The following is a 120,395-nucleotide window of genomic DNA, read 5'->3' on the forward strand; positions in this document are numbered from 1 at the left end:
CAGCACAACAGATCAGGATAGACCTATTGAAGTCCTGAGTCAATAAAGTATTGAGATTTGGTTTAAGCAAGTATTTGACATTGATAGGCAAATAAATACCCTTGCCATATCAAACTGTGAAGCCAATGTATGAGTTACACATTATGTCAATGCAAATTTGTAAACACAACCAATACCAAAAATGTGGGATTTGCTTCCAAGAAATATTTTGACTGTGAGTAGGAATATTCATGAGTGTATATGAACCCAGGGTCAATGAACATTCTTGCATGTATGTATGTATGTATGTATGTATGTATGTATGTATCATATAGTTTGATACTTTCATTGATGGATTTTAGAAAGTAGCATACTAAATAGGAGGGTACTTCAACTTGTAACAGCTAAGTAAGGCAATTCCACTGCACTATGTACCATTGTTCATATCGCATATAAAATTATTTCAATTGCTTTCACTGTGAGCCTAAAAGGTCATTCTAAACATTACCAATCTGTAAACAATGTTACCCATGCAAAGCAAAGGATGTAAGGGACGATCTCACAATGTCACACAAGCTCAATAAACTACCGGTAACTTGAGGTGGAGGGTAGGGCATTGACCTAAATGAACAATTGTCATTTTTTGAGCTTGTGTGACATTGTGCGATCATCCGTAAAGTGTCTATGCTTTGAGTGTCAACATACAAAGATGTCAATAAAACATCTGGGTCTCACCAAGAACTAAATATACAGTTGGGATGCTACCATTCTCTCAGTTGACTTTCTGTTATTGGGCAACATTATTTGCAAATGAAACTACATCAGGTCAACATACTAAGCTTATAATTAAAGTGAGTGAATGTTATTTTTACACCTGATATGAACACAGTGGAATTGCATTACTTGGGTGTTACAGGTTGTATATGAGTTGAGAACAGCTGTTTATAATTGCACTTGGGATAAGACAAAACTTGATAGGCATTGACACTGGTATAACTTTGTACATGTGTATATTTATTACTTGTGTATTGTACTGTACAAAAGATGTGTCAGAATATACACAGGGTTCGTACACTTAAAGCAAAACAAAATTCCAGGACTTTCCAGGGGTTTTTCGTCAGTTTTCCAGGGGTATTCATATTGATTTTGGCCATTTTCCAGGGGTGTTGACACTAAAGTATATTTTTTGAATGACATCTAATTGTCTGATGTGGACGAGAAAAATCAACAACAGTTCCCATATGTCACAAAACATTTTAAAGACAATCGACACTATGCAAGATATTGGTTTCAAAACCACGTTTACACGCTAAGATTAACGGAGAAACCTCTGTCCTACCCCCTAAGTAGCCGTTTCGTCAAGCTGGTGCATTGATCGTGTAAGATTGAATCGCAGCATTCGTCAGTCTAATTCAGACATATCCAGAAAAATAAATCAAAAAGTAAAGTTTGTCCTCATTATTGTTTGGTTTGATGTTACTAGATTTATAAGCCACCTAAAATAATTTTTTTCTTCAAAATTTAGAATAAAAACGTCATTTACGTAACGAAATTTCGAGCTATGAATAACTGAATACATTCATCGCTTGCGTCTCGATGTTTATGTACCGATGCCACGAGTTGCGGAACATCGCGATTTCTCAACTCAACTTGGCCATTGACGAATGTTACTGTACCGACAACATAAATCAGTAGTTAGTTTATTCTTTTAGAACATGTAACACAAATACCCATTTATCGACGAAATAAAAGTCACAACCGTACTTCCACAACCCGGAAATTCAACTGCACTTCTCTAGGCCCTAGCCCTAGCTTGTAGTATCAGTCGACTCGTGCGCCGAACTTGTAACAATTTCTAATCGAGTTGATGATGCTTTGATACTCGCTACAGTGTTACGATAATCTTGTTAACAGACCTACTGTACATGTTACCCCGGCCGGGACTGTTACAATATCATGTCCCTGAAATGACGACTGGGAGATGTACGGAGTAGCAATATATGCAAGATCGAAAGGAACACTGCGGCGCCCATTCAACTAATACGCACGGTTTGTGGGGCAAAGTGTCTCGTGGAACGATCGCTTGACTGTCTGGGTTCAATCGGCGTGAATTTTGATTCATCACCCAGCGTGGCGAAAGACTTTGAAAATATTTTCGCGATTTCACATTTACGAGATTCAAAATCATATGAATGGGTGGCTCGAGCACGGACATGACGATCGTCAATATTAATCGATCGATTGAACATGATCATTTTCCAGGGTTTTCCAGGGGTAGGGCGCATTTTTCCAGGGTTTTCCAGGGTTTTCCAGGGAGGGTTTGAAATTCCAGGGTTTTCCAGGGTTTTCCAGGACCGTGCGAACCCTGATACATTACAAATAGAGAAGATAGGCAGAAATATTACCCTGTGGACGGTAGATAAATTTATTGCTAGATTACATTGGATCATCCAACAGAAGATTTCATTGGGTAACATCATATTTGTTTTTGTATTTTAATCTTTTTGAAGTGTAAATTAAATATAGATGTTTTTTTTGAGAAATCTTATCAAATAAATTTACCTATCTCCTTATGTGGACAAGATGATTGTGTTCTTAACTATGTTCTTGACAGGACAGGGTAATTGAACACAGAAATTGTATATTTTCTATCTGGGCATATACATATGAGAGATTTATCTATTTGTTCAATGTAAACATTGAAGATGAACTGTAGCAGTTACAGTACTCTGAAATGTACTGACAAGGAGTGTTCCCTCTACAGATAAATAACATTATTTTATTGTTGTTGTGGATCACAATGAGAAATATGGGTTTTCTTGAGCCAATGCATCTTTAAGGATTAGGGAATACAATTAGGAATGGTCACAAGCAGTCAGTGTCATTGACACATCAAATTGGCTGAGAGAACACATGGCAGTGATCAGCCTTTATCATGGTAACAGCACATATTACCTGTTTTCCCGAAGGACTTTCAAGTCATTGATAACTCTCCATGAGGCACCGTAGGAGCTCACAGATATATGTTGTTTTTTGGGGCTAATGATTCATTGACAATGACATGTACCTAGCCATGATGTGTTGATATATTACATGATAAATAATGTCACAAAATCATATACAAAGAATACATAACATGTACATAAGTCTTGTACAATGCATAAAACATGACAGTTTGTAAAGAGCTATAGTCAATTTTCATCAAATTTCTCAAACAACATTTAATGAAACACTTATTATGTTTGATAAAAAATGTCAAAAATCTAAATCTACATATAAATTTGAAAACACATGATAAATATTTTACTATGCTATCGCTACCTTTAACATTTGTGACTCCATGTATGATGTTACCTCCACAAACAAAATCTCAAATGACTTGAGTTTCAGAAAATATAGACTTTTATATGTTATCAACTTTAAGTTTGATAATTCAAAGACAATATACAAGCTCAGTATAAAAAATGACATTTATCTCTTTCCACACTAAAAATTTACATTTTACTTTAACAGGAGCCTGCTGGGAATTGGTCAAGTTTCAATGTATTCTAATTACCACATTTAAATTTTACTATTTTGCTCCTAAAATGGTCTTTGGGAATACAAAACAAACCACAATTTTAGATGTCAGGTTTAGGAATTTGGGTATTATGAAGTGAAAAATTGTGGACACATGTAATCAGTAAAGACCCTAACTAACCCCTTCTTCAAATTTAATATCACACTATATTTTTTTTGGTTTAATTTTGAAAAGGGTTTTGAGTATCACACTATGGCATTAGAAGGCTTTGGTCATGTCACTTGTTCATTCAATCATTGCCACATATAGATTGTGTCCACTAAACTTCAGTCTTACCAAACAATCTACTTCAGTGCACTTTCAAGTTTTGAAGTAGATGTCTAACTAATTTCCATTGACAATGGCAGTGTAGGTGTTGCTAATGAACGTTCCCATGTTGTATATTACTGTCCCTGAGTAGATAGTGGTTGATCTATCCTAGCTCTCTTGCTGCCTTTCTTTCCCCTGTCCTTGCCCCGAGCTGAACTGGTACTTGCAACACTTGGAGTACCTCCCCTGGATGACAAAGACTGCACGTATCGTGACACTGTGGAGACGCCATCCACAAATTTGGTCTTAAAAAGTACATTGGCATTGTTGAACATACCGTCTTTGAGAGACACAACAATAAACTGTGGATAATGAAAAGATACAATGTCAGTTTTTAACATCTTTTAGATATCATGTTAGGGGCCACTGATGATAAAAATTGATGAACAGCAAAATGAATTCCTTCATTGTGGGTAACTATGCTGTTAACATGAATGGATAGAATTTTCTTCTTGGTACAAAGAGTTTTGCCACCTAATGATAAAGCCAGTCAATGGACAGTTTGACAAAGCCTGTTAACCTAAACAAACAAATGTTACTCATAAGTAATTAGAACTCTTGGTTGAGTAACAAGAGCAATTTATTACAGTATATAATACCACTGTGAGTGTATATTATGTAAGTTCTGGTTTATTTTTGCTACGATACAGAAAGATGTCATTTAGTCATACGGTTTGAAAAATAATGGTATTCAATTCATTATCACCAGACCCATACATGTACCTACACACACACATAGAAGCCTTGTGTATCTTTCTCACCTGGGAATGTTTGAAATGTGTTCTCAACATCTGTCCAATATTCTGGGTATGTGACAAGTCCAATGCTGCATCAACTTCATCCAAGATATACAATGGAGCAGGTTTGAACAGTAGTAGTGACAGAATTAAGGACAGCGCCACCAATGACCTGTACATAAAAAAAATGGGATGAGGTATCAACAGTTATTATGGGATAGGGGTGCCAACAGTTATTATGGGATAGGGGTATCAACAGTTATTATGGGATAGGGGTGCCAACAGTTATTATGGGATAGGGGTACCAACAGTTATTATGGGATAGGGGTGCCAACAGTTATTAATGGGATAGGGGTGCCAACAGTTATTATGGGATAGGGGTGCCAACAGTTATTATGAGATAGGGGTGCCAACAGTTATTATGGGATAGGGGTGCCAACAGTTATTATGGGATAGGGGTGCCAACAGTTATTATGGGATAGGGGTATCAACAGTTATTATGGTATATTTAGCAGCTACTGGTTATTGCTGATGTATGCAGAGTATTAAAGAGGAGTCAACACACTTGTACTCAGTTACTGATGTAGTCACCATATTCAGATATTGGTGACATCATTGTCTAATCTGTGCATGGATAACTTTTGTGCACTTTTTATACTCCGGATATAAACGACATCACTGATGTTTGTGTGCACGGACATTTGGCATACTCACTTTTTGATGACACTACTGCCGTGTGTAGAACTGATTTTATATGTTCATGTATTTAAAAGGTATTGATGACCTTACTGGTGTGTGTGCTAACATCTGATTTTAGTCATTACCTATTTACCCCGTCAGTATCACCTGAAGTTTATGGGTACTAGTATTAGTGTTTCATGGCCTACACCTACAAGTATGCAATCTAATGAATTAAAAAGTACAAATACCTACCTCTGTCCACCACTAAGCTCTGTAAGACTTTCTTTCCAGACATCACCAAAGGCTACTTTGACCTCCAGGCCATCCAAGATAGACATCCCTTCTACAGGGGCTAGCTTAGCATTGGTGCCAGGTAACAAGGTGGAAAAGATGGACCCAAAATCCTATATGAGAAATGAGAAAGACTGAATACAATATACCGGTAATGGTACATACATGTAGCTTTCATTATAGACTCATTTGAGTGTCAGAAGACAAGACTTGCTCCCATGCTTTACATAGTGCCTGGCCTTTCTACCTACCTTGTTGACTTGCTCCCATGCTTTACGTAGTGCCTGACTTTTCTTCTCATCCAATTCTGCAATAGTTGCTAATATCTTAGCTTTATCATTCTCAACTATCTGCTTCTTCTTCACCAGCTCATGATACTAAGAGGAAAGCAAAAAAAATTCTAAATTTTAGAAGTGCTTGTTATTATTAAGTAGTAATACCAATAGGATTTACCATTTCCATTTATCAAAAATTGGAAAATAGTTTTGCCAAATACATCTGAAAACTCTGCTAGGTACATCAAATTACTTGTGAAAATATCATTCAAATGACAAAATCTGTATAAATGTATTATAGAAAATCCTGACGCCCCCATGAGTTTAATGAAAGTCATTTTTTTTACTCCTATTATACCAGGATTGATTTGACTATAGTAAAGTTATGCTCAATCAATCAATCAATCAATCAATCAATCAATCGACTAATCAATACATTGATCAATAAATGAATCAATCAAATTGATGACACTCAATGGATAACTCATATGAAAAGTTTTATTGACTAAAAGTCTTCAGTCTCACTGAGAAAACTGAGTAAGTTCTTACCCTCTCTTCAGCCTTACTCAACATATTCATTGCTCTCTGATTCACGTTCTTTGCCAATTTATCTCTGGTGTCTTGTAGTTTTTGTAGTCGGCGACCAGCCTCCTTTGGATCATTGGCTTTGAAGTCATAGGCACCATTAGGCTGTCCAAAGAACTGCCTTTCTACAGCAATCCATTCATACTTGTCAAGCATGTGTTCAACCTTAAAATCATAAAATGAGAGCAAAAATTGTATGAAGCTATGAACTTGTCATCTTGTTTCACTATATACTTAAGTCTTACAATATATCATATGTGATAAATGTGTTTATTTAAAGGCATGTCATGTAAAATGGCAGTTTGTCATTGCGGCCCCAACTTCTGGCTTTAGTCAAGTGTACAAATGCACAAATGTACATACATACTAGATACTAAAACTTATCTAGAAGTGAGTCTGCTTCGACACAGTAAATTTGGTTTGTGAGTATGCACAGAGAGATGTAATGACCAAGTTTGTAGCACTTTTGAATTCTTCGGTAACCAAACAATAATCTAATTTTTATATCTGAATACCTGGTGAGAGCTCCAAGAGATGCTAAACACAATTCAACATAGCAGTAGAAACAAAAGTGGCAAACATGAATATAAAGAGTTACAGACTGTGCTCCTTTAATTAAATCAAGAAAGTGATGGATATGAAAATGCAGTAAGCTTTGATAAGTTAGGGGGTTTCCCCAAGGTCCACATCATGACAATCTACTGTTTTTGTCATTAACTTACCATCCTAGCAGCATCTTTACTATCTTTATTATGTTTTGATATCTTGTGGTCCATTTCTTTCATTTCTAACTGTGTATCATTGTCTTGTTCTTTCAGTGTCTGTAGTTCATTCACTCGTTCTTCAATTTCTTTGTCACAATCTCTCAGTTTTTCTTTCTGCTTGGTCACCTCACCTTGTGCTTCCTTCACAGCTTGCTGGATAAACATAAAGAGAATACAAAGAACTTGATTAACATGTCTCATCCTAAGGATTAAAGTATGTGTCTTTTCTCACCGTTAGAAATTTATTGTTCAGTGTATACTTTGGGAACTAATCTATCCCACACATCCAGATTATCAGTCCAACAACTTTTATCAGGGACTTAGCAGGACAGAGGTTGCTATGTGATGGATTTAATCCTGTGTTTACATCTAGACTGCAATGGACAGCTCATAAGGGAGTTGAGGCATATGGCTGGTGTGCCATTATAGGTCCATACCACCGTTTATGAATGATGCAGTGCTATGGTCTTGACATTCATGGTGGAACGATGCTGTAAAGTATGTAAAAGTGTGTACATTTACCAGTACTATCATTAAATATGCTGTTACTTGTTACAAAATACACAACAATTGAGTTGTTATAGCATTTGTACTTAGAAATCTTATCATGTTTCCAAGCATCAAATATCAGTTTCAACAGTGTGTTTATCGCTACAATACCCAAAGCTTTGGAATTGGGTATGGTAAAATTCTCTTTAAAGAGATTGTTTTACCTATTGGTATCAGTCTCTCCTCTCACAGAATGTACAATGTACTATGGTAGCAAAACTATTGATACTGACCCCAATCTCAGCTCTTGTTTCTGTTAACTGTTGAAACTGTTGTTCATATCCAGCAATAGCTTCATCCACAGCCTTTATTTGGTCTTCATAGTTAGCCAACTCCTTCATTAACTCTTCCACTTCAAGCTTCAGAGAATCAACTTCCTAGTGATATTATTACCGATACATGACAATATTAATGTGTTAGCTAACATAGTAATATAAAAGAAAATAAGACATCCAAGACATAGCTCCCAAGTCAGTGTTTCACGTAAACGTAGTCACTGAAATAAACCAGACAACTCTACGATAGCTAACCCTAAACCCTTATTCAATACATCAAACTGTGTGCAAAATATAAGCATTTACTACAATACCAGATACTTGCGGCAAACGATAATTGTATGCTTTAATTTAGAAAGGGGTTAGAAAGAACTCATAAATCATAAATCTTTATTGATCAAATCTACTTTGTACATACCTGTTGTTTTTCTTTCATTTGTTTATTAGACTGTTCAGCTGTTTTCTTGGCTTTGTTCAGTTGAGTTTCAGCTGCCTTCAAATCTCTTTCTCTGACCGACTTGGCATCTTTGATTTTCTCTTCAAGTGACTTGACTTTCTCACTCATCTTTTTCTTAGTTTCGTTAGACACTGTCAGGGTGTTCTGTTGTTCATCTGTACAGGATGATGTCATATAATACTATATTCATAGTGGTCATAATATTGATCAGCAACAGGAGTATATCACTCAAGTTTCACATTTCATATTATACTTACAGAACAATCATAGGAACAGCAATGCTCCTGTAACCATAGCTACCCAAACGAGAAAGAATATAGTTACATACCAATAGTCTATAGTAGACTACTACCTCCCCCTCCCATTATAACTTACCAATAGTCTGTAGTAGACTACTACCTCCCCCTCCCATTATAACTTGCTTACCAATAGTCTGTAGTAGACTACTACCGCCCCTCCCATTATGACTTACCAATAGTCTGTAGTAGACTACTACCTCCCCCTCCCATTATAACTTACCAATAGTCTGTAGTAGACTACTACCGCCCCTCCCATTATGACTTACCAATAACCCATTGCAGATGACTCCCCATCCCAGTATAATGACCTACCAAGAATGTGTGGTAGACCACTTCCTTCCTCTCCATTGTAATGGCATATCTATACCTTCTTGCAGCCCCAACTCCCACCTACTTTCCAATAGCCTATTGTAGCCCCCCCCCCCCCCCCCACCACCTTTCCAATAGCTTGCTGTACGTTTCCTCCCAACAACTTACCAATATCTTGTTGTAGACCACTGATTTCCTCTAACTGCTGGTGATGTGTACTCTGTTTTAGACGAGCCTCTAACAGACTGGCTTCATGTACCTTCAAATCATACTGCTTTTTAATCTGTTGATATCTGATGTGAAAAATATATGACACAATGAGCTAGGACAGAGAGAACATATATAGTGGAAATGATTATGACTGTTGATATGACACACATCCATTTCAATTCATTAATAAAGGCATGGTAGTATAATATACACAATCACTGCAGTGAGGGCGCTGAGATTGAAGCCACGGGAGTATTTTTAACTTTCACAACAACAAACCTTTATTGTGAACTTATGAAGCATAGTTTTCATATTACTATCATATTAGGTGGAGTCATGATGGCTGAATGGTTAGAGTGGCCTGCTTGGAATCTGCAGGTTGCAGGTTCGAGCTCTGTTGCTGCCATTTGTTTCTGAGTGGCTTGAGCAAGATTTGAACCACTATTTTACCTGAGTCAAGCCAGCTGTATAATTGGGGACCTGGTAGGAAAGAGGCTGCAATGTAAATGTTTTATACTATGTGCTTATAGAGGATCCAATGGATTGTATATTCTCCAGGGAGTTGAGGAAGTAAAGGGCCATAGTGCTGGTGTAGATCCATGGCAGGGGTAGTAACTATATTAAAGCACTTTGAGTAGAGTGGGAAAGCACCATGTAAAACCAACATCATTATTATTATTTTTATTATTATCATGTACTATTATTTAATTATCATCATATCTTTCATAGGTCAATACTGAATACTAGGTCATCACTCAAGTATGTGATGATTGAACATTTACAATGTTTCTGTACCTCTACTTAGGTCCAAAGTGACTCTAGTAAAAGACACACATTTTTGTTAGTCATTCAAAATGATAAAGAATGCATTTTTCCGAGTCACCACATAGTAAAAGATAAGGGAACGCCAAAGTCTAGCATATCACATGGAATTGCTGTGTGTCACATGAAATTAACTTGCACTGTTGCAGGGCATATACCAAACTTAGCTATCATCTCACTTGTCAGCAAATTTCCTGAGTGAGTCCAGTTCTTTGACTACTGTTGACAATTCTTGTTGTTTGTGGTTTAACCCATCCTTTGCTTCTTTCAATTCATTCAGTTTAGCTAAGACAGCTGCAGACTTAGAACGGGCACCTGTAATGAAATAACCATATAGTCTATCATAATGTAGTTGTGGTTGCTCCCTTCCTTAGATGTCAATGTAATTACCTTTTACTCTTGCCAATTTCTATGTTTGTTAATCTCACTTTGCATAAGGCTGCCCCTTTCTTTTGAAGTTGACTCGTTTTGCTCAGTATTTCATTTGCTCATATCTTTTTTATGTTTGGCTCATTACTTTTATCATTGTCAACACCTTTCTAAATCTGACCCTCTCTCTATTTTTCATGCCATATTTGACAACCCTTATATGTCAGTCCATGTCAGAGATTTTAAAATCAGCCTTCTAACTTGTGACTGGCTATAGATTTTAAGAAAATGTTCTAATCCTTTCATTTCCTGCTACTATCAGGGGTATTATAGTTTCAAGCATTCATGCAAGTGAGAGCATATCTGCTTGTGATGTGTCTTCGATGGTATGTGCTGTAAAAAGACCTGTGGTATTATGATGGTTTCTAGTGCACAACAACTGAAAGATCAAACACCTTTGCTTAACCCTGTAGCATAGAGAATTGACATGTCCAATCTGATGACTTTCCATCTAATTGCTAATGATGATTAAGTCAATTTAATACTACAAAATCAAAGAGAAGAAGAAAATAACTATTACTGACCTCCAGAGAGAGTACCAGTGGGGTCATACTGGTCACCACCTAAGGTCACAGTTCGGGTCATGACCTTAGGATCATAACATACCTAGAAAGACAACATTATTATCTAATATAGGTACTCGCAAACAAAAGTCACAACTATATCACATCTATGATGAGGCACAATAAGAGATCATTCTGATCATTGTTTAAAAAGTCACAACTATACCACTTTAGAGGGCACTGGGGAAGACTAGCTTTTAGCTAATCAGGTTATCTGTATGATTTTTAACCCTCTTTAAATAAAGTTTAAATAAATAAATAAATATCACATCTACGATGAGGCATAGTAAAAGATCATTCTGATCATTGTTTAAACAATTTTTTTTTGTGCTCAAAGAGGATTAGTCTGAAAGATCCAGTTGTTGGACCATTTATGTAAACTCTTGTTATCCAGCGGAAACAATGACTACATCTTTCAAGTTAAAAGTGGATAAATCTAAATAATACACTTTTCCAATGCAAACTCTGTTTGGGACCTTTTACTAGTACATTTTGTATACATAACACAGTGTATAGAGTACTTTATAATATCATGATAGAACTTTGTTGTTTTTATTGAGTTCTAACACAGCTGTGATTGTGCAGTCAGTGTCATACAATGTAACAGGAGAAGTCATTCACATATGACATCTGTATCATGCACCATACATGTAGGATTAATTTGCTCCCATTTCTTTTATTGAAAATATATCTCCCCTTTAAATGTCCAGCTTGCAAACATGGTCTCACAGATTTCTCTAACTGTTGGCTTCTGATGAAAACAGTGTTTAGATAATGAGTTACTACCTTCTTTGCATTCTGTAGACTGTCACACACCAATGTTGTACCAAATGCATACTCCATGGCAGCTTTAACACTCTTGTCATACTCTACAAGTGACAATGCTGTGTGGACATTCTCCTTACCAACCTGAACATAACAAGCCAATAGATATGTTATAATATTTCAAAATGAACACAATGTAATTTCAGAGAAATCCATACCCTAGAATACAGTAGTGTGGGCATTTTGCTCTGGCTTTTACCATACCACACCTAGCATTTTGCTGTACATGTATATTGACTATATATTCAAACTTAACATTAGACTGGATTTCTCACAATGGTGTTGTATATGATAATCATGTTTACATCATAAAGCTCAGTGTTCTCCCCAGGATAGATTGCAAGGATGGTGACCATGGCAATTTGCATATTTGTTTGCATGGTGATCAGCATATGAATATGCATGTCTTCAACACTGGAACAAAGTCACTGTCTGGCATGTTTATTTTAACACATACACACATGTACATTGAGGATTAGCCATTTCTCTTCATGTGAAAGTATTATTATGATATTGTCATTCAAAGATTACTAAAGCTCAAGGATAGTACTAGTATTTTAAAAACACTTTTGAAGCATGGTAGTAACCTGCCAAGCATGGTGGCTTAGTTGGAAAGGACGACGTTAGCACCATGTTTTCTCTATAGTTGGAAAAACACTTGCTCAACCCTCCCAGTTGGTTCTAATAACGTGGTGACACTATCTGTGCCATCTCACTGCTGTAAGAATTAAAAACCTCATGAGAATTTGCACCTGTTTTCTGATCATTAAAGCAATAGATTGATAGCGAAATACCAGGCATGGTAACGGAAGAGCAGAACAAAATCTCACATAATGGATTCTAGGCTACAGAAACCAAGAAACATATTTGGCGAATCTTCTTTGAACATATTTATCTATGTTGCTCAAATCTTTAGAGAGAAGACAAATTTTTATACATTGGTTCCATTATTTTTGTTATGAATAATAATTTTTGATTATAGTTTACTATAGCAAATGTATTGATTTAAACCTAATAAGTAAAATCTATCAATTTTACCAATACTTACTTCAGAGTTTTACCATTGAAAGTTATTCATTTAAAAAAATGTATTTTTACTCAAATCACAAGAAAACAAAAGTTGCCATAACTTTCTAAGCTTTCAAGTAATTAATTATTTCCCAGCCGTTTACAGCCATTGTTATACTCAGTTATAGTTGAGATTTTTTTTCCAATTTCTTTCCATCTTAATCCAAAGTAGATTGTAAGATACATGGTGTGTGTCACTCTGCCCTCACTGGCCTGTTCTATGAAAAGGGTTGACTTACGTGTGAGGGCGCCCTGTCATGGTGTACCTTACAGACTAAATCCAAAGCACAACAAAACATGTGTTGTCATGGTAACTTACAAGGCTTTCAGCTCTCTTGACAACATCTGGGTTTATACTCCTGGTAGCAATCTTGTTTAGAGGAATAAAAGTATATCGTCTCTTTAGTTGTCCTTTCTGTAACAGTTTCTTGGCTGTCACTTCATCATCTACTACAACGTTGTACAACTGACAAGCACAAAAAAAGAAGAAAGAAAGACAGAAAAAGAAATGTGATTATTTTCTACAACTGTATATCGCTATCCTCAAGACAGTAATGAATGAAATGGACATAATTTCTGAAAGACTTGATGTATTGTCCCTGTGGTAAAAGGATTCTACATTTTATAGCATTTGCACTTTTGATAAGTCATATTAGTACACATATCACCAAAACATCCCTGTACAAACTTTGGACAACATAATTGACATCATACATTCATATGCTAAATTTTGGTTCTAAACTTGACATTGTAAATTGTTTGTGACAGTGAATTAATAAATCTGTAATTACCTTGCCACCAGCTGCTGCTTCTAAAGCTGTTGCTGTGTTGACATCTTTGACCTTGATCAACTGAGCCACCAAACCTTTCACTTTACTACGGTCAAAATTTTTCTCAGGATCTTTGTATTCAAACTGTAAGTTAGGGAATCTACATAACACAAATAATGAAATGACACAGAGTTACTAATTAATATTACATATGTACATGAGATTACTTGCACTCGTGTGTCATGGAGTTGTCATAGTATTTCCAAGATCTGTGAATGTTTAATAGTGGTAAGGTAACTTGCTTTTCTTTGATCACATCCATAGTCCTTTTGTACATTAGCATAAAGCAGCACTAATGCCTTTTGTCTTTTAATATCAAACATTGAATTTTTTTTATTTTTTTTATTTTTTTACAGAAATACATATTTTTTTACTTAATACCAGGGCACATTTTGAGCTTTATCATTTGATGAAATATCATTTAATAGCCAAAGAAAGACAAATTGGGATTTGTAAAAACAAACAAATTACAAAAAATAATACTATTTTGCAAAGCACACGTTACCTCTACAAACAATCTTTTCATTGATTGCACATGAAACATTTTCAAACAAAAAAACTGAAATAAACACATATCATATTTCATTTGATTCTAAGTCACTCTTACCTGGCTTCCAATGTGTCTGCTTGGTTTCGTAACTTGGATACTGTCTCAGTCAATTTCTTTTTCTTTGATGCGAGTTCCTCATCTCTTCCTTCGTCAAAGTTCAACTTTTTCATCTCATCCTAGAAGATTAATTATACACACAGTTATTTAACTTACAATCATACATATGTATCATTTGTCCATGCCCTACCTCAGGTACCCCTAATGAGGACAGCTTTGCAATTACATGTAGGAAAGTATAGTAAATGCTAGTTGGAATCAAACATGGTCACACACACACACACACACACACACACACACACACACACACACATATATATTCAGGAAAATTAATGGGGTTGGTAGACTTATCAGTGTTATGAACATTCCTTTCCTAGTTCAGTAGGTTTTTTTGCACTGGTTTGTGATATTGCTGCCTGGTGTTCACACAAAATCATTTTGCTGTTGGCTCTGAGTAAGCCTGAGGCTAACCCATATGGAAAGCAACCCTTGAACTGTATTGTAACTACAGTCCAGACAGTTTTGGAATATGTTTGCATTTACAGCATAGAAGTTAAAACCCTCCTAGCTCCTAAGGTACGATCTGTAGGAGGCTTTTTCACTCTCATGTTAACACATATAAACAATACTTGTTTAATTTTGTTGATAAACCAAATACTCACTTCTAGTTTTGTTTTGTTTTTCTGCACTGCTTCAAAGGCATCTTTATCTTTACTATATTCCTTTTCTGTTTTCTTCAACTCTGCTTGTTTCTTTTTTATGTCACTCTGTGATACTTTCAGTTTCATCTGAGCCTGCTTGGTTTTTGTCTCAGCTTCACTGATCTGGTTCTTGGCATCTTAGTTTCATTTGATAAAAAAAAACAATTACAAAAAAACATTGAAATAAAAATATCAGTCTGTATCGAGGACAATTTTTAACGTACAAAATACAGACGAAAGTTGCTCTAAGTTACAAAGAAGCAAATTCAAGGATCTCCAAACAGTGATTGTCCACCACTCTTCAAATTCAGTCAGCACCAACAGACAGCCATACAAAGAGGCTTGAAAAGTCAGACTGTTAGTGCTTTATCTTAAAATCTTTGGAAGACCCAAAACCATGTCATGTCATTTTTATATAATATACATGCATGACTTATTACTGAGAATTATACCAAGTGCTGGATATGATTCAATATGTTTCAGTAGCTGAAATAATATATCCCCTTATATTTCAGTTTGAAACAAAAGTGATCACCAATGAACATACACTTACAGACTGTCCCTTTACATACAACTGTAATATACCTAAAAATGTGTTAAAATGTACTAAGCCTGATGAAATAAATATATCAACATACCCATCATTTGGTCAGCAAGTGTTTTATCTTCACCATCATCATTACTAGACAAACCAGCAGACACAGCATGAAAATGTTTCTGTGCTGCAGTTACAGCCGCAGCATCACTTTGACTTTTCTCTTGCAATTTGACAAAACCACTGTTGATTTTCTCAACTTCCTTTTCTTTGGCCTTCAAAGTTCCTTGATCCTGTTGATGTAATACAAGTGGGTTGTATCATCTGACAGACTTAATCTTAGCTCAAAATTTCCATGACTCAAAGTCAATGCCTGCTATAATCACGAGGAGTTTGTTTTCAGATATTGACTACAAAGATTGAATGAAATCAACTTCATTGACTGAATTTATCAAGATGACATTACCATAATTTCTGTGTATGTAGAACTAGTCAGTTCGTTACTTTCAGTTAAAAATCTCTTACAACTACATTAGTATGTAGTACTATAGTCAGTTTGTTACTTTCAGCTAAAAATCTTTTACAACTACATTAGTATGTAGAACTAGTCAGTTCGTTACTTTCAGCTAAAAATCTTTTAAAACTACATTAGTATGTAGAACTATAGTCAGTTCGTTACTTTCAGCTAAAAATCTTTTAAAACTACATTAGTATGTAGAACTATAGTCAGTTTGTTACTTTCAGCTAAAAATCTTTAGAACTACATTAGTATGTAGAACTAGTCAGTTCGTTACTTTCAGCTAAAAATCTTTAAAACTACATTAGTATGTAGAACTAGTCAGTTCGTTACTTTCAGCTAAAAATCTCTTACAACTACACTAGTATGTAGAACTATAGTCAGTTCGTCACTTTCAGCTAAAAATCTTTTAGAACTACACTAGCATGTAGAACTATAGTCAGTTTGTTACTTTCAGCTAAAAATCTATTACAACTACATTAGTATGTAGAACTATAGTCAGTTTGCTACATTCAGCTAAAAATCTATTACAACTACACTAGTATGTAGAACTATAGTCAGTTTGTTACTTTCAGCTAAAAATCTTTTACAATTAACTACATTAGTATGTAGAACTATAGTCAGTTTGTTACTTTCAGCTAAAATTCTTTTAGAACTACATTAGTATGTAGAACTATAGTCAGTTTGTTACTTTCAGCTAAAAATCTATTACAACTACATTAGTATGTAGAACTATAGTCAGTTTGTTACTTTCAGCTAAAAATCTTTTAGAACTACATTAGCATGTAGAAGTATAGTGAGTTTGTTACTTTCAGCTAAAAATCTATTACAACTACACTAGTATGTAGAACTATAGTCAGTTCGTTACTTTCAGCTAAAAATCTATTACAACTACATTAGCATGTAGAACTATAGTCAGTTTGTTACTTTCAGCTAAAAATCTTTAGAACTACATTAGTATGTAGAACTATAGTCAGTTTGTTACTTTCAGCTAAAAATCTTTACAACTACACTAGTATGTAGAACTATAGTCAGTTTGTTACTTTCAGCTAAAAATCTTTTAAAACTACATTAGTATGTAGAACTAGTCAGTTCGTTACTTTCAGCTAAAAATCTCTTACAACTACACTAGTATGTAGAACTATAGTCAGTTCGTCACTTTCAGCTAAAAATCTTTTAGAACTACACTAGCATGTAGAACTATAGTCAGTTTGTTACTTTCAGCTAAAAATCTATTACAACTACATTAGTATGTAGAACTATAGTCAGTTTGATACTTTCAGCTAAAAATCTATTACAACTACACTAGCATGTAGAACTATAGTCAGTTTGTTACTTTCAGCTAAAAATCTATTACAACTACACTAGTATGTAGAACTATAGTCAGTTTGCTACATTCAGCTAAAAATCTATTACAACTACACTAGTATGTAGAACTATAGTCAGTTTGCTACATTCAGCTAAAAATCTCTTACAATTAACTACATTATCTGTGATAAATGATATTTTCTTACCATATAAACACTTGTGTCACCTCCATCTTTCAGTGTTAGGCCAAAAAAAAAAAAAATCTGGTTCTGGTCAGGGTAAACTTTCTAAAGTGGTGCGACGACGCGCGTTTTTTTTTTTTTCCCTAATTTTTTTTTTTTTTTCGCAAATTAGTAAATACACATTTTTGACACTTTACATGCTCTCGGAAGATGTCATACAACTCTGGAAGTTGGCACTGTTGTGTGGCAAGTTTTGTATGATGCGGATCAATCATCCATCAGGGCATCACTAGTCACATTTACAAATTTATCTTATCGCCCAGTGATTTGCAGTTATAATCCCATCCAAGATAATAATGAGTCTTGCCTTGCAACCACTGTATAATGTCATTGTGCAACTTGTAACGTTAAATAACGAGAAATAGGTCTGTCCAACAGACGTAGAGGAGGCAGTGTTTTCTTTCGAGCACCGTCCATCATCAGTCTGATACGCAGTCTGTATACGCTACGATGTTCGACACGTCTTTCCATCTCATCGCAGATGGAAAGACGTGTCGAACATCGTAGCGCATACATCCAGAGCTAACTGCTTATGCTACAGGAAAATCTTTGTATTCAGAAGGCAGAACGAAACGATCACCAGAACTATGAACACCTCGAAAGTCAGCTGAATTGATATCAACATTTCGATTACTCACGCGACGTACTCAAACTTCAGACATTTTCGAAACATGTGAGCGGTTTACCACCTAGCACAATGAACACACTATTTCCCGTGATTCCCATCAACACGCTCATCGTACATATTACGTACACATATCGTATGGGGGGTTATGGGTATGCAACAGTACTAGAAGAAAAGGGTACCCGTTACCAAATAGAAGCGCGCCATCACACGAGTTAAATTTTTCCGCTAGCCTTGCATACAGTGTTGATCGACGGGGAATTGTAAATAAGGAACGGGAAAGCAAAAATTATCGAAAAAAAAAGGATCGACGCGGGGGTATTCAGGGCACGCGCGCGCTGACCAGAACCAGACATATTTTTTTTTTGGGCCTTATGGTATTTCTAACCTTGCCATAGAGGATATACATGTACTTGTTGAAATTGTTGGCTACAAGGGCCAGAGAGTCTGGACAGTCAGTTCAGAACAAATGATATGGTTTCATAAAAACTATCCATTCCAATTACTGTACAGTAGTTCTTACCTCTTTGTAATTCTTTTCAAGGTCTTTTTTCTTTTTCTTCTCAGTTTTCAGTGACTCTTTTTTATTGTCTACTGCAGCCTGTGCCTTTGCATCTTGTTTCTGCACCTCTCCGAGAGCTAATTCTAGTTTTTCCATGGCACCTCCCGCTTCTGTATCCCTCTTTTTCTCCAGTAATTTGATGGACTCTGTCACTTCTGCAACTTTAGTATCAATCTGATTGAAAACAGAAAGACAAACAAGTTTCAAGACTTGATTAATATTTGCTGAATATTAAAAAATACTTGTAGCACTATGCTTACTATTAAAAGCACTTACTAATGTCAGAACTCCAAACTTGTATTTACACATCGTAATAATAATAATAATAATCTTTATTGTCCATTTGTTAAAAACATATGGAAAATTTCCTTTTGGCATCACAGGTCCTAAAAACACAAGCATCACAAAGACATATATACAAAGGCATATGTCAATCAAATATCACACAATGTAAAAGCTCTATAAAATACGATTCTAATCACACACAATTAAAACTCTGAATTTAAAATGGCAACAGCTCATAACATAACTTATTATATACCCAGTATTGCTTCCAATCTAACTCAATGGAGATTGCATCAAACCCATGCAATAATTTTCCATATCAAGCCCTGGTACACTTTGCCCTAATATGGCAAATGGTGTCCTAACCTAAAGTCCTAACCATGTTAACCTCTAACCTAGACAAAACTATACAACAATACAGATGCACTAATTGCAACTATTTTACCTCTTTTAAACTGTCTCTAAGTTTAGCCATTGCCTTGATCATTTCTTCCATTTCTTCAGCAGAACGTTTACTGGTCTCATCAGCACATACAAACTGATATGCTATATGTATCTTACTCAAGTGGTCCAGTTCTCTCTGTACTTTCTGGAACTCTAGATAAGATGATCTTTCATCTTTAAGTTTCTTCAAGGTTGGTGTAATCTCTTCAGCTAGAATCTGATAGTTTGAGATAAAATCAGATGTACAGTTGGTGACTTGATTCTTGTAGTGTGATTGTGTGTGTGTGTGTGTGTGTGTGTGTGTGTGTGTGTGTGTGTGTGTGTGTCACAGTGTGTAGTCACTGTAAATCAGTTACAGATTCTAGCTAGTGTAATATTTCACTTTTTCATCATAGGTGACTTTCTGCTTAAAAATTCAACTGTAGGGATTACAGATAACTACAGGAAAAATGGTACAAGCTTTTTTCTTTTCTTTTCTTTTTTTTTTTTTGGGGGGGGGGACAAATTAAATCCAATTTGGAGTGTTAAAATCACTGGACTGTCCCCTGACCACAGACGTAGGCAGTTCCATCTATTTATCTCTTGACAACAAGATTACAACAACAAAGTGTACACAACAATTACAACATACATACATTTTAGTTCTTACATAATTTTTAAGTGACTTGGAGGAAAAAATACTAACAAACTTACATTGTTGATTTCTTTAAATTTGTGGTCTTTCTTCTCAATGGTTTTCTGTGCCGATGCTTTCTTCTGTTCATACATACTGGTACCAGCTGCTTCTTCTATCATGGCCAGGATCTGATAGGTATAAGCAATATACAGTTGTTGAACTTACCTACACTACATGCAATGATCTGTTGAGGTGAGTGGATTGGGGTATTTTATAAGCTGTAAAATCATCTTATTGCATCATCGTATTGCAATTTTATTACATGTAACTTGTATAATGAAGTAGGATATATTGCAACTTTGTGTTTTATGTTAATTTGAAATATATTGATCGACTTTCTGAAAAACTTTATCATTATGCACTGCCATAAAAAACATGACAAAATGACTTTCTAGTAGCCCAGCAATAAGTTGTCTTACCGGTAGGGTAATATGATGAAAGCTCATCTGTGCAAACGTCTATGTTGATAAATTTATCTTTATCTAGCACCAAGAAATACTAATAGATCACCAAAGCTTTCACCAGTTATCACCCATGGCTTCATTAGTGTTTTCTGAAGTCATCACACGTTTTTCTAAATTCTCGTTAGTTGCTTATGTCCACATCTTGGTTTGTTGAACGTTGTTAAGGTTGTATATCAATTCCTTCCTTAACCACTGCCTATGACAAAGCCATACAGGTTTAGGAGGGGGATATCCATCCTTAACCACTGCCTATGACAAAGCCATACAGTTTTAGGAGGGATATCCTTCCTTAACCACTGCCTATGACAAAGCCATACAGTTTTAGGAGGGATATCCTTCCTTAACCACTGCCTATGACAAAGCCATACAGGTTTAGGAGGGGGATATCCTTCCTTAACCACTGCCTATGACAAAGCCATACAGTTTTAGGAGGGGATATCCTTCCTTAACCACTGCCTATGACAAAGCCATACAGGTTTAGGAGGGGGATATCCTTCCTTAACCACTGCCTATAACAAAGCCATACAGGTTTAGGAGGGGGATTAAGGATGCAATTCATATACAGACTTTACAAACCTTTACAGAGGGCATCATCATGACCAACTTCCAAGAATTTGGGATAATTTCCTGAAGTCAGGTGTAATACAAATATTATTATGAGAATATAAGACTTACCTCAGGAGGCTTCATGTTTAAAACTTTAGTAATACGACCCTGAAAGGAAGAAAAATATAGAATTATTAAATCCACTTGCTAGTGACTAAGGTGTTCAATATTGTACTTGCTTTTAAAATTTATTAAAATGTTAGCTTTCAGACATTTGTATAAATCAACCAGTGTAAAACCATAACTTATAACTAGTTAACCATGACACTTTCCCCCACCCCAAAGATTTACATTTGATAATATTTACTAAATCAATACTATGATTTCAAAATCTGTATCACTTTTGTTTCATCATAAGTGACTGATAAAATACCATTTCTGTAACTGTGAATAGAATCGAGACATCCCTACCTGCATAATGAGGAAATGTGGATTATTTATATTCAGTTGAACAGATCTGAAGAGATCTTGTACCCTTGTGTTCTGAGCATTACTGCCATTTATCAGGTATTTGTTACGACCACCAATAACAACCTGAAAACATAGAAGAAAGTTAAATGTTTTGAACATACATACATACATATGATACATACATACATACATACATACATAGTCATATGTACAGGTACATGCACACACACACACACACACACACACACACACACACACACACACACATAATGGGTCATCAGGCTTCTTTACTGTTAAGTGTTATCCAAAAGTGAGCTTACACAGTGGTGACAATTTTGATGAGATTGGATGATCAAAACTGTTTTTTTTTATAAAAAAATCTTTATTGTGATATTTTAGCTCTTTACAAAAAACCTTCCTCAGGAATTTAATTTTTGTTGAAAAAGCACTTTGTATATGTATCAAATCAATTTTTCTTAAGAAAGAAAGAATAGGTTTTTATGTTAATAAAGGTCTGTGGCAATTCCTTGTCAGATTTGAAACAAGTTACTTTGAAGACAAGGCTTGTAATCACAGTGCATGAACTAAAGAACATTAGAATATTAGGTAAATGTACCTGTCTAGAAACAGTGATCTCATCATAGCCTTCATAACCAACTGGACTTTGTTTCTTATCTGCATTGTCAAAGGTGATAGTCACAGTTGCCTTGGTTACACCAGCTTGTCCGCCTTTATATACAAGTTCTTGTAGATTACTGGCTCGGACCTGGCATCATTAAATAAGAAAAGAATATTAATAGTAGTTTTAAGACTTAGTATTTAAGTTTAACAACAAATCTAAGGACGACTTCTAACTTTTGATATCTATCTATTGAGTCACTTATATTGTATATATATATATATATATATATATATATATATATATATATATATATATATATATATATATATATATATATATATATGATTGCACAATGTCTGATGATCGCACAATATATATATATATATATATATATATATATATATATATATATATATATATATATATATATATATATATATATATGTGTGTGTGTATGTCTGAGTCTGAAGATCACTCGAAGCGTGAAACTCTTAGTAACGACTTATTACATCCTTATTCTTTTGAATTAAGTCTATAATGCTCTGCTACTAATATTTGCATCGAGCACTGTTCTCTCTAGCGAGACACTTACATTCGTATGTATGTATGTATGTATGTATGTGTTTGTATATATATATATATATATATTTATTTATTTATTAGTGTGTGTGTGTATATATTTGATATATGAAATATCCTTACATTTGTGATTGTAAATACATTGTAATCACTAAGGTTCTTACCACCCTCATGGTCTAACTCTAAGACTTCAGTCTGGGGTCTTATCTTAGTATTGGAGGTACCTTAACCTTTTCAGAGGTTCCTTCTATTCTACAAATATATCTCCACCGTCAATGATCTAACAGATATACTTCCATCATCCATGATCTGACAAATACAATGTATACTTCCATCGTTCACGATCTGACAATGTCTTGAAGCCATGTATAAGGTGTACCATTAACTTTGAAATACTTATGCCATGGTTTAATATGTGTTGTTTGTTTGTTTTTACGCTCCAAATAACACACGACACGTCTTGATCATTCACCGTCGAATGTTTCATTGAGATGATGAAGACATAGCTGCAATAATTGTAGCGTTTGTTATGCCAATCACATTGACAACACCAGTCATTCATTTCCTAAACTTGAAACGATACACGAATACACGATACTTCATAATTACCCAAACCTCATCTGATAAAAGTATAAAATTAATCTAAAATCCAAGTTACCTGCTGAAGGTTAGTGATTCCAAGCAAGAAACAAATCGAATCCAAAATATTGGACTTGCCACTGCCATTCAAACCAGTGATGGCGTTGAACAACGGATCGAAGCCCTTGATTTCTGTTCTCTGGGCGTACGACTTAAAGCCATCAACAACGATTTCCTTGATCCACATCTTTATAAACCCATAAATAAGTTATCTTTTGTAAATCAGAGTTTCAACGCGAAAAGTTGGCGGAAAATGCGTAAGTGTCGGTCGCAAATCAAAATATTGAAAATGGCGCCGAATGACGGTTGGCTATATCTGGGCATGCGCAATGTCAACCATGATGCATTGCGTTTCAAGATGTCTGCGCCCATTGGAAATTAGGTGAGTTGTACGTACGAGCGTTTTCTTCAGATTATTGACATTTTCTGCGTAATTTTAAGAGTACCAACATGATACTATTGACCTAACGTACGCTATGTTTGAATCTAGTTCATAATAACTGTCGATAATATCGAAAAATACGCCATATGCCTTATTTCCCAACGCTCCGGGGTTGCGACATACTATGTTACTTGTCTGTGTCATGTGTTAATATTCACATACGACCAATCATGGTACGACCATGCTGCAATTTAGTTGTCCTAGTACAGTACATTGTACAGTACTACCTCTGGACGTATTGCTAGGGTGTCGTCGGTAGTCTCCGACTTACACATCAGATGACGACGACACCGTAGCAATACATCGAATATGAATCTAGTACTATGTGAAATAATTACATACGTACATGTACAGGTACACGTACTTTGATCAAAATATATAAATTCAGAATGTATTTTCACCAAAAATGTCGAAATTGGTATGTGCTCATAGAATCTGTCTGTGAAGGCAGTTTCTCTGATTACAATCAATGCCCATCTAGTGCAAATGTAGCTGGAGTGAATATGACAGCCAGCTGGGCTACATTGTATTAATACTATTTATCTCTGTGACTCAGTGTGAGCTTTTTGTAATATTAATTTTCTAGTAATGTTTGGTTTCATAAACTCCATGGAACACTTATTAGTATGAAACAAATAACATTAGAAATCTTCAGTTTTACACAAAACATTAAATGAATTAACTTCTTCACTCTCAGAATCATTGTTGATGTCTCCATACATCTAAACATGACTACCAGTGTTGCAGCATTCAGTAATGATGGAATTGAAGCCATTCAAAGAAAAGTATTACTTGACTCTGTGCAAAAGATACAGGATGATGTAAATACAGTATATGAAATCCAAAGATGTGTGGATTATGTCAAGTCAAACAAATTCCAAAGGGTAAGTAAGGAAAAGAAGATGACAGAACTAGAAAATTGGCTGTGACCTATTCATCCATCATCCAGTTCCACACATGTATTGCATTGGCATGAAGTACTCTTGAAATTTCTCACAGCCCTTTTTATGAAATGAAATTAATACTTGATTTGATATACATGTACAAGACTACCATTTTAGCTGGTGAATGTGAAAATCTCTGCCTTCAGGAAGGACGACCGCCCTCCTGGCATCCAAATAAATTAAGCCCATTTTTGAAGCCTCTATGGAAATTGCTGATGTACACATCAAATACAATATCTTTTCCCATATATTCTATTTTATACCATTTGCAGGTGGCCTTACAATTTCCTGATTCACTCTTAGTAGATTCTGTTGCTATAGCAACTGAATTAGACAAGCAAACGACTTCACAATATTATGTTTTGGGTGATACATCATATGGAAGGTAAGATATCAATTTGTAAGTTGAGTTGTTAATTAGTCTTTATACCGACTCAAATTCAAACTGTACAAAAAATGTATCATTGTTAATGTGAATTTATTGGAAAAAGTGTCAATGAGGCCAATGTAGAACTTTCCAATATTTCAGTTTTTATTTTAATGAAGTAATCAAAGTGACAGTTTGTTTATTTTGTTGTGTCAATATGTAGGACACCCTCTAGTGGGACAAGTGATTTCAATAATTCTCATGACCCTGTGGCTCCTAACTTGTGAAACAGATAAATGATAATTTTAATCTTTTCCTATTCTAGTTGTTGTGTTGATGAAGTCGCTGCTCAACATGTCAGCGCCGACTGTATCATTCACTATGGGAAATCATGTCTAAGTCCAACACGTCGTCTTCCTGTTCTCTATGTCTTTGGACAGCAAGACATTGATGTAGAACACTGCTTCAGTACATTTCAACAACTTTTCCCAGATAAAGACAGTGACATTGTGTTGATGTATGATTTCGTCTATGCACATGCTATTGGTAAGTTGACATAATAATGTTTGTAGTCAGTTCTGTGTCTTACCATATGTACTAAATTGCTGACACACTATAGTTGTGCAGTGGTATTGGTATTTGGGATGCTATGGATGGGATGATATTACTTTCACATTTAAAATCGGAGAGTAAAGATGAACAAAGTAATTGTTAAAGGGGAATGCCACTCCAGGATATAGATGTATTTCCATAAACTTTGGGTTCTGGAGAGCCATTTCATGATCTCACATTGTATACATTTTGCATGATTGCCAAGAAACACCAAATTGAAACTATATTTAACATTTATTGTTCTCCTAATGACCCACAGTTGCCTTAAGGGACTTAACAGACATACAAATGCATTAGATGCACACTGAATGTTCATAACTATTTATCTAAGCTAATAAACACTTAGGAGTCATAAATATTCAGTGTGAATCTAATAAATATGTATGTATGCCAAGTCCCATGAAGCAACATTTGACCTGTGTGAGAACAAATAGAAGTGAAATAGATTTTCAATTTGGTGTTTCTTGGCAGTTGCGCATAATTTATGTGATGTGAAATGATGAAATGACTCGCAATAACTCATAGTTTGTGAAAATACCAGTTGCCTGAAGTGGCATTCTTGTTTAAAGTAGTCATTACATTATCACAGAGGAGTTAGCAATGGGGAGAATACAGATTTTGGACGTAGAACATGCATTCTTCAATGTAATAGGGTAGGAATGCAGATGCAAAGCTGTGTACACTTCAAATCTGATCTCAATATTTAAAAGAACACACTCTACATTATTAGTCCACCACTAGAGGGCAGTATTTACAATAATTCATAATGTCACCTTCCTACCAAACTTTATTGTGGTTTCTTTTGTAGACTTGTTAGCAGACAAAATCAAGCATCTTTACCCAAATGTGAAAATTGCAAAGGTAAACGATCCAGCTTCAGGAAATTTTGAAAGTATAGCCAATAAAGAGGAAACCGATAGCTTGTCAGCTAAAATGTCTTCTGTAGATGGAGATACTACTTCAACTGCTGAAGATGAACCAAGAACAGTTTCAAAATTTGGGCGACAATTTACGCTCCAAAATGAAAAATCCATTGTCGACTATGCCATGTTTTACATTGGAGGAGAAAGCCTGACTCTAACAAACCTCATGATGACCTTCAACCTTTGTAAGTTCTACAGTTATGACCCTGAAACAAGGACAGGTCGTCAGGAAACTATAAACATCAATAAAGCATTAATGAAGAGGTATTACAAGATAGAACAAGCTAAAGATGCCCAGGTTATCGGCATAGTCGCAGGAACTTTGGGCGTCGCAGACTACATGAAAGTGATTTCAAGACTTAAGGAAATGATCAAGAAAGCAGGCAAGAAAAGTTATACATTTGTGATGGGAAAAGTTAACGTAGCCAAGATGGCAAATTTCTCTGAAGTGGATGTGTATGTACTGGTTGCCTGTCCAGAAAACAGTTTGTTTGATTCATCTGAGTTTTACAAACCAATCGTTACACCGTTTGAATTGGAATTGGCTTGTAACCAAGCCAGGGAGTGGACGGGTGATTATGAAACAGATTTCAGGCAACTACTTCCAGGTGAGAGATCTCTATCTTTGATGTCTAGTTTTATTTCCTTGCTGGTCTTGATTTCTGTCAGCAGTACACGAATTTCTTCTTTCAATCGCTTGCCTTTGATATATCCAAATCTACTTATATCACTTAACCTGTTAGTCACTGAGCCTATGTACTTATTACAACTACTGCAGACCTTGCTAATGTAATATTGGTATACTTTTAATATGTGGCTAGCATTAATGTAATATTGGTATACTTTTAATATTTGGATAGCATTAATGTAATATTGGTATACTTTTAATATAATTTGTGTATGCGTCACTGATTTTTAGTCCCCGCCGGACAAAGTCTGGGATGGGGACTTATGGATTGGGTTCCGTCCGTCCGTCTGGAGCCGTTTCTTGGAGATGCCAGGACAGATTTTTTTTCAAACTTGGTACAGGGGCAACATACTATGGCATACATATGCACGTCAATTTGTTTCATGATACGATCCAATATGGCCGCCTAGCAGCCATTTTGTTTGCGAATATTCCCTGTCCAAAGCCATAACTCAGACATGCTTGAACAGATCTCATTCAAAGTTGGTATTAGCACAGTGTTCTATGACATACATGTGCATATCCATTTTCGTCGTGATACAATCCGATATGGCTGCCTGGCAGCCATTTTGATGGTGCAGGTTTCATGTTCCTTAAAACCCAATCATAGCGGGGACTATGTCACTTGTTATGCAAGTTACATGTCTTGATAGTCAATGATAATAATATGCAATAAAAGACAAGCTTTTAATACAAAATATAGACCGACCCAATAGCATTAATGTAATATTGGTATACATATACTTTTCTTATTGTATCTACAGGAGGTGACAGCTATGTAGACCTACCAGAATCATCACAACAAGTACAGACTGATGTGTCACTTATCACAGGTGAGATACGTAACATTGGAAGAGAGGATGCTGATGATGTTGTAACAGGCAGCAGTGCAGTTGTCAAGAGGGATGATGTTCTAACTGTCTCTACTAAGCATTCTACAGCAGGTATCTACTAGTATATATGATGTAATATTGGACTTAAATCCCAATTTTTGAATCCCATGGTCTTGTCAATAAAGTCATGAGGATCGTTCTTCTTGTTAAGGATCAACCTTTTCTTTAGATTTACCAGACTAATGTTTTTTACACCCACATTTTGACATTGGCCTATAATAATGCCTAATTTGGAAAACTATTCATCTACAAGATGCTCAAAATGTTTTACTGCTATTAAATAACTTGTCTTGATTCACAGAATAATGTTACCAACAAGATGATTTCATTCCTTAATGAGCTTTAAATATAAAATGGACAAAAATTGATAATTAATAGATGGAGATGAATAATATTCATAATATGTTTTCACATGCCAGTTTATTTCAGTGTTGACACTTTGTAATACATTCATTACTGTAGCACTCCAGTACACTCCAAGATATACTCAACATGGCTTCACTTTCTAAATGTAAATTTTATTCTGCAATTTTTCAACAGGTGAATTTTTAGCGTCTCGTTCATGGCAAGGACTTGAACAGAAACTGGGTGAAACTCCTGTTGTGGAAGCAATTGAAGGACAGAGAGGGATTGCAGCGGGATATGCAAATGAGAAGGTTGGCAAGGATGACCTTTGACTGTTTGTTTGTTGAACTTAAACAACTCTTAGATGCAAGATGAGTTCTGTATAGTAAGGAGCCAACAAGCAATTGCTTTATTTGAAGGCATTTTGTGAAATTTTTATTTTTTAGTCTCAACCAGTAGTGGCCAGTGCTAACCAAATCTTGCCAATGCTAACCAAAGCTAGTTAGTGATAATTAGCAATTGGAGAATAACATGAATATAAGTTTGCAAATTTCATCTAATTTGTTATTTCATTATGAACAGCACTTGCAGATGTGTTTGAGTCTCTGAGATTGTAATGATATTTGTTTATGAGTAATACTGATAAGTGTATGTACCAGGTATTACCACACTGCATGTTGTAATAAAAGTTACCACATATTCATCTCTAATCTGGACTGGTAATTGTGTACTTTGGTAGCTATTATTAAAAACATGTTCAACCTTTGTCATTCATTTGTGAACACCTCAGTAATTCTTGGTACCTGCAATAACATTTTACCTCACACCAGAGAGTCAAGATAGAATAAGGTCAGCTTATTCTCATGTGTTCCTACAGTAATGTATGTGTAGTGTGTGGAGTGGAAGTCATTGTTATTACTATGGTGTTCCTACAGTAATGTATGTGTAGTGTGTGGAGTGGAAGTCATTGTTATTACTATGGTGTGCCTACAGTAATGTATGTGTAGTGTGTGGAGTGGAAGTCATTGTTATTACTATGGTGTTCCTACAGTAATGTATGTGTAGTGTGTGGAGTGGAAGTCATTGTTATTGCTATGGTGTTCCTATAGTAATGCATGTGTAGTGTGTGGAATGGAGGTCATTGTTATTACTGTGGTGTGCCTATAGTAATGCATGTGTAGTGTGTGGAGTGGAAGTCATTGTTATTACTATGGTGTGCCTACAGTAATGTATGTGTAGTGTGTGGAGTGGAAGTCATTGTTATTGCTATGGTGCGCCTATAGTAATGTATGTGTAGTGTGTGGAGTGGAAGTCATTGTTATTACTATGGTGTGCCTATAGTAATGTATGTGTAGTGTGTGGAGTGGAAGTCATTGTTATTACTATGGTGTGCCTATAGTAATGTATGTGTAGTGTGTGGAGTGGAAGTCATTGTTATTGCTATGGTGCGCCTATAGTAATGTATGTGTAGTGTGTGGAGTGGTAGTCATTGTTATTGCTATGGTGCGCCTATAGTAATGTATGTGTAGTGTGTGGAGTGGAAGTCATTGTTATTACTATGGTGTGCCTACAGTAATGTATGTGTAGTGTGTGGAGTGGAAGTCATTGTTATTACTATGGTGTGCCTATAGTAATGTATGTGTAGTGTGTGGAGTGGAAGTCATTGTTATTACTATGGTGTGCCTATAGTAATGCATGTGTAGTGTGTGGAGTGGAAGTCATTGTTATTACTATGGTGTGCCTATAGTAATGCATGTGTAGTGTGTGGAGTTGAAGTCATTGTTATTACTATGGTGTGCCTATAGTAATGCATGTGTAGTGTGTGGAGTTGAAGTCATTGTTATTACTATGGTGTGCCTATAGTAATGCATGTGTAGTGTGTGGAGTGGAAGTCATTGTTATTACTATGGTGTGCCTATAGTAATGCATGTGTAGTGTGTGGAGTTGAAGTCATTGTTATTACTATGGTGTGCCTATAGTAATGCATGTGTAGTGTGTGGAATGGAGGTCATTGTTATTACTATGGTGTGCCTACAGTAATGCATGTGTAGTGTGTGGAGTGGAAGTCATTGTTATTACTATGGTGTGCCTATAGTAAAGTATGTGTAGTGTGTGGAGTGGAAGTCATTGTTATTACTATGGTGTGCCTACAGTAATGCATGTGTAGTGTGTGGAGTGGAAGTCATTGTTATTACTATGGTGTGCCTATAGTAAAGTATGTGTAGTGTGTGGAGTTGAAGTCATTGTTATTACTATGGTGTGCCTACAGTAATGCATGTGTAGTGTGTGGAGTGGAAGTCATTGTTATTGCTATGGTGTGCCTATAGTAATGTATGTGTAGTGTGTGGAGTGGAAGTCATTGTTATTACTATGGTGTGCCTATAGTAATGTATGTGTAGTGTGTGGAGTAGAAGTCATTGTTATTGCTATGGTGTGCCTACAGTAATGTATGTGTAGTGTGTGGAGTGGAAGTCGTTGTTATTACTATGGTGTGCCTATAGTAATGTATGTGTAGTGTGTGGAGTTGAAGTCATTGTTATTACTATGGTGTGCCTATAGTAATGTATGTGTAGTGTGTGGAGTGGAAGTCATTGTTATTACTATGGTGTGCCTATAGTAATGCATGTGTAGTGTGTGGAGTTGAAGTCATTGTTATTGCTATGGTGTGCCTATAGTAATGTATGTGTAGTGTGTGGAGTGGAAGTCATTGTTATTGCTATGGTGTGCCTACAGTAATGTATGTGTAGTGTGTGGAATGGAAGTCATTGTTATTACCCCATCCATGACAAACTTACACACATACTTAAACTACGTTGTTATGTTTGCATATGTGCAACAGCACCTTTCTTCCTTCCATAAGGAAGGAGATGTATTAGGGGTTGTAGTCTGTGTGTGTGTGTGTCTGTATCACCATTTTCTAAAAAATAGCTGCATCAATTTGAACGAAATTTGGTAGACATGTTCCGTAGGGTAATGGCAAGAACTGATTAGGTTTTGGTAAACATCCCACAGATATTAATTAGCAAGTTTAGGTAATTAATGGTTTTCGGTAATGTACGTCACCCATCACACATGTCGCATACATGTGTGTCAAAGAAATTAAAGGCTGCCCTCAGCGGTCGTTAGCTGGTTAGTCGTACAAGTGTCGAGGTTATCAGCACATCGCATGGGGTTTGTGCCAACCTTGTCAGTGATATTCAAAGCATTGGGTAAGTAATGGTACAGCTTTGCATGTTTTGATAATGACTCTTATTTCAACTAAAATGTTAGATGGAGACTATTACGTTAGACAATAAAAATCACTGGCCATTTTCAGCACTCACAGGGGCCGGGGAGAAGTTCAAATATATATACCTCACCATGTGAGGCACACCATTTTGATCTTTCAAATCATATACATTTGCAATTAACTATTTTTAATTTATTACAATAGGAAGCGGTGCCATACGGCTGTAGTATAAGTAATAAATGTCATATAAAATCAAAGTTCACTATTTTCCAAGCTGGGTTGTTCTTTTACTTGACGGATAACAGTAACGTTACGTGTGATAAAGAAGAACAGTTGTTGTTGTTTAGTCTACTGCGCTGTGTGTGACATCCTTTGCTTTCCGAAGTCCACACTGAGCTTGTCATTCAGATCAAAAATTTAGTAAGCAAGTCTTCAATTACCCACAAAATGCTAACAGTTGGTAGAGGTAGCATAAGTTGGGTCTGATTACCAGAACCAGATGTGTCCAAAAAAACGTGTACTATATGGAAAGGTACTTTGCTAGAAATGTTGTACACCACAAGCTATGCCATCTCACATTCTGAACTAATATTTAAATAACATAACATAACATAAGTGTCTGTGTCCACTTTTTTACAGTCACCAAGCCACTGCCATTACATGTCCTAAATCGGAAAAACCAACGGCTTACATAAATTTTATAACAGGTAGGACATGCTTTTGACTATTTTTGCAAGGTTATCAATTTTGACCTAGCATGCACTATTTGTAATTGTTATGCACACCATGTTGTGGTGATTACATATACCATTGCCCTGCCATCCCCGATGTACTTCTTTCCCATATCTGAAATTGTGAACTCATATTCATAACTGGTAAAATATGTTCAAATTTTGTTTAAAAATTAACTTTAAACAATAATTTTTATGTACAACACTTAATTTTTTTTCTTCATGTTTCATCTTCAAATGAGTATACAGCAAATCTGATGCACTCTCAACCATCATGATCGAATCTCCTTCCATATGTAACTGACAGTGTAATACACGACCAACTTTCACTGTACATTATTTTTCTACATTGTCACCAATCTTTGGCAAACAATATCATATCAACCAAAATTTTGTCTTTAACTGAAAAAGTTGTTCTCAAATCTGAAAGCCATTTATTATTTTTGAAAACTGTGTTTCCATAAGTATATGTAATTACACAAATAAGTTATTGTGCCCTAAAGGTTCAATGACCAAAATCAATCAAATAAATATACATACATACATACATACATACATACATACATACATACATACACAGTCATACATACACAGTCATACATACATACATACATACATACATACATACATACATACATTCATTCAAAATGATGCACACACATACACAATTTAGTTTGATTAGAAATTGGTTGGATGTCCAATTCTTACAACTTTTATAGAAGTAAACAAAGAGTAACAATCCAAGATGCTTTGTTTCAAGCCATGATCTCAATATCTAACACTTTTTTCTTTTTTTTTCCTTTCCTTTTTTGGTATGTTATGGATTTGCCTTGACTAACTGAAGATATCCAGGTGGAGAGGAAGACAATTGTAACAGACATTCAAACCAACACTTGCATCCTTACTGATACAACAGACATTCAAACACATTACAGTCATCAACTTTACCAACAAACACTAATATCAGAGTTTATACACTTGTACAACACTCACTCATATACTCACCAACCCTTCAAACAAAGACTAACATATTTACTCCAGAAGGAGAAATCCCACTGATGGCAATTACATGAGTCAATAGAATCAATCGGTCAGATTCGATCAACTGGCAAAAAATCAACTAAGGCAGAAAATCAAAGGCAAAAACCAAAGGCAAACAAGACATATTGTCAGAAGGCAATATCCAGAGACTGTAACACATAACAATTGCCAGAAGGCACACATAATAAAAAAGAATTGTCAGAGGCTGTAACACATAACAATTGCCAGAAGGCACACAAAACAAAAAAGAATTGTCAGAAGGCACACAAAATAAAAAAGAATTGTCAGAAACCAACATTACCACTTAAAAATTGTCCAAAACAAGAAAATAAATAAATACTGACAGAATAATTGCAACTCTCCTCAATTACAAATAAATACACCGCAACAATAATAATGAATAATAATGTTGGGTTCTTATATATCGCTTCCCCACTCCGTGCTCAAAGCGCTTTACAATTATTACCCCTGGCTTGGATCAGAATGGCACAACGGCCCTTTAGTCTTCCTCAACTCCCAAGGGAGCATACAATCCATTGCAGCCATTTAAGCGCATAGGATTAAAGCCTTCACATTGCAACCTATATCCTACCAGGTCCCCAATTGTACAGCTGGGTTGACTGAGGCACAGTCGTGGTTCAAATCTTGCCCAAGGACTTTAGCCACTCAGAAACAAACAGCAGGCAGCGACAGGGCTCGAACCTGCAACCTGTAGATTCCAATCCGGTCACGCTAACCATTCACCTATCATGACTCCACATACAACAACAACCCCCTCCACCTGTCATAAAGCATACAATACTAAAACTCTTTCGAGCCCAGAATCATACAAAGATATTATCAAACTAAAGTTCATTCTTTACATCTGCACTATCTGTTATATCTATAGTAAGAATTGAGTGAGAATATGTGTCTCTCAAAATACATTTCAATAACAGTAATTAGCTATATTTTAAGAATGCACACTTCAAATTCAATACCAAACCACACACCTTTTTATTTTATTTAATTTTATTTATTTCCACCACAAACATAAGATAACAAATAACATTACAAAAAGTAAGTATCACTAATAAGAAAATGCTCTGGCATGGTGTGACAACCATAGAAATAGTTCACTTTCCATGGCCCGTACAAATATGGGAAGTAACTAAATACAAATGGTACATATAAATAAATAATCAAATACACATACTTATTTAAATTTGTCTAACAAATATTACAAATAAACAATTCTAAACAAAGAAAAACATTATAGCACAAAGAATATCAAACAACCCAACAGAAAGCAAAACAAATGAAATAATGACAACACACAAAAATATTTACATCATGATCTTTATAGCGATGGGCAAATAACAATCAGTGAGGAAAAATAACTAATTGCACATGTTCTGTTCCAACAAATCTCTGTAATATAAGAACAAGAATATCAAAACGTTGCCTTTACAGTTTAAATCTGGTTTAAATTGTTCCATCTTCGGTGTTTCTGTGTAGATGATCAAAAATGCTTGTCAGCCTATCATGTAAACACATGCAGTAAAATGAAAATTCTATTACTGATTTTTAGTATGTTTATTTGAAAACATCATCGTGTAAATGCAGCTGTAGAGGACACATTGACAGAGAGGAGATGTACATTTTAATGTCCCCTTTTCCAAGATATTAGACTTCTAATTTGGATCTAACATAGTAGGGGATGATTGCACATACACATTTTTTTGTGGTCGTTTCTTGGGCAGAGAATATTTCAAATTATTCCAGAACTTTGCCATGTCTTTTTCATCACCAGACCAGGTGACATATGAGATTTCTTTCAGCATACTGTCTATGTTGGCATCGGACTGCCTCACTTCACTTATATCTTCAAACAAGATTGGAATGATCATCTTGGTTTTCCTTTTCAACATTTCTTCCTGTGCTTTCAGAAACACAAATCGACACAAGTCATCCTGTATGAAACTAGGTGACAAAACTAGAATGGTTCGACGACTCTTCTCAATAGCTTTTATGATATTGATGAAAATGTCTGGAGTATGGAGAGAGAAAGAAAAATAATGTTGGGAAATCTAAAAATTAAAAAGAACAATAACTTTGATAATGATCACACTGAATTCAGTAATGTTCAAATTCAAAAAGTATTTTTACAGGGACCATTTCACACTTCAGAAAATGCTTCTCTTCTACAATATATTGGGGAGGAGGTGGGGGTGGGGGTTGGGGGGGTTGGAGGTTGGGGTCAGGAGAATGTTCTTTGTTTTGTATCAGTTTAAGTATAACAGTAAAATTGAAATCCCAGCTCTCATATATCAAGATTTTTGTCAAATATGTGATGATGATGATGCTGCTGTGACATTTCAATGTGGTGTACCTCTATATGACCCATCCATCCCATAAAACCTAATTTCTTCAGCTTTCCCTAAACATTCACTGCTAGGAGATCTGATGGTTTTACAACAATGATAACTGGTACATATATAAAATTATTTTCATTTGACACTGCCTTTGTTCCATGATATTCATATATGCTTTACCTATGCCCGGTATGAAGTTCCTTTGATGTTCACATATACAGTATTTGCCACCTCTCTCCAATTCTGGTATCAATGTTCCACAGACAAACTTTTCATCCTCTGAAATGACGTCATTATCTGTACCATGATAGTATACAAATGCATCAAAAGTCTTCCCATCTGTGAAATTATAACAAATAGATCCATATTAAACACAGATTTTGTCAGTATTGTGTTAACATGATTATAAGAGAACTCCATCACATGTATGTGCCAGTGTGGTGCACTGGGAGTATTTGATATTGTTTATGGCATCCATATCAAGTGTAAAAGTATACTGTTTCATTTGCTAATTGACCACATTAGAAAGGCCACATGCTAGGCTTGTAAATAAACCAATTGAACAGTATACTTTTACACTTGATATGAATGCTATAAACAAGAGTAGCACATAGAGAAAGTGCTTTACTTCAGTGTTACTCATTGTACATTGGTCAGATATCATTGAATAACCCACAGAAAGTCAAAATACATCGGTCAGATATCATTGAATTAATCAAGAGACATTGCATTGTGTGATCAATGGACTGAACCTGAAGGTGACACATCATTCGGGTTATACTTTTACACTTGATATGGATGCCATAAACAATTGTGGTACATACAGAAAATGCTTTACTTTGGTGTTGTGGGTTGTATTTTGACTTTCTGTGTGTAATCACTTAATGCTACGGCAGGATGTATTCATTCAATGATATCTGACCGATGTATTCTCACTTTCTGTGTGTAATCACTTAATGCTACGGCAGGATGTATTCATTCAATGATATCTGACCGATGTATTCTCACTTTCTGTGGGTTATCACTTAATGCTACGACAGGATGTATTCATTCAAGGATATCTGACCGATGTATTCTCACTTTCTGTGGGTTATCACTTAATGTTATGGCAGGATGTATTCATTCAATGATATCTGACCGATGTATTCTCACTTTCTGTGTGTAATCACTTAATGCTACGGCAGGATGTATTCATTCAAGGATATCTGACCGATGTATTCTGACTTTCTGTGTGTTATCACTTAATGCTACGGCAGGATGTATTCATTCAAGGATATCTGACCGATGTATTCTGACTTTCTGTGGGTAATCACTTAATGCTACGACAGGATGTATTCATTCAATGATATCTGACCGATGTATTCTCACTTTCTGTGGGTTATCACTTAATGCTATGGCAGGATGTATTCATTCAATGATATCTGACCGATGTATTCTGACTTTCTGTGTGTAATCACTTAATGCTACGGCAGGATGTATTCATTCAATGATATCTGACCGATGTATTCTGACTTTCTGTGGGTAATCACTTAATGCTATGACAGGATGTATTCATTCAATGATATCTGACCGATGTATTCTGACTTTCTGTGGGTTATCACTTAATGCTATGGCAGGATGTATTCATTCAATGATATCTGACCGATGTATTCTCACTTTCTGTGGGTTATCACTTAATGCTATGGCAGGATGTATTCATTCAATGATATCTGACCGATGTATTCTGACTTTCTGTGTGTAATCACTTAATGCTACGGCAGGATGTATTCATTCAATGATATCTGACCGATGTATTCTCACTTTCTGTGTGTAATCACTTAATGCTACGGCAGGATGTATTCATTCAATGATATCTGACCGATGTATTCTCACTTTCTGTGGGTTATCACTTAATGCTACGACAGGATGTATTCATTCAATGATATCTGACCGATGTATTCTCACTTTCTGTGGGTTATCACTTAATGCTATGGCAGGATGTATTCATTCAAGGATATCTGACCGATGTATTCTGACTTTCTGTGGGTTATCACTTAATGTTATGGCAGGATGTATTCATTCAATGATATCTGACCGATGTATTCTCACTTTCTGTGGGTTATCACTTAATGCTACGACAGGATGTATTAATTCAAGGATATCTGACCGATGTATTCTGACTTTCTGTGGGTTATCACTTAATGCTACGACAGGATGTATTCATTCAAGGATATCTGACCGATGTATTCTGACTTTCTGTGGGTTATCACTTAATGCTATGGCAGGATGTATTCATTCAATGATATCTGACCGATGTATTCTCACTTTCTGTGGGTTATCACTTAATGCTACGGCAGGATGTATTCATTCAATGATATCTGACCGATGTATTCTCACTTTCTGTGTGTAATCACTTAATGCTACGGCAGGATGTATTCATTCAATGATATCTGACCGATGTATTCTCACTTTCTGTGGGTTATCACTTAATGCTACGACAGGATGTATTCATTCAAGGATATCTGACCGATGTATTCTCACTTTCTGTGGGTTATCACTTAATGCTACGGCAGGATGTATTCATTCAATGATATCTGACCGATGTATTTTGACTTTCTGTGTGTAATCACTTAATGCTACGGCAGGATGTATTCATTCAATGATATCTGACCGATGTATTCTGACTTTCTGTGGGTTATCACTTAATGCTACGACAGGATGTATTCATTCAATGATATCTGACCGATGTATTCTGACTTTCTGTGGGTTATCACTTAATGCTACGGCAGGATGTATTCATTCAATGATATCTGACCGATGTATTCTGACTTTCTATGGGTTATCACTTAATGCTACGGCAGGATGTATTCATTCAATGATATCTGACCGATGTATTTTGACTTTCTGTGTGTTATCACTTAATGTTATGGCAGGATGTATTCATTCAATGATATCTGACCGATGTATTCTCACTTTCTGTGGGTTATCACTTAATGCTATGACAGGATGTATTCATTCAATGATATCTGACCGATGTATTCTCACTTTCTGTGGGTTATCACTTAATGCTACGACAGGATGTATTCATTCAATGATATCTGACCGATGTATTCTGACTTTCTATGGGTTATCACTTAATGCTACGACAGGATGTATTCATTCAATGATATCTGACCGATGTATTCTGACTTTCTGTGGGTTATCACTTAATGCTACGGCAGGATGTATTCATTCAATGATATCTGACCGATGTATTCTGACTTTCTGTGGGTTATCACTTAATGCTACGGCAGGATGTATTCATTCAATGATATCTGACCGATGTATTCTGACTTTCTGTGGGTTATCACTTAATGTTATGGCAGGATGTATTCATTCAATGATATCTGACCGATGTATTCTCACTTTCTGTGGGTTATCACTTAATGCTACGGCAGGATGTATTCATTCAATGATATCTGACCGATGTATTCTCACTTTCTGTGGGTTATCACTTAATGCTACGGCAGGATGTATTCATTCAATGATATCTGACCGATGTATTCTCACTTTCTGTGGGTTATCACTTAATGCTACGGCAGGATGTATTCATTCAAGGATATCTGACCGATGTATTCTGACTTTCTGTGTGTAATCACTTAATGCTACGGCAGGATGTATTCATTCAATGATATCTGACCGATGTATTCTCACTTTCTGTGGGTTATCACTTAATGCTACGGCAGGATGTATTCATTCAATGATATCTGACCGATGTATTCTCACTTTCTGTGGGTTATCACTTAATGCTACGGCAGGATGTATTCATTCAATGATATCTGACCGATGTATTCTGACTTTCTGTGTGTAATCACTTAATGCTACGGCAGGATGTATTCATTCAAGGATATCTGACCGATGTATTCTGACTTTCTGTGTGTAATCACTTAATGCTACGGCAGGATGTATTCATTCAATGATATCTGACCGATGTATTCTCACTTTCTGTGGGTTATCACTTAATGCTACGGCAGGATGTATTCATTCAATGATATCTGACCGATGTATTCTCACTTTCTGTGGGTTATCACTTAATGCTATGGCAGGATGTATTCATTCAATGATATCTGACCGATGTATTCTGACTTTCTGTGGGTTATCACTTAATGCTACGACAGGATGTATTCATTCAAGGATATCTGACCGATGTATTCTCACTTTCTGTGGGTTATCACTTAATGCTACGACAGGATGTATTCATTCAATGATATCTGACCGATGTATTCTGACTTTCTGTGGGTAATCACTTAATGCTACGGCAGGATGTATTCATTCAATGATATCTGACCGATGTATTCTGACTTTCTATGGGTTATCACTTAATGCTACGACAGGATGTATTCATTCAATGATATCTGACCGATGTATTCTCACTTCCTGTGGGTTATCACTTAATGTTATGGCAGGATGTATTCATTCAATGATATCTGACCGATGTATTCTGACTTTCTGTGGGTTATCACTTAATGTTATGGCAGGATGTATTCATTCAATGATATCTGACCGATGTATTCTCACTTTCTGTGGGTTATCACTTAATGTTATGGCAGGATGTATTCATTCAATGATATCTGACCGATGTATTCTGACTTTCTGTGGGTTATCACTTAATGCTACGGCAGGATGTATTCATTCAATGATATCTGACCGATGTATTCTCACTTTCTGTGTGTTATCACTTAATGCTACGGCAGGATGTATTCATTCAATGATATCTGACCGATGTATTCTCACTTTCTGTGGGTTATCACTTAATGCTACGACAGGATGTATTCATTCAATGATATCTGACCGATGTATTCTGACTTTCTGTGGGTTATCACTTAATGTTATGGCAGGATGTATTCATTCAATGATATCTGACCGATGTATTCTGACTTTCTGTGGGTTATCACTTAATGTTATGGCAGGATGTATTCATTCAATGATATCTGACCGATGTATTCTGACTTTCTGTGGGTTATCACTTAATGTTATGGCAGGATGTATTCATTCAATGATATCTGACCGATGTATTCTCACTTTCTGTGGGTTATCACTTAATGCTACGGCAGGATGTATTCATTCAATGATATCTGACCGATGTATTCTGACTTTCTGTGGGTTATCACTTAATGCTACGGCAGGATGTATTCATTCAATGATATCTGACCGATGTATTCTGACTTTCTGTGTGTAATCACTTAATGCTACGGCAGGATGTATTCATTCAATGATATCTGACCGATGTATTCTGACTTTCTGTGGGTTATCACTTAATGCTACGACAGGATGTATTCATTCAATGATATCTGACCGATGTTTTCTCACTTTCTGTGGGTTATCACTTAATGCTATGGCAGGATGTATTCATTCAATGATATCTGACCGATGTATTCTCACTTTCTGTGGGTTATCACTTAATGCTACGGCAGGATGTATTCATTCAATGATATCTGACCGATGTATTCTGACTTTCTGTGGGTTATCACTTAATGCTATGGCAGGATGTATTCATTCAATGATATCTGACCGATGTATTCTCACTTTCTGTGTGTAATCACTTAATGCTACGGCAGGATGTATTCATTCAATGATATCTGACCGATGTATTCTGACTTTCTGTAGGTTATCACTTAATGCTACGACAGGATGTATTCATTCAATGAAATCTGACCGATGTATTCTGACTTTCTGTGGGTAATCACTTAATGCTACGGCAGGATGTATTCATTCAATGATATCTGACCGATGTATTCTGACTTTCTGTGGGTTATCACTTAATGCTACGGCAGGATGTATTCATTCAATGATATCTGACCGATGTATTTTGACTTTCTGTGGGTAATCACTTAATGCTACGGCAGGATGTATTCATTCAATGATATCTGACCGATGTATTCTCACTTTCTGTGGGTTATCACTTAATGCTACGGCAGGATGTATTCATTCAATGATATCTGACCGATGTATTCTGACTTTCTGTGGGTTATCACTTAATGTTATGGCAGGATGTATTCATTCAATGATATCTGACCGATGTATTCTGACTTTCTGTGGGTTATCACTTAATGCTACGGCAGGATGTATTCATTCAATGATATCTGACCGATGTATTCTGACTTTCTGTGGGTTATCACTTAATGCTACGGCAGGATGTATTCATTCAATGATATCTGACCGATGTATTCCGACTTTCTGTGGGTAATCACTTAATGTTATGGCAGGATGTATTCATTCAATGATATCTGACCGATGTATTCTGACTTTCTGTGGGTTATCACTTAATGTTATGGCAGGATGTATTCATTCAATGATATCTGACCGATGTATTCTGACTTTCTGTGTGTAATCACTTAATGCTACGACAGGATGTATTCATTCAATGATATCTGACCGATGTATTCTGACTTTCTGTGGGTTATCACTTAATGTTATGGCAGGATGTATTCATTCAAGGATATCTGACCGATGTATTCTGACTTTCTGTGGGTTATCACTTAATGTTATGGCAGGATGTATTCATTCAATGATATCTGACCGATGTATTCTGACTTTCTGTGTGTAATCACTTAATGCTACGACAGGATGTATTCATTCAATGATATCTGACCGATGTATTCTGACTTTCTGTGGGTTATCACTTAATGTTATGGCAGGATGTATTCATTCAAGGATATCTGACCGATGTATTCTGACTTTCTGTGGGTTATCACTTAATGCTATGGCAGGATGTATTCATTCAATGATATCTGACCGATGTATTCTGACTTTCTGTGTGTAATCACTTAATGCTACGGCAGGATGTATTCATTCAATGATATCTGACCGATGTATTCTGACTTTCTGTGGGTTATCACTTAATGCTATGGCAGGATGTATTCATTCAAGGATATCTGACCGATGTATTCTGACTTTCTGTGGGTTATCACTTAATGCTACGACAGGATGTATTCATTCAATGATATCTGACCGATGTATTCTGACTTTCTGTGGGTTATCACTTAATGCTATGGCAGGATGTATTCATTCAATGATATCTGACCGATGTATTCTGACTTTCTGTGGGTTATCACTTAATGCTACGGCAGGATGTATTCATTCAATGATATCTGACCGATGTATTCTCACTTTCTGTGGGTTATCACTTAATGCTACGGCAGGATGTATTCATTCAATGATATCTGACCGATGTATTCTGACCTTCTATGGGTTATCACTTAATGCTACGGCAGGATGTATTCATTCAATGATATCTGACCGATGTATTCTGACTTTCTGTGGGTTATCACTTAATGTTATGGCAGGATGTATTCATTCAATGATATCTGACCGATGTATTCTGACTTTCTGTGGGTTATCACTTAATGTTATGGCAGGATGTATTCATTCAATGATATCTGACCGATGTATTCTGACTTTCTGTGGGTTATCACTTAATGCTACGGCAGGATGTATTCATTCAATGATATCTGACCGATGTATTCTGACTTTCTGTGGGTTATCACTTAATGCTACGACAGGATGTATTCATTCAATGATATCTGACCGATGTATTCTGACTTTCTATGGGTTATCACTTAATGTTATGGCAGGATGTATTCATTCAATGATATCTGACCGATGTATTCTCAGGTTATCACTTAATGCTACGGCAGGATGTATTCATTCAATGATATCTGACCGATGTATTCTGACTTTCTATGGGTTATCACTTAATGTTATGGCAGGATGTATTCATTCAATGATATCTGACCGATGTATTCTCAGGTTATCACTTAATGCTACGGCAGGATGTATTCATTCAATGATATCTGACCGATGTATTCTGACTTTCTATGGGTTATCACTTAATGCTACGGCAGGATGTATTCATTCAATGATATCTGACCGATGTATTCTCACTTTCTGTGGGTTATCACTTAATGCTACGGCAGGATGTATTCATTCAATGATATCTGACCGATGTATTCTCACTTTCTGTGGGTTATCACTTAATGCTACGACAGGATGTATTCATTCAATGATATCTGACCGATGTATTCTGACTTTCTGTGTGTTATCACTTAATGCTACGACAGGATGTATTCATTCAATGATATCTGACCGATGTATTCTCAGGTTATCACTTAATGCTACGACAGGATGTATTCATTCAATGATATCTGACCGATGTATTCTCACTTTCTGTGTGTAATCACTTAATGCTACGGCAGGATGTATTCATTCAATGATATCTGACCGATGTATTTTGACTTTCTGTGGGTTATCACTTAATGCTACGGCAGGATGTATTCATTCAATGATATCTGACCGATGTATTCTGACTTTCTGTGGGTTATCACTTAATGCTACGACAGGATGTATTCATTCAATGATATCTGACCGATGTATTCTGACTTTCTGTGGGTTATCACTTAATGCTACGGCAGGATGTATTCATTCAATGATATCTGACCGATGTATTCTCAGGTTATCACTTAATGCTACGACAGGATGTATTCATTCAATGATATCTGACCGATGTATTCTCACTTTCTGTGGGTTATCACTTAATGCTACGACAGGATGTATTCATTCAATGATATCTGACCGATGTATTCTGACTTTCTGTGGGTTATCACTTAATGCTATGGCAGGATGTATTCATTCAATGATATCTGACCGATGTATTCTGACTTTCTGTGGGTTATCACTTAATGTTATGGCAGGATGTATTCATTCAATGATATCTGACCGATGTATTCTCACTTTCTGTGGGTTATCACTTAATGCTACGACAGGATGTATTCATTCAAGGATATCTGACCGATGTATTCTCACTTTCTGTGGGTTATCACTTAATGTTATGGCAGGATGTATTCATTCAATGATATCTGACCGATGTATTCTCACTTTCTGTGTGTAATCACTTAATGCTACGGCAGGATGTATTCATTCAAGGATATCTGACCGATGTATTCTGACTTTCTGTGTGTTATCACTTAATGCTACGGCAGGATGTATTCATTCAAGGATATCTGACCGATGTATTCTGACTTTCTGTGGGTAATCACTTAATGCTACGACAGGATGTATTCATTCAATGATATCTGACCGATGTATTCTCACTTTCTGTGGGTTATCACTTAATGCTATGGCAGGATGTATTCATTCAATGATATCTGACCGATGTATTCTGACTTTCTGTGTGTAATCACTTAATGCTACGGCAGGATGTATTCATTCAATGATATCTGACCGATGTATTCTGACTTTCTGTGGGTAATCACTTAATGCTATGACAGGATGTATTCATTCAATGATATCTGACCGATGTATTCTGACTTTCTGTGGGTTATCACTTAATGCTATGGCAGGATGTATTCATTCAATGATATCTGACCGATGTATTCTCACTTTCTGTGGGTTATCACTTAATGCTATGGCAGGATGTATTCATTCAATGATATCTGACCGATGTATTCTGACTTTCTGTGTGTAATCACTTAATGCTACGGCAGGATGTATTCATTCAATGATATCTGACCGATGTATTCTCACTTTCTGTGTGTAATCACTTAATGCTACGGCAGGATGTATTCATTCAATGATATCTGACCGATGTATTCTCACTTTCTGTGGGTTATCACTTAATGCTACGACAGGATGTATTCATTCAATGATATCTGACCGATGTATTCTCACTTTCTGTGGGTTATCACTTAATGCTATGGCAGGATGTATTCATTCAAGGATATCTGACCGATGTATTCTGACTTTCTGTGGGTTATCACTTAATGTTATGGCAGGATGTATTCATTCAATGATATCTGACCGATGTATTCTGACTTTCTGTGGGTTATCACTTAATGCTACGACAGGATGTATTCATTCAAGGATATCTGACCGATGTATTCTGACTTTCTGTGGGTTATCACTTAATGCTATGGCAGGATGTATTCATTCAATGATATCTGACCGATGTATTCTCACTTTCTGTGGGTTATCACTTAATGCTACGGCAGGATGTATTCATTCAATGATATCTGACCGATGTATTCTCACTTTCTGTGTGTAATCACTTAATGCTACGGCAGGATGTATTCATTCAATGATATCTGACCGATGTATTCTCACTTTCTGTGGGTTATCACTTAATGCTACGACAGGATGTATTCATTCAAGGATATCTGACCGATGTATTCTCACTTTCTGTGGGTTATCACTTAATGCTACGGCAGGATGTATTCATTCAATGATATCTGACCGATGTATTTTGACTTTCTGTGTGTAATCACTTAATGCTACGGCAGGATGTATTCATTCAATGATATCTGACCGATGTATTCTGACTTTCTGTGGGTTATCACTTAATGCTACGACAGGATGTATTCATTCAATGATATCTGACCGATGTATTCTGACTTTCTGTGGGTTATCACTTAATGCTACGGCAGGATGTATTCATTCAATGATATCTGACCGATGTATTCTGACTTTCTATGGGTTATCACTTAATGCTACGGTAGGATGTATTCATTCAATGATATCTGACCGATGTATTTTGACTTTCTGTGTGTTATCACTTAATGTTATGGCAGGATGTATTCATTCAATGATATCTGACCGATGTATTCTCACTTTCTGTGGGTTATCACTTAATGCTATGACAGGATGTATTCATTCAATGATATCTGACCGATGTATTCTCACTTTCTGTGGGTTTACACTTAATGCTACGACAGGATGTATTCATTCAATGATATCTGACCGATGTATTCTGACTTTCTATGGGTTATCACTTAATGCTACGACAGGATGTATTCATTCAATGATATCTGACCGATGTATTCTGACTTTCTGTGGGTTATCACTTAATGCTACGGCAGGATGTATTCATTCAATGATATCTGACCGATGTATTCTGACTTTCTGTGGGTTATCACTTAATGTTATGGCAGGATGTATTCATTCAATGATATCTGACCGATGTATTCTCACTTTCTGTGGGTTATCACTTAATGCTACGGCAGGATGTATTCATTCAATGATATCTGACCGATGTATTCTCACTTTCTGTGGGTTATCACTTAATGCTACGGCAGGATGTATTCATTCAATGATATCTGACCGATGTATTCTCACTTTCTGTGGGTTATCACTTAATGCTACGGCAGGATGTATTCATTCAAGGATATCTGACCGATGTATTCTGACTTTCTGTGTGTAATCACTTAATGCTACGGCAGGATGTATTCATTCAATGATATCTGACCGATGTATTCTCACTTTCTGTGGGTTATCACTTAATGCTACGGCAGGATGTATTCATTCAATGATATCTGACCGATGTATTCTCACTTTCTGTGGGTTATCACTTAATGCTACGACAGGATGTATTCATTCAAGGATATCTGACCGATGTATTCTCACTTTCTGTGGGTTATCACTTAATGCTACGGCAGGATGTATTCATTCAATGATATCTGACCGATGTATTTTGACTTTCTGTGTGTAATCACTTAATGCTACGGCAGGATGTATTCATTCAATGATATCTGACCGATGTATTCTGACTTTCTGTGGGTTATCACTTAATGCTACGACAGGATGTATTCATTCAATGATATCTGACCGATGTATTCTGACTTTCTGTGGGTTATCACTTAATGCTACGGCAGGATGTATTCATTCAATGATATCTGACCGATGTATTCTGACTTTCTATGGGTTATCACTTAATGCTACGGCAGGATGTATTCATTCAATGATATCTGACCGATGTATTTTGACTTTCTGTGTGTTATCACTTAATGTTATGGCAGGATGTATTCATTCAATGATATCTGACCGATGTATTCTCACTTTCTGTGGGTTATCACTTAATGCTACGGCAGGATGTATTCATTCAATGATATCTGACCGATGTATTCTCACTTTCTGTGGGTTATCACTTAATGCTATGGCAGGATGTATTCATTCAATGATATCTGACCGATGTATTCTGACTTTCTGTGGGTTATCACTTAATGCTACGACAGGATGTATTCATTCAATGATATCTGACCGATGTATTCTGACTTTCTGTGGGTTATCACTTAATGCTACGACAGGATGTATTCATTCAATGATATCTGACCGATGTATTCTGACTTTCTGTGGGTAATCACTTAATGCTACGGCAGGATGTATTCATTCAATGATATCTGACCGATGTATTCTGACTTTCTATGGGTTATCACTTAATGCTACGACAGGATGTATTCATTCAATGATATCTGACCGATGTATTCTCACTTCCTGTGGGTTATCACTTAATGCTACGGCAGGATGTATTCATTCAATGATATCTGACCGATGTATTCTGACTTTCTGTGGGTTATCACTTAATGTTATGGCAGGATGTATTCATTCAATGATATCTGACCGATGTATTCTCACTTTCTGTGGGTTATCACTTAATGTTATGGCAGGATGTATTCATTCAATGATATCTGACCGATGTATTCTGACTTTCTGTGGGTTATCACTTAATGCTACGGCAGGATGTATTCATTCAATGATATCTGACCGATGTATTCTCACTTTCTGTGTGTTATCACTTAATGCTACGGCAGGATGTATTCATTCAATGATATCTGACCGATGTATTCTCACTTTCTGTGGGTTATCACTTAATGCTACGACAGGATGTATTCATTCAATGATATCTGACCGATGTATTCTGACTTTCTATGTGTTATCACTTAATGTTATGGCAGGATGTATTCATTCAATGATATCTGACCGATGTATTCTGACTTTCTGTGGGTTATCACTTAATGTTATGGCAGGATGTATTCATTCAATGATATCTGACCGATGTATTCTGACTTTCTGTGGGTTATCACTTAATGTTATGGCAGGATGTATTCATTCAATGATATCTGACCGATGTATTCTCACTTTCTGTGGGTTATCACTTAATGTTATGGCAGGATGTATTCATTCAATGATATCTGACCGATGTATTCTGACTTTCTGTGGGTTATCACTTAATGCTACGGCAGGATGTATTCATTCAATGATATCTGACCGATGTATTCTGACTTTCTGTGGGTTATCACTTAATGCTACGGCAGGATGTATTCATTCAATGATATCTGACCGATGTATTCTGACTTTCTGTGTGTAATCACTTAATGCTACGGCAGGATGTATTCATTCAATGATATCTGACCGATGTATTCTGACTTTCTGTGGGTTATCACTTAATGCTACGACAGGATGTATTCATTCAATGATATCTGACCGATGTATTCTCACTTTCTGTGGGTTATCACTTAATGCTATGGCAGGATGTATTCATTCAATGATATCTGACCGATGTATTCTCACTTTCTGTGGGTTATCACTTAATGCTACGGCAGGATGTATTCATTCAATGATATCTGACCGATGTATTCTGACTTTCTGTGGGTTATCACTTAATGCTATGGCAGGATGTATTCATTCAATGATATCTGACCGATGTATTCTCACTTTCTGTGTGTAATCACTTAATGCTACGGCAGGATGTATTCATTCAATGATATCTGACCGATGTATTCTGACTTTCTGTAGGTTATCACTTAATGCTACGACAGGATGTATTCATTCAATGATATCTGACCGATGTATTCTGACTTTCTGTGGGTAATCACTTAATGCTACGGCAGGATGTATTCATTCAATGATATCTGACCGATGTATTCTGACTTTCTGTGGGTTATCACTTAATGCTACGGCAGGATGTATTCATTCAATGATATCTGACCGATGTATTTTGACTTTCTGTGGGTAATCACTTAATGCTACGGCAGGATGTATTCATTCAATGATATCTGACCGATGTATTCTCACTTTCTGTGGGTTATCACTTAATGCTACGGCAGGATGTATTCATTCAATGATATCTGACCGATGTATTCTGACTTTCTGTGGGTTATCACTTAATGTTATGGCAGGATGTATTCATTCAATGATATCTGACCGATGTATTCTGACTTTCTGTGGGTTATCACTTAATGCTACGGCAGGATGTATTCATTCAATGATATCTGACCGATGTATTCTGACTTTCTGTGGGTTATCACTTAATGCTACGGCAGGATGTATTCATTCAATGATATCTGACCGATGTATTCCGACTTTCTGTGGGTAATCACTTAATGTTATGGCAGGATGTATTCATTCAATGATATCTGACCGATGTATTCTGACTTTCTGTGGGTTATCACTTAATGTTATGGCAGGATGTATTCATTCAATGATATCTGACCGATGTATTCTGACTTTCTGTGTGTAATCACTTAATGCTACGACAGGATGTATTCATTCAATGATATCTGACCGATGTATTCTGACTTTCTGTGGGTTATCACTTAATGTTATGGCAGGATGTATTCATTCAAGGATATCTGACCGATGTATTCTGACTTTCTGTGGGTTATCACTTAATGTTATGGCAGGATGTATTCATTCAATGATATCTGACCGATGTATTCTGACTTTCTGTGTGTAATCACTTAATGCTACGACAGGATGTATTCATTCAATGATATCTGACCGATGTATTCTGACTTTCTGTGGGTTATCACTTAATGCTACGACAGGATGTATTCATTCAAGGATATCTGACCGATGTATTCTCACTTTCTGTGGGTTATCACTTAATGCTACGGCAGGATGTATTCATTCAATGATATCTGACCGATGTATTCTGACTTTCTATGGGTTATCACTTAATGCTACGACAGGATGTATTCATTCAATGATATCTGACCGATGTATTCTGACTTTCTGTGGGTTATCACTTAATGCTACGACAGGATGTATTCATTCAATGATATCTGACCGATGTATTCTCACTTTCTGTGGGTTATCACTTAATGCTATGGCAGGATGTATTCATTCAATGATATCTGACCGATGTATTCTCACTTTCTGTGGGTTATCACTTAATGCTACGGCAGGATGTATTCATTCAATGATATCTGACCGATGTATTCTGACTTTCTGTGGGTTATCACTTAATGCTATGGCAGGATGTATTCATTCAATGATATCTGACCGATGTATTCTCACTTTCTGTGTGTAATCACTTAATGCTACGGCAGGATGTATTCATTCAATGATATCTGACCGATGTATTCTGACTTTCTGTAGGTTATCACTTAATGCTACGACAGGATGTATTCATTCAATGATATCTGACCGATGTATTCTGACTTTCTGTGGGTAATCACTTAATGCTACGGCAGGATGTATTCATTCAATGATATCTGACCGATGTATTCTGACTTTCTGTGGGTTATCACTTAATGCTACGGCAGGATGTATTCATTCAATGATATCTGACCGATGTATTTTGACTTTCTGTGGGTAATCACTTAATGCTACGGCAGGATGTATTCATTCAATGATATCTGACCGATGTATTCTCACTTTCTGTGGGTTATCACTTAATGCTACGGCAGGATGTATTCATTCAATGATATCTGACCGATGTATTCTGACTTTCTGTGGGTTATCACTTAATGTTATGGCAGGATGTATTCATTCAATGATATCTGACCGATGTATTCTGACTTTCTGTGGGTTATCACTTAATGCTACGGCAGGATGTATTCATTCAATGATATCTGACCGATGTATTCTGACTTTCTGTGGGTTATCACTTAATGCTACGGCAGGATGTATTCATTCAATGATATCTGACCGATGTATTCCGACTTTCTGTGGGTAATCACTTAATGTTATGGCAGGATGTATTCATTCAATGATATCTGACCGATGTATTCTGACTTTCTGTGGGTTATCACTTAATGTTATGGCAGGATGTATTCATTCAATGATATCTGACCGATGTATTCTGACTTTCTGTGTGTAATCACTTAATGCTACGACAGGATGTATTCATTCAATGATATCTGACCGATGTATTCTGACTTTCTGTGGGTTATCACTTAATGTTATGGCAGGATGTATTCATTCAAGGATATCTGACCGATGTATTCTGACTTTCTGTGGGTTATCACTTAATGTTATGGCAGGATGTATTCATTCAATGATATCTGACCGATGTATTCTGACTTTCTGTGTGTAATCACTTAATGCTACGACAGGATGTATTCATTCAATGATATCTGACCGATGTATTCTGACTTTCTGTGGGTTATCACTTAATGTTATGGCAGGATGTATTCATTCAAGGATATCTGACCGATGTATTCTGACTTTCTGTGGGTTATCACTTAATGCTATGGCAGGATGTATTCATTCAATGATATCTGACCGATGTATTCTGACTTTCTGTGTGTAATCACTTAATGCTACGGCAGGATGTATTCATTCAATGATATCTGACCGATGTATTCTGACTTTCTGTGGGTTATCACTTAATGCTATGGCAGGATGTATTCATTCAAGGATATCTGACCGATGTATTCTGACTTTCTGTGGGTTATCACTTAATGCTACGACAGGATGTATTCATTCAATGATATCTGACCGATGTATTCTGACTTTCTGTGGGTTATCACTTAATGCTATGGCAGGATGTATTCATTCAATGATATCTGACCGATGTATTCTGACTTTCTGTGGGTTATCACTTAATGCTACGGCAGGATGTATTCATTCAATGATATCTGACCGATGTATTCTCACTTTCTGTGGGTTATCACTTAATGCTACGGCAGGATGTATTCATTCAATGATATCTGACCGATGTATTCTGACCTTCTATGGGTTATCACTTAATGCTACGGCAGGATGTATTCATTCAATGATATCTGACCGATGTATTCTGACTTTCTGTGGGTTATCACTTAATGTTATGGCAGGATGTATTCATTCAATGATATCTGACCGATGTATTCTGACTTTCTGTGGGTTATCACTTAATGTTATGGCAGGATGTATTCATTCAATGATATCTGACCGATGTATTCTGACTTTCTGTGGGTTATCACTTAATGCTACGGCAGGATGTATTCATTCAATGATATCTGACCGATGTATTCTGACTTTCTGTGGGTTATCACTTAATGCTACGACAGGATGTATTCATTCAATGATATCTGACCGATGTATTCTGACTTTCTATGGGTTATCACTTAATGTTATGGCAGGATGTATTCATTCAATGATATCTGACCGATGTATTCTCAGGTTATCACTTAATGCTACGGCAGGATGTATTCATTCAATGATATCTGACCGATGTATTCTGACTTTCTATGGGTTATCACTTAATGCTACGGCAGGATGTATTCATTCAATGATATCTGACCGATGTATTCTCACTTTCTGTGGGTTATCACTTAATGCTACGACAGGATGTATTCATTCAATGATATCTGACCGATGTATTCTGACTTTCTGTGTGTTATCACTTAATGCTACGACAGGATGTATTCATTCAATGATATCTGACCGATGTATTCTCAGGTTATCACTTAATGCTACGACAGGATGTATTCATTCAATGATATCTGACCGATGTATTCTCACTTTCTGTGTGTAATCACTTAATGCTACGGCAGGATGTATTCATTCAATGATATCTGACCGATGTATTTTGACTTTCTGTGGGTTATCACTTAATGCTACGGCAGGATGTATTCATTCAATGATATCTGACCGATGTATTCTGACTTTCTGTGGGTTATCACTTAATGCTACGACAGGATGTATTCATTCAATGATATCTGACCGATGTATTCTGACTTTCTGTGGGTTATCACTTAATGCTACGGCAGGATGTATTCATTCAATGATATCTGACCGATGTATTCTCAGGTTATCACTTAATGCTACGACAGGATGTATTCATTCAATGATATCTGACCGATGTATTCTCACTTTCTGTGGGTTATCACTTAATGCTACGACAGGATGTATTCATTCAATGATATCTGACCGATGTATTCTGACTTTCTGTGGGTTATCACTTAATGCTATGGCAGGATGTATTCATTCAATGATATCTGACCGATGTATTCTGACTTTCTGTGGGTTATCACTTAATGTTATGGCAGGATGTATTCATTCAATGATATCTGACCGATGTATTCTCACTTCCTGTGGGTTATCACTTAATGTTATGGCAGGATGTATTCATTCAATGATATCTGACCGATGTATTCTCACTTTCTGTGGGTTATCACTTAATGTTATGGCAGGATGTATTCATTCAATGATATCTGACCGATGTATTCTCACTTTCTGTGGGTTATCACTTAATGTTATGGCAGGATGTATTCATTCAATGATATCTGACCGATGTATTCTGACTTTCTGTGGGTTATCACTTAATGCTACGGCAGGATGTATTCATTCAATGATATCTGACCGATGTATTCTGACTTTCTGTGGGTTATCACTTAATGCTACGACAGGATGTATTCATTCAATGATATCTGACCGATGTATTCTGACTTTCTGTAGGTTATCACTTAATGCTACGACAGGATGTATTCATTCAATGATATCTGACCGATGTATTCTGACTTTCTGTGGGTAATAACTTAATGCTACGGCAGGATGTATTCATTCAATGATATCTGACCGATGTATTCTGACTTTCTGTGGGTTATCACTTAATGCTACGGCAGGATGTATTCATTCAATGATATCTGACCGATGTATTCTGACTTTCTGTGGGTAATCACTTAATGCTACGGCAGGATGTATTCATTCAATGATATCTGACCGATGTATTCTGACTTTCTGTGGGTTATCACTTAATGCTACGGCAGGATGTATTCATTCAATGATATCTGACCGATGTATTCTGACTTTCTGTGTGTAATCACTTAATGCTACGGCAGGATGTATTCATTCAATGATATCTGACCGATGTATTCTCACTTTCTGTGGGTTATCACTTAATGCTACGACAGGATGTATTCATTCAAGGATATCTGACCGATGTATTCTCACTTTCTGTGGGTTATCACTTAATGCTACGGCAGGATGTATTCATTCAATGATATCTGACCGATGTATTTTGACTTTCTGTGTGTAATCACTTAATGCTACGGCAGGATGTATTCATTCAATGATATCTGACCGATGTATTCTGACTTTCTGTGGGTTATCACTTAATGCTACGACAGGATGTATTCATTCAATGATATCTGACCGATGTATTCTGACTTTCTGTGGGTTATCACTTAATGCTACGGCAGGATGTATTCATTCAATGATATCTGACCGATGTATTCTGACTTTCTATGGGTTATCACTTAATGCTACGGCAGGATGTATTCATTCAATGATATCTGACCGATGTATTTTGACTTTCTGTGTGTTATCACTTAATGTTATGGCAGGATGTATTCATTCAATGATATCTGACCGATGTATTCTCACTTTCTGTGGGTTATCACTTAATGCTACGGCAGGATGTATTCATTGAATGATATCTGACCGATGTATTCTCACTTTCTGTGGGTTATCACTTAATGCTATGGCAGGATGTATTCATTCAATGATATCTGACCGATGTATTCTGACTTTCTGTGGGTTATCACTTAATGCTACGACAGGATGTATTCATTCAATGATATCTGACCGATGTATTCTGACTTTCTGTGGGTTATCACTTAATGCTACGACAGGATGTATTCATTCAATGATATCTGACCGATGTATTCTGACTTTCTGTGGGTAATCACTTAATGCTACGGCAGGATGTATTCATTCAATGATATCTGACCGATGTATTCTGACTTTCTATGGGTTATCACTTAATGCTACGACAGGATGTATTCATTCAATGATATCTGACCGATGTATTCTCACTTCCTGTGGGTTATCACTTAATGCTACGGCAGGATGTATTCATTCAATGATATCTGACCGATGTATTCTGACTTTCTGTGGGTTATCACTTAATGTTATGGCAGGATGTATTCATTCAATGATATCTGACCGATGTATTCTCACTTTCTGTGGGTTATCACTTAATGTTATGGCAGGATGTATTCATTCAATGATATCTGACCGATGTATTCTGACTTTCTGTGGGTTATCACTTAATGCTACGGCAGGATGTATTCATTCAATGATATCTGACCGATGTATTCTCACTTTCTGTGTGTTATCACTTAATGCTACGGCAGGATGTATTCATTCAATGATATCTGACCGATGTATTCTCACTTTCTGTGGGTTATCACTTAATGCTACGACAGGATGTATTCATTCAATGATATCTGACCGATGTATTCTGACTTTCTATGTGTTATCACTTAATGTTATGGCAGGATGTATTCATTCAATGATATCTGACCGATGTATTCTGACTTTCTGTGGGTTATCACTTAATGTTATGGCAGGATGTATTCATTCAATGATATCTGACCGATGTATTCTGACTTTCTGTGGGTTATCACTTAATGTTATGGCAGGATGTATTCATTCAATGATATCTGACCGATGTATTCTCACTTTCTGTGGGTTATCACTTAATGTTATGGCAGGATGTATTCATTCAATGATATCTGACCGATGTATTCTGACTTTCTGTGGGTTATCACTTAATGCTACGGCAGGATGTATTCATTCAATGATATCTGACCGATGTATTCTGACTTTCTGTGGGTTATCACTTAATGCTACGGCAGGATGTATTCATTCAATGATATCTGACCGATGTATTCTGACTTTCTGTGTGTAATCACTTAATGCTACGGCAGGATGTATTCATTCAATGATATCTGACCGATGTATTCTGACTTTCTGTGGGTTATCACTTAATGCTACGACAGGATGTATTCATTCAATGATATCTGACCGATGTATTCTCACTTTCTGTGGGTTATCACTTAATGCTATGGCAGGATGTATTCATTCAATGATATCTGACCGATGTATTCTCACTTTCTGTGGGTTATCACTTAATGCTACGGCAGGATGTATTCATTCAATGATATCTGACCGATGTATTCTGACTTTCTGTGGGTTATCACTTAATGCTATGGCAGGATGTATTCATTCAATGATATCTGACCGATGTATTCTCACTTTCTGTGTGTAATCACTTAATGCTACGGCAGGATGTATTCATTCAATGATATCTGACCGATGTATTCTGACTTTCTGTAGGTTATCACTTAATGCTACGACAGGATGTATTCATTCAATGATATCTGACCGATGTATTCTGACTTTCTGTGGGTAATCACTTAATGCTACGGCAGGATGTATTCATTCAATGATATCTGACCGATGTATTCTGACTTTCTGTGGGTTATCACTTAATGCTACGGCAGGATGTATTCATTCAATGATATCTGACCGATGTATTTTGACTTTCTGTGGGTAATCACTTAATGCTACGGCAGGATGTATTCATTCAATGATATCTGACCGATGTATTCTCACTTTCTGTGGGTTATCACTTAATGCTACGGCAGGATGTATTCATTCAATGATATCTGACCGATGTATTCTGACTTTCTGTGGGTTATCACTTAATGTTATGGCAGGATGTATTCATTCAATGATATCTGACCGATGTATTCTGACTTTCTGTGGGTTATCACTTAATGCTACGGCAGGATGTATTCATTCAATGATATCTGACCGATGTATTCTGACTTTCTGTGGGTTATCACTTAATGCTACGGCAGGATGTATTCATTCAATGATATCTGACCGATGTATTCCGACTTTCTGTGGGTAATCACTTAATGTTATGGCAGGATGTATTCATTCAATGATATCTGACCGATGTATTCTGACTTTCTGTGGGTTATCACTTAATGTTATGGCAGGATGTATTCATTCAATGATATCTGACCGATGTATTCTGACATTCTGTGTGTAATCACTTAATGCTACGACAGGATGTATTCATTCAATGATATCTGACCGATGTATTCTGACTTTCTGTGGGTTATCACTTAATGTTATGGCAGGATGTATTCATTCAAGGATATCTGACCGATGTATTCTGACTTTCTGTGGGTTATCACTTAATGTTATGGCAGGATGTATTCATTCAATGATATCTGACCGATGTATTCTGACTTTCTGTGTGTAATCACTTAATGCTACGACAGGATGTATTCATTCAATGATATCTGACCGATGTATTCTGACTTTCTGTGGGTTATCACTTAATGCTACGACAGGATGTATTCATTCAAGGATATCTGACCGATGTATTCTCACTTTCTGTGGGTTATCACTTAATGCTACGGCAGGATGTATTCATTCAATGATATCTGACCGATGTATTCTGACTTTCTATGGGTTATCACTTAATGCTACGACAGGATGTATTCATTCAATGATATCTGACCGATGTATTCTGACTTTCTGTGGGTTATCACTTAATGCTACGACAGGATGTATTCATTCAATGATATCTGACCGATGTATTCTCACTTTCTGTGGGTTATCACTTAATGCTATGGCAGGATGTATTCATTCAATGATATCTGACCGATGTATTCTCACTTTCTGTGGGTTATCACTTAATGCTACGGCAGGATGTATTCATTCAATGATATCTGACCGATGTATTCTGACTTTCTGTGGGTTATCACTTAATGCTATGGCAGGATGTATTCATTCAATGATATCTGACCGATGTATTCTCACTTTCTGTGTGTAATCACTTAATGCTACGGCAGGATGTATTCATTCAATGATATCTGACCGATGTATTCTGACTTTCTGTAGGTTATCACTTAATGCTACGACAGGATGTATTCATTCAATGATATCTGACCGATGTATTCTGACTTTCTGTGGGTAATCACTTAATGCTACGGCAGGATGTATTCATTCAATGATATCTGACCGATGTATTCTGACTTTCTGTGGGTTATCACTTAATGCTACGGCAGGATGTATTCATTCAATGATATCTGACCGATGTATTTTGACTTTCTGTGGGTAATCACTTAATGCTACGGCAGGATGTATTCATTCAATGATATCTGACCGATGTATTCTCACTTTCTGTGGGTTATCACTTAATGCTACGGCAGGATGTATTCATTCAATGATATCTGACCGATGTATTCTGACTTTCTGTGGGTTATCACTTAATGTTATGGCAGGATGTATTCATTCAATGATATCTGACCGATGTATTCTGACTTTCTGTGGGTTATCACTTAATGCTACGGCAGGATGTATTCATTCAATGATATCTGACCGATGTATTCTGACTTTCTGTGGGTTATCACTTAATGCTACGGCAGGATGTATTCATTCAATGATATCTGACCGATGTATTCCGACTTTCTGTGGGTAATCACTTAATGTTATGGCAGGATGTATTCATTCAATGATATCTGACCGATGTATTCTGACTTTCTGTGGGTTATCACTTAATGTTATGGCAGGATGTATTCATTCAATGATATCTGACCGATGTATTCTGACTTTCTGTGTGTAATCACTTAATGCTACGACAGGATGTATTCATTCAATGATATCTGACCGATGTATTCTGACTTTCTGTGGGTTATCACTTAATGTTATGGCAGGATGTATTCATTCAAGGATATCTGACCGATGTATTCTGACTTTCTGTGGGTTATCACTTAATGTTATGGCAGGATGTATTCATTCAATGATATCTGACCGATGTATTCTGACTTTCTGTGTGTAATCACTTAATGCTACGACAGGATGTATTCATTCAATGATATCTGACCGATGTATTCTGACTTTCTGTGGGTTATCACTTAATGTTATGGCAGGATGTATTCATTCAAGGATATCTGACCGATGTATTCTGACTTTCTGTGGGTTATCACTTAATGCTATGGCAGGATGTATTCATTCAATGATATCTGACCGATGTATTCTGACTTTCTGTGTGTAATCACTTAATGCTACGGCAGGATGTATTCATTCAATGATATCTGACCGATGTATTCTGACTTTCTGTGGGTTATCACTTAATGCTATGGCAGGATGTATTCATTCAAGGATATCTGACCGATGTATTCTGACTTTCTGTGGGTTATCACTTAATGCTACGACAGGATGTATTCATTCAATGATATCTGACCGATGTATTCTGACTTTCTGTGGGTTATCACTTAATGCTATGGCAGGATGTATTCATTCAATGATATCTGACCGATGTATTCTGACTTTCTGTGGGTTATCACTTAATGCTACGGCAGGATGTATTCATTCAATGATATCTGACCGATGTATTCTCACTTTCTGTGGGTTATCACTTAATGCTACGGCAGGATGTATTCATTCAATGATATCTGACCGATGTATTCTGACCTTCTATGGGTTATCACTTAATGCTACGGCAGGATGTATTCATTCAATGATATCTGACCGATGTATTCTGACTTTCTGTGGGTTATCACTTAATGTTATGGCAGGATGTATTCATTCAATGATATCTGACCGATGTATTCTGACTTTCTGTGGGTTATCACTTAATGTTATGGCAGGATGTATTCATTCAATGATATCTGACCGATGTATTCTGACTTTATGTGGGTTATCACTTAATGCTACGGCAGGATGTATTCATTCAATGATATCTGACCGATGTATTCTGACTTTCTGTGGGTTATCACTTAATGCTACGACAGGATGTATTCATTCAATGATATCTGACCGATGTATTCTGACTTTCTATGGGTTATCACTTAATGTTATGGCAGGATGTATTCATTCAATGATATCTGACCGATGTATTCTCAGGTTATCACTTAATGCTACGGCAGGATGTATTCATTCAATGATATCTGACCGATGTATTCTGACTTTCTATGGGTTATCACTTAATGCTACGGCAGGATGTATTCATTCAATGATATCTGACCGATGTATTCTCACTTTCTGTGGGTTATCACTTAATGCTACGACAGGATGTATTCATTCAATGATATCTGACCGATGTATTCTGACTTTCTGTGTGTTATCACTTAATGCTACGACAGGATGTATTCATTCAATGATATCTGACCGATGTATTCTCAGGTTATCACTTAATGCTACGACAGGATGTATTCATTCAATGATATCTGACCGATGTATTCTCACTTTCTGTGTGTAATCACTTAATGCTACGGCAGGATGTATTCATTCAATGATATCTGACCGATGTATTTTGACTTTCTGTGGGTTATCACTTAATGCTACGGCAGGATGTATTCATTCAATGATATCTGACCGATGTATTCTGACTTTCTGTGGGTTATCACTTAATGCTACGACAGGATGTATTCATTCAATGATATCTGACCGATGTATTCTGACTTTCTGTGGGTTATCACTTAATGCTACGGCAGGATGTATTCATTCAATGATATCTGACCGATGTATTCTCAGGTTATCACTTAATGCTACGACAGGATGTATTCATTCAATGATATCTGACCGATGTATTCTCACTTTCTGTGGGTTATCACTTAATGCTACGACAGGATGTATTCATTCAATGATATCTGACCGATGTATTCTGACTTTCTGTGGGTTATCACTTAATGCTATGGCAGGATGTATTCATTCAATGATATCTGACCGATGTATTCTGACTTTCTGTGGGTTATCACTTAATGTTATGGCAGGATGTATTCATTCAATGATATCTGACCGATGTATTCTCACTTCCTGTGGGTTATCACTTAATGTTATGGCAGGATGTATTCATTCAATGATATCTGACCGATGTATTCTCACTTTCTGTGGGTTATCACTTAATGTTATGGCAGGATGTATTCATTCAATGATATCTGACCGATGTATTCTCACTTTCTGTGGGTTATCACTTAATGTTATGGCAGGATGTATTCATTCAATGATATCTGACCGATGTATTCTGACTTTCTGTGGGTTATCACTTAATGCTACGGCAGGATGTATTCATTCAATGATATCTGACCGATGTATTCTGACTTTCTGTGGGTTATCACTTAATGCTACGACAGGATGTATTCATTCAATGATATCTGACCGATGTATTCTGACTTTCTGTAGGTTATCACTTAATGCTACGACAGGATGTATTCATTCAATGATATCTGACCGATGTATTCTGACTTTCTGTGGGTAATAACTTAATGCTACGGCAGGATGTATTCATTCAATGATATCTGACCGATGTATTCTGACTTTCTGTGGGTTATCACTTAATGCTACGGCAGGATGTATTCATTCAATGATATCTGACCGATGTATTCTGACTTTCTGTGGGTAATCACTTAATGCTACGGCAGGATGTATTCATTCAATGATATCTGACCGATGTATTCTGACTTTCTGTGGGTTATCACTTAATGCTACGGCAGGATGTATTCATTCAATGATATCTGACCGATGTATTCTGACTTTCTGTGGGTTATCACTTAATGCTATGGCAGGATGTATTCATTCAATGATATCTGACCGATGTATTCTGACTTTCTGTGGGTTATCACTTAATGTTATGGCAGGATGTATTCATTCAATGATATCTGACCGATGTATTCTGACTTTCTGTGGGTTATCACTTAATGCTACGGCAGGATGTATTCATTCAATGATATCTGACCGATGTATTCTGACTTTCTGTGGGTTATCACTTAATGCTACGGCAGGATGTATTCATTCAATGATATCTGACCGATGTATTCCGACTTTCTGTGGGTAATCACTTAATGTTATGGCAGGATGTATTCATTCAATGATATCTGACCGATGTATTCTGACTTTCTGTGGGTTATCACTTAATGTTATGGCAGGATGTATTCATTCAATGATATCTGACCGATGTATTCTGACTTTCTGTGTGTAATCACTTAATGCTACAACAGGATGTATTCATTCAATGATATCTGACCGATGTATTCTGACTTTCTGTGGGTTATCACTTAATGTTATGGCAGGATGTATTCATTCAAGGATATCTGACCGATGTATTCTGACTTTCTGTGGGTTATCACTTAATGTTATGGCAGGATGTATTCATTCAATGATATCTGACCGATGTATTCTGACTTTCTGTGTGTAATCACTTAATGCTACGACAGGATGTATTCATTCAATGATATCTGACCGATGTATTCTGACTTTCTGTGGGTTATCACTTAATGTTATGGCAGGATGTATTCATTCAAGGATATCTGACCGATGTATTCTGACTTTCTGTGGGTTATCACTTAATGCTATGGCAGGATGTATTCATTCAATGATATCTGACCGATGTATTCTGACTTTCTGTGTGTAATCACTTAATGCTACGGCAGGATGTATTCATTCAATGATATCTGACCGATGTATTCTGACTTTCTGTGGGTTATCACTTAATGCTATGGCAGGATGTATTCATTCAAGGATATCTGACCGATGTATTCTGACTTTCTGTGGGTTATCACTTAATGCTACGACAGGATGTATTCATTCAATGATATCTGACCGATGTATTCTGACTTTCTGTGGGTTATCACTTAATGCTATGGCAGGATGTATTCATTCAATGATATCTGACCGATGTATTCTGACTTTCTGTGGGTTATCACTTAATGCTACGGCAGGATGTATTCATTCAATGATATCTGACCGATGTATTCTCACTTTCTGTGGGTTATCACTTAATGCTACGGCAGGATGTATTCATTCAATGATATCTGACCGATGTATTCTGACCTTCTATGGGTTATCACTTAATGCTACGGCAGGATGTATTCATTCAATGATATCTGACCGATGTATTCTGACTTTCTGTGGGTTATCACTTAATGTTATGGCAGGATGTATTCATTCAATGATATCTGACCGATGTATTCTGACTTTCTGTGGGTTATCACTTAATGTTATGGCAGGATGTATTCATTCAATGATATCTGACCGATGTATTCTGACTTTCTGTGGGTTATCACTTAATGCTACGGCAGGATGTATTCATTCAATGATATCTGACCGATGTATTCTGACTTTCTGTGGGTTATCACTTAATGCTACGACAGGATGTATTCATTCAATGATATCTGACCGATGTATTCTGACTTTCTATGGGTTATCACTTAATGTTATGGCAGGATGTATTCATTCAATGATATCTGACCGATGTATTCTCAGGTTATCACTTAATGCTACGGCAGGATGTATTCATTCAATGATATCTGACCGATGTATTCTGACTTTCTATGGGTTATCACTTAATGCTACGGCAGGATGTATTCATTCAATGATATCTGACCGATGTATTCTCACTTTCTGTGGGTTATCACTTAATGCTACGGCAGGATGTATTCATTCAATGATATCTGACCGATGTATTCTCACTTTCTGTGGGTTATCACTTAATGCTACGACAGGATGTATTCATTCAATGATATCTGACCGATGTATTCTGACTTTCTGTGTGTTATCACTTAATGCTACGACAGGATGTATTCATTCAATGATATCTGACCGATGTATTCTCACTTTCTGTGGGTTATCACTTAATGCTACGGCAGGATGTATTCATTCAATGATATCTGACCGATGTATTTTGACTTTCTGTGGGTTATCACTTAATGCTACGACAGGATGTATTCATTCAATGATATCTGACCGATGTATTCTCAGGTTATCACTTAATGCTACGACAGGATGTATTCATTCAATGATATCTGACCGATGTATTCTCACTTTCTGTGTGTAATCACTTAATGCTACGGCAGGATGTATTCATTCAATGATATCTGACCGATGTATTTTGACTTTCTGTGCGTTATCACTTAATGCTACGGCAGGATGTATTCATTCAATGATATCTGACCGATGTATTCTGATTTTCTGTGGGTTATCACTTAATGCTACGACAGGATGTATTCATTCAATGATATCTGACCGATGTATTCTGACTTTCTGTGGGTTATCACTTAATGCTACGGCAGGATGTATTCATTCAATGATATCTGACCGATGTATTCTCAGGTTATCACTTAATGCTACGACAGGATGTATTCATTCAATGATATCTGACTGATGTATTCTCACTTTCTGTGGGTTATCACTTAATGCTACGACAGGATGTATTCATTCAATGATATCTGACCGATGTATTCTGACTTTCTGTGGGTTATCACTTAATGCTATGGCAGGATGTATTCATTCAATGATATCTGACCGATGTATTCTGACTTTCTGTGGGTTATCACTTAATGTTATGGCAGGATGTATTCATTCAATGATATCTGACCGATGTATTCTCACTTCCTGTGGGTTATCACTTAATGTTATGGCAGGATGTATTCATTCAATGATATCTGACCGATGTATTCTCACTTTCTGTGGGTTATCACTTAATGTTATGGCAGGATGTATTCATTCAATGATATCTGACCGATGTATTCTCACTTTCTGTGGGTTATCACTTAATGTTATGGCAGGATGTATTCATTCAATGATATCTGACCGATGTATTCTGACTTTCTGTGGGTTATCACTTAATGCTACGGCAGGATGTATTCATTCAATGATATCTGACCGATGTATTCTGACTTTCTGTGGGTTATCACTTAATGCTACGACAGGATGTATTCATTCAATGATATCTGACCGATGTATTCTGACTTTCTATGGGTTATCACTTAATGTTATGGCAGGATGTATTCATTCAATGATATCTGACCGATGTATTCTCAGGTTATCACTTAATGCTACGGCAGGATGTATTCATTCAATGATATCTGACCGATGTATTCTGACTTTCTATGGGTTATCACTTAATGCTACGGCAGGATGTATTCATTCAATGATATCTGACCGATGTATTCTCACTTTCTGTGGGTTATCACTTAATGCTACGGCAGGATGTATTCATTCAATGATATCTGACCGATGTATTCTGACTTTCTGTGGGTTATCACTTAATGCTACGACAGGATGTATTCATTCAATGATATCTGACCGATGTATTCTGACTTTCTGTGGGTTATCACTTAATGCTACGGCAGGATGTATTCATTCAATGATATCTGACCGATGTATTCTCAGGTTATCACTTAATGCTACGACAGGATGTATTCATTCAATGATATCTGACCGATGTATTCTCACTTTCTGTGGGTTATCACTTAATGCTACGACAGGATGTATTCATTCAATGATATCTGACCGATGTATTCTGACTTTCTGTGGGTTATCACTTAATGCTACGACAGGATGTATTCATTCAATGATATCTGACCGATGTATTCTGACTTTCTGTAGGTTATCACTTAATGCTACGACAGGATGTATTCATTCAATGATATCTGACCGATGTATTCTGACTTTCTGTGGGTAATAACTTAATGCTACGGCAGGATGTATTCATTCAATGATATCTGACCGATGTATTCTGACTTTCTGTGGGTTATCACTTAATGCTACGGCAGGATGTATTCATTCAATGATATCTGACCGATGTATTCTGACTTTCTGTGGGTAATCACTTAATGCTACGGCAGGATGTATTCATTCAATGATATCTGACCGATGTATTCTGACTTTCTGTGGGTTATCACTTAATGCTACGGCAGGATGTATTCATTCAATGATATCTGACCGATGTATTCTGACTTTCTGTGGGTTATCACTTAATGCTATGGCAGGATGTATTCATTCAATGATATCTGACCGATGTATTCTGACTTTCTGTGGGTTATCACTTAATGTTATGGCAGGATGTATTCATTCAATGATATCTGACCGATGTATTCTGACTTTCTGTGGGTTATCACTTAATGCTACGGCAGGATGTATTCATTCAATGATATCTGACCGATGTATTCTGACTTTCTGTGGGTTATCACTTAATGCTACGGCAGGATGTATTCATTCAATGATATCTGACCGATGTATTCCGACTTTCTGTGGGTAATCACTTAATGTTATGGCAGGATGTATTCATTCAATGATATCTGACCGATGTATTCTGACTTTCTGTGGGTTATCACTTAATGTTATGGCAGGATGTATTCATTCAATGATATCTGACCGATGTATTCTGACTTTCTGTGTGTAATCACTTAATGCTACAACAGGATGTATTCATTCAATGATATCTGACCGATGTATTCTGACTTTCTGTGGGTTATCACTTAATGTTATGGCAGGATGTATTCATTCAAGGATATCTGACCGATGTATTCTGACTTTCTGTGGGTTATCACTTAATGTTATGGCAGGATGTATTCATTCAATGATATCTGACCGATGTATTCTGACTTTCTGTGGGTTATCACTTAATGCTACGGCAGGATGTATTCATTCAATGATATCTGACCGATGTATTCTGACTTTCTGTGGGTTATCACTTAATGCTACGGCAGGATGTATTCATTCAATGATATCTGACCGATGTATTCCGACTTTCTGTGGGTAATCACTTAATGTTATGGCAGGATGTATTCATTCAATGATATCTGACCGATGTATTCTGACTTTCTGTGGGTTATCACTTAATGTTATGGCAGGATGTATTCATTCAATGATATCTGACCGATGTATTCTGACTTTCTGTGTGTAATCACTTAATGCTACAACAGGATGTATTCATTCAATGATATCTGACCGATGTATTCTGACTTTCTGTGGGTTATCACTTAATGTTATGGCAGGATGTATTCATTCAAGGATATCTGACCGATGTATTCTGACTTTCTGTGGGTTATCACTTAATGTTATGGCAGGATGTATTCATTCAATGATATCTGACCGATGTATTCTGACTTTCTGTGTGTAATCACTTAATGCTACGACAGGATGTATTCATTCAATGATATCTGACCGATGTATTCTGACTTTCTGTGGGTTATCACTTAATGTTATGGCAGGATGTATTCATTCAAGGATATCTGACCGATGTATTCTGACTTTCTGTGGGTTATCACTTAATGCTATGGCAGGATGTATTCATTCAATGATATCTGACCGATGTATTCTGACTTTCTGTGTGTAATCACTTAATGCTACGGCAGGATGTATTCATTCAATGATATCTGACCGATGTATTCTGACTTTCTGTGGGTTATCACTTAATGCTATGGCAGGATGTATTCATTCAAGGATATCTGACCGATGTATTCTGACTTTCTGTGGGTTATCACTTAATGCTACGACAGGATGTATTCATTCAATGATATCTGACCGATGTATTCTGACTTTCTGTGGGTTATCACTTAATGCTATGGCAGGATGTATTCATTCAATGATATCTGACCGATGTATTCTGACTTTCTGTGGGTTATCACTTAATGCTACGGCAGGATGTATTCATTCAATGATATCTGACCGATGTATTCTCACTTTCTGTGGGTTATCACTTAATGCTACGGCAGGATGTATTCATTCAATGATATCTGACCGATGTATTCTGACCTTCTATGGGTTATCACTTAATGCTACGGCAGGATGTATTCATTCAATGATATCTGACCGATGTATTCTGACTTTCTGTGGGTTATCACTTAATGTTATGGCAGGATGTATTCATTCAATGATATCTGACCGATGTATTCTGACTTTCTGTGGGTTATCACTTAATGTTATGGCAGGATGTATTCATTCAATGATATCTGACCGATGTATTCTGACTTTCTGTGGGTTATCACTTAATGCTACGGCAGGATGTATTCATTCAATGATATCTGACCGATGTATTCTGACTTTCTGTGGGTTATCACTTAATGCTACGACAGGATGTATTCATTCAATGATATCTGACCGATGTATTCTGACTTTCTATGGGTTATCACTTAATGTTATGGCAGGATGTATTCATTCAATGATATCTGACCGATGTATTCTCAGGTTATCACTTAATGCTACGGCAGGATGTATTCATTCAATGATATCTGACCGATGTATTCTGACTTTCTATGGGTTATCACTTAATGCTACGGCAGGATGTATTCATTCAATGATATCTGACCGATGTATTCTCACTTTCTGTGGGTTATCACTTAATGCTACGGCAGGATGTATTCATTCAATGATATCTGACCGATGTATTCTCACTTTCTGTGGGTTATCACTTAATGCTACGACAGGATGTATTCATTCAATGATATCTGACCGATGTATTCTGACTTTCTGTGTGTTATCACTTAATGCTACGACAGGATGTATTCATTCAATGATATCTGACCGATGTATTCTCACTTTCTGTGGGTTATCACTTAATGCTACGGCAGGATGTATTCATTCAATGATATCTGACCGATGTATTTTGACTTTCTGTGGGTTATCACTTAATGCTACGACAGGATGTATTCATTCAATGATATCTGACCGATGTATTCTCAGGTTATCACTTAATGCTACGACAGGATGTATTCATTCAATGATATCTGACCGATGTATTCTCACTTTCTGTGTGTAATCACTTAATGCTACGGCAGGATGTATTCATTCAATGATATCTGACCGATGTATTTTGACTTTCTGTGCGTTATCACTTAATGCTACGGCAGGATGTATTCATTCAATGATATCTGACCGATGTATTCTGATTTTCTGTGGGTTATCACTTAATGCTACGACAGGATGTATTCATTCAATGATATCTGACCGATGTATTCTGACTTTCTGTGGGTTATCACTTAATGCTACGGCAGGATGTATTCATTCAATGATATCTGACCGATGTATTCTCAGGTTATCACTTAATGCTACGACAGGATGTATTCATTCAATGATATCTGACTGATGTATTCTCACTTTCTGTGGGTTATCACTTAATGCTACGACAGGATGTATTCATTCAATGATATCTGACCGATGTATTCTGACTTTCTGTGGGTTATCACTTAATGCTATGGCAGGATGTATTCATTCAATGATATCTGACCGATGTATTCTGACTTTCTGTGGGTTATCACTTAATGTTATGGCAGGATGTATTCATTCAATGATATCTGACCGATGTATTCTCACTTCCTGTGGGTTATCACTTAATGTTATGGCAGGATGTATTCATTCAATGATATCTGACCGATGTATTCTCACTTTCTGTGGGTTATCACTTAATGTTATGGCAGGATGTATTCATTCAATGATATCTGACCGATGTATTCTCACTTTCTGTGGGTTATCACTTAATGTTATGGCAGGATGTATTCATTCAATGATATCTGACCGATGTATTCTGACTTTCTGTGGGTTATCACTTAATGCTACGGCAGGATGTATTCATTCAATGATATCTGACCGATGTATTCTGACTTTCTGTGGGTTATCACTTAATGCTACGACAGGATGTATTCATTCAATGATATCTGACCGATGTATTCTGACTTTCTATGGGTTATCACTTAATGTTATGGCAGGATGTATTCATTCAATGATATCTGACCGATGTATTCTCAGGTTATCACTTAATGCTACGGCAGGATGTATTCATTCAATGATATCTGACCGATGTATTCTGACTTTCTATGGGTTATCACTTAATGCTACGGCAGGATGTATTCATTCAATGATATCTGACCGATGTATTCTCACTTTCTGTGGGTTATCACTTAATGCTACGGCAGGATGTATTCATTCAATGATATCTGACCGATGTATTCTGACTTTCTGTGGGTTATCACTTAATGCTACGACAGGATGTATTCATTCAATGATATCTGACCGATGTATTCTGACTTTCTGTGGGTTATCACTTAATGCTACGGCAGGATGTATTCATTCAATGATATCTGACCGATGTATTCTCAGGTTATCACTTAATGCTACGACAGGATGTATTCATTCAATGATATCTGACCGATGTATTCTCACTTTCTGTGGGTTATCACTTAATGCTACGACAGGATGTATTCATTCAATGATATCTGACCGATGTATTCTGACTTTCTGTGGGTTATCACTTAATGCTACGGCAGGATGTATTCATTCAATGATATCTGACCGATGTATTCTGACTTTCTGTGGGTTATCACTTAATGCTACGGCAGGATGTATTCATTCAATGATATCTGACCGATGTATTCCGACTTTCTGTGGGTAATCACTTAATGTTATGGCAGGATGTATTCATTCAATGATATCTGACCGATGTATTCTGACTTTCTGTGGGTTATCACTTAATGTTATGGCAGGATGTATTCATTCAATGATATCTGACCGATGTATTCTGACTTTCTGTGTGTAATCACTTAATGCTACGACAGGATGTATTCATTCAATGATATCTGACCGATGTATTCTGACTTTCTGTGGGTTATCACTTAATGTTATGGCAGGATGTATTCATTCAAGGATATCTGACCGATGTATTCTGACTTTCTGTGGGTTATCACTTAATGTTATGGCAGGATGTATTCATTCAATGATATCTGACCGATGTATTCTGACTTTCTGTGTGTAATCACTTAATGCTACGACAGGATGTATTCATTCAATGATATCTGACCGATGTATTCTGACTTTCTGTGGGTTATCACTTAATGTTATGGCAGGATGTATTCATTCAAGGATATCTGACCGATGTATTCTGACTTTCTGTGGGTTATCACTTAATGCTATGGCAGGATGTATTCATTCAATGATATCTGACCGATGTATTCTGACTTTCTGTGTGTAATCACTTAATGCTACGGCAGGATGTATTCATTCAATGATATCTGACCGATGTATTCTGACTTTCTGTGGGTTATCACTTAATGCTATGGCAGGATGTATTCATTCAAGGATATCTGACCGATGTATTCTGACTTTCTGTGGGTTATCACTTAATGCTACGACAGGATGTATTCATTCAATGATATCTGACCGATGTATTCTGACTTTCTGTGGGTTATCACTTAATGCTATGGCAGGATGTATTCATTCAATGATATCTGACCGATGTATTCTGACTTTCTGTGGGTTATCACTTAATGCTACGGCAGGATGTATTCATTCAATGATATCTGACCGATGTATTCTCACTTTCTGTGGGTTATCACTTAATGCTACGGCAGGATGTATTCATTCAATGATATCTGACCGATGTATTCTGACCTTCTATGGGTTAGCACTTAATGCTACGGCAGGATGTATTCATTCAATGATATCTGACCGATGTATTCTGACTTTCTGTGGGTTATCACTTAATGTTATGGCAGGATGTATTCATTCAATGATATCTGACCGATGTATTCTGACTTTCTGTGGGTTATCACTTAATGTTATGGCAGGATGTATTCATTCAATGATATCTGACCGATGTATTCTGACTTTCTGTGGGTTATCACTTAATGCTACGGCAGGATGTATTCATTCAATGATATCTGACCGATGTATTCTGACTTTCTGTGGGTTATCACTTAATGCTACGACAGGATGTATTCATTCAATGATATCTGACCGATGTATTCTGACTTTCTATGGGTTATCACTTAATGTTATGGCAGGATGTATTCATTCAATGATATCTGACCGATGTATTCTCAGGTTATCACTTAATGCTACGGCAGGATGTATTCATTCAATGATATCTGACCGATGTATTCTGACTTTCTATGGGTTATCACTTAATGCTACGGCAGGATGTATTCATTCAATGATATCTGACCGATGTATTCTCACTTTCTGTGGGTTATCACTTAATGCTACGGCAGGATGTATTCATTCAATGATATCTGACCGATGTATTCTCACTTTCTGTGGGTTATCACTTAATGCTACGACAGGATGTATTCATTCAATGATATCTGACCGATGTATTCTGACTTTCTGTTTGTTATCACTTAATGCTACGACAGGATGTATTCATTCAATGATATCTGACCGATGTATTCTCACTTTCTGTGGGTTATCACTTAATGCTACGGCAGGATGTATTCATTCAATGATATCTGACCGATGTATTTTGACTTTCTGTGGGTTATCACTTAATGCTACGACAGGATGTATTCATTCAATGATATCTGACCGATGTATTCTCAGGTTATCACTTAATGCTACGACAGGATGTATTCATTCAATGATATCTGACCGATGTATTCTCACTTTCTGTGTGTAATCACTTAATGCTACGGCAGGATGTATTCATTCAATGATATCTGACCGATGTATTTTGACTTTCTTTGGGTTATCACTTAATGCTACGGCAGGATGTATTCATTCAATGATATCTGACCGATGTATTCTGACTTTCTGTGGGTTATCACTTAATGCTACGACAGGATGTATTCATTCAATGATATCTGACCGATGTATTCTGACTTTCTGTGGGTTATCACTTAATGCTACGGCAGGATGTATTCATTCAATGATATCTGACCGATGTATTCTCAGGTTATCACTTAATGCTACGACAGGATGTATTCATTCAATGATATCTGACCGATGTATTCTCACTTTCTGTGGGTTATCACTTAATGTTATGGCAGGATGTATTCATTCAAGGATATCTGACCGATGTATTCTGACTTTCTGTGGGTTATCACTTAATGCTATGGCAGGATGTATTCATTCAATGATATCTGACCGATGTATTCTGACTTTCTGTGTGTAATCACTTAATGCTACGGCAGGATGTATTCATTCAATGATATCTGACCGATGTATTCTGACTTTCTGTGGGTTATCACTTAATGCTATGGCAGGATGTATTCATTCAAGGATATCTGACCGATGTATTCTGACTTTCTGTGGGTTATCACTTAATGCTACGACAGGATGTATTCATTCAATGATATCTGACCGATGTATTCTGACTTTCTGTGGGTTATCACTTAATGCTATGGCAGGATGTATTCATTCAATGATATCTGACCGATGTATTCTGACTTTCTGTGGGTTATCACTTAATGCTACGGCAGGATGTATTCATTCAATGATATCTGACCGATGTATTCTCACTTTCTGTGGGTTATCACTTAATGCTACGGCAGGATGTATTCATTCAATGATATCTGACCGATGTATTCTGACCTTCTATGGGTTATCACTTAATGCTACGGCAGGATGTATTCATTCAATGATATCTGACCGATGTATTCTGACTTTCTGTGGGTTATCACTTAATGTTATGGCAGGATGTATTCATTCAATGATATCTGACCGATGTATTCTGACTTTCTGTGGGTTATCACTTAATGTTATGGCAGGATGTATTCATTCAATGATATCTGACCGATGTATTCTGACTTTATGTGGGTTATCACTTAATGCTACGGCAGGATGTATTCATTCAATGATATCTGACCGATGTATTCTGACTTTCTGTGGGTTATCACTTAATGCTACGACAGGATGTATTCATTCAATGATATCTGACCGATGTATTCTGACTTTCTATGGGTTATCACTTAATGTTATGGCAGGATGTATTCATTCAATGATATCTGACCGATGTATTCTCAGGTTATCACTTAATGCTACGGCAGGATGTATTCATTCAATGATATCTGACCGATGTATTCTGACTTTCTATGGGTTATCACTTAATGCTACGGCAGGATGTATTCATTCAATGATATCTGACCGATGTATTCTCACTTTCTGTGGGTTATCACTTAATGCTACGACAGGATGTATTCATTCAATGATATCTGACCGATGTATTCTGACTTTCTGTGTGTTATCACTTAATGCTACGACAGGATGTATTCATTCAATGATATCTGACCGATGTATTCTCAGGTTATCACTTAATGCTACGACAGGATGTATTCATTCAATGATATCTGACCGATGTATTCTCACTTTCTGTGTGTAATCACTTAATGCTACGGCAGGATGTATTCATTCAATGATATCTGACCGATGTATTTTGACTTTCTGTGGGTTATCACTTAATGCTACGGCAGGATGTATTCATTCAATGATATCTGACCGATGTATTCTGACTTTCTGTGGGTTATCACTTAATGCTACGACAGGATGTATTCATTCAATGATATCTGACCGATGTATTCTGACTTTCTGTGGGTTATCACTTAATGCTACGGCAGGATGTATTCATTCAATGATATCTGACCGATGTATTCTCAGGTTATCACTTAATGCTACGACAGGATGTATTCATTCAATGATATCTGACCGATGTATTCTCACTTTCTGTGGGTTATCACTTAATGCTACGACAGGATGTATTCATTCAATGATATCTGACCGATGTATTCTGACTTTCTGTGGGTTATCACTTAATGCTATGGCAGGATGTATTCATTCAATGATATCTGACCGATGTATTCTGACTTTCTGTGGGTTATCACTTAATGTTATGGCAGGATGTATTCATTCAATGATATCTGACCGATGTATTCTCACTTCCTGTGGGTTATCACTTAATGTTATGGCAGGATGTATTCATTCAATGATATCTGACCGATGTATTCTCACTTTCTGTGGGTTATCACTTAATGTTATGGCAGGATGTATTCATTCAATGATATCTGACCGATGTATTCTCACTTTCTGTGGGTTATCACTTAATGTTATGGCAGGATGTATTCATTCAATGATATCTGACCGATGTATTCTGACTTTCTGTGGGTTATCACTTAATGCTACGGCAGGATGTATTCATTCAATGATATCTGACCGATGTATTCTGACTTTCTGTGGGTTATCACTTAATGCTACGACAGGATGTATTCATTCAATGATATCTGACCGATGTATTCTGACTTTCTGTAGGTTATCACTTAATGCTACGACAGGATGTATTCATTCAATGATATCTGACCGATGTATTCTGACTTTCTGTGGGTAATAACTTAATGCTACGGCAGGATGTATTCATTCAATGATATCTGACCGATGTATTCTGACTTTCTGTGGGTTATCACTTAATGCTACGGCAGGATGTATTCATTCAATGATATCTGACCGATGTATTCTGACTTTCTGTGGGTAATCACTTAATGCTACGGCAGGATGTATTCATTCAATGATATCTGACCGATGTATTCTGACTTTCTGTGGGTTATCACTTAATGCTACGGCAGGATGTATTCATTCAATGATATCTGACCGATGTATTCTGACTTTCTGTGGGTTATCACTTAATGCTATGGCAGGATGTATTCATTCAATGATATCTGACCGATGTATTCTGACTTTCTGTGGGTTATCACTTAATGTTATGGCAGGATGTATTCATTCAATGATATCTGACCGATGTATTCTGACTTTCTGTGGGTTATCACTTAATGCTACGGCAGGATGTATTCATTCAATGATATCTGACCGATGTATTCTGACTTTCTGTGGGTTATCACTTAATGCTACGGCAGGATGTATTCATTCAATGATATCTGACCGATGTATTCCGACTTTCTGTGGGTAATCACTTAATGTTATGGCAGGATGTATTCATTCAATGATATCTGACCGATGTATTCTGACTTTCTGTGGGTTATCACTTAATGTTATGGCAGGATGTATTCATTCAATGATATCTGACCGATGTATTCTGACTTTCTGTGTGTAATCACTTAATGCTACAACAGGATGTATTCATTCAATGATATCTGACCGATGTATTCTGACTTTCTGTGGGTTATCACTTAATGTTATGGCAGGATGTATTCATTCAAGGATATCTGACCGATGTATTCTGACTTTCTGTGGGTTATCACTTAATGTTATGGCAGGATGTATTCATTCAATGATATCTGACCGATGTATTCTGACTTTCTGTGTGTAATCACTTAATGCTACGACAGGATGTATTCATTCAATGATATCTGACCGATGTATTCTGACTTTCTGTGGGTTATCACTTAATGTTATGGCAGGATGTATTCATTCAAGGATATCTGACCGATGTATTCTGACTTTCTGTGGGTTATCACTTAATGCTATGGCAGGATGTATTCATTCAATGATATCTGACCGATGTATTCTGACTTTCTGTGTGTAATCACTTAATGCTACGGCAGGATGTATTCATTCAATGATATCTGACCGATGTATTCTGACTTTCTGTGGGTTATCACTTAATGCTATGGCAGGATGTATTCATTCAAGGATATCTGACCGATGTATTCTGACTTTCTGTGGGTTATCACTTAATGCTACGACAGGATGTATTCATTCAATGATATCTGACCGATGTATTCTGACTTTCTGTGGGTTATCACTTAATGCTATGGCAGGATGTATTCATTCAATGATATCTGACCGATGTATTCTGACTTTCTGTGGGTTATCACTTAATGCTACGGCAGGATGTATTCATTCAATGATATCTGACCGATGTATTCTCACTTTCTGTGGGTTATCACTTAATGCTACGGCAGGATGTATTCATTCAATGATATCTGACCGATGTATTCTGACCTTCTATGGGTTATCACTTAATGCTACGGCAGGATGTATTCATTCAATGATATCTGACCGATGTATTCTGACTTTCTGTGGGTTATCACTTAATGTTATGGCAGGATGTATTCATTCAATGATATCTGACCGATGTATTCTGACTTTCTGTGGGTTATCACTTAATGTTATGGCAGGATGTATTCATTCAATGATATCTGACCGATGTATTCTGACTTTCTGTGGGTTATCACTTAATGCTACGGCAGGATGTATTCATTCAATGATATCTGACCGATGTATTCTGACTTTCTGTGGGTTATCACTTAATGCTACGACAGGATGTATTCATTCAATGATATCTGACCGATGTATTCTGACTTTCTATGGGTTATCACTTAATGTTATGGCAGGATGTATTCATTCAATGATATCTGACCGATGTATTCTCAGGTTATCACTTAATGCTACGGCAGGATGTATTCATTCAATGATATCTGACCGATGTATTCTGACTTTCTATGGGTTATCACTTAATGCTACGGCAGGATGTATTCATTCAATGATATCTGACCGATGTATTCTCACTTTCTGTGGGTTATCACTTAATGCTACGGCAGGATGTATTCATTCAATGATATCTGACCGATGTATTCTCACTTTCTGTGGGTTATCACTTAATGCTACGACAGGATGTATTCATTCAATGATATCTGACCGATGTATTCTGACTTTCTGTGTGTTATCACTTAATGCTACGACAGGATGTATTCATTCAATGATATCTGACCGATGTATTCTCACTTTCTGTGGGTTATCACTTAATGCTACGGCAGGATGTATTCATTCAATGATATCTGACCGATGTATTTTGACTTTCTGTGGGTTATCACTTAATGCTACGACAGGATGTATTCATTCAATGATATCTGACCGATGTATTCTCAGGTTATCACTTAATGCTACGACAGGATGTATTCATTCAATGATATCTGACCGATGTATTCTCACTTTCTGTGTGTAATCACTTAATGCTACGGCAGGATGTATTCATTCAATGATATCTGACCGATGTATTTTGACTTTCTGTGCGTTATCACTTAATGCTACGGCAGGATGTATTCATTCAATGATATCTGACCGATGTATTCTGATTTTCTGTGGGTTATCACTTAATGCTACGACAGGATGTATTCATTCAATGATATCTGACCGATGTATTCTGACTTTCTGTGGGTTATCACTTAATGCTACGGCAGGATGTATTCATTCAATGATATCTGACCGATGTATTCTCAGGTTATCACTTAATGCTACGACAGGATGTATTCATTCAATGATATCTGACTGATGTATTCTCACTTTCTGTGGGTTATCACTTAATGCTACGACAGGATGTATTCATTCAATGATATCTGACCGATGTATTCTGACTTTCTGTGGGTTATCACTTAATGCTATGGCAGGATGTATTCATTCAATGATATCTGACCGATGTATTCTGACTTTCTGTGGGTTATCACTTAATGTTATGGCAGGATGTATTCATTCAATGATATCTGACCGATGTATTCTCACTTCCTGTGGGTTATCACTTAATGTTATGGCAGGATGTATTCATTCAATGATATCTGACCGATGTATTCTCACTTTCTGTGGGTTATCACTTAATGTTATGGCAGGATGTATTCATTCAATGATATCTGACCGATGTATTCTCACTTTCTGTGGGTTATCACTTAATGTTATGGCAGGATGTATTCATTCAATGATATCTGACCGATGTATTCTGACTTTCTGTGGGTTATCACTTAATGCTACGGCAGGATGTATTCATTCAATGATATCTGACCGATGTATTCTGACTTTCTGTGGGTTATCACTTAATGCTACGACAGGATGTATTCATTCAATGATATCTGACCGATGTATTCTGACTTTCTATGGGTTATCACTTAATGTTATGGCAGGATGTATTCATTCAATGATATCTGACCGATGTATTCTCAGGTTATCACTTAATGCTACGGCAGGATGTATTCATTCAATGATATCTGACCGATGTATTCTGACTTTCTATGGGTTATCACTTAATGCTACGGCAGGATGTATTCATTCAATGATATCTGACCGATGTATTCTCACTTTCTGTGGGTTATCACTTAATGCTACGGCAGGATGTATTCATTCAATGATATCTGACCGATGTATTCTGACTTTCTGTGGGTTATCACTTAATGCTACGACAGGATGTATTCATTCAATGATATCTGACCGATGTATTCTGACTTTCTGTGGGTTATCACTTAATGCTACGGCAGGATGTATTCATTCAATGATATCTGACCGATGTATTCTCAGGTTATCACTTAATGCTACGACAGGATGTATTCATTCAATGATATCTGACCGATGTATTCTCACTTTCTGTGGGTTATCACTTAATGCTACGACAGGATGTATTCATTCAATGATATCTGACCGATGTATTCTGACTTTCTGTGGGTTATCACTTAATGCTACGACAGGATGTATTCATTCAATGATATCTGACCGATGTATTCTGACTTTCTGTAGGTTATCACTTAATGCTACGACAGGATGTATTCATTCAATGATATCTGACCGATGTATTCTGACTTTCTGTGGGTAATAACTTAATGCTACGGCAGGATGTATTCATTCAATGATATCTGACCGATGTATTCTGACTTTCTGTGGGTTATCACTTAATGCTACGGCAGGATGTATTCATTCAATGATATCTGACCGATGTATTCTGACTTTCTGTGGGTAATCACTTAATGCTACGGCAGGATGTATTCATTCAATGATATCTGACCGATGTATTCTGACTTTCTGTGGGTTATCACTTAATGCTACGGCAGGATGTATTCATTCAATGATATCTGACCGATGTATTCTGACTTTCTGTGGGTTATCACTTAATGCTATGGCAGGATGTATTCATTCAATGATATCTGACCGATGTATTCTGACTTTCTGTGGGTTATCACTTAATGTTATGGCAGGATGTATTCATTCAATGATATCTGACCGATGTATTCTGACTTTCTGTGGGTTATCACTTAATGCTACGGCAGGATGTATTCATTCAATGATATCTGACCGATGTATTCTGACTTTCTGTGGGTTATCACTTAATGCTACGGCAGGATGTATTCATTCAATGATATCTGACCGATGTATTCCGACTTTCTGTGGGTAATCACTTAATGTTATGGCAGGATGTATTCATTCAATGATATCTGACCGATGTATTCTGACTTTCTGTGGGTTATCACTTAATGTTATGGCAGGATGTATTCATTCAATGATATCTGACCGATGTATTCTGACTTTCTGTGTGTAATCACTTAATGCTACAACAGGATGTATTCATTCAATGATATCTGACCGATGTATTCTGACTTTCTGTGGGTTATCACTTAATGTTATGGCAGGATGTATTCATTCAAGGATATCTGACCGATGTATTCTGACTTTCTGTGGGTTATCACTTAATGTTATGGCAGGATGTATTCATTCAATGATATCTGACCGATGTATTCTGACTTTCTGTGGGTTATCACTTAATGCTACGGCAGGATGTATTCATTCAATGATATCTGACCGATGTATTCTGACTTTCTGTGGGTTATCACTTAATGCTACGGCAGGATGTATTCATTCAATGATATCTGACCGATGTATTCCGACTTTCTGTGGGTAATCACTTAATGTTATGGCAGGATGTATTCATTCAATGATATCTGACCGATGTATTCTGACTTTCTGTGGGTTATCACTTAATGTTATGGCAGGATGTATTCATTCAATGATATCTGACCGATGTATTCTGACTTTCTGTGTGTAATCACTTAATGCTACAACAGGATGTATTCATTCAATGATATCTGACCGATGTATTCTGACTTTCTGTGGGTTATCACTTAATGTTATGGCAGGATGTATTCATTCAAGGATATCTGACCGATGTATTCTGACTTTCTGTGGGTTATCACTTAATGTTATGGCAGGATGTATTCATTCAATGATATCTGACCGATGTATTCTGACTTTCTGTGTGTAATCACTTAATGCTACGACAGGATGTATTCATTCAATGATATCTGACCGATGTATTCTGACTTTCTGTGGGTTATCACTTAATGTTATGGCAGGATGTATTCATTCAAGGATATCTGACCGATGTATTCTGACTTTCTGTGGGTTATCACTTAATGCTATGGCAGGATGTATTCATTCAATGATATCTGACCGATGTATTCTGACTTTCTGTGTGTAATCACTTAATGCTACGGCAGGATGTATTCATTCAATGATATCTGACCGATGTATTCTGACTTTCTGTGGGTTATCACTTAATGCTATGGCAGGATGTATTCATTCAAGGATATCTGACCGATGTATTCTGACTTTCTGTGGGTTATCACTTAATGCTACGACAGGATGTATTCATTCAATGATATCTGACCGATGTATTCTGACTTTCTGTGGGTTATCACTTAATGCTATGGCAGGATGTATTCATTCAATGATATCTGACCGATGTATTCTGACTTTCTGTGGGTTATCACTTAATGCTACGGCAGGATGTATTCATTCAATGATATCTGACCGATGTATTCTCACTTTCTGTGGGTTATCACTTAATGCTACGGCAGGATGTATTCATTCAATGATATCTGACCGATGTATTCTGACCTTCTATGGGTTATCACTTAATGCTACGGCAGGATGTATTCATTCAATGATATCTGACCGATGTATTCTGACTTTCTGTGGGTTATCACTTAATGTTATGGCAGGATGTATTCATTCAATGATATCTGACCGATGTATTCTGACTTTCTGTGGGTTATCACTTAATGTTATGGCAGGATGTATTCATTCAATGATATCTGACCGATGTATTCTGACTTTCTGTGGGTTATCACTTAATGCTACGGCAGGATGTATTCATTCAATGATATCTGACCGATGTATTCTGACTTTCTGTGGGTTATCACTTAATGCTACGACAGGATGTATTCATTCAATGATATCTGACCGATGTATTCTGACTTTCTATGGGTTATCACTTAATGTTATGGCAGGATGTATTCATTCAATGATATCTGACCGATGTATTCTCAGGTTATCACTTAATGCTACGGCAGGATGTATTCATTCAATGATATCTGACCGATGTATTCTGACTTTCTATGGGTTATCACTTAATGCTACGGCAGGATGTATTCATTCAATGATATCTGACCGATGTATTCTCACTTTCTGTGGGTTATCACTTAATGCTACGGCAGGATGTATTCATTCAATGATATCTGACCGATGTATTCTCACTTTCTGTGGGTTATCACTTAATGCTACGACAGGATGTATTCATTCAATGATATCTGACCGATGTATTCTGACTTTCTGTGTGTTATCACTTAATGCTACGACAGGATGTATTCATTCAATGATATCTGACCGATGTATTCTCACTTTCTGTGGGTTATCACTTAATGCTACGGCAGGATGTATTCATTCAATGATATCTGACCGATGTATTTTGACTTTCTGTGGGTTATCACTTAATGCTACGACAGGATGTATTCATTCAATGATATCTGACCGATGTATTCTCAGGTTATCACTTAATGCTACGACAGGATGTATTCATTCAATGATATCTGACCGATGTATTCTCACTTTCTGTGTGTAATCACTTAATGCTACGGCAGGATGTATTCATTCAATGATATCTGACCGATGTATTTTGACTTTCTGTGCGTTATCACTTAATGCTACGGCAGGATGTATTCATTCAATGATATCTGACCGATGTATTCTGATTTTCTGTGGGTTATCACTTAATGCTACGACAGGATGTATTCATTCAATGATATCTGACCGATGTATTCTGACTTTCTGTGGGTTATCACTTAATGCTACGGCAGGATGTATTCATTCAATGATATCTGACCGATGTATTCTCAGGTTATCACTTAATGCTACGACAGGATGTATTCATTCAATGATATCTGACTGATGTATTCTCACTTTCTGTGGGTTATCACTTAATGCTACGACAGGATGTATTCATTCAATGATATCTGACCGATGTATTCTGACTTTCTGTGGGTTATCACTTAATGCTATGGCAGGATGTATTCATTCAATGATATCTGACCGATGTATTCTGACTTTCTGTGGGTTATCACTTAATGTTATGGCAGGATGTATTCATTCAATGATATCTGACCGATGTATTCTCACTTCCTGTGGGTTATCACTTAATGTTATGGCAGGATGTATTCATTCAATGATATCTGACCGATGTATTCTCACTTTCTGTGGGTTATCACTTAATGTTATGGCAGGATGTATTCATTCAATGATATCTGACCGATGTATTCTCACTTTCTGTGGGTTATCACTTAATGTTATGGCAGGATGTATTCATTCAATGATATCTGACCGATGTATTCTGACTTTCTGTGGGTTATCACTTAATGCTACGGCAGGATGTATTCATTCAATGATATCTGACCGATGTATTCTGACTTTCTGTGGGTTATCACTTAATGCTACGACAGGATGTATTCATTCAATGATATCTGACCGATGTATTCTGACTTTCTATGGGTTATCACTTAATGTTATGGCAGGATGTATTCATTCAATGATATCTGACCGATGTATTCTCAGGTTATCACTTAATGCTACGGCAGGATGTATTCATTCAATGATATCTGACCGATGTATTCTGACTTTCTATGGGTTATCACTTAATGCTACGGCAGGATGTATTCATTCAATGATATCTGACCGATGTATTCTCACTTTCTGTGGGTTATCACTTAATGCTACGGCAGGATGTATTCATTCAATGATATCTGACCGATGTATTCTGACTTTCTGTGGGTTATCACTTAATGCTACGACAGGATGTATTCATTCAATGATATCTGACCGATGTATTCTGACTTTCTGTGGGTTATCACTTAATGCTACGGCAGGATGTATTCATTCAATGATATCTGACCGATGTATTCTCAGGTTATCACTTAATGCTACGACAGGATGTATTCATTCAATGATATCTGACCGATGTATTCTCACTTTCTGTGGGTTATCACTTAATGCTACGACAGGATGTATTCATTCAATGATATCTGACCGATGTATTCTGACTTTCTGTGGGTTATCACTTAATGCTACGGCAGGATGTATTCATTCAATGATATCTGACCGATGTATTCTGACTTTCTGTGGGTTATCACTTAATGCTACGGCAGGATGTATTCATTCAATGATATCTGACCGATGTATTCCGACTTTCTGTGGGTAATCACTTAATGTTATGGCAGGATGTATTCATTCAATGATATCTGACCGATGTATTCTGACTTTCTGTGGGTTATCACTTAATGTTATGGCAGGATGTATTCATTCAATGATATCTGACCGATGTATTCTGACTTTCTGTGTGTAATCACTTAATGCTACGACAGGATGTATTCATTCAATGATATCTGACCGATGTATTCTGACTTTCTGTGGGTTATCACTTAATGTTATGGCAGGATGTATTCATTCAAGGATATCTGACCGATGTATTCTGACTTTCTGTGGGTTATCACTTAATGTTATGGCAGGATGTATTCATTCAATGATATCTGACCGATGTATTCTGACTTTCTGTGTGTAATCACTTAATGCTACGACAGGATGTATTCATTCAATGATATCTGACCGATGTATTCTGACTTTCTGTGGGTTATCACTTAATGTTATGGCAGGATGTATTCATTCAAGGATATCTGACCGATGTATTCTGACTTTCTGTGGGTTATCACTTAATGCTATGGCAGGATGTATTCATTCAATGATATCTGACCGATGTATTCTGACTTTCTGTGTGTAATCACTTAATGCTACGGCAGGATGTATTCATTCAATGATATCTGACCGATGTATTCTGACTTTCTGTGGGTTATCACTTAATGCTATGGCAGGATGTATTCATTCAAGGATATCTGACCGATGTATTCTGACTTTCTGTGGGTTATCACTTAATGCTACGACAGGATGTATTCATTCAATGATATCTGACCGATGTATTCTGACTTTCTGTGGGTTATCACTTAATGCTATGGCAGGATGTATTCATTCAATGATATCTGACCGATGTATTCTGACTTTCTGTGGGTTATCACTTAATGCTACGGCAGGATGTATTCATTCAATGATATCTGACCGATGTATTCTCACTTTCTGTGGGTTATCACTTAATGCTACGGCAGGATGTATTCATTCAATGATATCTGACCGATGTATTCTGACCTTCTATGGGTTAGCACTTAATGCTACGGCAGGATGTATTCATTCAATGATATCTGACCGATGTATTCTGACTTTCTGTGGGTTATCACTTAATGTTATGGCAGGATGTATTCATTCAATGATATCTGACCGATGTATTCTGACTTTCTGTGGGTTATCACTTAATGTTATGGCAGGATGTATTCATTCAATGATATCTGACCGATGTATTCTGACTTTCTGTGGGTTATCACTTAATGCTACGGCAGGATGTATTCATTCAATGATATCTGACCGATGTATTCTGACTTTCTGTGGGTTATCACTTAATGCTACGACAGGATGTATTCATTCAATGATATCTGACCGATGTATTCTGACTTTCTATGGGTTATCACTTAATGTTATGGCAGGATGTATTCATTCAATGATATCTGACCGATGTATTCTCAGGTTATCACTTAATGCTACGGCAGGATGTATTCATTCAATGATATCTGACCGATGTATTCTGACTTTCTATGGGTTATCACTTAATGCTACGGCAGGATGTATTCATTCAATGATATCTGACCGATGTATTCTCACTTTCTGTGGGTTATCACTTAATGCTACGGCAGGATGTATTCATTCAATGATATCTGACCGATGTATTCTCACTTTCTGTGGGTTATCACTTAATGCTACGACAGGATGTATTCATTCAATGATATCTGACCGATGTATTCTGACTTTCTGTTTGTTATCACTTAATGCTACGACAGGATGTATTCATTCAATGATATCTGACCGATGTATTCTCACTTTCTGTGGGTTATCACTTAATGCTACGGCAGGATGTATTCATTCAATGATATCTGACCGATGTATTTTGACTTTCTGTGGGTTATCACTTAATGCTACGACAGGATGTATTCATTCAATGATATCTGACCGATGTATTCTCAGGTTATCACTTAATGCTACGACAGGATGTATTCATTCAATGATATCTGACCGATGTATTCTCACTTTCTGTGTGTAATCACTTAATGCTACGGCAGGATGTATTCATTCAATGATATCTGACCGATGTATTTTGACTTTCTTTGGGTTATCACTTAATGCTACGGCAGGATGTATTCATTCAATGATATCTGACCGATGTATTCTGACTTTCTGTGGGTTATCACTTAATGCTACGACAGGATGTATTCATTCAATGATATCTGACCGATGTATTCTGACTTTCTGTGGGTTATCACTTAATGCTACGGCAGGATGTATTCATTCAATGATATCTGACCGATGTATTCTCAGGTTATCACTTAATGCTACGACAGGATGTATTCATTCAATGATATCTGACCGATGTATTCTCACTTTCTGTGGGTTATCACTTAATGCTACGACAGGATGTATTCATTCAATGATATCTGACCGATGTATTCTGACTTTCTGTGGGTTATCACTTAATGCTATGGCAGGATGTATTCATTCAATGATATCTGACCGATGTATTCTGACTTTCTGTGGGTTATCACTTAATGTTATGGCAGGATGTATTCATTCAATGATATCTGACCGATGTATTCTCACTTCCTGTGGGTTATCACTTAATGTTATGGCAGGATGTATTCATTCAATGATATCTGACCGATGTATTCTCACTTTCTGTGGGTTATCACTTAATGTTATGGCAGGATGTATTCATTCAATGATATCTGACCGATGTATTCTCACTTTCTGTGGGTTATCACTTAATGTTATGGCAGGATGTATTCATTCAATGATATCTGACCGATGTATTCTGACTTTCTGTGAGTTATCACTTAATGCTACGGCAGGATGTATTCATTCAATGATATCTGACCGATGTATTCTGACTTTCTGTGGGTTATCACTTAATGCTACGACAGGATGTATTCATTCAATGATATCTGACCGATGTATTCTGACTTTCTATGGGTTATCACTTAATGTTATGGCAGGATGTATTCATTCAATGATATCTGACCGATGTATTCTCAGGTTATCACTTAATGCTACGGCAGGATGTATTCATTCAATGATATCTGACCGATGTATTCTGACTTTCTATGGGTTATCACTTAATGCTACGGCAGGATGTATTCATTCAATGATATCTGACCGATGTATTCTCACTTTCTGTGGGTTATCACTTAATGCTACGGCAGGATGTATTCATTCAATGATATCTGACCGATGTATTCTGACTTTCTGTGGGTTATCACTTAATGCTACGACAGGATGTATTCATTCAATGATATCTGACCGATGTATTCTGACTTTCTGTGGGTTATCACTTAATGCTACGGCAGGATGTATTCATTCAATGATATCTGACCGATGTATTCTCAGGTTATCACTTAATGCTACGACAGGATGTATTCATTCAATGATATCTGACCGATGTATTCTCACTTTCTGTGGGTTATCACTTAATGCTACGACAGGATGTATTCATTCAATGATATCTGACCGATGTATTCTGACTTTCTGTGGGTTATCACTTAATGCTACGGCAGGATGTATTCATTCAATGATATCTGACCGATGTATTCTGACTTTCTGTGGGTTATCACTTAATGCTACGGCAGGATGTATTCATTCAATGATATCTGACCGATGTATTCCGACTTTCTGTGGGTAATCACTTAATGTTATGGCAGGATGTATTCATTCAATGATATCTGACCGATGTATTCTGACTTTCTGTGGGTTATCACTTAATGTTATGGCAGGATGTATTCATTCAATGATATCTGACCGATGTATTCTGACTTTCTGTGTGTAATCACTTAATGCTACGACAGGATGTATTCATTCAATGATATCTGACCGATGTATTCTGACTTTCTGTGGGTTATCACTTAATGTTATGGCAGGATGTATTCATTCAAGGATATCTGACCGATGTATTCTGACTTTCTGTGGGTTATCACTTAATGTTATGGCAGGATGTATTCATTCAATGATATCTGACCGATGTATTCTGACTTTCTGTGTGTAATCACTTAATGCTACGACAGGATGTATTCATTCAATGATATCTGACCGATGTATTCTGACTTTCTGTGGGTTATCACTTAATGTTATGGCAGGATGTATTCATTCAAGGATATCTGACCGATGTATTCTGACTTTCTGTGGGTTATCACTTAATGCTATGGCAGGATGTATTCATTCAATGATATCTGACCGATGTATTCTGACTTTCTGTGTGTAATCACTTAATGCTACGGCAGGATGTATTCATTCAATGATATCTGACCGATGTATTCTGACTTTCTGTGGGTTATCACTTAATGCTATGGCAGGATGTATTCATTCAAGGATATCTGACCGATGTATTCTGACTTTCTGTGGGTTATCACTTAATGCTACGACAGGATGTATTCATTCAATGATATCTGACCGATGTATTCTGACTTTCTGTGGGTTATCACTTAATGCTATGGCAGGATGTATTCATTCAATGATATCTGACCGATGTATTCTGACTTTCTGTGGGTTATCACTTAATGCTACGGCAGGATGTATTCATTCAATGATATCTGACCGATGTATTCTCACTTTCTGTGGGTTATCACTTAATGCTACGGCAGGATGTATTCATTCAATGATATCTGACCGATGTATTCTGACCTTCTATGGGTTATCACTTAATGCTACGGCAGGATGTATTCATTCAATGATATCTGACCGATGTATTCTGACTTTCTGTGGGTTATCACTTAATGTTATGGCAGGATGTATTCATTCAATGATATCTGACCGATGTATTCTGACTTTCTGTGGGTTATCACTTAATGTTATGGCAGGATGTATTCATTCAATGATATCTGACCGATGTATTCTGACTTTCTGTGGGTTATCACTTAATGCTACGGCAGGATGTATTCATTCAATGATATCTGACCGATGTATTCTGACTTTCTGTGGGTTATCACTTAATGCTACGACAGGATGTATTCATTCAATGATATCTGACCGATGTATTCTGACTTTCTATGGGTTATCACTTAATGTTATGGCAGGATGTATTCATTCAATGATATCTGACCGATGTATTCTCAGGTTATCACTTAATGCTACGGCAGGATGTATTCATTCAATGATATCTGACCGATGTATTCTGACTTTCTATGGGTTATCACTTAATGCTACGGCAGGATGTATTCATTCAATGATATCTGACCGATGTATTCTCACTTTCTGTGGGTTATCACTTAATGCTACGGCAGGATGTATTCATTCAATGATATCTGACCGATGTATTCTCACTTTCTGTGGGTTATCACTTAATGCTACGACAGGATGTATTCATTCAATGATATCTGACCGATGTATTCTGACTTTCTGTGTGTTATCACTTAATGCTACGACAGGATGTATTCATTCAATGATATCTGACCGATGTATTCTCACTTTCTGTGGGTTATCACTTAATGCTACGGCAGGATGTATTCATTCAATGATATCTGACCGATGTATTTTGACTTTCTGTGGGTTATCACTTAATGCTACGACAGGATGTATTCATTCAATGATATCTGACCGATGTATTCTCAGGTTATCACTTAATGCTACGACAGGATGTATTCATTCAATGATATCTGACCGATGTATTCTCACTTTCTGTGTGTAATCACTTAATGCTACGGCAGGATGTATTCATTCAATGATATCTGACCGATGTATTTTGACTTTCTGTGGGTTATCACTTAATGCTACGGCAGGATGTATTCATTCAATGATATCTGACCGATGTATTCTGACTTTCTGTGGGTTATCACTTAATGCTACGACAGGATGTATTCATTCAATGATATCTGACCGATGTATTCTGACTTTCTGTGGGTTATCACTTAATGCTACGGCAGGATGTATTCATTCAATGATATCTGACCGATGTATTCTCAGGTTATCACTTAATGCTACGACAGGATGTATTCATTCAATGATATCTGACCGATGTATTCTCACTTTCTGTGGGTTATCACTTAATGCTACGACAGGATGTATTCATTCAATGATATCTGACCGATGTATTCTGACTTTCTGTGGGTTATCACTTAATGCTATGGCAGGATGTATTCATTCAATGATATCTGACCGATGTATTCTGACTTTCTGTGGGTTATCACTTAATGTTATGGCAGGATGTATTCATTCAATGATATCTGACCGATGTATTCTCACTTCCTGTGGGTTATCACTTAATGTTATGGCAGGATGTATTCATTCAATGATATCTGACCGATGTATTCTCACTTTCTGTGGGTTATCACTTAATGTTATGGCAGGATGTATTCATTCAATGATATCTGACCGATGTATTCTCACTTTCTGTGGGTTATCACTTAATGTTATGGCAGGATGTATTCATTCAATGATATCTGACCGATGTATTCTGACTTTCTGTGGGTTATCACTTAATGCTACGGCAGGATGTATTCATTCAATGATATCTGACCGATGTATTCTGACTTTCTGTGGGTTATCACTTAATGCTACGGCAGGATGTATTCATTCAATGATATCTGACCGATGTATTCTGACTTTCTGTGGGTTATCACTTAATGCTACGACAGGATGTATTCATTCAATGATATCTGACCGATGTATTCTGACTTTCTATGGGTTATCACTTAATGTTATGGCAGGATGTATTCATTCAATGATATCTGACCGATGTATTCTCAGGTTATCACTTAATGCTACGGCAGGATGTATTCATTCAATGATATCTGACCGATGTATTCTGACTTTCTATGGGTTATCACTTAATGCTACGGCAGGATGTATTCATTCAATGATATCTGACCGATGTATTCTCACTTTCTGTGGGTTATCACTTAATGCTACGGCAGGATGTATTCATTCAATGATATCTGACCGATGTATTCTCACTTTCTGTGGGTTATCACTTAATGCTACGACAGGATGTATTCATTCAATGATATCTGACCGATGTATTCTGACTTTCTGTGTGTAATCACTTAATGCTACGACAGGATGTATTCATTCAATGATATCTGACCGATGTATTCTCACTTTCTGTGTGTAATCACTTAATGCTACGGCAGGATGTATTCATTCAATGATATCTGACCGATGTATTTTGACTTTCTGTGGGTTATCACTTAATGCTACGGCAGGATGTATTCATTCAATGATATCTGACCGATGTATTCTGACTTTCTGTGGGTTATCACTTAATGCTACGACAGGATGTATTCATTCAATGATATCTGACCGATGTATTCTGACTTTCTGTGGGTTATCACTTAATGCTACGGCAGGATGTATTCATTCAATGATATCTGACCGATGTATTCTGACTTTCTGTGGGTAATCACTTAATGCTACGGCAGGATGTATTCATTCAATGATATCTGACCGATGTATTCTCAGGTTATCACTTAATGCTACGACAGGATGTATTCATTCAATGATATCTGACCGATGTATTCTCACTTTCTGTGGGTTATCACTTAATGCTACGACAGGATGTATTCATTCAATGATATCTGACCGATGTATTCTGACTTTCTGTGGGTTATCACTTAATGCTATGGCAGGATGTATTCATTCAATGATATCTGACCGATGTATTCTCACTTCCTGTGGGTTATCACTTAATGTTATGGCAGGATGTATTCATTCAATGATATCTGACCGATGTATTCTCACTTTCTGTGGGTTATCACTTAATGCTACGGCAGGATGTATTCATTCAATGATATCTGACCGATGTATTCTCACTTTCTGTGGGTTATCACTTAATGTTATGGCAGGATGTATTCATTCAATGATATCTGACCGATGTATTCTGACTTTCTGTGGGTTATCACTTAATGCTACGGCAGGATGTATTCATTCAATGATATCTGACCGATGTATTCTGACTTTCTGTGGGTTATCACTTAATGCTACGGCAGGATGTATTCATTCAATGATATCTGACCGATGTATTCTCACTTTCTGTGGGTTATCACTTAATGCTACGACAGGATGTATTCATTCAAGGATATCTGACCGATGTATTCTGACTTTCTGTGGGTTATCACTTAATGCTACGGCAGGATGTATTCATTCAATGATGAAATATGCATAGTTCAGTGCTCACAAACCCCACTAACAGTTAGTATTTCAAATAGCACAAATCAGAACATGTTACTATGTGTTGGCAAATTATATCGTCACACAGTATCATAGATACTCACCATTTTCTTCATATACCCCAAAGTACCACATCAACCTGCGTTGTATTCTGTACTTATAGCGATATGTTACAACAGGTGCAGCCAGAATCAATGCCAAGCTGACAGAAGCAACCAGCACCCCAATCACGACATACTTGTTGAAGCTGTCTGTAAATTAAAAAAATAACGCCAATGGCATTGTAGCACAACTGTATTTGGCTGTTGCTATGGGCGTGGTCTTGTTTCTAGACATATCTGCTTACATTTTTTGAATGTTTACTTGCTTGCCTATTAATCCCTGTTATTATCTTTACATATACACCATCAATTGACTGTTGCTATGGGCAAATTGGTAAAAAACTTGTATGTACAGTGAAATTGAATCAAAAATAGAATACACTGTAGAGTTAAATAGAATGCACTATAGAGGTAAATAGAATGTAATGTAGAGTTAAATAGAATGCACTATAGAGGTAAATAGAATGTAATGTAGAGTTAAATAGAATGAAATGTAGAGTTAAATAGAATGTAATGTAGATTTATATAGAATGAAATGTAGAGTTAAATAGAATGAAATTAAACAGAAACAATCAAGAAAGTAATGTTACAAGTTGGTAAACATGTAACTTGAGCCAGAAAATCATAATCTTAATTAAAATGGTTTAGTGACATGTCACTAGTATTCAGAGATGTTTTCATACCCACTACAATTTCAACTCCAATTGTATTTGAGCCGATACCAACTTCATTTTCAGCAGAACAGGTGACAGACAGTTGTGACTGTTTCCATTGGATGTTATTTAGAGTATAAGCGTCACCATGGTGTCCCTTAATGTGTATTCCATCAATTGTCCAATTGAATGATGTAATGTTGTTGGGATTGGCTTCTACTTGACATGTAAAGGTGACATCATCACCTTTCTTTGGTGCTAGTGGTGAATATGTAATGTCAACTCTTGGTTTATCTAGAAGTATATAAAAGGAATATCGTAACAGAATATTGTTAATATGTCTCCTAAAGAAAAAGTTCCGTCCAGCATATTTCTGTTTTTAGTACACTTGTATTGATTACTGCTTCCAACTTACATATGATTTTAGGTGATAAAATGTCACCTTGGTAACTTGTATTGCACTTGACATGTGTTCAGCAATTTTGGACATCTCCTGCAAGGGTTTATGGGAAAACCTCTGGCAATGACATCACATTTACCACAACCTATTTGTCTTTGGTTTTAAGAGCTACATGTATAGAGGACTTAAATTAATCAGCAAATATAGCTGCAGCAAAAAACAGGGCCTGGTGGTGTCTTGTTGAACACAACATATAATGACAGATGTTTCAAAGTTATTTTATGACAAAAACCATTAAATTTGATAAGGGATGAAAGCATTAAAGGAACAATTATGATATAACTCACATTTCACATCCACCAGTGTGACCGACGTCTGTTCTTCATATCCCAAAATCTCGCTACCAGCTTTACAAGTCACATTTGAACCAATATCACTGTGTTTTGGATGCAAAGTGATCACACTGACAGTATTCATGCTATTCCTAGTACCAACTTCCAAATGTGTTGTCACATTTTCAGTCACTAATTCACCATTTTTATACCATCGTATTGAAGCTGGTGGATTACCATTGTCTGCCCGGCAGGTAGCGGTGACAGGTACATCAGCAAGAAATGCCAAACTTGTAAAGTAATAAGCCTCTTCTATTACTGGGGACTTTGCTTTCTCTATAGAAACAACAAACATAAAACTTAAAATTGTATTTCATGTCGAAGTGCATACACGTTATCAAACTTCTCAGCTTCAGTATTCATATTCATTTTGTGCCTTATCTTGGTCATATAGTACTAGTGTTCTAACCCTGAATATTTATCATCATATAGTACTAGTTCTAACCCTGAATATTTATCATGCATTCCTCAGTGTTTTCTCTACATTTCTCACTGTCAGGTTCATCAGGTGCATTATTAAAATGCCTATTACTAAATAAAACATCTAAACTTGTCCCCAAGCTTTTCTTGGCAATATATCACTGGAGCCATGGACTTCACAGACCATTTTTCTTATTAATGATATTTTCTTCTTGTATTGTTATTATCTTATGTTTCTGGTGGAAATAAATTCAATTTAATTCAATTCATGTCTAGGGGGCTCAAGCGATAGTGAAATTGTGGACTTCAGTTTCACACAAAAATTTGTGAAAATGTGTACTCTAAACACAGTTTCTCAATGAAAGTCTACTAATCCTTTGTGTTTGTACATTTAAGTAGTGTGCATTGAGAATGAAATGGCATGGTCTATGGAGGTTAAAATTGTAGCATGCAAGTCTACTACTTACCCAGTACAGTAATTTGTGCGTATCTAGACACGATTGCTTTTTGATCAAATCCAGGACCAGCCACACAATAATATTCTCTATCATCTTCAGCTTGTACATTTTGAATTATCAAATCAAAGTTGCCACTCTCATCATCCCAATCAACAGTGAAGCGACCTTTGGCCCACTCAGCTATGACATCTGCATCAGCCAATAGCATGTTGGTATCAACATACCAAGCAAGTTTTCCTACTCTATTGACAACTTTGCATTGAAGTATGATGTCACTTCCTGTCTGTGTAACTACATCATCTGGCTGTGTAACAAAATGTTGTGGATCTGAAAATTTATGAAAGTTATTTTCTTATTACATTATGAAGTCAGGTTGTTGTCTACAATGTACCACTTTGTGATATCCCAGTATTCAACTTTACACAATAAACAAAAGTACTACTGAACAAATGTTACCTCCATTCCACGTACTACATTACTGCATAAGCCGTACTTTGAAAGATTTGTTGTTGTTTGCACTCCACAGCAATTCAACAATGTCAATTCTAGTCACTCTACATATCTCCTAGAACATCCATCCTTCAAAATATTGCCATGTATCACAATTGATTTTCGAAATTCGTATCAAGAAGTTTTAATTAATATTTTCATTGTTAACATATGTGGTCACATATTATTAATTCTAAGAGATCCCTTACCTGTTGAATTTAGATGATATATCTTGGTGTATGTCTTGTCTGCTGTGTCTTCAATAGTGCACTTGTACTCCCCAGTATCACCTAGATCAACTTGTGTGATTTCTAGTTCAAGGACGTCACTGTGAGAGAAGGATAAATTTTACAGCAACATTATTACTGCACAAATCTACAAACAACACTTGTCTGGTCATTTATAAAACAGAATTAACTGTTGACTGTATGTAAGCTTTTAATTAGAACTACAATTCTAATGTTAAGGTGGTCTACCTCTGGGACCAAAACATTGCCAATGATAGCTTGTTCCTGGTAGTTTGGAAATTATAAAGTAAATTTGAGGGCTCACTGACTTGTTTTCACGGAAATTGATGGTATTTTATTTTTTCAAAGAGTTAATATAGTGTTTGGTGACCATATAGAGTGACTCATTTTGACCTCTTTTTTTAAAAAGACTATAGAGTGTCACTAAATTTTGACCTGAATTTGGGTTTGGGTTTTCTTGCCTAGAGTAACAGCAAATGTTCCAAGGAGTACTATGTTAAGTACAACTGATACAAAACAGTTCGTGAAAGTCGTAACTGGAGAGCAAGGCTAAATTAAAAAAAATTCATGATAGTCCTAAAAGGCAATAGGCTGAAGGAGGACAAGAAAGGGGTCTTATTATATACAATAATTTTTGTATATCCTTTCATTCTGAAGTATTTTTATCCATCAAATCAGCCTGACACAAAGATGAAGAAACTAGTGTCAATTGGTTGAATTTGATTCATAGGCAATACAGCAGAAACATGGTTGGTATGGTGTTTTCCCTTATGGGCAGCTAGGATATGATTTACATAAAGATAGACACATTTAAAACCAAAACTAACAGTAATGGAGCAACACACATGGGACAGCATCCTGTATCTATGATAACATTGACAAGTGATAAATACGGCTAATTCTTTTACAGTGCAGTGGAAATAACTTCTGCTGCAATAATAACAAACGGACTTGATGATTTTAATGGCAATTAATCGATTGTTTACTTTCTGACTGATAAGCAACAGGATTACCTGTCTGCATCTACAGTCCAATCTGGTATTTTGTGTTAGAAGCTATGTCTTTTGGAGTAAAATATGTGATGACTCATAAATGAAACTCCATACGCACCCTGGTTCCATTGTGATAACTTAAACATGGTGACCTTATTAGTTGTAAAAAATCATACCCTGGGAAAATGGCTTCTATTTAGAGTCATGAATAATGCATTCCAAGACTGAAAATCCCCTACTTGGTGTGTTGTACTTACTTCAAAAGACGTATTGTGTGTCTGTCTGTCTGTTTGAGTTGGTTAACTCCTTTGGTCCAGGTCATGACCTTTGCAGTCATTCCATATGCTGTACATGTCAATGTAACATTACCAGTGTAGAAAAGCTTTTCTGGAGATTGTGTGATTTCCACCATCGGATCAACTGTTCAAAAAGATAACATTCAATACGGCAGGAAATGTTTTTGCAACTCATATCATATTTCTGTTTTCAATACAGGTTTAGGTGTGTGAATGCCATTAGCAACTAGAGCACCGTGTGATTGTACATGAATTTGAAGCAATACTAGAACGACTGCTTTGTCAACTATAACCAAAAAATTGACTAGTTCACAACACGTCAGGCTGGAAAAGTACCTTATTTGAAGGTCATATTATATCTCTTATTGTTCTTCACTTTATTTTCAAACTTTACACCACTGTTCTATATATGTTGTTTGAGATGACAAAATTATCATTTTAGCATAACTGAAATGAAGTTGTATATAAGCATGTATTGAAGTGAAGTGTGTGTGTGTGTGTGTGTAAACAACTTAAAAGCCAAAAAACGAAGGACTGATTGTCATGATATTTGGTGGGTTTATTACCTTGGGTGTCTAGTTGGGAAATTGTTCAAGTCAAAATGATCTTACCACTGGTGTGTGATTTGGGTAAAAAAATGTGACTTTTGGTAAAAAACTTAAAGGAAAAATACCGCCAATGGCGTTGTAGCACAACTGTACAGTTTTTAAAAATGTTTATCCATATGGTAGTCCATGCTAACAATAAGTGTTCATTTGGTGAATGACTATCCAGTTGCCTATCCAATCATGTTGCTATCTTTACGATATATGCTATCATTTGGCTGTTGCTATGGGCGTGGTCATGTTGTTAGATATATTTGCATACATTTTTTGAATGTTTATTCAATTGTCTATTAATTGCCATTGTTATCTTCGCAATATATGTGATCATTAGGGTGTTGCTATGGGCGTGGTCTTGTTGCTAGGCACACTTGCATACATTTTTTGAATATTTATTCATTTGTCTTCTATTCCTGTTGTTATCTTTGCAATATATGTGATTATTTGGCTGTTGCTATGGGCGTGGTCTTGTTGCTAGGCAAATTTACATACATTTTTTGAATGTGTATTTAATTGTCTATTAATCCCTATTGTTATCTTCGCAATATATGTGATAATTTGGCTGTTGCTATGGGCGTGGTCTTGTTGCTAGCAAATTTACATACATTTTTTGAATGTTTATTCGTTTGTCTTTCTATTCATGTTGTCATCTTTGCAATCTACGTGATTATTTGGCTGTTGCTATGGGCGTGGTCTTGTTGCTAGGCAAATTTACATACATTTTTTGAATGTATATTCAATTGTCTATCAATCCCTGTTATCTTTGTGAAATACATGACCGTTTGGCTGTTGCTATGGGCGTGGTCATGGTTGCAAGGGATATTTGCATACATTTTTTTGAATGTTTACTCATTTGCCTACCGGATGATGTTGTTATTTTACCAAAATATACTGCCATTTGATTGTTGCTAAGGGCGTGGTCATGGTCGCTAGGGCCAATTTTGTCTAAATGTTTTGAAGAAAATGTGCAGAATAACACTTTCAGAAACATCTCACCAAGTTTCAGACTCGGTGACCAAGTACTTTTTGAGATATAAGTTTTTGACCATAAATGAACATTTTTACACCTAATTTGCATATCACTCATGGAATCATTGTATGCTTAAAATTTCTTCGTCCATACATCCCTAGATGCATTCCCATTAAATTTCAGCCCAATCTGCTCAGTAGTTTTGGAATTATAGATTTTCAACCAAAAAGACACATTTGTAGCCCTAATTTGCATATCACTGATGGAATCATCATGTCATGAACAAATCTTACACCCCCTTAAGAATCTTCCCACCAAATTTCGCACAATCTGCCCAGTAGTTTCTGAGTTTAAGTTTTTTGACCAAACATCACATTTTTTTACCCAAATCACACACCTGTGATGCGATCATTTTGATTTGAACAATTTCACAACTAGACACCCAAGGTAATGGACCCACCAAATATCATGGCAATCGGTTCAGCGGTTTTTGAATTAAGTTGTTTACACACACACACAGACAGACAGACAGACAGACAGACGCCGGGCGATCCCTATAGCACTACTGAACCTCAGTTCAGTTGTGCTAAAAAACTACCTGGCAGTTTGGTCTGCAATTTGGTAGGAATATTTTAAGGGTGTTTAGATTAAGAATTGTTCATGACATGATGATCCCATCAGTGATATGCAAATTAGGTATAAAATGTGTATTTTTGGTAAAAAAATCTATAATTCCAAAACTACTAAGTAGATTGGGCTGAAATTTGATGGGAACCTTCTTAGTGGTGTTTAGATTAAGAATTGTTCATAAGTCTAAAATGTGTCTTTTTGGTCAAAAATCTATAATTCCAAAACTACTGAGCAGATTAGGCATGAATTTAATGGGATGCATCTTGGGATGTGTAAATGAAGCTGTATTTACAACATGATGATCCCATCAGTGATATGTAATTAGGTCTAAAAATCTCAATTTTGGTCAAAAACATATCTTGAAACTGGGAAGTTTCTGGAGGTGTTATTCTGCAGTTATTGTTGAAAACATTTTGGCACAATTGGTCCTAGCAACCATGACCACACCCTTAGCAACAGTGAAAAGATGCATATTATAAAGCTAACAACAGAAATGGGTAGGTAAGGGAAGAAATATTCAAAAGAATGTGAAAATATGCCTAGCAACAGGACCATGCCCATAGCAATGGCTAAATGATTGTTTATATAGCAATGAAAACTGGAAAAGGTAGACAAATTAATAAAAATTCCAAAAATGTATGCAAATACACATAGCAACAAGACCACACCCATAGCATCAGCCAGCTACAGTTGTGCTATAGTGGCATTCACAGTATTTTACAATTTGTTAAGTTTTATATTAGTCTTCAAATCAAAATGAGTGCACCATACATGTGCGATTTTAGTACATATGTCTTTTATGGTGAACAAAATGTAACTCAAAAGTACCGACAGCCGATTGGTCTGATTGGTGGGGATGTTCCTAGGGGTGTCTAGATAAACAATTGTTCAAGACATGATGACTCCATTGTTAACGCTTGGAATGTTTCTAGGGGTATGTACATAAAGAAATACTAGTATCTATGACCCAACTGTTGATGACAGGAAATAATGAACTAATGAGAATTAGAGATAAAATACATAGTATTACTTACTAATACTACAGTCGTCGCCTTTCCAACCCTTCACACAGAAACATTCACCATTGAAATAATGACAAGTTGCACCATTTATACAAGAACAGTTTTGACTACAGTCACCTCCATATTTACCTGATGGACACCCTACATCATATGAACAAAAAAACACATATACATTGATTCGCAGGTTTAATACTATGGTAAGGAAACGTGCCAAGTGAAAGCACAGAAGTCTGTGATGAAAACAAACTTCCTAGTTAGGTATTAGTAAACTGAGATGAAGTCTAGGTTATTGGAAAGTGAGTTACAGAGTCAGGTTTTTTCTCTTAAATTTATGTGCTTATTTATTATTCGTTTGGATAGGATCTTATGTGATTACTTAAAAACGATGTTGGCCAAAATTCTGACATGACGGCTTTGCAGCTGCCTTCTTTTGATCGACAGATTGCTGGTGATGGAGTGCCATAATTATTTATGCTAATTTAAGTTTAACCCATTCTTAATTGCTCTTGAGTAATCAATGTCAGTATCTTTGTGTGACTTTTTTGAAAGTTGAAGTTTGAATGTTTTACTGTAGCGAGTCCACATACCATAGTTATATTAAGGCAGTTCAGTATACAGTTCAAATAGCTAGACCTGTGTTCACTTTATCAAGTACATGTATGCTATAATGATAGTTTCAAGTTTTGAATTCAGGTGTAAGACATACATCAAGCTGTTGTTCATAATCATACTGCAACTGGTCATATGCCAGGTCTGGGTTGGCCAATCTAAACAGAATAATGTCCACTTATCTACATTCTTGGCCAAACAGTTGTTATGTCGTCCCTTACCATAACTATCAGTATCTGAACACATATGGATTACAATTACCTTTAAGGTTTATTACGAAGTCAACATTTACACCTGGATATCGACGACCAAAGTATGTTGGTTGACAGATCAGCAGTAAACCATTCACGTGTAAAAACTTCTCAAAGTGAAAGCGAAGTACAAGGCCTCTCTCTAACCACGAACTTGGCAATGGGTGATCTGTATTAACTAAATGTAAGGTAGTAATATACATTAACCATGTTCTATGTTAAGATTTTTGATTTCACGTCAAAATGAATACTCAGTCTTGCTGAGTGGCAGACATCTGAGATTGAGATATCGATAGTGAAATGAAATGGTTAACTTATGTTATTATATATTCCTATGTAAATTTTCATTAGAACCGATCGATGTAGTAGTTTTCGTAGTATCGTATTGACAGACACGTTCATACATCAACACATAAATAAATAAATAAATAAATAAATAAATAAAAACATGCAGCCAGACAGACAGACAAATCAACGATAGAACATACCGTTCCAACGAAAGTTAAGAACACACCACAGTACTTCTCTCCCTAGCCTGCCTGTTTACTTTAAGGACTAACGCTACTAAACTATTTCCGCTATCCTAGCTCATGATTATTTAATTTGTCTACAAAAAGTCTGCTGATCTGTTGGTATTATTTAAGCCATGCCCTGGCAAAAAAATTAACATAGAATAGAATAGAATATTTCCTATATAACCTATCATGAAAACAACTAATTATGGATTCACGATGTGACCTGATTGCGATTTAAGGATGTACAAATGTGTATTTGACCAATCAGGTTCTATGAAGGAATGCCAGGAAAATACCAGCGATTGTAAAATGATTTGTAGACAAGGTGGCTGAGCAAAAATCAGAATGTCAGTTAGGATAGCGAAAGTGGTATAGTAGCGTTAGTTCTTCAAATCTACAGTTACCTTATTCTCTCCTGGGTTCTTTCCCTTCAATCTCAATTTTATAATTGCAGAATTTGTGAATAGATATAGAGATGTGCATGACTAGTAACACTATAATATGTGACTCAACACGAATGAACCATAAGCTCGCACTCAGTAATTCAATCTCCTTGTTTTGTTATTCTAAACAACTGTATGACTGTATAGTCTACCAGACAACTGTGCATGCTATCATGTATATCGTGTCTTTACAAATAATTATCAGTCCGAGTCTGCTTTCAATAATATTGAACTTAACACTACCAATTGTATACCTACCTATTGAACGATCATTTGGGTCACCAACTCTCACGATGGTTACTTGCATTAAAAGTTGTACACTTGTATCAATATGGGTGCAGGTTATATTTATGTGGTCATGATTGATGAAACCATCTACATATGGTGACCAATAACCATGCAAATAGATGTCCAATGCACCTGGGAAGATGAATATATGTTCATAATCTATTTTTCGACTTCATGAAAAAAAACCACTTTCTTATTTTATTGGAAATAATACATACTTCTAAGATCTCTCTGTCCCCCCTCTCTCTCTCTCTCTCTCTCTCTCTCTCTCTCTCTCTCTCTCTCTCTCTCTCTCTCTCTCTCTCTCTCTCTCTCTCTCTCTCTCTCTCTCTCTCTCTCTCTCTCTCTAACTCATATTATTGTGCAACTGGATAAGATTGCAGTTTTTCAAACAGATCTTATTAATGTAGTTATGACAAATGAATTATAACTTTAACCCAAAGCTAAAAAAAAACCTAAAACGCCTCTACCACAAGTACAAACGAGTCTTGACTGCACTTGCACTTAGAGAACTTAAACGCCTCTAACACAAGTACAAACGAGTCTTGACTGCACTTGCACTTAGAGAACTAAAACGCCTCTACCACAAGTACAAACGAGTCTTGACTGCACTTGCACTTAGAGAACTAAATTGCCTCTACCACAAGTACAAACGAGTCTTGACTGCACTTGCACTTATAGAGAACTAAAACGCCTCTACCACAAGTACAAACGAGTCTTGACTGCACTTGCACTTAGAGAACTAAATTGCCTCTACCACAAGTACAAACGAGTCTTGACTGCACTTGCACTTATAGAGAACTAAAACGCCTCTACCACAAGTACAAACGAGTCTTGACTGCACTTGCACTTATAGAGAACTAAAACGCCTCTACCACAAGTACAAACGAGTCTTGACTGCACTTGCACTTAGAGAACTAATTTATAAGTTCTACAGCGGAAACAGATACCTACAAGCATCTGCAGTGAAGGCCAAATACGAAAAATCTCCTAGTATTTCTTCATTTATGGGTGGTGGAGGTTCCATTACAGTTAACGATACAACTTGATTCAGCTATGCATAATAGAGAAAAAATAGGCAATGGTATGAAAAAGTTAGGAGTGTATCAATACATTGGGACCAAACAGTTTTGACCTCATGTAATGGGTCACATCGGCATATGAAATCATTGTACTCATATATTACAATGGAATACTGCTTGCAATCACAGTACTTGTAAGACTAAATATTTAGTGGTGTAAAGTTTACGTACACATGGATATCTTTCTGAAGTTTCGCTGAAAAAAAAAACCGACAAGAAATCCAAAGTTTTTTTTTTTTTTACAAGAACACAAATACTAACAAAATGTACATGCGCTTGAAGGATGTTGACTGTGATACAACAGGCTTGGGCCCGGGCTAGATACATTACGCAGAAGTGTTTACTTGGATACCTTGATTTTCAAAAACAAGATCTCGGATTGTCTCTATAACAAACTTACCCTGTCAGGGTCTATATCAGTTTCATTTCTGTGGGTTACGTTTTTGTAACATGACCAGTCAAACCGCTCTTCTAAGACGCCACCACTGATATAAATGAACAATCCGATAAGTATTGCTGCAGCTTGGTATATATTCGTCATCATAGTGTCTTTTATTCTATGAAAATCAACAAATAGTAAATGCATATTTAAAATGTCTAGTACCGTTTGTGATATGAGAAAACCATAGCTAGGAGCCAGGTCTGAAGTATATGATCGCTAAAATGTATTAGAATATGATTTAAGTGTGTGTGTGTGTGTGTGTGTGTGTGTGTGTGTGTGTTATGCATTAGAATGTGTGTACGTGAGAACGCTGGAACCATTCGTACTTTCGGGTATCATTTCGTCGGAAATGGATGAAAGGAAATATCCTTCATGAACGGATATTTATCATATCGTTGCCGTTTTAAGGGACCGGTCAGTTTCTTCAGCCTGGGGTGGGCGCGCGGTGGATTCTTAAATTGGGCTGACAAAAAGTCACTGACACCCCCCCCCCATCTGTAAAACCAAAAACAGGCTGACCCCCCTATCACTTAATTCTCCCCCCCCCCGCCCCATATACATAACATTCACATGACAGGTATTTTTTGATCGTGACTCGGTGTGGACTGCTTGACTGTCTTACATCTACTTTATAAGATCTCGGGTTAGCACTATCATCATTATAATCATTTACTACACAGGGTAAATATATTCCAAAAGGAGTTTAATAGCATCTTGACAGTGAAAGGTATGGGAAAGCTTGAGCAGGGAATATGTATATCTCTTATGGGGTGTCCTAGAGGGTCTCGCCCCAGAAGTCCTAGTCAATTTTGAGACTATTCAGACCCTTTCAGACAATAATTTCCAAGCTTTACGAGACAGCCCCAACATGTAAAAAGAAAAAAATATTTTTTGAAATATTAAGTTTGATATCATCTTTACAGTAAGAGGTAGGGGAAGAGCTTGAGACTGGGATGTGTACACCTCGTGTAGTGGGGGGGGGGGTCCCTAGGGTCTCCCCCTAGATGTCCCGGATGTTTTTTTACTCTGGAAAGTCAATTTTGAGACTATTCAGACCCTTTCAGACAATAATTTCCAAGCTTTACAAGACAGCACCAACATGTAAAAAGCAACTACACAGGGTTGAAATACTTTTGAAATATACGTTGATAGCATCTTGACAGTAAGAGCTAGGGGAAGAGCTTGAGACTGGGATATGTCCACCTCATGTGGGGTCCAAGGGGGTCTCCCTCTAGAAGCCTTGGAGGATTTTTACTCTTAAAGCCAATTTTTAGGCTATTCAGACCCTTTCAAGCAATAACTCAATCCATGTTTTACACGACAGTACCATCAAGTATCAGAAACTATTCTTTATAACTTACACTAAGGGGTGAAATATGTTCTTAAACAATTAAATGGCATCATTATATACATTAGTAAAGGTCAGCACATCTGCTGTTATTATCATTGGTAGGGGAGATTTGGAGTTTAATTCAATTTTAGACTACCTTGGCAAACATTTCACATCTTTAAAAGACAATATCATCTCAAATTATAATTGGGTGAAAATATTTAAGATAAGTTTAATACCATTATGATAGTAAAAAGGTTGTTGGTGCATCTGATTGTTGGTTGAATGCATGAGAGACCTCTGGGGGTGAGGGAGTCCTTGGAGTCCCCCCGGCACATCTGGAGTTTTTTGCTTCTATTAAGGCAATGTTTAGGTTATTCATAGCCTTTGAGGTAATATTTCCAAGCTTCGAATAGCTAACGTAAATGTAAGTTTTAAATGAATTTCCCATGTCACATAAAAATGGCCCCGTAACATTGGTATAGTGGCATTAATATTGCATGTATAGTAAAGTCACCGGTATGTTAGGGAACTTTAGGTGGTCATACCTAGTGTATAATAGAAACTGGAATCTGATGAGATGTGGTGATTTGTAGTGTCAATAACATGTAGTGCCCAAAATAGAAAGTGTATTAATCCCTTCTGACAAGTTCATAGTGACGAATAGGGAACATTTTAGATTAACTTCTTTTATAAACTATCTAAAAGATGAAGATTACCATTACGAAACTTTTGCCCCAAAGTGCAATATAAGTGAAGCACTGATTGTGAAACAGCCAAACATTTACACGACATGTTCTGTAACTAGTGTGGCAACTAGGTAATACATGTATATGTATATGTATAGTTATGTTTGAACTAATAAGTAATATTAAAGAATTCATGTAAGAAATAGGGAGAAGAACAAATATTTACATGTACCACATTTCAGACAAGGCTATATGCCATTGTAGAAAAGGGATTTTTTTCTTCCATCACAATCCAAAACAAAATGACCCCCTATCCACAATTTTGAAAACAGCATGACCCCCCCCCCACTGCCAATTTCAAACACAGGGTGACCCCCTCCCCTCACAATCCACCGGTCCCCCCAAGCCGAAGAAACTGACCGGTCCCTAAAGAGGTTGAGTTGCATCCAGGGGCATTGCAGTAAAAGTGTGGCGTATACAGACCAAAATCAAGTCAGATATCGCGAAAATGTTTGAACAGAAGCGAAATATGTCATCTGATCGAGCGAGGCTGTATCAGCTGTCAAATCAACCCCACACTACAGATGAAATTGATTGCCTTTCGATGATAGACGGCACTGCGTCGCATAGCAATGAAGAGAACCCGGAAATCAGCTTTTAATAGATTATTTACATCATTCCCTAATATATATATATATATATATAAGTGGTTTATTTACCCAATCGTATAAAATGATTACAAAATAATGGTAACAAAAATCAAAAGAGAGAAGGGTAAATGGGGAGTCAAGAAATAGCTTACAGCTAGTCTAGCCTGATCCCCGACATTGTATATTGCGAATGAAAACAATAAGAGGGTTCAGTCATTAAGATGACTGAAAACATAACTGGGAGAAGAAAATATATCACATATACATATACATATACATATACATATACATATACATATACATATACATGTACACACAAAAAACATTTTTACTACATGAAAAAGTCTAATACAATAAACGAAAAGTCAATACATCTGTAAGTTTACAATTTATTCACCTGTACTGCTCTACTAAATATTGTTTAAGAGATTTCCTAAAAATATGTTGGGAATTTTTCGATCTGATTTGGATAGGAATATCATTCCAAATTTTTGCACCTACGAATGAAATAGCAAACTGACCAGAATTTGTTCTCGCATGGTACGGGTAAAGATTTTGACGATGGCAGAGTCTCGTGTCATATTCATGTTTTTTGTCACTAAAATAATCGGACAAGATATGTGGTGAGTTCAAGTGAACCAGGCTGTAAATAAAAGAACCTATTAAGAGTTTGTGAAGCTTGCAAATATCTAGAATATTTAGCTGTATAAATAAAGGAGCCGAGTGTTCCATGTGAGATTTGAACAGCATCGTGCGAACAATCATTTTTTGGGCAGTTAGAATGTAATTCAGATATGTTGGGTAAGTACTGCCCCAAACCTCTAGGCCGTAAGAAATATGGGGAAGTATAAAGGCATTGTACAAAAGTATTAAAATACTTAGTGGTAAAATGTGTCTTAGTCTATACAGAATTCCACATTTCTTCCTTATGAGTATATTTATTCTGTTAATATGGTCAGACCAGGTGAGGTGTTTATCTAATGAAATTCCAACAAAAGAAACAACATCCACCTCTTTGATTTGATCTCCACGAATGACAACAGAACCAGTTACATCTATTTTTTGTTGTCGACCCCTGAAGATAATAAAATTTGTTTTATTTCTATTTATGGTTAATTTATTGCTATCACACCAGAGTTGAACATCATGTAAATGATTTGATACTGTAGTAAGATCAATGTGATATGGATTAGAAAAAGAATGGAAAGAATGGATATCTAACTACACTTATTCTATCTTTCAAGCGTGTTCTATGCTATATGGTTGTTTTTGTGCGCGTGACTTTTAGATCTTTCCGCGCTTATTAAAGGAACATTTAGATATATAGCATGTATAGTCAGGTGATGACCTACAACCACCAGCGGATTAGGCATCCAGAGTGGCTGCATTTAATAGTCTGTGACTTCAAGAATGTACGCTAGACGATGCATACTGATGTTTATGGTCTGCCACAGACAGCATAGAGTACACCAATCTGATTAAAATCCGATGTAGATGTCGAGTAATCGTTCACTGCTATTTTACCGTCGTTATTTTGCCTGAATTGACCTTCTTGGTACATGTTTACATTTTTTAGCCTGTAGAGGAGGCGATCAGGCTAAAGAATGTAAACATGTACCAAGAAGGTCAATTCAGGCAAAATAACGATGGTAAAATAGCAATGAACGATTAGTCGACATCTACATCAGATTTTAATCAGATTGAGAGTACACATGCGTATTACGTTCTGAAGCGCGGTTGCGATCGCGAATATACAGAATCGCGGTCATGGACGCAAAAACCAGCACACTACGCGCTCGCTCTCTGACTATGTATAAAAAGAAGACATATTTATTGACGATTTATACACATAAATTCATTGCATAACAAGATGGTCGGACTAAAGTATTCCTTGCGGAAGTTTATTGAAGACTTTGGTTATTTCTTTCTAAAATAAAAAACCACCAGAAGAGCAGTATTGGCCTATATAGTGATGACGGTTTAGCTGTCTTCAAAAACATCAATGGGAACCAAGCAGAACGTATAAAAAGAAATAACCAAAGCCTTCAGTAAACTCGGGCTGAAAATAACCATGCATACAAACCAAACCAACCTAACAATTGCAAACTTTCTAGACACTACTCTAAACCTCTTAAATGGAGAATACAGTCCATACAGGAAACCAAATGACCAACCAGTGTACATCAACACTCTATCAAATCACCCCCGACAGTAATCTGTCACCTCCCGGCATCATAGAGCTTGAAATGATGACAACCTTTAGCAACTCCAGGATTTAGACGTTAAAATGGGCCTATGTTTAATATTGATATTAATTTGCATGCAAATGTGGCATATTCCATCCCGATCACATATTACAATGTTTACGATACACCGCAATTGGCGAAGTGTGGTCATTGGTCATGATACAGTTTTCGCTAGACCAGGAATTATCCTCGATATTTGCATAATCTCAGTAGAATTGTATGGTTATATATAAACATGTTGTCAGTGCATTCCATGGTTAACAGCTCAGAACAGGGAAGTTGTCATGCTGATTTCCTCGGACCAATTATTAATTTTATTTGAACAGAGGACTCCTGATTGACCATTTCTGCTTTATTATTCCGTTTCTGTCAGCTTTTATAGATGTATCATTGATAATATGGGATGTCCTACTCACAGTGCACACATAAAAATGAGCTAACGGTTTATTAATATCACAGACTCACTGTACATGTATGTGAACATTGCTAACGCGAAATTATAAATACCTTACATATGCAAACACTTGTAAATGCCTACATTGCTTTGCCCAATGGCAATGCATATTCAAGAAGCGACCTGACCAATTAATGCTAAAGTGGGAGCCGAGGGCCGGGGGAAATCAAGTCCTGTACATTCATCAAATGTGACCCTCTCCTAGACCGTTGTGCTATAAATGTGACCCTCCCTCAATTCCCATTTTCTAAAATATGACCCACCCCTGTTCAAACGTTTTAGGGAGCGATCAGTTTTTACGGCCGGGGGTGGGCCGGTAAATCAGAGGGTGGGGGGTGGGGGCACCTCAATTTGGGAGTCAAAGAAGGGGGGGGGGTCATCATTTTTATGAGGTGAATAAAGGGGGGTTACCTTGTTTTCAACTAAACAAAATCATGAGCCATGCTCCTGTACTTCAATGTCCATACATTTAATATCATAACTAGGCCAAAGCCCCTAAGCTCGCACATCTGGGTAGATTCACTTGTGACCGGCTGCCTCACAGTGATATCATATAGATAGCGCCCTTGGCGTGGAGATTGCACATCGTACATAGAACTTGCATGCGTACTAGTCATTGAGCCGCTATGCTGCCGCTTGTGGGTGCTGTGCAAGCTATTAAACAAAAAATGTATGTGCATAAAATAAACCATAAACAAATAGCTATAAATATACATTCAAATATAACATAAAATCTGTCTCTTGATACATCCAATACATATGGTACGGCATCACAACACTGCAATATGGCCACCTTTAAGCAACAGTTATTTGTTAGAAAATTGACTTCTCGCTATTGCACACCATAAGTTGCATTGTGTCATCTTGTGGTACAAAAACTTGCATGTGTAGCTGTACATGTAAAACATAAGAAATGAAATACCTTAAGATTTACTGGCTCTAAAATCTGTTCCTCTATTGACCTGAACATGTTGAATTGTGTACAAACATAACCAATTTAGGACACTTTGAAATAATATGTGGCAAACACTGTGACTACAAGTGCCTGACCCAGCTTGTGTCTAGATATTGGATATTCAATGTCCATGTATATAGTTAGTCTAGTTCCTATACATTTTTGTACATATAATGTATGATAACTACGATCATCTCAATTAGAAGTTCCAAATTGATTTATGGTTGAGATCAATAGTTCAATGTAGGGTAAAAACTAAATTCTTTTAGTGAGGGGTGGGGGTGAGAGGAGGTCTTTTATAATGAAATCTGTTTTGTACCCCAATACAAACATTTCTAAAAATGTCAGATTGAAAAATGGGAAAAAAATTTGTTATGCATGCATGGCCCTAAAATACATTATTGTGCCAATAAAAAAGCTATTTTTTCCTCACTACATACTGGCTTTGTATTCATAGCACTACATGATACTACATACTGATTTGAAATTGATTGTGCTGTCTGCAACAATTTTACCAATTTAGTTAGAAGGAGTGAGGAAGGGGTTCTGAGGCCTTACTAAAAGAATTGGCTTTTTTTACCTACTGATCTCACCCCTAATATGTTGGTTTATCATACATGTACAAACTATTGAACTGTTACTTAGCATAGGTATAGTACGAACTACATGTCTTATCAAAAATAACTTTTCTGTGTTTGTGTTTCACTTCTTCTCTCTGATACCTGTGACCATAACCAAGTTTAATACATGTTACCAGGCTACATGTGAAACCCCCTTTTGTCTTGCTATTGTTTTACACCATAAACTACCAAGAAAGAAATATATTCCAAGGTGAACACAATATTAATCTGATTCTCAGAGAATATATATTATGTGAATGACTGATAAACAAAGTTATAAACACAGACTTGTTTGATGATGATCTAGTAAAGGGCTATTTACTGTAGCCAGCACTTCTATAGTACTGACACGGTGCAAAGTTATGAGGAAAATTAGATTTTACATCTCCTCTGGAATATCTTAGTATCCACATTGAGTGACTCGACTGTATACTGAGAGTAAAATTTTGTCAGCAGATCATAATGTTACATTTCCTTGGTATTAGAGTGTATTTATTTTCAAGGCTATCATGTTGCCAGCAATATACTGGACAACATAGCCAGTAAGTAGTAAGTGAATTGAATTAGTAATCTAGTTTAGAAACTGCTGTAGTACAGAAAAAAAATTTATGACATTTTTTAATTTCTATTTTGAAACCAGTAACATTTATAACATTTCATTATTCAAAACCTTTCAAAATTATCAGCGTGGTCAATGAATGAGGGGTGGGGTGGAGTTTTGAGTCGGTGCCATGATTAAACTGAACAATTATGAACAGGACAAACAAGTGCCTTGAGGAGTGCAAACGTGTACATGTATGGAAATCCGCAGTTGTGTTAAGTCTAAAGAAAACAATATATTGACTATATGATGTGAATATATCTTTATATGGTGTAAACAATTCATTATATGATGCAAGTGCATCATTATGTGTGACAGTTACGGACATGGGTTTACAAGTATATTAACTCCATTTATAATATTGTACTTGATAATTAGCTGAATTAATAAATATTAATAGTTCACTTAATCTAAGAGATATCCTAGAACCTTTGGTTACTAAACCATGAATATTTTGTACGTCCGTGAACAGACAATCATACTTTTCTAGGGTTCCTATCTAAAGAGCTTTATACATGTGAAGCAATGGATTTGGGATAGCAATTTACCAGATACACTTAAAATTACTGAAAATGTAACATGTAAAATTAACTGTGCAGTGTGCGGTATTATGCTTTGAGAATAGTGTCTTTTGCAAGAACAAAAAGAGTGTTTCTTGTCAACAGATGGGGGGGGTCATTGTGTTTTTTTATTTGTCAGAGGGGGGGGGGTGGATTGTTTTGTGAATTAATTGCAGGGGGGTCACTATTTTTAAGTACAACATGAACAAAAAGTCACCTGCCCACCCCCGGCCGTAAAAACTGATCACTCCCTTAATGAAAAAATATATTTAACGCCACCTCCTTATCACAGTAGTGTAGTTGTTACAGCTCAGGATTAGTAGTAAGGAGGTCCTGTGTTCGACTCCCACGAGAGACAGGGGATTTTTCTGTAGTGAGATCCCACAACATTGACAGTTTTTAAAGGCTTTGTTGTTTCCGACTATTCCTACTTTGCCTAGCCTGCAAGGCTGCTTTTGGATGTAATTAGTTGGGCTGAAAGCCAGAACTCCTAAAGACTTGATAGGCGTACAACTGAAAACCGAGGACCGAGGTTAACATCTCCACTCCACCACATTATTCCAAATATTATCCCCACGTTGTTCTCCCTTTACTACTGTGAGACCCTCTCAGCTCCTCACACCACAACTAACAGTTAATTCACTGCATTTCACTGATGTATTATGAACTGGTGGCAGCGGGGGATCATGCCAAAATCACAAAATAATGCGAAAGTAGATAAAAAATGAGTCAAAGTAAAATGTTACCCCTAATTTCCATTTTCTGAAATATGACTATCCACCGAGGACCGATTTGGTAAAAATGACCCCCTAATTCCCCCGTCCCATTATTACTGAAGGCTCCCTAAAAATGCCATCCCTCCCGAACTCACAAATTAATGCAATTGGGCCAAAAAAGGAGCAAAGTGGCAAAGGAAAACAAGAATGTGAAAACAACATGTTATCTTTGGGGTTCTGTGCATAATATTAAGGCGATGGTGTGTTGGTAGGTGAAATATCGGAATTAGGCCAGAGTCAGAATTTATGGCGAACATTGCTAACGCGAAGTTATAAATACCTTACATAAGCAAACAAAACAGGGAAGTTGTCATGCAGATTTCCTCGGACCAATTATTAATTTTATTTGAACAGAGGACTCCTGATTGACCATTTCTGCTTTATTATTCCGTTTCTGTCAGCTTTTATAGATGTATTATTGATAATATGGGATGTCCTACTCACAGTGCACACATAAAGATGAGCTAACGGTTTATTAATATCACAGACTCACTGTACATGTATGTGATCATTGCTAACGCGAAGTCATAAATACCTTACATATGCAAACACTTGTAAATGCCTACATTGCTTTGCCCAATGGCAATGCATATTCAAGAAGCGGTCTGACCAATTAATGCATAAGGGAACCTTTAATAATTAAAGTGGGAGCCGAGGGCCGGGGGGAAATCAAGTCCTGTACATGCATAAAATGTGACCCTCCCCTAGACCGTTGTGCTATAATTTGCCATTTTATTAGTTGAAACATCATTTAGCATTTTATATGTTTTCCGTCGCTACTTTCTTAGGGACTGGACAGAATTAACAGGGGGGAGGTGCTTTTCAAAAATCCAATACATGAAAAATATAGACCCCCTCGACAATTTGCACAAAAAATTCTGACCCACCCCCTTTACCATGCATGAAAAAAAGTGACCCCCCCATGTTCAAATACAATGAAATACAGATATTACTACTACACTGTACCCTACAACAATTACACAACTCAAAAAATATAAAAGAGCTTTAAGCACAATCTCTTGACTTGTCTTGGCTTAGAGCTCTTTTTCATACAGAAACAGATTCTGAAGTACAAGGTTGTGCTGCTCTGAACTGTTGTTGTATACGTAATAGCTGACCGGATATTGACATTCTCTGGATAAATGACACGCAGCACATGAGATATCCCACAATTCTGTCTGATTCTAGTCCTCAAACATTGCATCTACCTATTATAGCAAATTTCTTCTGTACACTGGACTCTGAGGCAGATAATTCAACAGTTTGGCAACATAGTTTTGTTGTTTATGTTCTATTAATTGCCAAAAATTCAATAACATTAAAAAGAAACCATTTGGCTAAAAGGAGATAGCCAAGGGCTTGCTGATGACGAGGATGATATGGATCCAGAGTGCTATGATAGTGATGATGATTCTGAAAAGGATGTTGACAGTGATAAGGAGACAGTGACAGTGACATGAGGGTAGTAGCTGAAAAAAAATGTCTGTTATTTGTATGAAATGTGTACAGTTTATATATAGACCCTTTTACAATTTTACAATTTTATTAAAACAGAGAATCCATTTAGGTATAGACAGTGTTCTTTGACTAATTTAGACATGGTTCGATTTAGACAACTTTTACTGTATGTATTGTATTATAGTGTATATCCTGTCTCTCATTCAAATCATTAAATGTTGTTTGGTTTAGAGGTGTTCAGTTTATACATAAACCCTAAAGGAAATGGACAAGTCACTTAATTTGGCATTCTCTTTGATGTTTACCAGATTTCAGATGTTGCACTGTTGGTAGTGAGATTTCCTTTGCGGTATGCAGTAGTGGACTCCTCCATTTCCTCTAGGCTCTATGGCTTATTGAGGTATACATGTATTTTACAATTTGTAAGCAAAGAAACTTTTTAGGTATAGACAATGTTCTAGTTTAGATATGGTTCGGAACTCATGGTCATGTAACCAATAAAATGTCCATTGTTTGAATTTATACATCTATATTTTGTATTAAAAGCTTGTCTTTTATTGCATATTATTATCATTGACTATCAAGTAATGTAACTTGCATAACAAGTGACATAGTCCCCGCTATGATTGGGTTTTAAGGAACATGAAACCTGCGCCAACAAAATGGCTGCCAGGCAGCCATATCGGATTGTACCACGACGAAAATGGATGTGCACGTGTATGTCATAGACCACTGTGCTAATACCAACTTTGAATGAGATCTGTTCAAGCATGTCTGAGTTAAGGCTTTGGACATGGAAAATTCACAAACAAAATGGCTGCTAGGCGGCCATATTGGATCGTATCATGAAACAAATTGATGTGCATATGTATGCCATAGTATGTTGCCCCTGTACCAAGTTTGAAAAAAATCGGTCCTGGCATCTGGGCCAAGAAACGGCTCTGGACGGACGGACGAAACCCAATCCATAAGTCCCCATCCCGGAATTTGTCAGACGAAACCCAATCCATAAGTCCCCATCCCGGACTTTGTCGGACGAAACCCAATCCATAAGTCCCCATCCCGGACTTTGTCGGACGAAACCCAATCCATAAGTCCCCATTCCGGACTTTGTCGGGCGGGGACTAAAAATCAGTGATGCATACACAAAAAGTTGTGAACCCCCCCCCCCCAATCCACTGCGCAAAAAATAGTGACCCACCCCCAAAATGCACCGACCCACCCCCTGTTAATTCTGTCCCTTAGTACTAAATTGCCACGTCGCGTCGCGTCGGTGGAGTAACTTTAGTCCCTGAACTCCAGTAAAATTGATCATGTAACCCCGACAACATCGTCATTTACAGGCCTTAAAAAACACCATATAACAACTTGATAGCAGTACTCTTTTGTAAAAGGCTTCCAAAACTTATCCTGTTGTCGGCATTCCCAGGCTGCTCTCCCACGATGGTGTGCACTTGTGTCGTTTCGCTAGGGTCTAGTAGCCCTGCTTGCATATAGCATATAAGTCGTTCCTTCCAAGCGTGCACTGTCTGCAAGCAAGACTAGGGGTCTGGACTAGAGTTTCCGACACATGTATTCATTCCCAATGGAACCCTGGACATTATACACCCCTGTATCAGTATAGTAAAGTCCTGCCAATTTAAAGATAATGAATTTATAGTTTGTTTTTCAGTAGATGTATTCAACCAAAAATAGATTTATTTTTCATCTGTCTCGCCAACTATACCAGTACTATATCACACGTACATGCACACTGACTCGAGTGTTTACGCATCGTAAAGCATAAAGTACAGTTCAAATTGCAACAAATCATACATATTTACATTGTCTCCTCATAAAAGAAGTATCCATTGTGACATTACTGTAAAGGTTTCAATGAGGGGTTCTACGTGTATTTTTGTACCCAAAATCAATACATACATCTTACTAGATGTATTTATTTTATGATTTATGTACTTCTTTCTCCAAAGGTAGGCACCAAGGTATATTTCTATCAGTACATATGATAAATCAACTGAACTATTCATGTGCAGAGTTTAGTTATTTCTCCAAAAGCCAAAGTGGTCATAATATTCAAAATTATGAACCCCCCCCCCATCCAAATTTCAACATTTTTGGACAAAATTCACATTAAAATGCATAATATTGGAACACATAGGCACCAAGGGATAGTTGTCAGAACATAATTACGTATGATACATCAACACATTAGGGGGCTAGGTCAATAGTTCAATGTAGGATAAACAGCTAAACACTTTTAGTGAACCCCACCCCTCTAACTTAATTGGCCAAAATTTAAAAATGTCCATCCAATTTCAATGTTCATAAATGTAATTGTAACCCCATTTTGCATCAAGAAATACTAGTAGCTTAGACTGAACGTTTGCACTGATATAGTAAACCCTTTACTATACTTCGTTATACTATTAATATTTCACTCGGAAATATATGATCAGGTGGGTGCACTTTAAACTCAACCTATCGCATACAAGTTGTATTTCATTTGCTATAGCTCGAGTACTAGTATTGTACACCCAACGAGCGTGTATTGTTACCAATTCATCTGTTGTAAAAAGTCTCAGATCTGTATTCTTTACATAAAAGTGAGTCAACAAAAAATAGTACTGAATACAACCATTCTCATGAGGTCATTTGCCGCGACTTGCTATTGTGGGGGAAAGGTGACTGTACATAAAACGATTTGAACGCACTAACGATGAAAGTTACATAAATGGTTCCTAAACCAGTAGACCTACTTAATGGAGCCTTCAGTAATAACAAGGGGGTGGGCCGGGGAATGGGGGGGGGGGGGCGCTTAACTTTTTAGAAATCGCTCCTCCGGTCATATTTTAGAAAATTAAAAGTTATGGGAGGGTCACAGGTTGCCTCATTTCTTTATTTAACTTTTCATTATTTTGGGATTTTGGGATGATCTCATCCACTGCCACCGGTTCCAGATCCTGCTGCGTCCAGATACCACCACTGCCAACATTTTAAAGTAATATCATAATACATCAGTGAAATGTACTGAATTAACTGATAGTTGTGGTGTGATGAGAGGAGCATGGCATGACATTGGGTATTATGTGGTAATGTGGAGATATTGACCGCGGTCCTTTGGTTGTCAGTTGTGCGCTCACCTAGCCTTTGGGGGTCCTGGCCTTCCGCTCAGCCAATTAACTTATCCAAACACAGGCATTGATTTAACACAAACACAAACTCACTGCGGTGGTAATAGTGGGAAACAAAAAAACGCCTTTAAAAACTATCAATGTGGTGTGATCTTTCTACAGAAAAGGTCCCTGTCTCTAGTGGGACCAAGGATTTCCTGATTACTAATCTTGAGCTCTAACCAGTGTTTCACGCCGAAAATGTTGTATGTATGTAGGGGGGGGGGGGGGTATGACATTGCTACCGATTTTATAAGAATATCGCCAATCCCTATAATAACGTCATTGTTCTGTATTAGGACCGTCATAGACAGGAATGAAACCATTTAGGAAAGGAATAGCAGTTTACAAGCGACTGTGGCAAACACAGTAGGACTCGGGACATATATATGTAAATTATCTAATACAAGCTGCTCCTAGTATTAAAGTGATCTAGTGTTTGTTACCCGCTTTCAAATTTCAGATACGTCACAACAACTCCATAATGGAGTACACTTGAGTTGATTGGGCGTTACAGGATATTGATTTGGACTATTGAGTCTCTCCTTCAATCTGAGGTATAACAGTCAGAATTGAATATGTACGCCATCTGCAAACAGTAAACTTATTATTAGGGGAGCGATCACTTTCTAAGGTGGTGGCGCAAATCAGTGGGTCACCTCAATTTGGGACTCAAAGAATGGGGAGAGGGTCATCATTTTTACAACGTGAATAAGAGAGAGAGGTGTCACCTTATTTTCAACAACTAAACGAAATCATGAGCCACGCTGCTGTACTTAAATTTCCACACATTTATTAAACAACGAATGTATGTGCATACACTAAACCATAAAAATAAATAGCTATACTTATACATTCAAATGTAACATAATCTCTTTGTCTCATTATCCCATGCATATGACATGGAGTCACAACACTGCACTATGGCCACCTTTAAGCAGCAGTTTTGTTAGAAATGACTTCTCAACATTGCACGCCATGAGTTGCATTGTGGTATAAAACTTGCATGTGTAGCATGATAATGATATTTTTACCTTGAGTCTTTTCATGGGGGTCAAGTTATTTTTACCGCTAGCACAGACCTAAACGTATACCAGGTCACCAATTATGCAGCTGGGTTGACTAGGAAGGACTTACCTTTTTATTTTATCTTCTAACACGTCGAGAAGATTTGATTTTCTCGCTTAGGAAGAGTGGTTGCTATACTGTAACAGTAGTTGTCAGCGATGGACTGAAACAAGGAACCCGTGTAGTTCCTTCCCTGTCTCTGGTAGTTCTAATAATACTTGTATTCAAACAAGCAGTACGGTGAATTCAATAGAGCAAGGACATCGACAAGGGAGGGTCAATACAAAACGCAGTAGGCTTTCGAAAATCTGTTGTCATCGAGGTCCGAAATCTGTGTGATACATTCTGAGATTAGTATCTAGATGTTAAATATGTAATATTCTCTACGTACAAGTTGGGAAATTTGTCCGAGTCATTATATTTAGGTATTTTTTAGGCATGCCATAAAATTAGCCTAAACACGTCATAAATTGTGTCAAGTCACATTAAAGTGGCGTAATGAGTATTTTAAACTGGATTAAGCTATGCGGTATTCAGTGGACATAGACTTAAGTTAATGTTCAGAGAATTGCAAATGTTTAGTGAATGGAATACCAACTTTAATATGAAATCCCTTATGTTGTCTGCGCTAATTTGCTAGGTACATGTCGAGTTTAGAGTCACTCCCTTACACTGACCTAGGTACATGTAGAGTTTAGAGTCACTCCCTTACACTGACCTATCTATCACTCCCGGATATACCGTAAAGCATCAATATGTTGTTGTGCACTTTAGGTAGAGTGGCATATTGTATTTCCGCAGTTTCCGGGTGTATAAACTGGCGGGTGTGATAAAAAGACCCATCATCGCTAGGTGTTACTCTTTGCTAGGTTGTTGGAAGAGTTAAACTTGACAGGCGATTCTGATAATACTCAGAGTACACACCGTGATAAGATTGACAAGGACAAGGTACGTGTCAAATTGCCATTACTTGGTTATGTTTGTACCTCAGACCACCAAACTGAGGTTCTTGATACTGTACATTATATCAACTTGATGGCGTTATTTTTGTGTTGGATAAGATTTCGCATTACTTGTATTTTGAACAAAGTTTATCATTGTATAGTAACCTAACTAGACGAATAGATCGGTCGGAAAGGGTCACGGTACTTGAGGTACCTTTGATATGGTACTGTTTGAGAGCAATGTTGTAGTGGATACAGACTCAAATCATAGTCTCCTGTGATTTCTGCACGAACTGTAGAATAGCATTCAATTCTGTGGCTCTTGACCTAGACCATTTCATGGGTTTGAAGTTTAAGTTGGTATAATATTCACATTCAGATACATATTCAAATTTGATCCCCCCCTCCGAATAATATTCATTGATTCGAAGTGTTCGAGCGAAGTACGGACTATATTTTAACGAAATTCATCGTCTAGACATAGTACAAGATCTGAACGAACTCTATAGTAATTTTCCCTAAACAGTGTGTAATTTGCATTTGTCTATTTCTTTACTAACAGTTGAAGATTTATTGAATCGCATATCCAACTTTGCCCGAATAATAGAATTTAATTTCAAGTAATATCCATTAAAATATTGAATGCTAATTTTCAGTCATTTT

The 120,395-nt window shown here is 36.7% G+C and overlaps 4 protein-coding genes and 1 long non-coding RNA gene across 6 annotated transcripts in view; 3 read left to right on the top strand and 2 right to left on the bottom strand.

Annotated features, from left to right (window-relative positions):
• Nucleotides 1–3,612: 3,612 nt before the first annotated feature.
• LOC144436285 (structural maintenance of chromosomes protein 2-like) lies at nucleotides 3,613–23,847 on the bottom strand. The gene is made up of 24 exons (XM_078125033.1): nucleotides 23,680–23,847; nucleotides 22,437–22,586; nucleotides 21,821–21,943; nucleotides 21,479–21,517; nucleotides 20,357–20,467; nucleotides 19,665–19,880; nucleotides 18,896–19,108; nucleotides 15,784–15,973; nucleotides 15,107–15,282; nucleotides 14,445–14,563; nucleotides 13,799–13,937; nucleotides 13,327–13,473; nucleotides 11,901–12,023; nucleotides 11,076–11,157; nucleotides 10,302–10,437; nucleotides 9,259–9,383; nucleotides 8,444–8,637; nucleotides 7,984–8,127; nucleotides 7,160–7,354; nucleotides 6,402–6,602; nucleotides 5,829–5,954; nucleotides 5,539–5,690; nucleotides 4,630–4,777; nucleotides 3,613–4,170 (listed from the first exon to the last, which is right to left on the bottom strand). The coding sequence occupies exons 1-24, from the start codon at nucleotides 23,845–23,847 to the stop codon at nucleotides 3,943–3,945; spliced, it is 3,645 nt and encodes a 1,214-aa protein (XP_077981159.1). The 3' UTR covers nucleotides 3,613–3,942.
• A 174-nt stretch (nucleotides 23,848–24,021) lies between these two features.
• On the top strand, nucleotides 24,022–29,502 carry LOC144436516 (2-(3-amino-3-carboxypropyl)histidine synthase subunit 2-like). 2 transcript variants are annotated; one of them, XM_078125322.1, is made up of 7 exons: nucleotides 24,022–24,042; nucleotides 24,800–24,986; nucleotides 25,319–25,431; nucleotides 25,739–25,959; nucleotides 26,834–27,556; nucleotides 28,401–28,580; nucleotides 29,070–29,502. In XM_078125322.1, the coding sequence occupies exons 2-7, from the start codon at nucleotides 24,831–24,833 to the stop codon at nucleotides 29,204–29,206; spliced, it is 1,530 nt and encodes a 509-aa protein (XP_077981448.1). In that variant the 5' UTR covers nucleotides 24,022–24,042; nucleotides 24,800–24,830; the 3' UTR covers nucleotides 29,207–29,502. The 2 variants fall into 2 exon arrangements, with proteins under 2 accessions (XP_077981448.1, XP_077981449.1); XM_078125323.1 differs by having other exon boundaries at nucleotides 24,026–24,049.
• A 2,815-nt stretch (nucleotides 29,503–32,317) lies between these two features.
• Nucleotides 32,318–33,803, top strand: LOC144436167 (uncharacterized). Its single transcript, XR_013480938.1, has 3 exons — nucleotides 32,318–32,360; nucleotides 32,743–32,810; nucleotides 33,679–33,803. It is a non-coding gene; the product is annotated as an uncharacterized LOC144436167 (long non-coding RNA).
• A 1,426-nt stretch (nucleotides 33,804–35,229) lies between these two features.
• Nucleotides 35,230–104,357, bottom strand: LOC144436685 (uncharacterized). Its single transcript, XM_078125532.1, has 13 exons — nucleotides 104,170–104,357; nucleotides 103,642–103,741; nucleotides 102,658–102,819; nucleotides 101,452–101,619; nucleotides 100,594–100,722; nucleotides 97,319–97,481; nucleotides 96,031–96,149; nucleotides 95,342–95,659; nucleotides 94,410–94,730; nucleotides 93,693–93,956; nucleotides 93,013–93,159; nucleotides 36,410–36,568; nucleotides 35,230–35,904 (listed from the first exon to the last, which is right to left on the bottom strand). Exons 1-13 carry the CDS (start codon nucleotides 104,353–104,355, stop codon nucleotides 35,549–35,551), a joined length of 2,592 nt encoding a protein of 863 aa, XP_077981658.1. The 5' UTR covers nucleotides 104,356–104,357; the 3' UTR covers nucleotides 35,230–35,548.
• A 15,229-nt stretch (nucleotides 104,358–119,586) lies between these two features.
• Nucleotides 119,587–120,395, top strand: part of LOC144436257 (uncharacterized) — a 15,669-nt gene continuing 14,860 nt past the window's right edge. Inside the window, exon 1 of the mRNA XM_078125002.1 lies at nucleotides 119,587–119,736. The gene's annotated coding sequence lies outside the window, so the exon portion shown is untranslated. The remainder of the gene's footprint in view (nucleotides 119,737–120,395) is intronic.

This window comes from Glandiceps talaboti, chromosome 6, assembly GCF_964340395.1.
Source record: "Glandiceps talaboti chromosome 6, keGlaTala1.1, whole genome shotgun sequence".
Taxonomy (NCBI): Eukaryota; Metazoa; Hemichordata; class Enteropneusta; family Spengelidae; genus Glandiceps; species Glandiceps talaboti.

Excerpts from the sequence above, each read along its gene's own strand:
- LOC144436285 (XM_078125033.1), bottom strand. The coding sequence starts at position 23,847 with ATGTGGATCAAGGAAATCGTTGTTGATGGCTTTAAGTCGTACGCCCAG. Across the intron at positions 19,881-20,356 it reads AATTTAAAGAAATCAACAAT|ATTCTAGCTGAAGAGATTAC; the intron begins GTAAGTTTGTTA and ends TCAAACTATCAG. Across the intron at positions 4,171-4,629 it reads CACATTTCAAACATTCCCAG|TTTATTGTTGTGTCTCTCAA; the intron begins GTGAGAAAGATA and ends CATTATCCACAG.
- LOC144436685 (XM_078125532.1), bottom strand. The coding sequence starts at position 104,355 with ATGCATTTACTATTTGTTGATTTTCATAGAATAAAAGACACTATGATG. Across the intron at positions 95,660-96,030 it reads ATATCATCTAAATTCAACAG|ATCCACAACATTTTGTTACA; the intron begins GTAAGGGATCTC and ends ATAAATTTTCAG. Across the intron at positions 35,905-36,409 it reads GAACTTCATACCGGGCATAG|ACATTTTCATCAATATCATA; the intron begins GTAAAGCATATA and ends TCCATACTCCAG.
- LOC144436516 (XM_078125322.1), top strand. The coding sequence starts at position 24,831 with ATGACTACCAGTGTTGCAGCATTCAGTAATGATGGAATTGAAGCCATT. Across the intron at positions 27,557-28,400 it reads TTTCAGGCAACTACTTCCAG|GAGGTGACAGCTATGTAGAC; the intron begins GTGAGAGATCTC and ends TTGTATCTACAG. Across the intron at positions 28,581-29,069 it reads TACTAAGCATTCTACAGCAG|GTGAATTTTTAGCGTCTCGT; the intron begins GTATCTACTAGT and ends ATTTTTCAACAG.